The following is a 144,179-nucleotide window of genomic DNA, read 5'->3' as shown; positions in this document are numbered from 1 at the left end:
TTTGAGCAGGGAATGATCTGCTTGGAAAGGCCTTGGCTGGGCTCCCTGGTGGAGTATGGTCGTTTGTATGGTTGGGGGAAGTGATGTTGTCCAACCCCACGTGGAGCACATCCCCTCAAAGAGCATGACAAGTGTTCCTTACAGTCAGGACATTGTGGCCTGGGTCTAATGAATGAAGGGAAACTTACAGGGGAACATAAAGGGACTGTCTTCCACACTGATGACAAGGGCTTCCAATGGGTCAACTGTGCTGCAGAGGCCATAGAAGAAGTCATCAGTGACAGTCAACATAGAACTTCTTCCCCCAAAGCACCTACAGGAAGACCTAGAGATGGGAGTGCAGACAGCCCCAGGGCACTAGCCAGCTGACCACGAAGACCCTGTTCCCACTCACTTTCTCCCTCCAGCTACTTCACCCTCTCTAGCAAGGGAGGGGAAAGAAGCAGCCCACTGCCACAGTTCCACCCTAAGCAGCCCAGCCAGCTGGGAGTAGAGGGGATGATACCTCAAGTTCACAATTGTGTTATCAGTGGAAGTGGGGTTCTTGCAGTTTCTAACGAAGAATTTCCTGAGATCTCTGCAGGAGAATGTGGCTCTGTGGTATGGTTTATTGATAATGTACAATTACAAGGGTTCCCCTCCTGACTTCCCACTGTCCCATCTCTGTCTATCTCATCATGGAAAACGTCCAATCTTGTCTTTAGTAGGTTCAGGTGAAGGCAACCATCCTGAGTTTATGTTCCATATTAAGGTATAGCCCAGTCCAGCATACAGGTAGGTTAGCTTGTGTTTCCAGTTGCAGTCCATTTCAGTTCCCCTCCTGAAGCCTGTATGTGGAGCTGCACGGCCATGGGCCACATGGCTGCTAGAGTCACATGGAGAAAACAGGCAAGTGTACTGTGTGAGGGCAGATCACAAGCAAGAGAGCAAGGGAGCTTCTTTGTTCCCCTGAATTTATAACCAGGAATTTGGATTTAGGACAGACCAAGTGCTTTCTCAAAATGACGAATCAACTTCCCAAGTTTCCATAGATTTTGATAAGCCCACTCCCTAGTTAGACTGACAGACCTCTATAATCCAGCACCTCCCAACAATCTGGTACCAAAGCAGGGAGAAGGAAGGAGTGTTAATCTCCTTGACAGGGAAATGCAGTAATCCACCTGAGTGTGAGGCTCTAGCTTCCTGACTGGCGAGCACACTTATGTTCCCCATTTTACTAAACTCGATGTCTGAGTTCCCTTTCACTGCCCTCTCAATATGTAGCTAAGCACTAATGGTAACAGTTGGATGATCATGGACTGGACATGCTAGGTTTTTAAAATCCAAATCGATTGTTCTTCAGGCCTAAAGTGACTAAGGGCCGTTTCTAATCTAAGAGGCGATAGGCAGATCAAGGGCAGCCATGTCTTCTCCTGTAGGAGACTGCGCTTCATGAAGAAGCTATAAGTGAGCAGCACAGAAAAAGTAGAGCACAGAAAAAGTAGACAGCATCTTCATACAGTTGCTTTGGAAAAGAAGTTACATTCATTTCAGGTGCAGCAACCAAGGCACAATTTATGCATAACTGAAGCTCACTGTTGAAAAAACAAGTATTTTCATGTAAAAACATGGCATCGAGGTGAGATCATGCACAAAGCTACCCCAGGAGGCATGGTGCTCAGGTGTCAGAGCCCCCTGGCTTCCTTTGGACCCTTCACCTGGATACAACCTCATTATCTTCTATTGCAGTTAGACACAATTCCCCTTACAATGCAGCTGGGGCTTCATCTTCCCCCTTGGGAATAATAATAACAATGATAATAATAATAGCCATAATTGATGGGGCTTCCTCTTCTGGGCTCCAGGGGCAGTGTGGTCTGGGCTCAGTGTTTGCATGGACCTTCAGATGCTACTCACTCTAGCTCAAAGGGGAGACCTGGCAGGAACCCCTTTCACACTGAAGACATGGGTCAGGGATTTAAGAGGAACATGCTTACAGCTCTGTCCTGTATGACAAAAATATTGCAAATAATCATGAAATGTGATGAATCCACTGACATTTGCACTTAAACCTGAGATTTTGCTGGTACTCCACGTGTCTGTAGAAGGAAAGAGCTGTGATAATTTCAGTTATGCTTTTTCATCTTTATCACCACTGATTTGTCACGGTTTGCTTCAAAATGAGTGTTTAAACACAGGGACACATATGACCATGGGGGTCATGGCCACATGAGAATGGACCAGAAATGATTTTGACCAATATGAGTGTCCTCTTAGGACAAGTGTGTGTTGCTACAGCTATGTGACTGGGAGTTCTCCAAATTGACTTCCATGTAAAAAATAATACTTATTAAAACATAAGTACTATAACATGTCAATTTGAAGCTTACATAGATATTAAAATTCAACAATGGAGCCATTGTTTGGAACATTTTTTCCAAGAGCAGTATTTTATTTTCACATTGTGCATGGAGACAATACACAGCACACAGACTGGTTGGCCTTGTATGAGATTCTCTGAAGACAAGGAGCATCCCCATTGCCTGGAGGCAGTAGGAGGCCACCACTCCAGGTCACTGGAGGCATGGAGCAGAGCCAGGACTGAACCCAGCAGTGTGGCCAGGCCATAAGCACTCCACTCTGTCCCCCTGGCCTTCCCTGGGGAGTTCACTTTTCCACATCTCAAAGTCCTTTCCAGGGTCACATCCCAAATAAACTTCTGTAATCAAGCCACCATGGTGATATGTTTCTGTAGGAAACTCAAATCGGTACACTGGCCTTCTCGAAAGATATATGATGAAGACCAGCAGGAACTGTTCACATTGATACTTGTTTCTCTCTATGATCATCTTTAAAAATAATCAAAATCACATTCTGCTTCATGACCCAGTAATTTTATTTCTGGATGTTTAGCCAAAAAAAATTGAAGGCAAAAGCTCAAAGAAATATTCGTGTGCCCAAGTTCATGGCAGCTTTATTCCCAATAGCCAAAAGGTAGAACAACAGAAATGTTTATCAATGGACAAATGGCTAAAAAAAGTGTGGTAAATACACAGGATGAAATATCACTCATTCTTAAAAAAGAAGGAGATCCTGACACATGCTACAGTATGAATGAACCTTGAGGACATCATGCCAAGTGAAATGAGTCAGTCACAAAAAGACAAATACTGTATGATGCCACTTACATGAGGTCCCTAGAGAGTCAAACTCACAGATACAGAAAGTAGAATGGTGGATGCCAAGGTCTGAGGGAGGGAGAATGGGACCTTAGTGTTTAATGGGGACAAAGTTTCAGATTTGCAGGATGACATGAGTTCTGGAGCTGGATGGTGGTGATGGTTGTACAACAGTGTGAATGTACTTAATACCATCTTAAAAGTGGTTAAGATGGTAAATTTTATGTGATGTGCATTTACCACAGTTAAAAAAACACAACTTTAGAAAAAAAATGAAACCATACATTCTGGATCATCTGATGTAAAGGAGCCCCTTTGTGCCATTGCCCTGAGAATTATGTTTGGATCAACACTCAGGAGAATGAAGCCCCACTCTCACCACTCATTTTTAAAAAATTATTTTGTTGTTGTTCAATTATAATTGTCTGCATTTACACTCCACCACAACCCCCACCCTAGGCATCCCCATCTATCACCCTTGCTTCCACCCCCTCCCTTGGTTTTGGCCATGTGTCCTTTATAGTTGTTCCTGAAAACCCTTCCCCCCGCCCATATACCCTTCCACCCCCTTCTAGTTACTGTCAAATTGTTCTAAATTTCAACATCTCTGGTTATATTTTGCTTGCTTGTTTGTTTTGTTGTTTAGGTTCCTGTTAAAGGTGAGATCATATGGTATTTGTCCCTCACCATCTGGCTTATTTCATTTAGCATAATGCTCTCCAGTTCCCTCTATGCTGTTGCAAAAGGTAGGAGCTCCTTCTTTCTTTCTGCTGTATAGAATTCCATTGTGTAAATGTACCATAGTTTTTTGATCCATTCATTTACTGATGGGCACCTAGGCTGCTTCCAGCACTTGGCTACTCTAAATTGTGCTGCTATGAACATTGGGGTGCATAGGTCCTTTTGGATTGGTGTTGCAGGGTTCTTAGGATAGAATCCTAGTAGTGGAAATGCTGGGTCAAAAGGCAGTTCCAGTTTTAGTTTTCTGAGGAAATTCCATACTGTTTTCCATAGTGGTTGTACCAGTCTGCAATCCCATCAACAGTGCACCAGGGTTCCTTTTTCTCCACAACCTCTCCAACACTTGTTGTTTGTTACTTTGTTTATGATGGCCATTCTGACTGGTGTGAAGAGGTATATCATTGTGGTTTTCATTTGCATCTCTCTGGTGATTAGTCATGCTGAACATCTTTTCATATGTCTCTGGACCCTCTGTATGTCCTTTTTGGAGAATTGCCTGTTCAAGTTCTTTGTCCATTTTTGCAATTGGGTTTTGTGTCTCCCTTGAATGAAAGCGTGAGTTTTTTATATTTTTTGGAGATCAAGCCCTTGTCTGAGGTATCATTGGCAAATATGCTTTTCCTATACGGTTGGTTCTTTTTATATTTTAATGCCGTTTTCTTTAGCTGTACAAAAGCTTTTTATTTTGATGAGATTCCATTTGTTTATTCTTTCCTTTATGTCCCTTGCTCTAGGGGACATATCAGTAAAACTATTGCTGTGTGGAATATCTGAGATTTTCCTGCCTATGTTCTCCTGGAGGACTTTAATGGTGTCACGGTTTATATTTAAGTCTTTTATTCATCTTCAACTTATTTTTGTGTATGGTGAAAGTTGGTGATCAAGTTTCATTTTTTGCATGTAGCTCTCTAGCTCTCCCAACACCATCTGTTGAAATTGTCTGGTCCAGGGCTTTTGTGTGTCATGTGTTTTTTGATAACAGGTTCAGTTTTTGTCAGCTGTTATTGGTCTGTTCAGGCTTTCTGCTTCTTCACTGAGTTTTTGGAAGATTACATTTTTCCAGAAATTTGTCCATTTCACCTAGATTTTCAAATTTCTTGGCATATAGTTTGTAGTAATTTCTTACAACCCTTTGTATTTCTGTGATATCAGCTGTAATCTCTCCTCTTTCATTTCTGATTGTGTTTATTTCGGTCCTCTCTATTTTTTTCTTGATGATTCTCCTCAAAGGCTGGTCAATTTTGTTTATCTTTTCAAAGAAACAGCTCCTGGATTCCTTGATCCATAGAATTGTACTTTTCGTTTATGTCATTTAATTCTTCTCTGACCTTGGTTATTTTCTTCCTTCTACTTGCTCTAGGCTATCTTTGTTGTTGTTCCTCGAGTTCTTGTAGGTTTAGGGTTAGGTTGTTTATTTGAAATGATTCTATCTTTTATAGATAGGCCTGTATCACTAATAACTTCCATCTCAGCATTGCCTTTGCTGTGTCCCGTAAGTTGTGGTTTGTTGTGAGTTCATTTTCATTTATTTCCAGAAACTTTTTTATTTCTTTCTTGATCTCATTATTAACCCATTCATTGTTTAATAGCATGCTATTCAATCTCCCGGAGTTTGAGTGTTTTTGAGTTTTTTCCTTGAGGTTTGTTTCTACTTTCAGTCCCTTGTGGTCAGAGAAGATGCTTGGTATGATTTCAATTTTTTTGAATTTGTTGAGGTTTATTTTGTGTCCTATCATGTGGTCTATCTTTGAAAATGTTCCATGTGCATTTGAAAAGAGTGTTTTTTCCTTCTTTGGGATGAATGGCTCTCTCTCTCTATATATATATATATCTGTTAAGTCCTTTTGATTTAAGGTTTTGTTCAATGCTACAATATCTTTGTTGATATTTTGTTTGGAAGATCTGTCCATTTTGACAGTGGGGTGTTAAAATCCCCCACTATAATTATGTTGCTGTCAATATCTTTCTTGAAGTCCTCTAAGATTTTCTTTATGTATTTGGGCATTCCTATGTTGGGCGCATATATATTTACAGTGTTTAGTGTTCTTGGTGGATTCTTCCCTTGAGTATTATGAAGTGACCTTCTGGGTCTATCTTTATGGACCTTTTCTGGAAGTCTATTTTGTCTGATATGAATATTGTTACCCTGGCTTTTTTTCCCCTGTCCATTTGCTTGGAAAATTTGTTTCCGGCCCTTCACTTTAAGCCTATGTAGGTCTTTAATCCTGAGGTGGGTCTCTTGTAGGCAGCATATGTGTGGGTCATGCTTTCTTATCCATTCAGCTATTCTATGTCTTTTGATTGGAGCATTTAATCCATTTACATTTAAGGTTATTATTGATAGGTAAGTATTCATTGCCATTTTTTGTGCCTGTGTTCCTCTCTCTCTCACTCTTTTCTTTCCTTTTCTTAAAGCAGACTAACATCTCTTGCAGGGCTGGCTTGGAGGAGGTGTATTCTTTGAGGCTTCTTTTGCCTGAGAAGCTCCTTATTTGTCCTCCTATTTTAATTGAGAGTCTTGCTGTATAAAGTAGTTATAGCTGCAGGCCTTTGGTTTTTGTTTTTTTGGAGTATTCCCTGCCAATCTCTTCTGGCTTGGAGCATTTCCATTGAGATGTCAGCTGCTAGACTTATCAGGGCTCCCTTCTATGTTACTTCCTACTTCTCTCTTGCTGCCTTTAAAGTTCTCTCTTTGTCTTGGAATCTTGCCATTTTAATTATGATGTGTCTTGAAGTGGGCCTCTTTGTGGTGCACTTAATTGACCCTCTCTGTGTTTCTTGGATTTGTGTGACTCTTTATCTCATCAAATTAGGGAAGTTTTCCATCATTACTTTTTCAAACAGGTTTTTTTGTCCCTTGTTCCTCTTCTTCTCCTTCTGGTATCCCTATTACATGCATATTATTACTTTTCACATTGTCCTGCATTTCTCTTAACCTCTGTTCATTCTTTTTGAGTCTTTTTTTCTTTTCTTGTTCTGTCTGGATGTTTTTTTCTACCTTGTCCTCCAGCTTGTTGATTCAGTCCTCTGCTTCATCTAGCCTGCTTTTGATTCCTTCTTCTGTGTTCTTCAGTTAAGAAATTGTATTCTTCATTTCTTCTTGGCTCTTCTTGATAGTTTCTATTTCCTTTTTCATGTTGCTATAGTTTGCAGTAAGTTCATTATAGTTTCCTTGTGGTTTTTGGTAATTTTCTGTGAGCTCCTTGAGCTTCATTATAACCATTGCTTTGAATTCAATATCTGATAGTTGAGTTGCCTCTATTTCATTTATCATTCTTTCTAAGGTTTCCTCCTTTCCCTTCATTTGGGGATTTTTTTTGTCTTCCCATTGTTTGTGAGACTCTTTTTGTTATTCTCACCTTCTTAAATTGATCTGTTCTGACTCCCTGGGTTTATGGTGTGAACTTCTATGGTAGGAGGCCTATGAGATTCATTGGTGCAGTCTCCTTGATCTCCTGAGCTTGCAGGTCTTGGGCTGTTGTTTATGTTGGCTTTCTGGGTGTCTATGGTTTTTGATTGTTGTTGGGTCTTTCTTTTGTGGGTCCTTCCCTCCAGCTGGTTAACTGGGGTTCTCTTCACCCACCACATCTTGCATTCTGTTGTTCAGGTGTGGACAGTTGTCTTGAAATTTTTTCTTCTGTCTGTTCAAGGATTTGTGGCTTCTCTCTCTCTCGTTCAGTTGTTTGTTCTGGGTAATTTCTCAACCATTTACTTGTATTTCCAGATTGGTTCTGGTTGGAGGTTAATGTGACTTCCACTCACTCCTTCAACTTTTTCTGTTATTATTTGTTGGTGGTTTCTTTGTTGGTGGGCTTTCTCTTCCAGTAGGAATACTGGTGTTCACAGCTCCCACCTACTCTTTTATTTGATAAGTTGGGAGGAGAAATTAAAATGAATTAAGACACCTAGATGTATTCTATTGGACTTAAAGTACCAACCTGTAGAGAAGAGTTAGGAGATCCTTTGGATAACTATAATGTTAACCATGATATTTTACCCAACTACCCACTTTTTAGAAAGGGCGGGAAAAAGATAAGACTCTTGTTGTGGGGTTGGGGGAGGATTGTGAGTTGGATCCAGAAAACAGTGAGTTTGTGGGAGGTCAGATTATGAGATACAGTGAGAGTAGATGATAGAAAATAGGTGTAGTGTGTGAGAGAATAGAGTTAACTACAACATTAATAAAGTTCCAGAAACAGTGAAATGAGTTAAGATTCAGGAGGGGTGTCATGTAATATTTACAATTACGTGGAACAATTATTTACCATAGTAGTGGAGCAACAATCATATGATAGAATCTATGTGATCTGAATAACAAGAATGATCTGAATGACACAACCTAGAGTAGTGTGCTATTGGAACACAGGTGAAGTGAAAGAAGGAAAATTAAAAATACACTATGAAAGAGAGAACAAGAAAAATCAGTCAAAAATGCAATTAAATAAACAAAATGAAGAAAAGTGAACAGAAAGAAGAGAATAAAAATAGTAATAAAATAAAAAGTAAAAATAATGAAAAAATAATAATAATAAAAATAAACAATAACTTGCAAGTTCTCTGGAGTAGCAAAGTGAAATTTGCCTCAGTTTTTCAATTGTTGGGATGACCCCTCTTTGGGTCTTACTCTGGTCCTTTCACAGCTCCAAGTTTTATTGTCTCACTTGTGGGGGGGGTGAGGGAAAGAGAGAGAAAAAGAAAGAAGGAAGGAAGGAAAAAAAAGCCTCCTTCTGACTTTAAACTTGCCAAGTGAGTTCTGCTGATCTTCCTGGCTGCAGCAGGCTGAAGAGGATTGGTTTCACTTTTCTCCCTTCCTGTAGTTGTGCAGGGATGGGGATCAGGTCTGAGCCACAATCTCCATAGTTGCTCAGCCTCCTGCCTAGTTCCTCAGTCCACTGCTGGGCCCCCAGTGCCCTTCTTCACCAGGCCTACACATTCAGTCCACCAGCTGGGCTGTCCCTGAGGTGCACCAATTAGGGGAAACTCACACATCACATTCTTGCTCTTTTCAGCCCTAGGTGCTAATCACTCTCAAAGTCTTTTCAGGGTAGTTCAGCTCCCCACACTGAGTTAAGTCTTTCTGGGAACTGCTGACTCTCTGAGCCCTGCTGCTTTCCTCTGCAGGGCACGGGGCATCTCCACTTTCCTCTTAGCATGCCAGACTGGTAGCACCACTGTGGCTGCAGCAGGAGACTTGGGCAGACTTGTGCCCATGGCCTCCTCTGCTATGGCAGCTGGGGCAGTAGGGGGTGAGGAGGCGCATCCATTGGGGCAGCTGGGTTGGGCACACACTGCTGGGGCCACAAGTGCAGGTGGGCGCGCTCCACTGTTTTGGCTGGGGGTAGAGTAGGGGTACAGTCACAGTACTGGTGGCAGGGGCGGGCCTGTGGCCAAGACTGCAGAGGCTGCAAGGGCACAGCCAGGAGAGGCAGGAATTGCCATGCTGGAAGAATCCTCTAAACAGCCACCAAGTGCCTAATTGCCCCGGTTCAAGTCTGCTGCTCCAAACAAGTGCCTGGCTTCTCACACAGCCCAACTTTCCAACCAGACCAGAGACTATCCTGGTCAGAGTCCATCACAGCCTAACTCTGCTGCCTTCTCCAGGTGTCACCTGGCTCCCCAATTTCTCTGGTAATGACCCAACCGGTGTCCACAGTCTCAGCAGGTGCCCATCACCCCCATGTGTTTGCCACTTCATCTTTATTCCCCACAGTGACTTCAAGCATACAGGTCCATCCTGGTGCTGCTAAAACCTCCCTGTTTGGCAGGGGAGGGAGCCATTGACCTGGCTGTCTTCTAAGAACCCTGTGGGAAACTTAGTGGGTGCCAGGCCTAGGGCTGCATCTGCCCTAGTCCCTGTGCTGGTCCCAGGGAACTTATTGTCCCAAAGCACCCTCCTTACCATCTGATTTTTCAATGTCCTCTACAGTTTGAGCCTCCAACCTTCATATATGCTGCGACACCATTGGCTGTTCACTCTGTTCCTCAGAAGATCGACTAGGTGTTCCACCTGTGCACAAGGGGAAGTAGATTCTGTTCCCACCTATCTCGATGCCATCTTCCCTGCTCTGTCACCACTCTTAATGGAAAAGTGAGGTTAGTATGGAGAAACACGGGCAAGCAAAGGCCAAAGGATGGTATCAGTGAAAGACATGCACAAGTGTTTCCCCTGGTTGAAAGTTGAGGAGGAGGGGGACAGATGTGATCCGCACCAGTCCAGCTTCATCAGCTCGTGACAGCACAGCAATGGGCACCATACCTCCCTGCTGCCCTCTGCCAAGTGGCAACTAATGACTCATTTGTCACAACTACTAATGATGTCAACTTGAGTTTCACTGGTTTTACACTTTTTCTGCTATTAATTTGTTGAATTGTTTTCAGCTTGTAATTGTATAAATGCTACAAGCACATTAAGAAATTAGTGTCTGGATTATATCTAGACTATGTTTGGGTTCCCCAAACCCTTTGAGACATGAGTCTGGATGGGGTGAATTCTCTGGGAGAGAAAGTGGGGAGAATAGGAAAGTGAGAGAAGATTAAAATCTGTGAAATGAGCTGAAGGAGCAACTTAGAGCCATGGCAATGACAAAGGGATCCTCAGAGCCTATCAGAGTGGTAAGAACCTCTACTACAGCCAGGTGACTTAGGGTGGGCATGCATGGCACCAGCTGCAAGACATCCAAGATTAATAATAGTAAATAGACTCTTTGTTGGCTCCAGAGGTCAAGGACCATTTGTGTCCTTTGAACAGCCTCCCTGATTGAGCATATGGCAGTAGAAACTGGGGACCTCTCTGTGCCTCTCTCTTCATCTCTCTCTCTGTCTCTGTGTCTCTGTGGAGATGTATATCAGGCTGCTTCTGAGAGTAGGAGGAGGGGACATGAGGCCTCTTAGATAGCTCCACCCATTGTTTAGGGGCTGAATAGTGCCCCCTAATTTATATGTTATAGTACTAATCTCCAATACCCCAGAATGTGACTGTATTTGGAGATGAAGCCTTTAAAGAGGAAATGAATATAAAATTAGGTCCTTAAGGTGGGTCTTAATCCACTCTGACTGATATCTTTGTAAGAAAGAGAGGTTAAGGTGCAAACTCACACAGAGAGATGGCCATGGGAGGACGTGGGGAGAAGATGACCATTGACAAGCCACAGAGAGAGGCCTCAGGAGAAACAAGCTCTGCGGACACCTGAATGTTGGGTTTCAAGCCTCTAGGACTGTGAAGAAATATATTCTGTTGTTTAAATCTATGGGTTTTTTGTTGTAATAGTCCCAGCGTGGGCCAGGAAGAACTCTGGGGTGACAGCATGGACCTGGTAGAAAGAGAAATTCCTGCTCCCAAAGAGAGGGTAGAACAAGTTTCTCAGTCCTCATATCCAGCCTGGGACACTCCTTCAGGGTCTCCATTGGACTTCTGGGCACACCTCCCCCTCCCACTCTTCCCCAATGCCCCAAAACTGATGCCCACTCTCTGCCCCACCTTTCACTGAGACTCTTGGAGTCCAGTAGGCCCACTCCTCAGCATGGGTTTATGAACACTAAATTCTGCCCTCAACTTTGAAGTAGCCTTCAGGGAATCAATTGTGCAGCCCCAGGCCAGGCCTACTGCCCCACGTGACCTCTGCTCCTATGAAGGTCCTGCCCTGTACACCTGAGGTCCTTCCTTCCCCACAGAAAGACATCCACTTAGACAGGTCCCATCTTGAAGAATGACCGTCCCCCACTTTGCCATCAGCCTGCCACTTCCTCCTGTCATCCATCATGTGGAGCCCAGAGGACTCCAGCTGAAGAAGTTGGGATTCATACCATGCACTGTCATGGTATGACACTGTCCCAATAGCAAAGTAAGGCATGAGCCATCACCTCAAGTAGGTGAAAAAATCAAGATGCAAGGTGCTTCAGGCTCTCCAGGGTCATCATTCTTATTCTTGACTCATCACATAGTCATCTAAAAAGTTTTAGAATAAGATCAAATAAGATCCAATCTCCTCCCAGACTGACCAGGGCCTGTTGTCATGAGGTCCAGCACTGAGAAGTCCATAAGAGCAGCCTGGGGTTCAGACAGCACTGAGGCCTCTAGGCCACAGGGAGCACCGGTATTTATAGGAGTGCTGGTGAGTGGGAGAATAAAGATACTGGAAGCTGTCCAAGAGAGGGAACAGCCTAGCCACAGCTATGCTCAGATCCCAGGTTTCTGAGAACTAAGATCTCCTTATTTGAACAACTTTACTATTCTGTCTTCTTCTCTGGCTTAGAGATGCAAGTATTTTATTGTCCATGTATGTAACTTCTTCCAAGCCTGCACTTCATTACAAGCAAACCCCCTTGGTCTCAAAATCTTAACCTTGCTGTGTACACCAACACTCAGCCATCTCATCTGGGTCTTCACCAATCCTAACCCACCCAGCCTCAAGATCTCACCTGCCCAGCCCCTGAAAGATGCTCCCCTCAAAGGTCTGGGGAGCAAAATCCTCAGAAATGAAGGCATGTCCCTACATACAGGTTCTACCTCAGAGCACTGTAATAGTCACTTGTTGTCAACAACCATACCCCACAGAAACATTTATAGGATTGTAAGTTTCACCAATTAATCTTAAATCCATTTGTTTTAACAACTCCAGCCATGTGATTCTTTTCCCACTGATGATCCATTTGGAGATCAAGAGTTTCTAGGGTGAGATTTCTCACCCCCTAAGGAAAGATTCAATTGCTGCAACCCACCATGTCCTAGTAGCAGCTGACCGCTGTCCCTGTACCTGTTCAGAGAGTGGCTGTGAGCTCATAGAAGACACTGGACAGAATAACCCCTTCTGATTTCCCCTTATAAATCCCAAATTCAGATTTCCCTTGTGTGGTGGTAGAACTTGGGCAGAGGCTAAAGGGTGAGAGAAACAGAACACTCATCTTGATAAAAGGCAACTCAGCTGAGTCAGAAAGGTGGCCCAAAGCCACTGTTTGCCCACTTGTGCAGTGTGTGTTTCTGTGTATTTGTTCATGTATGTATCTGTGTGTCAGCATGCCTACATGTGTGTATGCCTGATCGTGTGTGTCTGTTTCTTTGCATGTATGTGTGTGTTTATCTTTATGTCTGTCTGTGTGTCTCTGTGTGTATGTCTATGTTGTTAATGTGTGCCTGTGTGTGTACCTGTGAATGCATGTCTGTGTGTCCATGTGTAAATACACAGAATGCCAGTCTGTGTGTTTATGTGTGTATCTGTGGGCATGTCTGTGTGTGCCTGTGTATCTGTGCATATCTGTGTGTGCGTGTGTCTGTATGTGCCTGTCCATGGTGTTTGTCTACCTGTGGTTCTTATGTGTGTGTCATGTGCTTGATCTGCCACTAGGTTGGTGTCAGTTCTGGGAACACTGACAGATGTGTTGGAATCCATGTTGGAGGACAACCTCAGCTGAAGTTTCAATGTTCTACCTATTCTCAGATACTATGCTACTCAAAACCATTCATCCAGATATGTATTTTCGATACTGTGACTGGAAAACTTTCCTAGGGTGGTTTTCCTGGTTCTACTGCTCCAGAATTGTGTTTTCTTCATCTCCATCTCTTACACTTATCTCTATGTTGCATTTCTTTTCTAGATTCTCAGAAAAGCAACCCCAATCAAAAGCCCCCAGATGGGAAGCTGCCTGGCTATTTAAGAGGCTGTTTCTGAATGTAATTAGGAGGCCCTTGCAGGGTTGTTCCCAGGAGAGAGGGGAAGGACCATATGTCTATGCTGTTGACATCAGGTGAAAGCAAACACGGAATTCCTCAACCTTAACCATGCAAGGGAAGCTCCTAATGTCCTGACCCATTATGGGAGGGAACCAAGGATGAGAATGTCTGACACATTCTCCAGGACCCTGTGCTCTTCCCAGCACCCTGAGACCCACAAGTCAAGGGCTGCCATGTTGGGGACCACTCTGCCTGGTCTCAGGAAGCTGTAACCACACGTGACTTAGGCTGAGTGAAAGACCTCCGGACCAGGAGCCACTAAGGAGACAAAACTTATTCCCTTGGCATGAACGCTGCCTGTTCTGTGCCTAGCCTCCTAGGCTTGATCAGTTAGCCAATGACGGGTAAGATTTCCCATGGAGAGAATTGCCTAAGACAGGCATGATCATGAGGAGGCCTCAGGGAAGAGATTCGGGGCTGTGGAAATGAAGGGGTAATTGACATCAACCCCTGCCCCCTCGGCTTTGTCAAAGGCTGAGTCCTTGTTCTTAGATGTGAGACATCTTAGTCTCCTGGCTGCATTTGTCTCCTCTGTCCGACTCAGGCCTGCAGAAATAGCAGGGGCAGTGCAGCCCAGACCAGAGACAGCAGACCCCTGGGGTAATCAGGCCTGGGACATAGAATATGCAAGATCCTGTGAGATATGTTTGCTGGAGGATGATTAGATTAGAATTTGAAGGCACAGACAGCAAACCAAAACTAGCCCTTTGAGCCCTATAGTCCTTTCAAATGATAAAACTCCAAACTTTGCCCAGAATCACAGCAGGGGTTCTGTCAGCATCTTTGAAAGTCACCTATTTCTTTTGATCTTTTCTGCCAGACTGTGAATCCACAAATTAAGTCTGTATTCTTAATAAAAACCTGCTTGGGAATGGAAACAGGGCACTCCGCACTAGAGAGAGTGGCCGTTCCATCCCTACTTCCCCACAGGACCTGGTTGTCTCTGTGCATGTTTTCCTCATGTTTCAACCAGCCATCTACAGCATTCCGCGATCACTGCAGGCCGGTGAGCATGTGTCACTGCCGGAGGACCCTCAGCATGGATATTGTCACATTGGATTTCAGTCCCCCTGACAAGTACAAATTCTTTGCTGGGATCTTGGACAGGGGTTTACCTTCACTCTACATCATTTCAGCTTATAAACTGGAAAAGCCATTTGGGGTTGTTTTAGGAACTGAGTTAAATAAGAGTCTTCAGAAAGAATTTACTTCTCACAGGTGCTCAGTCCACAGCTGGTTACCAACACCCCCAAAGCAAAAGAAGAATCTCTGTGGAGCTGAAAGAAATGCCATCTTGGTCCCAGGGGCTACCCTCCCAAGGTTACCTTACATACCAGGGGAGAAGCACACCAGCCACTGCCATCCCAAGACCACAAATCAAGGTAAGAGTTAATTCTACACAGAAACACACAGGTCCCTATTAGTGACTACAGTGTTAGATTTGTGCCCACATTTGAAGATGAACAAAACTTAAAAATGAAAAAGTTTTCTGCTGTGGCTGGCCTCTTGGGAGTTTTCAACAAACCCCAGAGGCAATCTATGTTTCCTTTGGTGGACAGCCTGAGAAGACCGGGTGGGAAGTCAAAAGAGGAGAAATGCACTCCTGCAGTTGGTGTATCTGGCAGAGTGACTCAGGCTGCTCAAGGCCATGCCAGCAAGCACTGGTGGGGAGCAGAGGCAGATGGGCTAGGAATCTCCAGGGGAACTGGAGTCTTCTCTACCTCCCAGCTTGTCGGTCAGTGGAGGGGTCCAGGCCAAATCATCCCCCTAAAGTCAAACCAAACAATGCTCAAACCACAGCAGCACCAGAGCCCATCCAGAGAGCTTACTAATATTCACTGGGGTACTGCACTTCTAACCAGTTCACAGTGTTGGGGAGTGGGATGAGATGCAGCTGGTCCCAGGCCCACACTTAGGGAAAGACTGGCCTGACCACCTGGCATCATCAGCTACTTTCCAGCCGCCCTGAGAAGGGCTTAAAGTTGCTCAGGCCACTGTTCAGGGTGGCACAGAATAGCAGCATTCCTAGGGTTTCCCATAGGCCTAGACCTGTTCTCAGCTTGTGTGGAGCACGTAAGAAGCCAGCAGGGGCTGTCTTGAGCCTTGGGCAGGAGGAACCCCACAGCAACTCCCAGGCCCAGGTGCCAGCTCCCCAACTTCTCAGAATCCCTTCTCCTCTGACCTCAGAGACACATCACATGGGCATGCTGTTCACATTTGACCCCTCGCTAACTGAACCCACAGTGTCCCCCCTTGGGCCAAATGACTTTTCTCTCTTAAAAATTACATGGCACATTTGGGGAGAGGGAGGAAAGTATGTTTAGGGGTTGACCACAGACTTGAGTCCAGCCTTTTGGGCAGTCCCCCATGTCCCTAGAATGAAATAAGCCTCCATATGATCCTAGGGACTATAAGTATTCCCAGAGGGGAAAGTCAGACTGGCTCCCTGCTCAGAGTCATGTGCTCCCAAAACACCAGGAGGGGTAAACCCACATCTTCCCAGGACACCTGCCCAGCAAATGCCAGCTTGGGTAAAGCATTCCCAGGAGGCCCGTGACACTGAGTTCAGACTAACCAGACACTGAGCCTCAGTGGTCCCACCTTCCCAGGGTTTTCCTCTCCTCCACATCATGAAAATCTGGAACCTGTGATCTTTACATGTGAAAGCAAATCTGCCCTTACCCAAGTAGCTCTGGCCAATGTGGGCAAGTATGTGACCTGACACTAGAACCAAAGCTTCTGCAGAATCTATGGGCTCGTCTGCCCATTGCTCACCCAGAAGATCAGCTGGAGCCCAGCACAGTGGCCTCCAAGCCCACCTCCCTAACCAGGTGAACACAGGGAAGCAGGGTATCAGTTGTCTTGTTCTACCATATACTTGCTGCAAGAGTGTCTGTCTATGGGAGGATAGAGAGAAAACTGTAACAGAGTTTTCACCCAACACTTCAGACATGCTCCTCAGTAAGACAGAAAGGCTTCCTCCCTCAGCTTTAGAAGCCTGCCCAGTTCCCACCCTACCAGTGTCACAGAGCTGTAGCTATGGGAATGGAAGCTGCAGGAGAACAAGGGACTTCTCCCAGTCTCTCTGTGCCTACCCAGCACTTAGACCAGAATGACAGCCTTCTCCGGAGCTCTCCATCCAGTCCATCATTCCAGGACCCTTTTTGCCTGGAGGACCAAGTTGATAGATTCAGGAGAAAAAAAAGGAAACTCACTGCCAGATCACTGACACTTAGAACCACCTGGTTCCCAGCCCCAGTATGCCAGCCACTGTGGATTTTCAGGATCTTCAGGGAGCTGCCCTATCCCTGTGCCTGGCATTGAATTTCACCCAGTAGGAGAGAAAGAGTGGAAAATGTTTCCTCCATCTCAGCCAGAATCAGAACTGTCCTATAGCTAACTTTTCACTAAAAGTTATTGAAGTACGACTTTGAGCAAAGACTTGACAGAAAATATGGGACACTCTTCATGCATATGATTAAGAGGGACAAAACAGCACAGAATGGCATTTAAAATGTTAGAGCTGATTAAAATAAAATTTAAAAAAATAAAATAAAATAAAATGTTAGAGCTGAAAAGGAGTTGGAGCCCCCCAATTTGTCCTTCCTCTTCTTTACCTCCTTGCCTCCTCAGCTAGGTGTGTGAGTGTGTGTGCAATCTGTATCTTACTGGAAAAACAAGATTAGCAGATGTGCAAAACCATATTCAGTGACTTTATCCCACATGTGCCTTTATCCCACATTTTCAATTCTCAATGCTGATAAACTGTATTATTGAGAGAACACTGGAGCATAAAATCTCCACCATCCTGACACTTCGACTTCAGCATCACCCATATGCCCACCCATATGTCACAAATGTGTTCTATCTACTGCAGAAGCAACTGTGAACGGCAGGTTCTTCCCCACCCCACCACTATCATGGCCTCTTAGCTGGTCCCCCACACAACTTCCTGCCCTGTGTGCACCCACACTGTCATCAACTTTCCATTTCTAACTGAAATATGTTTATGCAGTAAAACTCCTCTGCTCATAAGTTTCTGTTGTTCCCTTTACTTGCTTCCAAACCTTAGAAACATTTATATCCCTTTTAAGAAAAAGTAATGTTCTTGCATCTTTAGTGTTGTCTCAAATCATACTGTATATCATCTTTGTTTTTTGTGTTTATTTTGTTTTTTGTGTTTATTATTTTGTGTTTATTATTTTTTGTTTTTCTTATTTTATGTGTTTAAGTAAGTTATGAAGGGGACCAAATTTTTACCATCCTAAGGCTGCCTTTTAGGATGTTGATTTTAAGCTGGGTGTTAAGAAACAGGACTCAGAGGGAGCCTTCAGTCCTCCCCTCCTCTCTAGCTGAGAGACTCAGATGATGGGCAGGCTTCAGAAAGGGAATCCTGGGGTGTTCGATTTGGTCTAATGTGAAATGAGTATGGTGGATGGAATGGCATCTGGCAGGGACAAGTTTACTAACCCCCTCCTGTGTCGCAGTGTTTCTGAGCTACCTTGCACAAATTTGTCTGCCATGTGTCTTCTGCTCCTCCTCAACTACCTGTAAATCACTCATTCTCACTTTTAAAATCTAAGTCTCTATTTCCTCTTTTCTTCTTTGTCCAGAATGACATATATGCCTAATGTTGTCTCACTGCCCTTGGAATTTTCATGCTTACATGAATTCCCCATGTACATCTATTAAAATTTTATTTTCTCCTGGTAATCTGCCTCTGTTAATTTGATTATTAGTCCATCTGGAAGAACTTAGAAGGTGGAAGGAAAAGTATTTCTTAGCCTCAGCATTCAAACATAAAATTATTTGTAAGCACACTATTCTTAGACTCTTATTTAACTATAAAACAAAACCAATGTATAATCAATTCAAACAGAACTGTAAAAATAACATCATATTAAAGTCATGTATATAAGTGTGCATGGTAGTACTTTTTCATTCTAACTGAATGACTAATGATGGGCAAGAACACGTGGCCTCAGGTTCAATTTTATATTTAATTGTTAGTTCTATTTTTAATAATACCACCCAGAATCATTGCTTTATATGAATAATATATTAAATAGGCACAGCACCTTCAGGATTTGTTCATTAGTACAGAATAATCATATCTCATAGTTAACCAAAAATGCTAGCAAACAATCCTCAAAAGTCACTTTTAATGAAATGTCTTTTGACATATTAAATTGTTTTAGTCACTTGAAAATACAGTATCCATTGTTTGATTACTTAAATACACATCACATTTCTAATACAACTATTTCTACTAGAAAGGAAGTAAAACTCTTCAGTAGTTACTTCAACACTTACTACAAATAACAAGTATGCTATAAGAGACAAGACAGGTGGTACAAAGAACATCCACTCACTCATGATGGCAGCATTGACAAATAGAGTCCCAGTTCTTTCCATGTCAGCATGTTGATACTTCTATTCACTGTGATAACTTGGTTTTCACACACTTGTTCCACATTCAAACTACTGTGAAACCCTCTCACAACCTCAGTCTTCTTTATGTGGCATGAGAGTTCTCAGCTCCTACAGGAGATGGCACAAATTCAAGGGAGTGTGATGTAAGTCAAGTTCATTCAAGTCAGCCAGCCAGATGATCCAGAATGTGCTTGTGGTGTCTTATTTTTAAATATCATCAATATTAAAAACCATAAAGAGCTCACAGATTTCCAAGAATAAGTCCACAGGTCTTCAGTATTCTGCAAAGCTCAGTTTGAGAAACAGATTTACAGTATGAACTATAAACACCTAAGTGTGGAGCATAAGGCCCATCTCAGATCAGGTTTAATTATCCATTCTTGTTCTCATCTCCTACATCATCCTGAGTGCCCCACAGCTTTTAGCACACTGGCCTTCTCTCCAGCCGCCAAGTGCCAGTTCCTTTGCAGACACTGTTTGTTTAAATGTCTTTTACCTCCTTGGCCAAAACACATCCGCTAGACCTCTGAAATGCTACAAGTTCAGTGATGCTTTTCTGTCCCCTCAGCAGAACCAGTCATTACACCCCCATGTCCACCTCACCATCCTGGTCCCCAGCATGCAGGATTATGCCAATCTCTACGCCTGTCTTCCTTCTTTCCAAATGCCAGCCATTTCAAAGATAAGGCTGTTACTTACTGAGTGTTGTTTTAACTAGTGTCTGGTACAGTCCCTAGAAGTGGTAGGAAATATAAACATATAATAAATGAAGAAAAAGAACAAAACTTGTAGAGTTGGAGTACACAAATGGAGGATTGAGATCTAGATTGCATTCTTAGTTGTGAGGACATTAAGCAGGTTTCTGATGTGCATGAGTGTCAGCTGCAGAAATGGGACTGCTGTGGGTTGTTACGAGGTACAAAATCAACTTGAAATCATGCATATGAAAGCATTGCTAAAACTAACTTTAAAGCACTGAAAAATGAGAGGAAAAAAAGTGATTATCATGATCATAGCACTGTTGGGTCTCCCAGACACAACTGCTTCTGGGATGAGATGAACAGTGAAATTCAAAAGCAATCTCCAATTTTTCCTGATTAAGTCAGCTTATTTTCCAGCTCAAAGTCCTAATCCATCTGTAACACTATATAGGTATACATCTACATTAAGTAATATTTTATGCATTGCACAAATAATTTTTACTTTTAGTTGGTGTCATTTTGGATTGGACCCAAAAAACACCCAGAGCCTGATAACACTAGATACAAAGTATATTCTGCACACAAATTACAGAGTGAAGCCCACAGCGTCCTTGAGAGATAAAACTGTGAAAGAGGTGGTTGAATCCAGATATGTCCTCCAAGTCTGGCTCTGCCATGTTTAACCATGTGACTTTAGATACTAATTAATTTCTCTGTACCTCACTTTTCTTATCTGTGTCAACCTCCCTGAGCAATTGGGACAATTACATGAGACAATCAATATTGCTCATTCCAATAAGATGGTGTATAAGATACAGGGAGACAACCCCATTTTATCAGCAGTGACCTGTGTTCTTGAACAAGAGTTTTGAAAAACCAGTGTGGTGAGAGAGACCCTTCTGGACAAAGATACTGGAGTTGTGTCCAAGTGTATTGGGTTAACCAAGAGCCTTCTGTATTGTCAGTGGAGTACAAAACTAAAAGGAAGAGTGGATATCTCTGAAAAATAGGGTAAATATTGACAACTTGTTTCTGTGAAGATGGACAGAAAAGTTTGCTAACATGTGATAGGAATTCTGAACTGAGTAACAGCCATATTTAACAATGTCCCTCCTCCCTCCAACCTCCTCTCTCCTTTACTTCCAAAATATCTTCTCACTCTTGTGCTTACTACCCTGAACAGCAAGCACCACTGAGCTCCGACTCCCCAAGTCAACTTTAGTTGGTGCTTTGGGCTCTGGGCTATCTGCAAAGCAAACAGTTCTCACTGGGAAAGCAGCTTCACTTTGGTATGTTAATATGTTACTCTCCCAAGGAAAGGAGGGGGGGACCCTTTCCTACCAGAAATGCATCTCTGTCAGTGCTTTGAGGGTTCCTGTTCATTTAGAGGACTGCTAGTTAGATCTGGAACAATGGTTGCAGTACAGAACCTGTTGCATGCTTGTGGCTAGTGTGATTATTTCAATCCATTTATCAAGCATTATAGCCTTACTGACATTGTAACCATAATCTACAGCTTGGAACTCTCTCTCCTCCCTTAGCGGCCCAGCTGTCCCAGAAGGTATCAGAGCCCCTAGCATCTGCCCTCCTGTACCCCATCCCCAGCCAGTGGGTCTGAAAGCAGCTTTGAGGATCAAAGAAGTTCTGGAATAACACAAGACTTAAAGATCAAGGAGACTCACCTGTTCTTTCAAAGGATCTGAAAGAATGCCTTGTTCAGGGAGACTCAGAGTGTATGAATGTAACCAAGGGGAGTTTCAATTACAAGATGAATGATATAAACTGATGCATTATGCACACAGCCAAGGAGCTGGAAGGAAGAGACCAGGGCCACATGATGACCACAGCCATTCACTGTATGTTTGGGAGGGAGCCAAGAAGAGACTGAGGCAGGAACATGGGGCCAAGGTCATTGTGAGGCGGGATTATTACCAATCCAAAGCCTGTGTGCCCAATGCTTGAAAAAGCCAAAACTCAAAATATCAAGGTGCCAGCTGAGAATATGGGGGTCCTAATGGTACTTCAAATCAAGAGAAGGGGAAACAAGAGAGGCAAGAGGTGATTGATAACCACAAACATCTGGGCACCAGCAGGGGTTCAAGGAAGACCTTGAAGTCTCTTCATTCCCCATCCATTGATCCCAGTTGATCTGAGTCCAGTCCTGAAGCTTCCACAAATCTTTGATAAACAATTATTATTTTTGTACATATTTCCCCATCTCCTCAGGAGAGGCATCTTCTGGTAAGGGTCTGTTTTTATAAACCTCAGGCTGGAAGCAGAACTCTGCTAATGATTGACATGTCTGTATGCAAAACTAAGCAGGAGCTAGTGGCCTAAAGGCCATGAGAATAGCGCAGGCTTGAACAAGATGGAGTCAGAGAGGCCAAGCACACCACTCTGTTACATGATCACATCCTTGATATGTGAGATTGTGGAAAGATGTGAGGAAGGTTACAGAGTAAAGCAGTAAGGGTAGGGAGGAGGGGAGAGGGTATAAACCAAAGAGACAACAACTTCTTTTAGGGATAAATCATTATAAATTGCAGTCTGAATGGGATCCATTCTGTCTTCTCTCAGAAAGACAAGCCTAGCTCAGGGAAACTGCAGACAAGACAAGCAGAAATAAGCTCCTGGCTTTGCACTGTACTTAGACAATCTTTAAAGTGGGGGGAAAGGAGCCAATGTCCACTTAGTTCCAAGGAGCCCAGGTTCATGAGGACCAACAGCTCTTCCAAGCCTAAATACAGGGTGGGGCAAAAATAGGTTTACAGTTTTTCATATGGAAAATAATATCATAATCAATCAATAACAACACAAAAAATAAACTCTGTTTCATGTACTCACAACTGTAAACCTACTTTCACCCCACCCTGTATTGTAGGAGACCGTCTGTGTGGCGTGGGCCCAGTTTCCACTCAGAGATGCACAGGGCCCATGCCCACAGATAGGTTCTCCCATAAGGAATCAAGCCTGCAATGTGCCTAGGCTGCTTTGAGTCTTGCTCTTGCTAAAAATCTCCCTCACCCTGAATTGAGGACATTTACTGCAAAGTAACTTCCTAAAATCCATGCTAAACCTTCCAAGAATGAGTGTAAATGGTTCAACCACTTTTGCCTTTTCATTTGCAAATAGCCCTCTTCTGTGATGTGATTAGTGGCATTGGCTCCTTTGTGTTCTGTAAAAGGTAACCATCTAAAGCCAACCTGTGCATAGTAAATAAGGACCACCATGTAATATGCTGAGAAACCCAATAAAGGCTGGTCATGGCAAGGGCCAAGGCTTTTGCACCCCTTAAGAGAAAAGCCATGCTGTCCCTTTTCCTCCACCAGACCCGGTAGTTCATGTGAATGTCTCATTTCATCCATAATGACACGGACACTGTGGGCCAGTGTCTGCATCACTGTATGTCTGTTATTGTCCCACAGGCTGAGTCCTCTTCTCAGGGAGCACTGCTCAGTGGAGGGGTGAGCAGTGAATTAATACAATAAAGTGACTCTCTGTGAGCCAGGTAAGGGAATATTTATTTCGTTTTGACCCAGATATATTTGTAGTCACATGGTACTGGTTACAATCTGGCTCTGTTATCCCTACAGTCATTCCAGCATCAGCCAAGCTGGTTTTCAGGCCGTCCCAGGCAGAGGTGGGCTCCCCTCTCACGGGCCTTTGGTGAGGTGACACCACCACCACCACCAAGGGTCCAGACTGCTGCCCTCGGCTCCACTGCCCTGAAAGTGGAGGTCGCTCTCCTCACCTCATGTTCCACAGGTGCTGCTGTAGTGTCAGCTACAGAACTATTCTTCCATCAGGAAGATGGAAAGAAGAGATAAGAAAAGGAGTGTACCTTTCCATAGAGTCTCCATGGGTTCACAGATGGCAAGGCCAGCTCAGAAACATGCCTTACCGAGCCATAGCCACATGGAATAACCCCAGGCCTGCCCCTGGGAGAGAAGAAAAGCTTAAATGCAACAGAGTGAACTCCCTCCCTCTCCTGCCCTTCGTCTGCAGAATTAAGGTAATTTCCAGTTAGCGATAAGATGCATTTTAATGTATTCACTAGATGAAACCTCAAATAAGGTACTGAACCTATTCACATGAAAGAAATACTTTGTCTTTTCTAAAGTGAATCAAATCTAGCTTCAAGCCCACACTTATCTAGCAGGAAGACCAGCATGAATCCAATCTCCACGGACCCATTCCTATCCCTCCTGTTGTTCAGTGCAACACTGTTTAGGAAAATGGAGAGAGAAGCCATACCCCATTTACCCTAAAGCAGCAGCACCATCCAGTCCCAGGGCAAACCAGTCTGCTGATCTGAGCTGGCTTGCCTCTCATTGCTCCTTTAAACAAACCCTGCTTAGGGTCCTTTCCCTGGTTCCTGGCAACTTCCCTTTCTCTTCAGCTCTAGAGCACAAGAAGCTCTTAGTTGCTCCTTGAGCAAGGGAGATCCAACTGCAGGGCACAGTAACCCACTTCTAGCCCTCTGGTGGGGGAAGACAGATCACCTGTTCATTCTCTTAACAGGGGGACTCAAGCAGCAGAAATACAAACATTAACTAAATTTCAAAAAAGTAATCCTATCATAGACTCATCTGCTTGATTTCATGGGGCTTTGAAAAATTTATAGACAATTCCTTTTAGGGTAAATTATTCTTAAATTTTCCAAAAGCAGTGACTCTTAAGTAATCCACTCTGACAAAATGAGAAAATGATCAATTTCTCATTTCCCCATCTTGATTCAGTAACTGTATATGTGAAACCTCTCAGGGTCACATTACCCACTCATCAATCCAAGATGTGGACCAGAAAAATCCCAAGGGAATATCCAGCCCTGGCTGCTCAGGTTCCCTCACAGCTGGGAAAAGTGACTGTAGCTGTTTGAAGGTCAAGTGTTTGGAAATAAAAAGCACATGTGCTCCTGTGCCAGCCTTGCACTCAGCTTCTCTGACTCCTGATGGCCACATAGAAGAAGGGAGGCCCAGAATGTCTGGGAAAAGCTGTGCACTGAAGGCATAAGAAAAGGATGATCATTGCTGTTCTCAGTGTGAGACTGAGAAATCAGCCGCATCTCCCTGCACATCTTCATCCCCACTACAATGAATTTAAAGAAGATGCAAATAATCTAACTCCTGTGCCCAGAGAATCAATCATTCCTGTGTTTTTTAAATAATATGCCAGTCTTTCTGGAGGGTATTTTTCACAAAAACCTAGATGAACTATGACTAATCTCTAAGCATTTGATTAGTAAGTAAGACTCCCAGTTACCTTTTCTTTCAAATATCTGGGGCAAAGTGAACCCACCTGGCCAAACCATTCTCTGTACCTCCAACCCAAGAGAAGATGTGCATAAGTGGGACCCTCATGCAGAGGTCATAATATATGTTGATATCCTTTGGATATACCTCTACATTAGCTATTTAGACATTTAGTCAATCACACATAGCAGTGTTTGAATTATCACCATCTGAGTAGAGTCCTTCAGATATAGGGTACATTACTTGGCAACTTGATCTTACCCACATGTTTGTAATGAATAACATGTATCTTTCCCAAGAAAAATAGTGGATATCAGGTGGTTCTGGTATGTTTGTGTTAAGGTCCACATTGCAGAAATTAGCCCATCTACAACAGGAAGTCTATCCAACTAATGAAGGCAGGAGATCTTTATGAGGAAAACACCTCATGTAGGTTTTAAGAACAATGATGTTACTGAGTTTTCAGTGCAAAAGCAAACGAATTTGTGAAGCAATTATATACTTTTAAAAAATAATTAAATTGAAGTTTAATTAATTATTTTAATTTAGTGGTTTTCCCATTAAACACAATTTAAAGTATGTCAAATACACTTTTTCTCAAGAGAAAAGAAAATCAAACACTCCCTTTCAGGTCCTGTATCCAGAGGAAGTATGCTTTCTTTCATGTGGGCCCTGACATTCACCCCTGTCCCCATTAAGAAGCACCTCGGTATCCTCACCATTTAGGTTCCAAGGGATCTCTCCTCCCTGGAATTACCTGTTAGTGATTCAGGGGCTCTCAGGTTTACAGCAGCACTGAGAGAGAGAACCACAGAAGCTAGAGCAACCCTTTCTTGCATCACTTTGGGTGCATTGTTCTGCTCTACCCAGAAGGAAGGAAAATAGGACCGGCTAGCACTTTTAGGACAAGGAGGGATGGTCTGCTCAGAACTCTGATGCTGCTGGTCCCAAACAGACTGTTTCCCTGTTTGCATGGCTGCCACTCATTCAGTAAATGTCCTGAAAGGCAGAAGTATATTCCCCAAAATGTGGAAGGTTCAAAAAGATTTGTAACTCATTCATGAGCAAAGTTTTGTGCAGGGGTGTCAAGCTCATTTTCACCAAGGTCCACGCCAGCCTCACAGTTGCCTTCAAAGGGCCAAATATAATTTTAGGACAGTATAAATGTAACTACTCCTTAACATTTAAACAAGGACTCAGCTCTGCTACTGGGTAGAAACAAGGTGCCAGGCTGAATAAAACAAGGTAGAAGGCCATATTTGGCCTGCAGGCCTAGTGTTTGCCACCTGTGTTTTATTGCATTACATAGGCCAATGCTTTAAATTATCTTTATGCCTTTTCACACTAGGTTTTGAGTGAGTCACCCTCTGCAAATGCTTTCACTTTGAATTCCAATGCAAGTGTTTTCCCCTCATCTGTGATATGACCAATCCTATGTTGAATCACACACACACACACACACACACACACACACACGTGTGTGTGTGAATTAAGGAATGGACGGAAAATGATTCTGTACTCTGATAGTACTGAGGAGTTTTATCAACTTGAAGATTTTTTCTCTGGGCTCTTAGGGAGGTTTTCAGACCACCAGGATATTCCTTTACAGGCTCAAACACTCCACACATGTAAACAGTAGGAACCTGTTAAGTAAGGTGGACAAGTGGCTCCTTTCCCTGTAATTTCAGAGGACATATCACTCATTCTTGGTCTCATTCAAAGACATCAAAGTACCTGAAGCCTGGCTACTGCTACAGACATAACAGTCAATAAGGAAGTGTTCCCAGCCTTAAAAATTTCTCAGACTAGTTGGAGAGATAAATAAATGCCCCATTTTCATGCAGTATGATGATTCTGAAAGAATGGTAACATCAAATAGGTTGCCTAAGAATTGTACCAGGAACCCTCTCTGAGTGGCCTGGAGGTAAGACCTCTGGCTTCTCCTCTTCTGGGCACCCTCAACATCCCCCAGGAAAACAGACAACTATGCTTGGTCCATTGGGTGTAAAAACTCAGGTTCTCTTTGCTTTCCCAGGAAAGCTGCTCTCACACTCATCCTATGAGTAAGGAAAGCAACAGGGGATGGCTGGCTGTCCTGGAGAGTAGACCCAGGGCATCTAGCAACACCTGGCCCAGGCACAGCTTGTCTTGGGAGCCAGGAGGAAGGAATCCGTGCACCTACACTGATGTCCCCCAGAACTGTGTGTGAAATTCCAGGATGTGCCCAATCCTGCCTGGATCAGAAGTGTTGCTCTCTGTGCTAAAATCGTTGGGCTGAGAAGGAGCTAATTAAGTAAGACAGGGAAGCAGCCAGGTTAGACCATGCCAGGCTGGTAGGTTTGGAGAGAAATCAAGATTGGAGTTTTAGGGACAATGAACTAGTTCAGCACAGTGAACATGCCAGAGAGGAGAAGAATGGAGGAAGATGAGGCCTCTCACAGACACAGAAGAAGGACATGAATGGAGTTGTGGGAAAGATTTTGGGTTATACTGAGTAGGTGTCAGGCTCTGGAGATTCAGCAGGTAGATTCTACATTCACAAAGCAGCCAGCATTCCAGGGGAAGTGACAATGAGCAGCAGAATGACTGGCAAGAAACTTCTCCAGTTTTCAATAGGTGTTGAGCAAAAATTTAGAACAGAGTGTGGCTGACAAAATAAAAAAAACAAAAAACAAAAAACAAAAAAAACCAGCAGAAGGGAGTCAGCCACACCACAATAAGAAGAGAAAGGTTCCAGGTGGAGCAGGTACCTGGAGCCAACGGCACATCCCAGAAGACTAGGAGGGAGTGATGAATGCAAAATCACTTAACTCCTGCCCATTCAAAGTAGCACACATTTTCTCTGTGTTTTTGTTATTATTACCATTTTATTATGTATGTATCTATTGAGCATATTTATTTACTATTTATTGAGGTAACATACATGCAAAAACTGATATAAATCATCAGTTGTGATATTATGACAGTATGAGTGATGATGGTTTCACTCACAACCTTCGTTTTTCAGAATTAATGGACTTTCTTATTAAGCAGCCCAAGCTGGCACTAGCAACTGGTAGCTTCAGTTCAAAACTTATCTTCTTCCAAGCCCAGAACAAGGGGCAATCATCTGCTGTTCACTTTGTAGCTTATACCAGCTAAACTTGGGCAGAGTACAGGCAGTGGTTGACCTTGGCCTGAACCTCTCAAGAAGCCCAGACCCAACATAGCCAGTGGCCAGCTTCAGACCATACTAGAGCATTACCCAACCATCTCCACAAAAGACATACTCAAAGCACAGACTTGGCAGGAACCAGAGCTCCACTAAGGGAAATCCTGTTGCATAGTGTCAGTCCTTGCACAACAGCCCCTCCATTGTAGTCACAGTCAATCCTCACAACCAATCAACTTGAGGGTCAATATCTCCCATTGACATGCCAACAGTAATTACAGCTCAACTACAACAAGAGACACACACTACCCACACAAGAAACATACCTGGAACACTTGGCTCAGATGGCCAGGGAGACTGTGCCACTGGGCCCCACAGAACACCTACTACATAAGGTCACTCTGCCAAGACTGGGAGACAGAGCAGAACAAAACTGTAGAAAGATCAATCTACAAGATGCAGAATTCAAAACACTGGTTATAAGGATGTTCAATGATCTCAGTGATAATTTCAACAAAGAGATAAGAAACATAAAAATAGAGATATGAAACATAAAAAAGAACCAGTCAGAAATGAAGAATATAATAACTGAAAAGAACACTAGAAGAAATCAACAATAGATTAGATCAGTAATTTGTAAGATAAAGTAGCAGAAAACACCCAATCAGAACAGCAAAATAAATAAATAAGTAAAAATTTTAAAAAAAGATTTTAAAAATGAGGATAGTTTAAGGGGCCTCTGAGATAACTTTAAGCATACCAACATTTTCATCAGAGGGGTACCAGAAGGAGAAGAGAGTGAATAAGACATTGAAAACCTACTTGAAGACAGAATGATATGAAACTTCCCTAACCTGAAGGAAGTAGGCATACAAACCCAGGAAGATCAGAGAGTACCAAAACAAGGTGATCAAATAGGCCCACACCAAGGCACATCATATTTAAAATATCAAAGGTTAAAAACAAAGAGGGAATCTTAAAAGCAGCAAGAGAAAAGCAGTTACCTAAAAGGGAGCTCCCATAAGACTTCCAGTTGATTTCTCAACAGAAACTTTGCAGGCTGGAAGGAATTGGCATGAAATATTCAAAGTGATGAAAATCAAGGACCTACCAACCAAGTCTACCTTACCCAGCAAAACTATCATTTAGAATTTATGGACGGATAACAAGCTTCCCAGACAAGAAAAAGCTAAAGGATTTCATCACCACCAAACCAGTATTACAAGAAATGTAAAAGGGACTTCTTTAAAAAGCAGGGGGGAAAATTGAAAATGTGAATAATAAAACAATAATTACGTATCTGTCAACAATTACATAAAATGTAAATGGATTAAACACTCCAATCAAGACATTGGATGGATAACACAACAAGACCCTTACATATGCTGCCTGAAAGAAACTCACTTTAGATGGAAAGACACACACAGACTGAAATTAAAGGAATGAACAAAAATAATTTTAAAAATAGGAAAGGTAAAAACAAAAAATTGGTAGCCAGACCAAATAGACTTTATTTATTTACTTTTATTTTTTTAATTGTTGTTCAAGTACAGTTTTCTGCCCTTTATCCCCAACCCAGACCAACCCCCAGCCCTTCCCTCCTCCCTGCTGTCTCCACTTCCACCTTGTTATTGCCCATGTGTCTTTTATACTAGTTCCTGCAAATCCTTCCCCCTTCCCCTGAAATTCCCTCCACTCTCCCCTCCAGTCACTGCCACCCTGTTCTCAATTTCAGTGTCTTTGATTATATTTTGCTTGTTTGTTCATTTTGTTGATTAGATTCTTCTTAAAGGTGAGAACATAAGGTATTTCTCTTTCGCCACCAGGCTTATTTCGTTCATCATAATGCTCTCCAGTTCCATCTACACTGTTGCAAAGGGTAGGAGCTCCTTCTTTCTTTCTGCTGCATAGAATCCATTGTGTACATGTACCATAGTTTTTTAATCCATTCATTCACTGACAGGCACCTAGGTTGCTTCAAACACTTGACTATTGTAAATTGTGCTGCTATGAACATTGGGGTGTACAGCTTCTTTTGGATTGGTTTTCAAGTTCTTAGGATATAGTCCCAGCAGTGGAATTGCTGGATCAAAAGGTAGGTCCATTTTCAGTTTTCTGAGAAAATTCCATACTGTTTTCCATAGTGGTTGTACCAGTCTGCAGTCCCACCAACAGTGTACTAGGGTTCCCTTTTCTCCACAACCTCTCCAACACTTCTTGTTTGTTGCTTTGTTTATGATGGCCATTCTGACTGGTGTGAAGTGGCATCTCATTGTGGTTTTCATTCGCATCTCTCTGATAGCTAGCGATACTGAGCATCATTTCATATGTCTCTGGATGCTCTGTATGTCCTCCTTGGAGGAGTGTTTGTTGAACTCCCTTGCCCATTTTTTAATTGGGTTGCTTATCTTCTTAGAGTGGAGTTGTGTGAGTTCTTCATATGTTTTGGGTATTAAACCCTTGTCTGAGGTATCACTGACAAATATGTTTTCCCATACAGTTGGTTCTCTTTTTATTTTAATACTGTTTTCTTTAGCCATGAAGAAGCTTTTTATTTTGATGAGATCCCATTTGTTTATGCTTTCCTTTATGTCCCTTGTTCTAGGGGACATATCAGTGAAAATGTACCTACATGAAATATCTGAGATTTTCCTGCCCATGTTCTTCTCTAGGGCTTTTATGGTGGCATGGCTTATATTTAAATATATTATGCACCTTGAATTTGTTTTTGTGTCTGGTGTAAGTTGGTGCTTGAGTTTCATTTTTTTGCATGTAGCTGTCAAGTTCTCCCAACACCATTTCTTGAAGAGGCTATTGTTACTCCATTTTATGTTGCTGCGCACCTTGTCAAATATTAATTGACCATAGAGACTTGGGCTTATTTCTGAGCTCTCTATTCTGTTCCATTGGTCTATGTGCCTGTTTTTATGCCAATACCAGGCTGTTCTGATTACAGAGGCCTTGTAATACAGTTTGGTATCAGATATTGTGACCCCTCCTACTTTGCTTTTCTTTCTCAGAATTGCTGCAGATATTCAGAGTCATTTATGGTTCCATACACATTTTTGAAGTGTTTGTTCTATGTCTGTGAAAAATATCATTGGTACTTTAATAGGTATGGCATTCGATCTATAAATTGCTTTGGGTAGTATGGACATTTTGATGATGTTAATTCTTCCAATCCATGAACACGGTATATGTTTCCATTTGTTTCTGTCTTCCTTGATTTGTTTCTTCAGTGTTATGTAGTTTTCTGAGTACAGGTCTTTTACTTCCTTGGTTAGGTTTATTCCTAGGTATTTTATTTTTCTTTTTGCTATTTCAAATGGGATTTTTTTCTTGATTTCTGCTTCTGATGTTTCAATGTTGGTGTACAGAAATGCCTTTGATTTCTGGATATTGACTTTGCATCCTTCTATTTTGCCAAATTCATTTATTAGGTTGAGCAGTTTTTTGGCCAAGTCTATAGGATTTTCCATGTATATTATCATGTCATCTGCAAACACTGACAGTTTTGTTTCCTCCTTTGCGATTTGGATGCCTTTTATTTCCTTTTCTTGTCTGATCACTGTTGGTAAAACTTCCAATACTATGTTGATTAGAAGTGGTGAAAGTGGACAACCTTGTCTTGTTCCTGATCTTAGAGGAAAAGAATTTATTTTTTGTCCATTGAATATGATGGTGGCTATCGGTCTCTCATATACGGTCTTTATTATGTTGATGAATGCTCCCTCTATTCCCACTTTGCTGAGTATGTTTATCAAAAATGGGTGCTGTACCTTATCAAATGCTTTTTCTGCATCTATTGATATGATCATGTGGTTTTTGTCTTTGCTTTTGTTTATGTGATGTAGTACATTTACTGATTTGCGAATATTGTACCATCCTTGCATCCCTGAGATGAATCCCACTTGGTCATGGTGTATGATCTTTTTAATGCATTGTTGGGTGCAGTTTGCCAATATTTTGTTGAGGATTTTTGTGTCTATGTTCATCAGCGATATTGGCCTGAAGTTTCCTTTCTTTGTTGTGTGTTTATCTGGTTTTGGGATTAGGATGATGCTGGCTTCATAAAAAGAGTTTGGGAGTCCTCCAACTTTTTGGATTTTTTTGGAATAGTCTGTGAAGGATGGGGCTTAGCTCTTCCTTAAATGCTTTGTAGAATTCTCCTGTGAAACCATCTGGTCCAGGGCTTTTGTGTGTGGGGAGTTTTTTGATTACTGCTTCAGTTTCATCTGCTGTTCTTGGTCTGTTCAGGCTTTCTGCTGCTTCTTCATTGAGTTTTGGAAGATTATGTTTTTCTAGAAATTTATCCATTTCACCTAGGGTTTCAAATTTCTTGGCATACAGTTCTCTGTAGTAATTTCTTACAATCCATTGTAATTCTGCGGTATCAGTTGTAATCTCTCCTCTTTCATTTCTGATTGTGTTTATTTGGGCCTTCTCTCTTTTTTTCGTGATTAGTCTGCTTAAAGGCTTGTCGATTTTGTTTATCTTTTCAAAGAACCAGCTACTGGATTCCTTGATCCTTAGAATTGTGTTTTTAGTCTCTATGTCATTTAATTCTGCTCTGATCTTGGTTATTTCCTTCCTTCTGCTTGCTCTGGGCTGTCTTTGTTGTTGTTTCTCTAGTTGTTACAGGCATAGGGTTAGGTTGTTTGTTTGAAATGTTTATGTCTTTTATAGGTAGGCCTGTATCGCTATGAAATTCCCTCTCAGAACTGCCTTTGCTGTGTCCCATAAGTTTTGGATTGTTGTGAGTTCATTTTCATTTGTTCCTGGAAACTTTTTGATTTCTTCCCTAATTTCAGTCTTGACCCATTCATTGTTTAATAGCATGCTATTCAATCTCCATGATTTTGAGTGTTTTGGGGTTTTTTTTTCCCCTGAGGTTGGTTTCTAATTTCAGTCCCTTGTGGTCAGAGAAGATGCTTGATATGATTTCAATTTTTTTGAATTTGTTGAGGCTTGTTTTGTGTCCTATCATGTGGTCTATCTTTGAAAATGTTCTGTGTGCATTTGAAAAGAAAGCTAAATAGCTTTTTTGGGATAAAGGGCTCTCTCTATATTTATCAGTTAAGTCCATTTCATCTTGGGCATTGTTCAACACCACAATATCTTTATTGATATTTTGTTTGGAAGATCTGTTCATTTTTTACTGTGGGTTGTTAAAATTCCCCACTATAATTGTGCTGCTCTCAATATCTTTCTTGAAGTCCTCTAAGATTTTCTTTATGTATTTGGGTTTTCCTGTGTTGGGTGCATATATGTTTACAATGTTTATGTCTTCTTGGTGCATTATGAGTATTATGAAATGGCCTTCTGTGTCTGTCTTTATGGCCCTTTTTTTTAAGTCTATTTTGTCTGATATGAGTATTGCTACCCCGGCTTTTCTTTTTCCTGTCCATTTGCTTGGAAAATTTGTTTCCAGCCCTTCACTTTCAGCCTTTGTAGGTCTTTTATCCTGAGGTGGGTCTCTTGCAGGCAGCATATGTGTGGGTCATGCTTTCTTATCCATTCAGCTATTCTATGTCTTTTGATTGGAGCATTTAATCCATTTATGTTTAAGATTAATATTGATATGTACTTATTCATTGCCAATTATGTACCTGTGTTCCTCTCTCTCTCTCTTTTCCTTCCTTTCCTGAAAGCAGTCCTTTTAGTATCTCTTGTAGAGTTGGTTTGGTGGAGGTGTATTATTTTAGACTTCTTTTGTCTGGGAAGCTTCTTATTTGGCCTTCTATCTTGATTGAAAGCCTTGCTGGGTAAAGTAGCCTTGGTTGCAGACCTCTGGTTCCCATTACTTGGAATATATCTTGCCATTCTCTTCTGGCTTGGAGTGTTTCCACTGAGAAGTCAGCTGCTAGCTTTATTAGGGTTCCCTTGTATGTAATTTCATGTTTCTCCCTTGCTGCCTTTAAGATTCTCTCTTTGTCTTGAAATTTTGTCATTTTAATTATGATGTGTCTTGAGGTGGGCCTCTTTGGGTTCCTCTTGATTGGACGTTTCTGTGTTTCCTGGATTTGTGTGACTTTTTCTCTCATCAAATTAGGGAAGTTTTCCATCATTACTTTTTCATATAGATTTTCTATCTCTTGCTCTTCTTCTCCTTCTGGTATCGCTATTATACAGATATTACATTTCATATTGTCTTGCATTTCTCTTAATCCCTCTTCATTCTTTCTGAGCCTCTTTCCTTTTTCTTCCTCTTTCTAGTTGTTTTTTTTTCTACTTTTTCCTCCAATTCACTGATTCGATCTTTTGCCTCATCCATCCTGCTTTGATTCCTCCCACTGTGTTCTTCAGTTCAGAAATTGTATTCTTCATTTCCTCTTGGCCCTTGTAGATAGTTTCTATTTCCTTGTTGATATAGTTTGCAGTGAGTTTCATGTTGATATAGTTTGCACTGAGTTTGTTGTAGTTTCCCTGTAATTTCTTGTAGCTCATTGTGAGCTTGTTGAGCTTCCTGATAATCATTTCCTTAAACTTAATATCTGATAGTTGAGTTGCCTCTATATAATTTAACTTCTTTCTCTTTATTTGGGGATTGTTTTTTTGTCTTCTCATTGTTCATTTGATTCTTCTTGTTAGCCTCTGTTTCTTAAATTAATCTGTTCTAGTTCCCTGGGCTTATGGTGTGAACTTCTGTGTAGAATACTTGTGAGATTCAGTGGTGCAGACTCTTTCAGGTATCCTGGTGTTCACAGCTTCCCCCTACTCTTTTTTTGTGATCAGTTGGAGGGTAAGGCAAAATGGTTTAGGACAGCAAGAGAGTATTCTATGATATTTACAGTAGCAGCCAACAGAGAAGAGATAGGAGATCCTTTGGATATGTGTTGTGTTAACCATGATCTTCCACCTCACTAGCCACTTTTTAGAAAGGATGGAAAGAAGATAAGACTCTTATTGGGGAGGAAAGGATTGTGAGTTGGATCTAGAAAGTAGTGAGGCTGTGAGAGGTCAGATTCTGAGGTAGGGTGTGAGAGTAAAGAATAGTAGATAGGTGTAGTGTGTAAGAGAATAGAGTTAACCACTACAGTGATAGAGTTTGGGAAACTGTGAAGTGGGCTAAGATCTTGGAGGGGTGTTGTGTAATATTTACAATATATGGAATAGGTCTTATTTACAGTAATATTAGAGCAACAATCATATGACAGAAACTATGAGATCTAGATAACAAGAATAGGGAGTATAGAACCTTGGATAGTGTACTAATGGAACAAAATGAAGGACAGTAAATTAACAATACACTATGAATGAGATAACAGGGGAAACCTATCAAATGATACAGTATAAGCAGCCAAGCAAAGACTATACAGAAAGAAAAGTAATACCAAAATACTATTAAAATAAAAAAATGTAAGAATAATGAAAAAAAGGTAATACAAATATGCAATAACTTTCAGATTAAAAAAAAAACAGGAAAAAAGCAGAAGATGGAATGAAGAAGAAATAAATTTGGAAAGGAAGGAATAACTCTAGAGTGAAAGAAAGGTAAGCATAAGGAATTGAGAGATATAAAAATAATAAAAATTATCTTTTTTACCTAAAAAATATAAAATCTAATAGTCTGACAACAATAACAAAAACAGCAACAACAAAAAACAAAACAAAGACAAAACAAAACAAAACAAAACAAAAAAACTCTTGTTCGTTTCTAACTGGCCAAACCAGTTTTTCTGGTCTTGCTTGCTTCAGCAGACTGAGGGGTGATTGGAGTGGCTTTTCTGGCTTCCCAGTCTGAACTTAGTCACTCTCTCACATCACTCTCTCACGTACTATCCCCAGGACTAGCCATACAGTCTCCCCAGAGCTGTTCTGGTGCCTCTCTGCAGGGCCCTGTGTGTGGGTCTGGGCACTTAGGCACACTTTCTGGAGCCCACCACCATGGGCTCCAGTATCCCGTGGAGTGCCTGCACCTTTTCTGGATTCACGGTGTGAGCTCTGGGGATCCCGAGGGGAGTTCACTTCTCCTGAGTTCACAGCCTGAGCACCGGGGATCCCGTGGAGCGCCTGTGCCTTTTCCATGTTCAGGGCTGTGGGGTCTGAGTCTTCCACAAAACCACACTATCTCCAGGCTGGGGGCATGGGTGCACAACCAGGCAGCCCTTGGTAACACAGGCTGGGGCACACACTCTTTCCAGGGCTATAAGTGGGTGCTTGCAGCCCCTGTGTGATTGTCTCTGGGTCCTCACTCCCCTCTCTGTGCCTTCAAGCAACAAGGCCTCCCCTGGTTCTGCTCAATCCTTGTTTGGCTGGGGAGGGAGTGGTTGACCCAGCTCTCCCAAGTGCCCTGAGGCAGACCCAGGAGCACTGGGCCTGGGGGCTACAACCTCCCTGGTCCCCAATCTCTGGGCCCTTTTTATCCTGAAGCAGTCTCCTTCTCATCTGGTTTTTCAATGTCCACTATAATTTTTGATCTCCAATTTTCATAAATGTTGTGATATTGTTGGCCTTCTGCTCTGTTTCTCCATAGATCAGTCAGTTTTTCTCCCATGTGTAGGGGGAAGAGGAACGTGCTGCCTCCTACCACACCACCATCTTCCAAGTCCTCTATTTCCTTTTTCATGTTGATATAGTTTGCAGTGAGTTCATTGTAGTTTTCCTGTGGTTTTGGTAATTTTCTGTGAGCTCATTGAGCTTCGCTTTGAACTCAATATCTGATAGTTGATAGTTGATATCTGATAGTTGATTTGCCTCTATTTCATTTATCATTCTTCCTGAGGCTTCCTCCTTTCCTTTCATTTAGAGATTGTTTTTTTATCTTCCCATTGTTTGTGAGACTCTTCTTGTTAGCCTCAGCTTCTTAAATTGATCTGTTCTGACTCCCTAGGTTTATCATGTGAACTTCAGTGGTAGATTACCTGTGAGATTCAGTGGTGCAGTCTCCTTGATCTCCTGAGCTCACTAGTCTTGGGCTGTCATTTATGTTGGCTCTGTGTTTGTCTTTGGGTTTTGATTGCTGTTGGGTCTTTCTTTGGTGGGTCCTTCCCACCAGCTTGTTAACTGAGGGTCACTGTGCCCACCATCTCTTATATTGTGTTGTGTTGGTAAGGGCAGGTTTTGTTAAAGCTGATTCTTCCATGTGTACAAGATTTTGAGGATTCTCTCTTGCTCTTGTTCAGTTGTTTGTTCTGGGTCATTTCTCCACTATTTAGTTGTGTTTCCAGATAGGTTATGGGTTGAGGTTAGTGTGGCCTCTATTCTCTCCTTCCGCTTCTGCTGTTATCAGTTGGTGGTTCCTTTGTTGTTGGGTTTCCTCTTCCAGCAGGTATCCTCTTGTTCATAGCTTCCCCCATGTCTGGTTTTTCAATGTCCTCTGCAATTTTTGGTCTTCTGTCTTCATATATGTTGGGGTACTGTTGGCTGTTTGCTCTGTTTCGCCAAAGATTGGCTAGGTTTTTTTTCCAGTGTAGGGGGAAGTGGAATCTGCTCCCTCCTACCTTGCCGTCATCTTCTCCTCTCCCCAAGTAGACTTTAAAACAAATGCTTCAACAAGAGTAAAAGAAAAACCCAAAAATTCTACTTCTGGGTATTTATCTGAAGAAACCAAAAAAATTAATCAGAAAAGACATATGCATCCATCTGTTCATTGCAGCATTATTTATAATAGCCAAGATACAGAAGCAACATAAGTGTTTGTCGATAGACATGGATAAAGAATAAGTGTGTCATATATACAGTGGAATATCTCTCAGATGCCGCATGATTTCACTTATATGTGGAAACCAAAGGATAAAATAAACAAGCAAACAAGACAGAAACAAACTCATAGATACAAAAAAAAACATTTTAATGGCAGCTGGATGCAACAGGTGTTGGGGTTATAGCTGAAGGAGAGAAAGAAATTGAGAAGTACAAATTGGTAGTTACAGAATAGTCATGAGGATGTGGAGTACGGCACAAGGAATGCAGTCATTAACATTGTAAGATCTATGTATGATATCAGAAGGTACTAGAAGATATTAGAAGGTACTAGACTGATATGTCTAGTACCCTTCATATGTTCATATGTGATCACTTCATATGTTACATAAATGTCTAATCACCATGTTGCACACCTGAAAATATAATATATGTCAAGTATAATTTTAAAATGAAATATATTAAAAATAAAAAGTATTAATGGGCTTTGTTATTTTTAAAAAATAAATGTTATGCTTAAATTTCCCTTTCTCAATTTTTGTTCCCACATCCCTTGAGCCTGATTCTGTGCAAGAAGGAGTTGCCCAGGGGTGCATCACTGTCCCTCTGCCCTGTCCCCTCCCACATCTCCTGTTGTCATGACTGATGACATCATGTTCTGTTGGGAACCAGGGTGAGTCTTCCATAATTTGTGCCTGGGTAGGTTCTGACCTTGAAAAGAGAAAGGGACCCTGACACTATGACTGCCTGCATATTGAGCATGGCCTGGGCCAGAGCACTCACAGCACTCATTTCTGTATCTGTAAGTCCAGAATGTCAAACCCACATCCACGCCAGCTGTTGCCTCAAATCTCATGGTACACCTGGGCTGCTTTCTTTTCCTAACATTTACAGGTGTCTTATTCACATTCATAGAGACTGAGGAGAATGAGCAGAGCATGGGGTCTCACATTTGGCTCAACACCTCCCATAAAACTCACCTCTGCACATGGATGCTGATGGCAAGTCAGCCCCAGGGACTGTCTTTGTGAGAGTAGGAGCCAGATGTCAGTCCTTTGTATCATGGAGTAGCTACTGGGCTTGGTCATATGTCTTGTTGACAGAGGAGTTAACTTTTAGAATCAGCAGCTTCCTAAGAGACTCAGAATCAGCCAGGGCATGTGTTTTAGAGAAGCTTTTGTCCCATACTCCTATCCAGAGCTTAGTGTTGGGATCCCAGCTAGGCTTTGTGCAGGTTGAGAGAAGACTGCTGTCTGTGGGTGTGTGCCAGCTGAATTTCTAACTACCTTCCCACTGTGTTCCTGGGGGCAGAGGGAGCACCTGGTGTGGGGTGAAATCATCCCAATGTGTCCTTTCAGAGATTTCAGAGACCTGCAGCTCCCTCTGCACCTTCTGCAGCACTATGCCTAGATCAGCTTCAGAAACCCTGTAAAAGCTGTGGTTGTCTGGGACATCATCTGAGGCAGACCAAGACATTGTTAGGAGGACTGGAAAGGCCACCACACCACTTAGCATGGGTGTGGGTCCCACATGGGCCACAGTCAGTCCTGGGCTATTGTTGCCAGCTCAGTTTCAGATCTTGGAGCTATGAGACTTTGAGCACACCGCCTTCTGAGGGGTTGAGAGGCACTGGCTTGCTTTGCTGAGGAGCAGCTAAATCCCATGAAACCACAAGACTCAGACAATAATGATAATAGGAATGAATTATCATTAGATAAGTATAAGGAACTACATTCTAAGTGGGTGCCCATGCCAGGGAAAGGTGGTTTAAGGGACTCTGACAGTCTTGACTTGACAGGGGCCCTACACTGTGGGCAGCAACTTGAGCATTGTGATGCCCCCAATTTCAGGAAGTATACTGTACCTTTTAAGAACCCATGAGACTATTATTGTTGTTGTGCCTGTGATCAGACTGAATATTAAAGAGTCTAAAAAGAGCCAGGATTTAAACCCAGCACCCAGGATACCAGCCTCTTCCTCAGAACTCCTCAGGCTTCCTTTCTGCTGAGGGCTCCATCATGCCCTGCCAGCAACTCAACCTGGATGGCTGTTGCTGATGGGAATTTAGACTCGGAAGGACCCCTGGAACCTGGATGCTTTCTCCTGTGGGTGTTATGCAGCTGCAAGGGCCACTGGAGCTAAGGTGAGTGTCATGTCAAGGTGGGCTGGAGCACCAGAACTCAGCCTTGGTTTCTCGATTCCTTGGAGTGATCTCACAGTCACCAAGATCTGCACTGTATAGAATCTTCTAGCTGTTTACCTGGGGATCCATCTACCTCTTGCAATAACAAGCCAGCAAGCAGGATTTAAATCTCCTCCAACCTGAAACACTAGTTTCAAAAATGTCATCTGGAAACCTTATTTGTCATAGAGGCACAGCCTGGGCAGCATCAGAGCTCACTCTCCTCCTTGGCCTCCAGGAAGACTTGCTCCCACAGTGGTCACTCCTAAGTCTCCTGTGACTCCGTGTCCCATGGAACAGAGTCTTGCATGACTATGTTTTTTCACCCAATGCAGGTTTGAGCACAGATTTCAATTATGTCACACCTACAGCTCTTCAACCCAATTGCTCTGGCACCCATTGACATCCAAAAAAGGAGCAGAGCAGAGATGACTGAAACTTCTGGTCTACCCATGCCTCTCTATTTAAAATGAAAAGTTAAAGGTGAAATGAGACTGAATGTTCCCCAGATAACCAGAGCCACCCATGTGACATTAGAGACATCTGACATGATGACTGAGTCATGCCTATTGGGAATGAGGCTTTGAGGTAATTTGGTGAGGACCTGTGTCTTTAGACTGAGCAACAAGTCGGGGTCTGCTACAAAGATGGCCAGGCATAAGGCCTCACCTCTGTCAGCTCTGCATGTGCCCCCATATTCAGTTGAAAGGATGCCTTCTTCCCTGGGAAATCCCATGTGGAAACCCAGAACTGAGACTCAAATGTTTGCTATAACACTGTCCACATTAGTGACACTCCCTTAATGCACAATAATGACTCCATGGGACAAACCTCTGCTCCACAAAGCTGAGAATATTCTCATCAGCATGGAAACTCTTCAGCAAACCAAGAAAAAAAAACCTATTTGTAATAAAATAGAATTCCTTACGACCACAAATTTCAACCAAGGAGAAATCTACCCACTGACACTTGGGTAATTTTAAAGAATAATTTAAGGCACTAGAATGAAAATTCTTCTGAATAAGACCATTTGCAAGTTAACTAGAAGGCCCAGGGTATATGAGAGTGATATGCCTGCTGGATATCTAAAGTTAGAAACCTGAGTACAATTCCCTTCACTTCTGCCCAGCTATATACACTTGAGCAAAACCTCCCTGAACTAAGTCTCAGTTTTCTCATCTGTAAAATGGGAAGAACAGTAATTACTTACAGTGGGTTCTTATGTAACGTAATATGATTTTCCCAGCACAGTTCCTGGCTGTTTTTATTTCCAACTTGAACTAAACAGAATACACTAAACAGTGAATGCATAACGATGTATTTTTGAGATATTTTACTTGTAAGAACTTGTATTTGATTACTTCAAAGAGCAGAGACAGACAAACACTAATTCTGTTAGCTGATGTCAACCCTGGTAGAACTAATAATGCCTCCTTTCTCCAGAGCCCATCTGGCTGTCACTTACCTGTTATACCAAGAGAAGTTTACACATAGGGCCCCAGGTTTAGAATCAGACTACTGATGGTTTACTATGGATTCTCTGCTCTGTTGTTTCAGTTGTCTGTTGCTTCATAACATGCCACCCTAAAATGTAGCTTCTTGGCTCACAGTGCTGTGGTGCAGCAGCCTGCACAGGGTTTGGTGAGACAGCTGTGCCTGCTTCACAAGGGGTCAGCACAGCTATTCAGCTCCATTTGGAGGATCCAACTGGCCTGGCTTTGCTTTTGGTTCTTGGGCAGCACATCTCAGTTCCCCCTCAGTCACCTTCCCCACCAGCAGGACAGCACCCCAGGGGCAAAGACATAGACTTCTGAGACCCCCTGACCTAGCCCAGGAGACACATGATGTCACTGTGGCTACACTGGCCAGTCTTGCCCGGCAGAGCAACTCAGGCACATGGCCAAGGGTCTGGGAAGGATTGCAGGTTTATTGGAAAGTATGACACCCAAGCTGCATCTTCAGCCTCTGCTTCCAGCATCCACTGGCTCTCTTTAGGGCCAGGCATGACTAGGCCTTTCTTGCATGAACAGAGAGCAAACAGACATGTCCACATGAGCTTGGGGACATAGATGTGTGGGACGAAAGGAGGAAGCCAAGCAAAGGCAACTAAGAAGAGAGCTCCAGGGAACAAAGGAAGAAAACCAGGAGAGTAGAGGCTGGAGAGGGAACAGTTTGAGGAGGAGGAGTGATCTGTGGAGAATGGAGTACACAGAAGGCAGCTGTGTTTGGGAAGAGGATCTGGTACAGGGCAGAGTGCTCTTATCATATCTGCCTTTGTCAGAGTTTTCTAACCTTGCTCATGGATTACAGTTTGTTCCAACAAGAATTATTGAAGAGGTGAGATTATGAGCATTCACTTAAGCCAATTTTTTTCTAAGGGCTCCTTAACACCAACAAGCTTTCTCATTTCCCAACTAAAATGTTAGACACTCTGAGATGACTCAAATCACTAATGATGCCACTTGTGTTGTTGAAGGCTGGGTACCACAAAATGAGGTGGGCATGGGCCTCTAGCTTCAAAGTTCAATAAGTATTTTAGCTTTTAAATGAGATTTTGGGGTCTCTGAAATAAAGTGTGTGAAGTGAAGTGGACTATGGCAAGGCCTGATCTTGTACACCTTCCCTCTCTGGTCTTCATTTCTCCATCTTCCACCCACAGTCCACTCACCACATGCCCTGCTCCCATCCTCCATTTGACCTCAACCCAGGGACCTGGGGAGCCTGTGGCCTGTGCTTACCCCTGCACCCCACCAGCCCTGATGAAGACACACCATACACACTAACACACCGGTAAACTGCAGGCAAACACATGTATAACATGTAACAATACACAAACCTGAACTGAGCCACCCTCTTTGTAGCAGCCAGCCACAGAGCCATGTGCCTGCTTGAAAGAGCCCTGGCCCCTGAGCTTTGTCTGTGATTCTGGCCCTCTTTGGACCTACTGAAGGTTTCCAAATTGCCCACCACTGGATAAAAGAAGTCAAGCAGTCACTCAAAAGGACATCCAGCCCCTCCTGTCAGCTGCCACCCACCCCACCACCATCAGCTGCCTGACAGCATTCACATACACAGAATGGTCGTGCCTCCTGCCATTTCTGGAAAAAACACCATGTCCCAGGTACCTTGTCAACTATTTTACACATTTCACTTCACTTTCCTCTCACAGTAACCCAGGAGGGGGCTGTCAAAATCATGGGACCCTGGCCTGCTCCTTATAATAGCACATGTGGCCTTTGACCCTCAGAACCCTGGACCCAAGCAGCTCCAGATGGACACCACATACACAGCCATGCTCTGGCCATGCTGAGAATGTTCGATTCTGCATGTGAAGCCCAGGGTGATATGCAGCTGGCCTCTGCAAACCTGTACATGGGTCACCTTATCTTTCCCCAGAGTCGTCTTCTTGGGCTTCTTCCCACCATCAAAGCAGAAAAGGTGTAACCAACTATTATTGCTTAACTGCCTGAGAACAGTTCAAGAAATCATTCCTGTTAGCTTACAATGGCTGCCTGAGATATAGTAGCATCTGGTCTGCAGCTTCCCCATTCCTGTCCTAGATTCAGAGGACCTGTGCCTAAGTATGCCACTAAATTTCTGACTCCAAGAAGTGTTTCTAACAATAAACCCAAGTCCTATCATTGCAATCTCCATAATCAAATATTAAGGTGTTCCCCCTGTGTACTGGGCCTGAGGACCCAAAAGATTTCCAGAGCCACTGAGGCCAAGGCCAAGTGTGACCTCCCTCATGGGCTCCACAAGACAGACATCATGAGCATTCGATAAGAATCTCATGTTTTCTTAGCCCCAAAAGAAGGAGATTTTTTTTAATGCATCCCTTTTGTAAAATAGACAGTCAGGCACCCAGAGCTATCACAGCACTCATCATTACCAAAACTTTTTTTCAGTACAAAGAACAATAGTCAAAATATTCCTTACCCCTCAAAATATTGAATTTGAATATTCATACTAATGAACACACTATAAGAATAAAACACACAGTAAGAAATATATATAATCAGAAATGAAAATTCATTTTAAATCCGTCTAACCTGGTTCCTCAAAAAATTAAAAATGAGGTAGGTTGTCATGTGACCCAATAATTCCACTTCTGGGTACTTACCCAAAAGAATTGAAAGCAGGGTTTCAAAAAAGTATTTGAATACCCATGTTCACAACAGCATTATTCCAAGAGCACAAAAGCCAAGAGCACAAACAACCCGGGTGCCCATTGATCAAATGAATGGATAAACAAAATGTGGCCTATACATATTTTGGAATATTATTCAGCCTTTAAAAGGAAGACAATTCTGACACATATTACAACATGGATGAACCTTGAGGACATCATGCTAAGTGAAATAAACCAGACAGAAAAAGACAAATGCCTGTGGTTCCACTTATATGAGGAACCTAGAGTCACCAGATTCCTATAAACAGAAAGTGGAGGGTGGATGCCAGAGGCTGGGAGAGGAGGAATAGGGAGTTTATGTTTAATCTCAGTTTTGTAAGATGAAAAAGGTCTAGAGGTGGATATGGTAATGGCTGCACATCAATGTGAATATACTTAATGCTGCTAAATGTGCACTTAAAAGTGATTAAGATAGTAAATTTTATGTTGTGTGTATTTTACCACAGCTAAAAAATACATATATTTCTCCACTTAAGGCAAAAAACCCCAACCTGACCAACACATCAGCTATAATTTACTGGTTTATTCACCAAATATTGCTGTTTTTTTTGCCAGTTGTCCTCACAAATGAAAGGCAATAACTAGCCCCAGGATCAAAAGAGTAAATACAAGACTGAGTTCTGGTATTTCCAGTTTCGCCATCAGTGCTGGGATATTTCTAGGAGCAATGAGTAGTGCAGCACAGATAAGTAAATGAACCATGAAGTGCCCATCAAAGAGTGACTGAGTAAACAAAATGCTATCCCTACATGCAATGGAGTAGTATTCAGCAATAAAGAGCAATAAAACACCCACATATGTGAAACCCAGATAAACCTTGAAAACATGCTGGGTGAGAAAAGCCAGACACAAAAAAACACACATTGTATGGTTTCAGTTACGTGAAATGTCCAAAACAGGCAAATCCATAGAGACGCAAAACAGATTGGTGGTTGTCTTTGGCAGGGAAAGGAGGAAGCAAACTGCCTGAGAAAGGTCATGAGAGATCTTTCTGGAGAGACAGAAAGCTTCCAAAACAGAGTTGTTGTCATGCTCACCCAACTCTGTAAACTTACTAAAAATTGTTGAATCAAACACTTAATATGGGGAACCTTTATGGTATGTAAATTATACCTCAATAAATCTGTTTTTTAATATCTTAAATTAAAAAATATATACATATCAATAGAGACACAGTCAGTGAATATATGGTCTCTTTTGGTGAGAACACAAGCCAGACTCTTAAACTCATCCCAAGAATGTGCATCTGCTGCCTGATTGCTTGCTCTCTAATGCTGTGGGTCCCTCCCTGTCATTTGCCCCCAATACCAGCACTTCTGGCCCTCCAAGGAGAGGTCACCAGGAGGACTGTGGCCTCAGGATGCTGAAAGATGTCTCAAAACATAGAATATCTGAGAGAGTAGTCCAAAGGACAAGTATACTGTCCCTATATTGGATTACATTTTCAGACAGCTACATATTTGGGCCATATTTCCATATTATCTTGGCACCCCAAGAAATGAATTTACTTAATATATTCTCTTGGCTTTTATGGGGTGACTGTATGAGGATCATTCATTTTTAAGATTCATTTTTTGAAGACTAAGTATTTCTACATCTTTTGCAAAATGATAGAGGAAGACATTATATTATCCAGGTACTTTAAGTGAATTCCACCTAGAATTAACATTTCCTTTTGTACATTTAGTTCTATTCTTTATTCATTAGATAGGAGGACTGATATATTCATCCATGAGATAAAATGAAGTACTTTCCAAGGCATTCAGAGCTGATTCTAATGGGGCCACTGAAGGAAATAAAAAGGAATAAAAAACTAATCCCTCTCTGCTCCTTTTAATGAGACTTGTTCTGTTTTATTATTTAAGTTTATATAAACTTTTTAGTTTTGAAAAATTCCCAATTCTGCCCTAGCCAGGTAGCTTAGTTGATTAGAGTGTTGTCCAGATATGCCAAGGTTGTAGGCTCGATCCCTTGTCAGAAAACATACAAGAAGCAACCAATGAATGCATAAATAAGTGGAACAGCAGATCAATGTTTCTCTCTCTCTCTTTGTCTTCCTCTCTGTCTCTAAAATCAACAAATAAAAATTTTAAATGTTTTTAAAATGGTCAATTCTTTTGGGATATTTGAAACATAATCTTTGCTGCAATCATTGATGCACATTCACTATCGTCAGGCATTTATGATATACACATGATTACAAGAGGCCATGACAGTGGTTAGCTCTGGAGATTTGAAATGAAGCAGTTGCATTCTAGGAAGTATCCATCTCTACACCCAGACTGAGAGGAGACACCTTCCTGATTATGAAAGTTCTTAATTCGTAAAAGAAATAAAAGCTACTTTTCTTTAGAAAGCATGAAGAATGGGATTTCTGTGCATATATTCCAGAGTTCCAAAGAGCCTGGGGAGTGAGGTGACAGAGGGCTGGGGGCTGCTGAGCAGTTTAGAATCCCAAAGAGCCTTCCAGTGGCCCTCCCAGGTCTGGCTCCACTCACCAGGACAATTCAGCAGAGCAGCCAGCTTGCACCTGCTGTGTTCTTGGTCTTTGCCGTGGAATTTGGTTTAAAAAGGAGGGGGAGGGGTTCTGTTAATCAAAAGAGAAAATGGCCATTATAAAACAGTTACAATTCAACTGGAAAAGTACAATATATGGAATACTGGTCTCTTGGGACCCAGCCACCTCCCACCTCTATAATCCCTACAAGGTCATTGTGCCCTTCCCTCCCTTCCCTTCATCCACCATGGCCAGGCAGTCAACATTTCTGACCAGGTTGAACTCAAACCATCTTCTGACCTCCTCCATGAGGAAGCTGCTAGCCCAGGTACATGTGGTCAGCTAGTGACTAAGGCAGTGCTGAGAACTCAGGCCAGTCTCTGGCAAGAGAAATAACAGCAAAAGGTTTCCTTTGTCAAGTCTCAAGTACATGTAAATAACAAGTGAGAAGAGAGATATGAGAAAGGAAGGAGCAGTAGGAGCCACTGAGAGAAGCTTAATGGCTCCTGTATTCATGAAGGGCATCCTGGGCAATGCCATTTCTGGGCTTTCCCACAACCAAACTTCTGGAAAGAACTATCTCATAGGCTGTCTTCTCTTGTCCAGCACTCCTGTCAGTCACCTCACCTGGGGAGTGAGGGATACATGTCCACCCTCCTTCCAAGGACGCTCTTCCCCAGGACTTCATTGGCACACCCAATCTCATCCGTCTCATCTCATTTGACTCTTTGACCCTTGCCTGCATTAGATAGGGTCAGCCACACTCTCCTTCTAGAAGACTTTCCTCCTTTGGATTTTAACTATATTCTCTTGAGTTTTCCTCTACCCAGTGGTCCTTCCTCCTCAGCATCCACTACAGGATGTCCAACTCTCTTTTGACAGCCCCTAAATGATGGTGTTTCCTGGAGACTCTTTCCATTTATACTCGCTCTCTGCAAGGCCACATTCATTCTTATTCCTATAATTTGAAATACCATCTACATACTGACAACCTCAAATTTATAGCTTCTGTCCAGACTTTGCCCCAAATTCCAGACTCATACACTCAAATGTCATCTGGATATCTACACCCAGGTTGCCAGCCTCCAAAAGTGGCCCTGTGCCATCTCCTTTCTCATTGAATCTGAGCTGGCCCAGGGAGTGGCTTTGACCAATACAACATGTAAGAGTGAAACTGGTGCTCTTGCCTTGGCAATTAGTGTTGGGGAGCCCTGAATTACCACATCAGAAATCTAACTACCTGGAGAGATCACAGGGAGTAGTCCTGAGAATTCATGGAGAAAGGAGGCCCAGTTAACCCATGTCCCAGCTGAGCTCAGCTTCCAGCTGACCCCACAAGTGCACCAGACATGTGAATAAAGTCATTTAGATATTGCAGCCCCAGCTACCAGCAAACTGTAGCCAAGTGAAAGACCCTAATAATAACAATCAAGGAACTATCCAGCTCTGCCAAGTCAACCCACAAAATTGTTGCTATTGTAACCCAATAAGTTTTGGGTGTGCTCTTTTATGCAGCAATAAATAACTAAAAGTATATCTATACCAGATCTCTTGGTTTTTCTCTCTAAACCTATTCCAATCCCATCATCCCCATCTCAGTAAATTAGACCACTATTCTCCCAGATGATCATGCCTCAAACCCAAGTTCCTCCTCCTCATTAATCGTCTATCTCTACCCCTGCACAGACATACATTCTTAATATATGTCTGCACTGTTGCTGCCTGCACCAAGCGACCATCACCTCCCTCAAAACAGTACAAAGCTTCTTAATTGGTATACCACCCCTTCCACTCTTCTCTTTCCCCAACCAATGCTCCACCACTAGCTAGTGATGTTCTTAAAATTTAAGTCAGATCTGGTTATCCCTCCTTGCCATCCTTCATTGTCTTTTTCTTGACCTTAAGTGAAAACCAAGATCCTTGTCATGGCCTCTAAGTTCCACATGATGGAGCCACTCCTGGTCCCTCCAGCCTCACCTTGTTCCCACTGACTCCTTCCTTCATTTCTCTTCCCCCACCCAGCTTATTCCTTCTGCTTAGCATGTCCTTCCCACTTCCCCTTACATGACTGCCATCTCAATTTCAATGCCCCTCCTCAGACAGGCCTCCCCTGATCCCTTGCAGAAATAACAAGATCCCTACCTTCACCCTTCATTATGACCCTTTTGGCCCTTGGATCTGTTCCTTCTTAATACAGTTGATCCTTGAACAATGCTGGGGTTAGTGGGACCAACCCCCATGCAGTCAAAAATCCATGTATAACTTTTGACTCCCTAAACATTTAACTACACAGTTGTTCCTCAGTATCCAGGATTAGCTCCTGCCCCCACATCCACCCCATTAATACCAAAATTTGCAGATGTTTAAGTCCCCTGTATAAAATGGCATTGATCAACACATGTGATCAGCCATCAGCATCTATAGACTCCCAACTGCAGATAGAAAATAGTACAGGTATTTATTGAAAAAATCTGTATATAAGTGGATCAGTGCTGTTTAAACCCATGTTGTTCAAAAGTCCACTGTACTTGTTAAACTATAACATTTGTTGTTGATGATATTGTTTCTTCTAACATATCCTCTTCACAAAATCTATGGTCCACTGGGTAGGGCACCAATGTGGCTGTGTAAGTGACAACTATAGCCCCAGCGTTTACTTGGTTCCCAGCATTCAGTAGGTACTTAATGTGTGTTGGATGAAATGCATAGATCTGACCTTATTGGTACATGTTGATATGGACAAAAACTAAGAAACACTGGGCTCCCTGCTTAGTCATCACATAAGGCCTTTGGCATTGATGCTTGTCATACTGGTAAGGCATCATAAGCCTCTGAGAAATAGAGGGTTTCTATGTAAATTTCCAGGAGCAGCAGTGAAAAGAGATACCATCTGATATCCAAATCTTCTAACAGCTTCAGTCTCACATCTAGAATTCAATGTCAGACACAATGAGAACATTGGTAAACAAGTCAACTGTTTTCTACTATTTTCAAAAATTACAAATTTAATACCACCAAAAGGCTCGGGAGACTCTTCCCAAATCAAAATGTACTTTGGTCAAAGTAGTTGACAGCATGTTCAAACCCTGAAGGCTCACTGCCTGTTTCTACATAACAATGATGAATGTAAGAGACTGGGACAAAATACTTCCAGGAAGTAGGTATACTCATTGCAAAAGACTTTCTCTTCCATGAAATAGATATTTTCCTTATATAAGACTTCTGTTTAAAGAGTATTTTTGTTGGCATGGATAGTTATCTAATTATGAATAAAGGAAAGAAGCAAGGGGAATCAGACATTACTAAGCATAATAAACTAGAGAGCAGAAACCTGATTGCTTCACCAGGAAGTTACAGCTTCACACACTCCCCAGGGAACCACTGGTCCATTCCCAACCACTGAGGGAAGGGATGGAACAATAAAGGGGGGGCTAAGCACATGTGCAATATGAGCCAAGATGGAGACCATTAGAGGCACATCTAGCCTGGGGAAAGGATCGAATTGAGTAAGAGAGCACAACCCTGGAAGATCTGGGAAATGGGTTTGTTAGGATCTCTGCAGAGACCAAGGACCAGTACTGGTCTGTGGCCTGTTAGGAACTGGGCTATACAGCAGGAGGTGAGCAGCAGGCTAGGGAAGATTTGTTCAAATTACTGCCTGAGCTCCATCTCTCCCCCAACTCCAGTCCATGGAAAAATTGTCTTTCACAAAATTGGTCCCTGGCGCCAAAAAGTTAGGGACTGCTTGGTTAAGGGGTGAACCCATTAGAAGCCAGCAAAATGTTGGGAAGTTGATTGGTTATTTTGAAAAATCACCTAGTCCTTTCCAAGCCCAAGATAAAATAATCTCAGTTAACAAAGAGCTAGCTCGCTCGCTCGCTCTCTCTCTCTCTCTCTCTCCCTCCCTCTCTCTCTAACATGTGCTCTGCTCAAACCCTGTTCATTTGCATAGTTCTCTTTCCTTAACAACCATGTTGTCTTAGCAGCCATGGGGACTCCAAGCTCAGGCTCTAAGTGGAAACCTGGATACAGCAGCACAGGAACAGATCACAGACAGGAACAGCACTAAACTACCTGGATGAGGAATGAGACTGCTGATGCTGGCACAGAATCTTTGGACACTGGCCATTGTTTTGGCCTTGATGAAGATGACACTAGACTTTTTCTATGGAAGGACAGTTGGAAATGAGCCATTGGGTACCCAGGGACAGCCCTCTAATCTTACCATGCCACAAGCCCCCAAGCATGTGTCTCTTGGAATACTTTCCTTGGTAGTCTGTGAAAGAACACTATTTCTACCAGCAACATTTGTGGTTACTTATTAAAAACTAAAGAGAAAAAGAAGGTGCATGAATGTGTGAAAAGCAGCTCTTCCTTTTAAATCCATACTGTGTGATCTTGGGCACAGAACTGCTCAAGTCTCCATAGTCTCAGCACTGGGGCAAAACAAAACCATTCTCATAGCAGCTATTGTGATGATAAGATCAGATAACTATGTGAAAACTCCTCATTAGAAAGAGTTGTGCATGTCTGAAATAAGTTCTCAGCAGGAGACCAGACTGGGATTTGCCCTCTGGCTCAGAGGTGATAAGGGACAGGTCCCATGCTCAGAATCTTATTTATTACCTGAAGGAGGAGAAGGGGTTTCATGACAAATACCTGAGGGACTTTGCATTGTTGTCATTTCAGTCCCTTGAAATACTGAGCATGACTTTTAAACCTCTTACTGGTTTATGGATGAAACATTAATAGTTTATTTCTAAATACAGGTTGCCAAACAGCTACAGTACTCAGTGCATTTGGGTAGGTTACTGCATGTGTGCTTCTTAAGGTTTTAATCTGTATAACATCTGTTTCCCTCTGTTGAAGAATCAAAAAACCTGCTATGTGTATATATGTAACAAGAGGACAAGTGGGCTAAACACACACACACACACACACACACACACACACACCCTACTCTGATGTACAGGGCACCCTGGATCTGGCAGTTTCAGTTCACAGCTTAGGGACACTAGGAGGCAGCAGCTGGGGCCGCAACCCTGAGGACAAGGAATGAGAAACACTATGAGGGGACAAACACTTTATAGCAGCTCAGAGGTCCTGATTTGACCAAGCATGCTGTAGAGCAGGGCAAGGGAAGGGGCCCTGTGAGGCCCATAGAACTCCGGAGTTAATGTCACAGTGATCTCTTGCACCCAGCATCTGCCAGGGCCTGCAGATACAAGAGTTGCATGTTATTTTTATTTTGTAAGCATAAAGACAACTGCTTTGGGAAAGAAAACACTCATTAACCTGGATCTGGGCTGATTCCAAATCAATGTATGCTGCAATGTTACCTAACTCTAGATGACCTGTCAGCCCAGCAGGCTTATTGTCATTGCCTCAGAGATAATAGTGAACAATAAAGAGGTTGCCATTACCCAATCAATAACACTTCTGCTCATTTCACAGCCTTTAAGAGTCACCCAGCACCCAAACACACTTTTTCTGCTGCTGACCCTAAGAAAGGCCTGGTAGGCAGCTCACTACACCTCAGATACTGCTTCCTGTTTTCATCCTTGAACCCATGTCTCCAGAAATATTTTGGCTCTTTAGATACTCAGTGCTTGTTGATAACATAAAACTTGTATGTCTATAAAACCAAGTGTATTTCAATATAAACAAGATCTTGTTCCCTGAAGGACTCCATGGCAATAAAGATATTTACGGTTCTATGTCTATGATGGTCCACTGTTGCTTTGCTTCAATTTCATTTCTCTCTTAGTCCAGTGATTAGCTCACGCAGAAACAGCAATAGGAGGCACAGCTTTCAGTCTCTTCTCAAATGTCATCATGGCATTTAAATGCAGAAAGGATAAATAATAGTTATAGCACCACTGTGAAAACATGGCTATATTTCATCTGTTTGGCCTGGAGCTTTGCTCTTTCAGTATTAATCCATTTTTGGTTACTTGAGCCACAGAGATGGAGAGAGTGATTAACAGAAAAACAATAGTAATCATCACCCAAACAAAGCCCCCATCCTGACTGCTCTAAAACCTAGAAACCCAAGGACTAGTGAGTCAAGAATTAGATTTTTGTTTTTGTTTTAGGTGTGGTTGTTAATAATTGTGAGTTTGCTGTCATTTTACTGTACATGTTTTTTATCTTCTTTTTCTCAGATAAGTTCCTTTAACATTTCATATAATAAGGGCTTGGTGATGATGAACTCCTTTAACTTGACCTTACTGAGACAAACTAAGCAAACAACTAGAACAGGAACAGAACCACAGAAATGGAGGACACATGGAGGGTTAGCAGCAGGGGAGAGGGAGCAGGAGAGAGGGGGAAAAGGTACAGAGAATAAGTAGCATAGATGGTAGGTAGAAAATAGACAGAGGGAGGGTAAGAATAGTGCGGGAAATGTAGAAGCTAAATAATTTATAAATATGACACATGGACATGAACTAAAGGGGGGAATATGGGTGGGAGAGGGTACGCAGGGTGGAGGGAATTGAAGTGGGAAAACTGGGACAACTGTAATTGCATAATCAATAAAATATATTTTTAAAAATTAGATTTTTGACTAAGCACAGGCATCAGCCTCAAATGGAAACTAACTGGGTTTTTCAAAAATTGTGTTATGATCCTAGGCCAGATTTCTAGTGAGTTCCAGAAGGATCCTAAGGCCAGGAAGCATGCCAAGGGGACTTCTGCACTTCCCAGTAAAAGCTAAATATATCTTTCAAGTGAAATGAATTCTTCAAGAGACTAGTCTAGAACCAGAGCAGGTAGTAAATAAGTATTTATAATATCACCCTGTTAGTCCTTTCATTATTAAGCAAGGTAGTTCTACCTAAAACTGTTGACATTTTATTCATTTCAAAATGCTTCTGTGTATACTAATGCCCTTTATTCTACTCACTTGTTAATTATTTGTGCTGTTGGAAAAATTCACAATGTCATTTAATAAAACCTCCCCCTAGAACTTCTATAAGTTGACTGGGAATCTTAGGGTTGTAAATGCTGCAGGTATAAATGAGGCCAAACTCTTTTTCCTTAGAAAGAGAGATGTGGTGAAGACAGAAGGACATATTAGTCTCTGCTCCTGACCCCCAGGATTTAATCAGAACTTTGTCTTATCCTCAGCAACCCTGCAACATGCTGCCTCTGCTTGCCAAGCTCTTCCTTATCTGAATCTTGTCACTCCCTCCCCAGACCAATGCCCCTCTTCCATAAAGTAGCCCCACTTCTCCACTCCCAGGTCCCTCTTCTGTTCACCTATTATAGGGACAAAAACCTCAGGTCTCAAGTTTCCAATGACAAACCTAACTTAGTACAATCTCATTTTTAAATTTGTTTCATTAAAGTTAAATTTTTTGCCATTTTTAAAATTTTATTTAAATTGTTGTTGCAGTACAATTTTCTATCTTTTACTCCCATCCCAACCCACCCACCCAACCCTCCCCTCCTCCCTCCCATTTCCACCCGCCCCTAGTTTTTATCCATGTGTCCTTACACTCATTCCTGTAAACCCTTCCCCTTTTCCCCTGAAATTCCCCTGAAATTCCCTCTCCTCTCCCCTCTGTCAGCCTGTTCTTTATTTCAGTGTCTTTGGTTATATTTTGCTTGTTTCTTTGTTTTGTTGTTTAGGTTCCTGTTAAAGGTGAGATCATATGGTATTTGCCTTCCACTTCCTGGCTTATTTCACTTAGCATAAGGCTTTCCAGTTGCATCTATGCTGTTGCAAAGGGTAGGAGCTCCTTTCTTTCTGCTGCATTAAAGTTAAATTTTAACTACATTTTTTGCAAGCTGCATTAGGGAACATTGAATGTAAACACTTCATTTATTAAATGTCCCATTGTCCTGTAAACACAGAACCGTGGCTTCCTACAGTCCTTCCTACAGAATTACACAGGACACAGTACAAAGCCCTGGCTAGCTGGTCAACTCTGAGTGTCCCAGACTGATTTGGTCAATCAATAGATCTGTCATGAATTCCCCAGAAAGCTGTCCAACTGCAACCATGGCTGTGGGATATCACTCAGGGGGAAATATTTCACATATAAAATCAAGCATGGTTTAATTTCAAATTTTATGAGAATTTCTATATTGAAAAAATATTGGCCCAATTGTATCCTGACTTAGGAAGCAGAACTGAGTCCATTATATCGCAGGCACTTCGAGGTGCTGCTATCATTATGGGTAGATCTTCCTTGCTACATCACAAGCCACCCAACATGCCTCTCTAACCACCTCTCTCTTCCCATGGGGCCAAGATACCACCACTTGTCCATCAATTCCCCTTTCCTTGGCACACTGCTAGACTCTAACTCTCAGCTTCTTTAGTAGTTAGATAGGGCCATGTGATCATTCTGGAAAACAGAATATGGGCAGAAGCAACATCTATATCATTCAAGCCTGACACCTCCATAGGGTCCTCTAACCCTCCTTCACACTCCTCCTCTGACTGTTGGATTTGGAGACTCTGGCTGAGAACTCCAAGGCCCTCAAATGTGGCAGAGCCATATGATGGAAGGAGCATGGGTCTCTGGGTGACTGTGAGGTCAGAACACCCTTGCCCAGCCCTCAGCCCACCCTCAGTGGATGGGATATGGCCAAGAAATACTTTTGTTGTGGTACACCACTGAGCCTCCTGTGTGTTGGTGAAAGCCACCCATGATGACTGAAAGGGCCTGTGTTGAGAGAATGAAATCACCAAGAGAGTTAAGAACTAAATGGTTCTGTGCCACATTTATTGGTCTACATGGGAAAATGATAACAATTAAGAGTTTCAAATATCAGCTCTACTTCCTATAGCTGATTGATCACCAAAGGACCTGGTAGAAGTACCAGTAGGACCTAGTTGCATTGATCCCTGTGAAGAAATCTGGAGGAGGTTCTCACCCTTAATAAGCAAACAAGATAAGGGGTCTGGAAGGATGTGCCCAGTTCTGCACTGATTCCCCAGAGACAGTTCAGGGCAGTACAGGGCAAGATGCACCTGTTGCATAGCGAGGACCAGCCTCCAAGGCCCTCCCAGGCAGCTCCAAGTTTAGAGGTCCTCTTCACAGACCCTTACTCAGCCAAGGTGTTCACCTAACTAAACCTGGCCTAGTTGGCAAAACTCCACCTGCCATCAACAAACACTGTGCTCACCTCACTTCCAGCCCAGTCAGCCTAACGTTTAGGCAGCAAACTTAGGGAGAATTTATACAATAGCACACAGGGCTGACTGAGCAGGGAAGAGAGGCAGAAAGCCAGTGTGTTTGCATCCCCAGCCAATCCTTTGTGACCCAGCATTATGGAAACAATACCTAGGATAGAATGGGTAGTGTCTAAGGGTCAGACTGGTTGGAATCATTGCAGGGGGGTTGTAGAGCATCCATGCATGCAAGCCATTTGGAGCTGTGGGGTCCTCTCTTGCCACTGACAGGGGAACTTCATAAACAGGCCATTGTGGTGAGATGTAATCTAGCACTATTAGGCATGTGTCCTTATGTAATCAGAGCAGAGAGAAAAGGAGAACACCTATGGTTGCCTGCAGGTGGTCAAGGCAGGCTTCTCAAGAGGCGGGCACATGCCCTTGGTGTCCTGGGAAATCCAAGTCCTGAAACAAGCTGCAGGCTCTTGCATAGTGCCTATGCCCTTACCCTGAGGCCATCCCAGATTCATTCAGCCTATTCTTGGGCAGGCCTGAGCTTGGAGTTGACTGTCTGGCTGCTCGGGAACCAGAGTGAAGACAATCAAGTGGGCAACAGGGAGGTGAAAGGGTAAGCACTCCACTCCCCAGATCCCTCACCTCCCAAAGGGGACACTTGCCCCTGAGGTCCCTGGTGGCTGAGTCCCAGGTGTCTAGACTGAGGACGACTCTGTCCCCTCCCTGCCAGTGCTTTCAGGACCAACCTCCAAAAAGAAACTCTACCCAGGAAGTAATGCCCAAAAGAAAAGCAAGTGTCAGATGTGTCATGCGCCCACTGCAGGCAGTCCCCAAGTGTGGCACAGAAGCCCAAATTTAAGAACTGTCCCTGCCCTTCTCCTCAGTTGGCTATGAGTAGAGGAGTACACAAATGTTTTTTCATAAAAATACTGGTGTGCATATTGCAGGCCCATCTGAGCATCATGAAAGCCTGCATCTGTCCCAGGACATGCACAGGAAGGCACATAACAGCTCTGTGTTTGTTGGTCACTATTGCATAGACTGGCAGAGTCCAGGTGTCCACCAGCAGGAGCACTGTGGCACATCTGTACAACGGAATACAATTCAGCAATAAAAAGGAACCAACTACTGACACATGCAACAACCACATAAAGAAATCTCAGAAAAGTGTATGCTCCACAATTCCATTTTATAAAGTTCTAAAAGAGGCAAAAACTGGACAGTGGTTGCCTTTGTGGAGGCGGGGGCCAGGATTGACTAGGAAGAGGCCTGAGGGAATTCCTAAAATGATGTAAACATTCTGTATCTTGATAAGGTTTACATTACACAATGGGATCATCAATTGTGCTGTTAAGTCCTGCACATTTTACTGACTGTAAACTTTACCCCAAAAAGGAACTGTAAATCAATACTGAACTCTTGTTAATGATGTCATGCTGAAGTCTCCATTCATAATAGAAACTTCCTGTGCAATGCATGGAAGTATGAGATGGATGGAGGTGCAATAGAGGGAATCATGAATTCTAGGGGTGGAAGATGGGTATTCACTGTACAACTGTATCAACTTTCCTATACATTTGAAAGTTATCACAATAAAATATTGGGGAGAAGAAGGACCATGGTACTATACCAGGATCAGGACTGGCATGTAGCAATAGTAGCACTGAAAGCTCTGAAGATGGAGGGACTCAATCAAACTGATGTTGAGAAAACTTAAAAAAGAGCCAGACTGGCACCATGCAAAGTGGTGCAAACACAACAGTAAACAAACTGTTGCCATACTCCATACCCTGGATGGAGGAGAAGGGCCACTGAGGTGCATGTGGCTTCAAGACATACAGAAGGCCTGGGGTCAGTGGCCTGGGAGGCAGGGAGTAAGGGTGACCCCTGGTTCCTGGTTACTGGTGGGTACGGACCAAACTTCTGAGCTGTAGATGGATTGCTCTGGATGTCACAGGATGACTGGCCTGTCCTTGGGCCCTCTCCCATTTGTTAGTGGCCGTCCAATGGGAGACAAGAGGGAAGTATGCTCAAGAATGTAATACCCAATACTCAGAGTTTAGCAGATGTCTTTTTCCTGTAAGACCCAGGAGCCACCCAGGGAGACAGAGCTGGGAAGAGAAGAGCTGTCTCAGCTACCTGCTGCCCTGAGCCCTCCAGCTAGAGGCCCTGCAATGTTCCTGCCTCCATAAGCAGCACCCACTTCAACTGACACCAGTCTCATCTAAGGATCTCTTGTAGGACTCTTTTGCCTTCTCTGTGCTCCCCTGTCTTCTTGATGGGGATCTCATGTGAATGGAAAGGGGTCTGTCCTCAGATGAACCAAATTATTTCCGGGGCTTCAGGACACCTCACCAGGTACTATTCACTCCAGTGGGAGACCCTAACTACCTGCCCCAGGATGCATGCAACTGGTAAGTGGACAGACTGGTATTCAAGTACAACTCAGTGGTAGGAAAAGAATGAAAAATCAACCTGTTGTTAGCAGATAAGGTGTCTCCAGTATCCTGAGTGTGTTTTCAGATACTCTGGGCTCCCAGTAAAATTTCTCTTCTTCACTGGCAAAGGTGAGTATGTATGACTCAATTTTAAAATGTAAAAATATACCCCCCCTCAAAAGTACCCATGGGCAACACAAAACCCACTTAGAAGACTACTGGTATTTAAAAGCTTGCATGCTACTATGATTATCCAAGGTGGTATTTTCTCTTCTCTAAAGAGAGGTGCCTTTCTGGATCTCTGTGTGGAATGCACCTGCTCCTACAACTACAGAGATTTCCCAAGTGTATTCTGGCAAAGTGACTGCTGGATGTGCATGGTTCCAATGGACCCACCCCACAGCCCCAGTCCTGGATAACAAAAGAGAATGCATTGGAAGGAGGGAGATGTCAGGCCAGCCCACAGAACAACTTGAACCTGAAGACTGAGTATAGAACATGTTTAGGAAATTCTCACCTTCAAAAGGAGAAACCAAACATAAGAACCCCATCCAAAGGCTCTGTTAGAAGATGGTCATGGCTTAAATAGACCCATGGACATTCCCATTCTCCTCCAGGGACACAAAACAGCCTGGAGCTTGGACACCTGACTTCTGACATCAGACACTCAAGTCCAGATTCCATCAGCTCCCACATACTAACTCTGAGTACCTGCCTCAGGTACCTCATGTACAATGACAATGATATTGCCTCCCAGGAGGTGTGAAGGCTCAATAGCTACTACACACATGGTGTATTGTACAGCTCTGCTCTCAGGAGTCCTCAAAAAATGCTGGTTACTACTTCTGATATCATCACTAGGTACAGAAAAGCCATGGAATCAAAAAGCCCCACGTCATTGTGAATATCCAAGCCAATGATATTTCTGGCTTCATAATTGCTCGTGCTATTTCCATCTACTCCCTGCTCTGCTGTCCTTTGAAGGAAATTAAATTAAATTTATTGAATTAGTTATTATTTTTTAATTTCAATTTTTAGTTGTTTATTTTAACCCTTACCAGAAGATGTGTTCATTTATTTTAGAAAGAGAGGAAGGGAGAGAGAGAGGGAAACATCGATCAGTTGCCTCCCATACCTACCCCAACAAGGGACTGAACTCACAACCTTTTAGTATAAAGGATCATGCACCAACCAACTAAGTCACCAGGCTAGGGCTTAAATTTTAATTTTTAAAAAATAAAAGGAAAAATGATATCATATTTTACTTTTTTGGTCTAGTTTTGTTTTCTTTTGCAAATTAAAGAAATAAACAATTACTTTAAATTCTACATACACCATATAGATATTTTTTTAACTCAATAGTAATAAATCAATCCAAGTGACTCCTGAGAAATAGCCAGAATCGTCGTCACCACCACCCTCCCCCACCACCACCACCATTTTTTCAGACAACTAGCTAAAAGCTTCTCTCTTGGATCTAGAAGAGGCCACTCAGGGAGAAGTTAGGCCCCACACATTTTCATAATTTGCATCTCTTATTAACATGGTCCCTTCACTGTCTTAACATGCTATGTGTGTGTTTCATCATGTTGGCTTACACTTATGTGGTCTTCCCCTGACTTGTTTGTAAGATCCTGAGGCTGGATTGAAGGAGACTCTGGCTTCATGATCCTGCTCTCCTACACTCTCACACCAATGAAACTGGTTCAGAGGACCTTTAGCACAAGAGCTACAGGAGTGAGTCTGGATGAAATCCAAGTTTCTTTATGAAAACCCTCACAGGAAGATTGCACAGATGGGTACTTCCTGTGTGTTGTGTGAAGGGACAAGATTTGTGCACACCCCATCCTACAGGTGCTTCTCCCCCTGAGGGTTGTCTTGGTCTCTTACACTTGAACCTATGTACTATATACATCGAAAACATGGCAGAAGCAATGCCGTGTGATAGCCAAAGTGAGGTCATTAACAATAGCACATGGCTCTCTGCAGACTCATTCAGCCACCATGCTGTGTGGAAGCCCAACTAGCTCATGTGGCAAGAACTGAGGTCCCCAGCCACCAGCCCACATTGGTTGTCAGACTTATGAGTGAATAACCACTTAGAAGGTCTAGCCTCCCTGCCTTCAAGTCTTCAAAATGTGGCCCAGACACCATGAGTAGAAATGAGCTGGTCTTTGCCATCTCCAAGTTCCTGATCCACATAAACTATGGGCATAACAACTGAGTTTCCAGGTAGTTCACCACTACCCGAGTTACCATAATCTCTTGCACACACAGGGGAGGTGGCAGAGAGGTGCCATCCAAAAGTTCAGAAAGACCCCTTTTGGCACCAACTAACCTAGCTTCATCCTTACCCCATCCCCCAACAAACCCCCTTGGACAGCAGCACTGAACACCGCATTAAATTTAGGCAAATTTTGGTCAGGAACTCTGAAGCTTGCCAGTGTCCCTGGGTAGCTCCTCAGTGCTGTGCTAACACATGTGTTCTCACAACCACCTTGAAAGCTACATGCAGCTCTCTTCACACAAAGGGAAGTGACCAAGAGAAACCAGGTAGCCACCCACAGTCACTATCCTCCAGGTGTAGGCTGGCCTTTGGGTCTCCAGCCTCACTATGACTCTCATTGCTGGGCTACTTCCTTTAAAGAGCCCCTGCTTTCAGGCCCTTCCTATGTGGCCCATGGACCCCCTTCCAGGAGCAGCTATTTCTGAGCCATGAGCAGTAATGGACAGCCCCATAAAGCTCACCCAAGGCCCTCCCTTGACATGGCACAGCTGCCTGCACTGGGGCCTGACCACCTTTATTAAGTAGGCAACTGTAGGACATATGTCTTTTCCAAAGCCAGTCTAGGGAGGCCTCAGCCCTGCAGCATAGCCTCCTATGGGCTCTGGGTCCCACAGCAAAGCCCATGAAAACTTAGATGCCCTGAGCACCCCACTGCTTTTTCCAGCCCACTGAGCATCAGCACTTAGGGGCTAGGTGATCATGAGACAGTGGCAGGGAGAGATGGGCAGGGCCATGGGAAGATGCCTGACTATCTGTTCTGGAATCTGGATATCCCCAAGCTGCTATAAGATTCAAAGAACAGTTTATGCAAAATGCCTGGCCTTGCCTGACAAGGAACTGGCCTCCTCCCCAGGCCCCGGGGATGCAGCATGGACCTTGAGTGCTGACCTCTCCAAGATAGGTATTACCCAGGCTGATGACAGGTCCTGGCTCACTCCACACAGTCATGTCCATGCCCTGTGCCCAGGAGGATCATTGGCCACCTTGTGAGAGAGAGGCTTTTGATGACCCCCAACATGAAGGTACTTTTCAGAGGCCTTTCTGACCTCTTCACGCAGATGGCAGGGCTTTGTAGTAGCAGCAGGGGCCTGGGGGCCCAGAGACCTGGTTCTGGTCCCAGAACTTTCCAGAGGCTTTGTGTCCCAACTCAGACACTCTGTGACTATAGTAAGAAGCTTCCAGCAAAGAGCAGGTTCCTTGACATATTGCACAGCACCCTCCAACTCTTGGGGTTCTTGTCCCTGAAGGGTGTGATGGAAGATAAAGTTGGACCTCTCTCCCTATAGGCAAAATCAGCCCCAGCTGGCAAAAAGCCTGACTCTCTGGGGACCAGAGTCTCTCCAAGCCAGGATGGGGTGGGTGTGCAGGTTTTCTTGAGGGCCTGCTTCATGGGGAGAAGGGTGAAGCCTGTCATCCTGAAGTTTGAGGTATGCTCTCTAAATCTGGGTTTCTTGCAGTCCAAATTCCCAGCTGCTCACTGCTCAAGCCAAAGAGAGGGTGTGGGTGGAGAGTTCCTTCCAGCCATTCTCTGAGGGGTGTGCCACTCAAGTTCGCAAATTAATTGTGTGTAACAGATTTCTGTTACTTGAATTTGACAGCATCTGTGCAAGTTTATTTCCTTCCTGCAGTCTCTTTTTTCTCTGCACAGCTTTTCCTTATCCCGTACCCTTTTCCTTTTCAAACAGAACCTCTTGAGTCCAGAGACCACCAAAACGCTTCTAGATGTTGACACCCTTTGGGAATTGCACACATAGGATGCACTGTGTGTGTGTATCTCCCTTCAAAGGAGTAGTCAGCTATTGTCTGGCTCTCAAAGGGAATTTGACCGCCCATGGCCCCATCTTTGTTTTGGGCAGGGCTCCTTTGAGAGAATTCCCCTCCTCATTCGCAGGTGAAGATGCTGAGAGCCATTGCCAGATAGCCTGCAGGTACTGTTGGGGTCGTAGCTAATGCCCTGCCCTCTTCCTGTGCTTCCCCTCCCAGCACCCTGGGTCCCCACAGACCATCCCAAACAAAATGGTGGCAAAAACCATAAAATTCTGTGGGGGTTGGGAGAGGAGCCAGACACCTAACTGCACATTTAAAGTCCTCATCTGCTGTTTACAATGCTATGTGGTCAGACTGGACCTGCAAGCACCTGGCTGGGCTCCTGATGGTGGTGGGTGAGGTAAACAGGGTAGGGGACCCTCTCACATAGCATAGAGACTCTGCCTCATGCCCTGCAGACCTCAGACTCTCTGAACAGGCCCTGGGAGTTAGTTACTGAAGGCAACCAACAGGGCTGCAGAATGAGCACACGTCCTCTACCATGCCTAAGGGTACCAAAGAGGCTGGGCCTTGAGCATTCTCCACTCAGGAATGTGCAGAGCCTAAGCAACCCCTCACCTGCCTCTCCATGAAGCCTTAGCTGACTGGGCAAATTCCAGAGCCACCCAGCCTGTGGGTTTGGCAGAGGCCAGGCTGGGACCACATGGCTGCTAAAAATGGCTGTTTCACCCCTTGAAGCCAAGAGAGGTACAAGCTGACATTCTTTTATAGTTGAGAAAGGTCTGGGGCTGGCTTTCTCTGCAGCTGCTTTCCATGGAAGCTTTTCATTCCACCCAGGCCTTGGTGCATTCCTCACACCCAAATCACAAGTGGCCGTTTCACAGAGGAGTTGGGGGGGGGGGGGCTTGAGGTGTGCACAGGGACAGGAACCAGAGGGAGGGAGTGGCTTGGTGTGGGTATGCATTCACCCTGGCTACAGGGCAGGGAGACTGAGCCTGGAGTGTCTATGACCTGCCACACCCCCTTATTCATGTCCCAAGTCTGACCCCATGATGCAAGTCTTTCCACATAGGAACATTTTTATTGTGGAAGAAGCACCTGAGTCAACTCACCGTTTTCTACATTCCACTGAAGTTCCCCTACCTTCCCTGGGGCCTGGGTTGAATGCCACAGAACACACAGCTTCTGCCTGTACATGGACAGCTTCTGGTTTGTCAAGCCACCCCAGGAGGAGGGTCATGCCCCACAGCCACCAAGCTAGGAAGAAGCCCACCCCACCTGACCCTGTCAGTCAGTGCTCCTGCCTCAGCCCAGTCCCTAAATCTGAGAGCCTCATCTGAATTTCTGACCCTGGGACCCAGAAGCACAGTGACATAGGGCTTGTTTTGTGCCACTAAGTGTCAAGTGGGTGATTTGGCATCAGGTCCCTGGAAGCATGAGTGTCTCATCTCCAGTGGGTATTGCACACCCTCCCACACACATCACAGCTAATCTTGGTGTGTAAAGAGCAGCCAGCCAGTGACTGAGGAGGAAGGTGTGAATCCACACCCCTCCTTTCACAGAGGCTGGAGTCAAGAAGAGGGAAACAAACCTACAAATAACAAACTTGTCACCTCAGAACCCAGCCCTGAGCTCAACAAGAAACACACACTCATTCCTACAGCGCACAGCTGGGCAGGGACCCAGTCACTTTGAGCCAGTTAGGGAATCTTAACAGTCCCAGCTCCATGGCCAAGGTCCTGATCCTGCAGGAGGTGGGGCTACAGATGGTTAAGCGTGAGCTGGTGCAGACCTGGGGTAGAAGGGGGTTGTCTGCTAAGGGGGTGCCCTGGGCTCCAAGACCAGAGTGCAGGCAGAACGCCTGCCTAAGGCCTGTTCTCCAAGGACCCCCAAATTATTTCAAAGCTGCTATAAACATGAAGCAATGGGATTCTCTCTAGAGTTCAAACCAACAGAAAAGGACTCTAGCCAAGCTGCTTTCCCCAGGGCAATTACAGTGTGTCTTCAGGCATCTGAGCTATTTGCAGGGTTTTCCCAGAGTCGGATTTGCCTATAGCCCCATTTCAGAGGCTTGTCAGGTGTTCCAGCACAGCCACTTCGGCCATGCAGCTGGGGCAAAGGGCTGAGGCAGAGGGGTAAGTGGAGCTCAGGCTACAAACATTCCCTCCTCCCACTGTCTCAGGCCAGGGGCACAAGGAACTCTGTGCTTTGATGTCCTGTCTTTGCAGACAAGCCTTCTTAGTTCTCAGTCAGACTGTTAAAAGTGAGTCTTAATTTGCCTTTTATCAAAGACCAGAGGAAAGAGTTGAAAGCAGGAGTCTGGGATTTTCAAAAGAACTTGCAAGACTAGGGAGGGGAGGCAAAGCAGCCTTGAAAAGGAGCAAACACAGGGCTACAGTCTCCCCAGGCCTAGAGGCCATGCATTCCCAGCTTGGAATGTGTGTGTGTGGTGGTCAGACTGGGGGTGGGGGGGGCGGGGAGGGGCGTGGCGGGGGGCAGGGAGTAGTCCTCCAAAAAGCCCTGGTTTCTGTGCATCAGCCTAGGGTTGACACAGCACTGGGGCATTTCTGTGTGGGTTAAGTTGTGGTTTAAGTTGTGGTTAAGTTTTATTTGAATCATATTAAAAATAAAATCAGCAAAACCAAAGGGGCAGGTGCTCTAGCATTACATCAAATCACAGGTGGCAGCCACCTGCCACCCTGAGGATTCCCCTTCTACCCTGGGAGCTCCTGGGCAAAGCAGGGACCCTCCCAGAAAAACGAAGATACAAAAGGGGTAGAAAGATGGGTGTAGGCAACCCCAGCTGTGCCTGGTCTCACCAGACAAGCAGAACCTGATCTCTCATTTCAATCCATTTCTTAAATGTGATTCTTCTTTCTGGGCCAGGAAGCACTGTGCTCATAGAACCTGCTGCTTCTCCCAGGTGATTTGCTAAGAAGCTGCCTTTTTGCCCTGGTTTGTTAAAAGGGAGACCCTCTCCACAGCCCATGAGGTTTGGCAAAGCCCCTGGGCCAGTGGGCAACCCAGCCTCCTGAGGCTAAGATAGGAGGACTGAAGGGAGCTAGGGAGGATAAGCTCTGCTTTGATACCCACACCTTGTCCCTCTGAGGTCAGGCACCTGACAGGTGCCAGGGAGATGTCACATAATCGTGTCCTGCCCTCAGTGAGCCAAGAGCCATGGGCACTAAAGGACTCCTTTGCCAGTGACCTAAATATTTTTTAATTTGTGGTAAATTTCACATAAAATAAATTTGCCATTTGAACCATTTCAAGTGTACAACTAAGTGGCTTAAATTAAGTCCATTCTCATTGTTGTGGAACCATCGCTATCATCATCTCCAGAACTTTTTCATCTTTCCAAATTGTAACTCTAACTGCCCGTTAACCCTACCACAGCCTGTGGTACCCATCATCCTATTGTCTGTTTTTCTATGAATTTGTCTACTCTAGGGACCTCATGTAAGTGAATTCATACAGTATTTATCCTTGTGTGACCGGCTTATTTAACTCAGCATGATGTCCTCAAAGTTCATCCATGTTGTAGCATGTGTCAGGATTTCCTCCCTTTCAAAGCCAAATAATATTCCATTGTACATTGTTTTAAAACATATCTGGTTTTTGTTCTATTCAGACATAGTAACCACATGGAGATGGAGATGACTGTTCTTATCCTCACAGATGCCTTAGAAACAGGAGGCAGTGCACACCACACAGGGCCACACAGAGGATGAGTGGGGACAGGCAAAAGGCAAAGGGGGAGGAGGCAATGTGGGCAAGAATCTGTTGGTGGTTTCCCTGAGAAGCACCAAGTGAAGCAGTATGAGCAGGTTCAGGATTGGCCAGCTGGAATAATTTCAGTGTGCTCAGGGGTGAAGGGGGCTGTCCATAACTGTCTGGTACCTGACCATGGGGTGACTATGGCAGGGACACCATAACCCAAGTGTGAGAGCTTATAGAGGGGGTGGGTAGAGTAGGGGCTCTGGATTGGTTGGTCTGCATTGGAAAGGTAGGCTCACAAGCAAGTCATTTTCTATCTCTATAAATTGGCTATCCTGAAAGAGCCAGTCCCTCCAGGGTCAGCAAGGACCCAGATATCAAGGCATCAGGACCTTGAAAATAAAAAACATGGTCGCACATATGTATAGACCACTTTTGTTTGTCCATTCATTTGTCCGTGGACAAGTGGGTTGTCTTCATTTTTGGGCTCTTTCAAATATTGCTACTGTGAACTCTAGCACACAAATATCTGAGTCCCAAGCAGCCTAAATATTTTTTAAGTTAGAACCACAAATTTGTTTTTCTTCAGAAATGAGGACAGACATGGCACCAAAATCAGGAGTTGGAACACAAAAGTCCCAGCTAGATGAGTATGGTTAAGCCAACATCACACAGGCTTATTTCTTCAGTGCCCCTGGCCAAAAGGAGTGTGAAGCTGTTTTTACCCCAGTAGCCACCACCGAACCACCTTTTCTTTTCTACTTCAGAAAATGACCCAGGTTCAGTGGCACAGCTCTAGTTAGGGACAGTGGTGACCCATGGGCAACTGGGTGCCCTAGAGCCCTTTGCCAACACAAAAGAATTTTCAAAAGTATAAAACATGAGACTCAGGGACCTCAGAGTCCTGGTTAGGTGCCTGGGTCACACTTGTGACTGCACACCAGACTGAACTGCACCTTCCCCATCTGTGCCATGGATTAAAACACCATCAGAGAGCCCTTGCTCTGCCCACTTCAAGCCTCCTTGACTGCAGTCCTTGGTGGCAAGAAGAACAAGTAACTGACCTTAGACCATGAAGTCTGGTGACCACCTTCACAGTGATGTGGGAACGATTCTAGACACCAGTGTTCCTTTGAAGGCCAACTTTATGAGTTTCTTTCTCTACAACAGCCACTAACAATTTACTTACCCCAGGAAGACAGTGTCAGATGCTGAGGGGTGAGAGGGAGGCAAGGAGACTCTGCCCTGGGTCTCAGACTACCCTCAGGCCTTCCCCAGTGCTGTGACTCTCTGATATTTGGGAAGCTAAGATAGGTTTTCCCTGCATGAAAAAAGTTTATTGCTGCCCTTGCCTGAATTGCCTGTCACTTTTTTCTGAGGGCAGATGGCAGCCTAGGAAGATCACACAGCTTTGCTCATTTGGCAAATTGGTCAGTTTGGCCACTCTTAAAAACCACCCTTTTCAGATCAAGTCCACAACACACTACTTAACTTGTAACGAGTACATTGGGGCTAAGTCCACCATGGGTCCCGCTAAAGGAGCCACAAGTTGTCTTGTTAGGATACAGATTCCTGGGCATTGTGGTGGAACCTGGGAGATTGAGCTGGGAAAAGGGCCCAACTGGATTGAGGGAAGCTCTCCAAGTTGGTCATGAAGTTCATCCTTATATTTGAGGGCATATTAAGATCATTAAAATAAGTACCCACTAATAATTATGTAAAACACTGTGAATTTGTTATATGCCAGGCCTGGAGCTGGGCACATGGCCTGCTGTGTATTTTAAACCCAGGAACAACCCGTAAGGATGAGCCAGCCCTGGCTCCCTGGCTGCTGACCTATTGTGAAAACAGGTGCTGCTTTCCCAGAGACTTTCCTTTAAGATGAAGCAGGAGAGACAAGCTTCAATGACACATGTCACTGATTCTGTAAATATTGTCAGATATAAAATTTTAAGTTACAAAAGATTTAGCCAACAAGTGACAACAAAAATTCAGTACACTAGTGACCATGTTGCCATGGACCATGCCTCCAGGGTTTCTGAGAGGGTAACTTCAGCACAGATTACTTTAGGAGTGGTGAGATAACAGAACCTTTAAGCCAGTCTACCACCCAAATGAGGGAGAAAGTATGAAGCTTGCTAGTACTTGTGTTTGTCAAAGGGCAAACAGCATACTCACAGCAGAATGAGTGCAGTGATGAAGAGCAAGGCAGGAGACTCTGTGATGTGGCTGTGATCCCTGCTCATTTCTCCACCTCAGCCTCCCTCAGGGCAGTGAGGAGCAACTGGAGGGAGGACTGTGGAAATCCTACTGCTCTTGAGATAAGATTGGAGATGACACCAGGGCTGGGGCCGAAGACTCTTCATTTATGACAGGCATGACAATGCTGCGGTTTGGGGACCGCACCATGGTAGTAAGACCCTAGATGGCACAAAAGGTCTGTGGGCTAGTAGCACATCTAAAATGCCAGGTCTATTTAGTACCCTGTGGAAGACTCCCTCTCACTACCCTTACATCACTGCCCCAGAAACCCATCACAAAAGCTTCCTTCCTTCAATGTGAGTGCCAGCACTCCAATTACCTTTCCTGGGCCCATGGAGCCTTTCATGATGCTGCATTGTCAGAAGCTAGAGTTACAGGACTTAACCACCAGCTCTTTCAACTAAGAAAACTTGATCCAAATAATTTTTATGGCCAGATTCTGCATTGCACTCTTTCAGATTATTTGAGAAACACTTACAACGCACATAACTGTCTGCAAAATTGAAGAGGAAAGCCACATCTGACTCAAAATCTTCACGCCAACCTACTGCCACACGCAAGTCACTGAACAGTGCATAGCACAGGTCAGCAGGAAGCTCTTCCTCTCGGCTCTGACTTCCCACTCAGACTGCTTACCATGAACTTCTCACATGGCACAGATAAAGAATGAATGTGGTCTCTGCCTTAGAGATTATTAAGAAAAACAAAGTGAATGAAATGCAAGCATTCGGCTATTTCCTCGAGCCCACAGAAGGATGTCGTGTGAGTGGTAAGGTCACGGGAGCCTGCAGCCCGCCCTCGGTAGCCCAGGCAAGAGGCCTTGGAGCCATGTGACTTTCCCTTTCTCTCTTACCCTTCTACATACCTTCAGTAGTTCATTGAAATGGACTTTCCCCCCTTTCTCAGAGCTTGCCACCAAGACTAGGAAACAGAGAAAGGGGGAAACTCATATTCAGAGAAACTGAACTTATGCACACTCACATATACTTCTATATGCTTGGTGTCAGCCACCTAATATCTGACTGTGGAGCAAAACAGAACGTCAGCCAACCACTCAGCAAGTATTTGCTGAGCACCCACCATAGACTAAACACTGCCTCTGAACAGGATCATCTGCCTCTGTTGATGAGGACTTTTCTGTCACAGTTAGCCACTCAGGAACAGGATCTTGAGTACATGACAGACTTCAGGGAGAGATACAACTTGTGTTTCAGAAAATAATGAAGTAAGGGAACATGCACAAGTGGGAGGCAGGACCCCAACATGACCATGCAGCCCATGCCAAAGTGGACCATCCACATGTGTATTTGGTGTCCTCACTGAGGAGTTCCAGGTAAAGAGAGGCTGAGAGGTGGTCACAGTGGTCTGGAGAAGCATCCTGAACAAAGGAGGAACAAGGCTTAGTGAGGACTTGTGGGGCAGAGGGAACAGCAAGTGAGAGCCCAGAAATGAGAAGGGACAGTGTCTCAGTCAGCTCAGGTGCTGTAACAAATACCACAGACTGGAGGCTTAGACAGCAGACTGATTTTTCATAGCTCTGGAGGCCAGAAATTCAAGCTCAAGGTGCTAGCATGGATGGGTTCTGGTAAAAACACTTCCAGTCTTGCAGATAGTACTGTGTGCTCACAGCAAGCTCTGGCCTCTTCTCATAAGGTCACTAGTGTCATCACAAGAGCCCCACACCCATAACCTCATTCAACCTCAGTGACCTCTCAGAGTCCTCACCTCCAAATGCCATCACACTGACAGTTAGTGCCTCACCATGTAAACTGGGGAGAGGAGGCACACATTCCCTAACAGGGAGAAATGTGGCATTTGAGAGGGCAAGAGGTGAGCACAGCCAATGGGTACTGTGAGCATAGCAGTACCAGATCTGAAGAGCAGTGGACCTACCCATGGGCCTAGGGCTCACCCAGTGAGTGCTATAACTGTCCTACACAATGAGAATGATGCACAGATTCTTCCTCACAGCACATGCTGGGATCTAGCAAATGAATGAAGGAGTGGGGACCATTGCCTCCCCTTGGCCTTGAGGGCTACAGCCAGAACAAGCTGAAGAGGGGGAACCATAGGTCCAGGATTTCAGACACCCAGAGGGACCTTACCTCCCTCTCCTGCCAACCCAAAGGAAGGCAATAGTAGGGGACCAGTCTGAAAGGTCCATAACCATTGTGCTCTGGGGCATGGGGGACCTGCAGGGACCAAGGCACAGTCCCAGGCAGCACAGTACAGTCTCAGGGATGAGCCACCCATAGGCCAGTGAGCAAGGCTACTGGCCTTGGGCTGCTCTCCAGGGAGTTGGCCTAACCCTCTCAGGGTCTTTTTCTGTCCCCGGCTCTGACCTCCACAAACACTGTGCTCATGCCAGTGAAGCACTGATCTGGGAAAGACACGATCTGCTCACAGATAAGAAGACAAAATGAGTGGACTGAAGTGTGAATGTGGCCAAATCTCCCTCCCTCTTCACACAAACTCACATTGCTTCTACATCAAGAAGTATTTTGGAATTAACCAGATATAAATGATTATGCATGTACAAAGGATTCTGTATATTTAAATCCAAAGCAATCTTCTCATGCCAAGTTCAAGTTGAAAAAGACCCTTTGGAATGGAACAGTTGCATAAGTGTAGGATTAGCTGTACTTGATTATCAATAAATGGAGGATAATGAGTGAACCTCCTTTAAATTGTGTACCCCCTTGGCCCCATCTTCAACACTGAGCTTACAGCCCAGGTTTTTGTCACTTTTTATTTAAGCCTTCCTTGATTCTCCATCATTTCCATCCTAACATGGGTGCTTGGCCCATGCCACTTGGGCATGACAGTACTGTTATCAAGGTCCCAATCTTCTATTCAGTGCCTGGCCTCCCCACACAAGAGTGCTTACAGGCCTTCCTCCTTGGAGTGAAGGGCCTGTCTTGGAGCAGGGTGCACATTAGGATGCAGTGAGTGTTTGCTGAGTGAGTGAAAGAATGCCAGCCTTTGTCAGTCCTCTGGGAGCTGAAGCTCACAACCACCTTGAACTCTGGGATTATCACCATCTCCAGGTTTACAGATGAGGAAACTGGGGCCCACACATCTGATTAACTGGTGACGAAAACAGAATTTAGACTCACCTCTGCTAAACCCACAGCCTATCCTTTGGCTCAAACAATCTCTTATATCTTTATCAAAAACCTAGACTGAATCTTGAGAGGAACCATAGGTATAGGAAGAGAGTCAGGGAGGTGGACACTGTCATCACTTGGTGTTACAAAACCTCCCTCTTCTTTTAGAGGTGACCAAGTATAACAAGTGGCAAAGTTTCTATTCTCCAGGTCAACAGTGAGACCCAAGCGTCGTTCCATCTCTGTCACTCACACCTCATACCTCCATCTTCTCTATTTAGTCACTCAACAAGCATTCCCCAGGTGCCTGGAACTCTCAGGTGCTGGGGGTCACACAAGAAAAGATGTGGCTGCCTGTCTTCAAAAAGCTCACTGATTGGTTAGCCAGGAGATAAGCATTCAAACCTGTAATCATAATAAAGTGTTGGAGGGATACAAAAGACATTAGGGAAAGGGGACAAAAGTCTGCGGGGACTATGAGCCTTTGCAGAGGAGCCCTCAGGATACTTAGCAAAGCATCAAGATGGGGCCTGAATGACCTCTTCCAGCAGCAATGGGAGGGGATCTAGACTGCCACAGTCATGAAGGCAGAGGCCTAGAGGGCACTGCCTAGGCCTTTATGCTTCAGGATGCTGTGTACCCACATACTGAGGTCACCAGCGGACTCTGACACCAACTCACAAGTTTAAATCTCAGTCATCCTGCTTGACCCTAGCAAAGCAGCCTCACCTCTATGCTCAAGCTTCTCCATATGAGAAATGTAGTCTTGTGGGTGGCCTCTTGCTGCAAACAGTGAAACCAAGAACCAGCTCCTGTGATAATCAAGGATCTCCACAGCACAGTGGCCTGATGAGGACACAGCACTTGACCTGGTCACCCAGGACCCTGGTTATGCTCAGTGACCCTGGGCACAGTTGTGATTTCATCAGATGCAAACCCACCAAGAGTGTAGGAAATGAGAAAATAAGACACAGAGGGATCAGCTTGCACAAGGGCAGGCTGATGGAAGGACAAGCACTGCCTCTGGTGCAGGCCAACTGGCTGACATGAGCAGGAACCTGTGTCCATCAATAAAATGTATTTTCAAAAATTTTTTTTTAATTTTTAAAAAAAGGAACCCACATTCACCTCACCTCCTCCAACCTCAACACAGGAGACCTAGAGCCTGCCCAAGCAGCACATGGCATGCAGCCCCTGGCATCCCACACTGACCAGAGGGGCTAAGTGGCCCCAACTTCACTGCTGCCTCCCAAATCCTGCACAAATTTCTCTTGAGCAAAACTCTAACCTGGCACCTCCCAGGGAGGGTGTGCAGACAGATCATAAAACCCTCCATAACCTCCTGCCTCTGGGATCCACACCCATGGACCCCTTCCCTTGAGGGCAGCAGGGCTTCAAACCTGCTTTTAACCAGTAAGAGAAGGCAAAGGTGAAAGAAGTATTCAGATGTTATTAAGATCCCAAGTCAAAAGTTAGAGTAATCAAAAAGAGATGGTTCTGGGAGGGCCTGACTTTACCCAATGAAAACCCTTAAAAGCACGAGGACCTCTCTGAAGTCAGAGGCCCTCTCTGCATTGCCAGCTTTGAAACAGGGAGCTGCTGCAGGGCTGGGGAGGGAACTGGGGCAAGGGTCTGGCAGTTCTCAAGAACATAGGAACTTCAGTCCTAAGGCCACCTAAGGAGATAAACTCTGCCACCAACATGAATGGCCTCAAAAGTGAGCCTTCTCTAACCCAGATTTGAGATGTTAATGCAGCCCAGCTGACACCTTGGGACCCAGAGCACAAGACCTAAATGAGCCTTTCCTGGACTCCTGGCCCTCAGAAGCTGTGAGCTAGTAAATGGGTACTGGTGTATAAGACTCATTTTTTTATGTGGGAACAGAAAACTAATTTATGGGGGCACTCTGGGAGGTGCAGTGCCCGGCTGGTGAGGTTGACATAGTGCAGGCACCAAACCTGGGCCCTTCTGTCCATACAACATGCCAAGACTGTAGTCCCAGCAGAGACTGATGTTCTCTCATGAATGTGCAGGGCCTCTGGAGATGCCCTGAGACCAACCTGCCCACCCCACCCTTGGCCAGACTCCCCCATTTCACTGCCCCACAGTCACATTTGAGGTGTTTTGTGTTGTATCTGGCTCCTCTGAGTGATCCCCAGAGTTTCAGACCTGTGTACTAGGAAGTGGAGAACCAGCATGGATGTTCCTGCAACCCCAAGCCTGTCTGGGTGTTACTACTGTATCCTTTCTCCTCCTCTAGCTGGGATGGTGGCCAGGGCCCTACGGGCAGACCTCAAGCCCTCTCCAGCCCTCATTGCATTGGGTGTATAAGGAACTGACTGATCCATGGGGTCTTTCTGTCCCTTCATCAAAGTCATCAAGCAGCAAAGCCATAAGATGCACAAAATGAGGCAGAATACCCACAAAACCAAATAAGAGTTGGTATTTTGTTGTTTTCTTACTGAGTACAGGTACTATAAGATCTTGTACTTTCAATTTCCCACCTCACCGAGACTCAACAACCCATGAATCTGGCAGTGTGGGCTCCAATACTGGCGAGAGGTGTCTGAGCCAGTTGTAACCACAGCACCATCTCTGAAAGTAAAGGTAAGAAAAACAGGACATTGAGCACATGCTCTCTCCCAGCCTAGGTGGAGAGGATAAAGTGTGCAGGTCCACTGCTTGCTTGTGGTTTGTCAGGCAGATGCAGGCCACAGGGTCCTTACCCATTTGACACAAGCCTCCTCCAAAGCTGTCTGGTTCAGAAAATTGCAAAAAGGAACTAAAGAGAGGATAGGAAACTAACAAAGAAAAAGTGAAAATGTCCATGTCTTTCCAAAACAGCTCTGCCTCCACAGATGGAATTAACTGACAGGTGGAACTGTTTTCACTCTTGCTATTTATGTGAAAGCTTAGGGAATTTCTGGGATTTTGTATTCTAATTATAAAATGTTTAAAGTACAATGTAATCATCCATGCCTAAGAGTAACACTAAAAATAGTACTAAGAAATGTTACTTTTATGTTACTTTTCATGAAAACTGAAGTTGCAGCTGCTGAGAAAACAGAGCCCGCTGGAAAGCAAACTCCCCGGCCCTGGCTGGCAGCCAGGCTACACTTGTCAGCTGGTCAGAAGTAACCACGAAGGTAAGTACCCTCGGGCCCCACTAGGGAGCTATCCTTGGGGAACTAACTCTACTCTGAACTGTGACACTGCCTGCAGGTGCACTCATGCATGTGAAATGAACGTTGGAATTCTCTACTAATGTTATCAATTGAGCAATAGTGACTCTTCCAAAAGTGGCCATCTAAACAATTACCACATGTTTTACTGACCCCAAGAACCAGGCCAAAAAAGAACTTTTGAAGCACGTTTTGTACTAGAGTTTGTCTTTTTATCCATCTACATTATTTCTATCTTCCCTGAGTATAAGAAACACACTTTTTCAGTGTTAAATGATAAGAAAACCACTCTAAAAGGTGATTTCACTGAAGTTGAAATTCTGTGTACATTCCTACATGTAATCATGTTCTTACTCTGTACCAGAAAAATACAGTTTTTACTACTAACTGACCAGGTGCCCTTCCCACCCCCACACACTGGTTTGAAAGCACCAGAAGGTTCACCTTCTCCCCCTGTCCATGGGCACATATCTGCCACGGGGGCTGGAACAACTTGCATGTGTGGATTCTTGGGGAAGCCTGGCAAGGCCTGTTGACACTTTCATGGAACAATGTTTTCAAATCAATAAAATGCATAAGATTCACAAAGGACACCAGAGTGAACTAGAGCTACAAAAATTATGGTTTTTGTTAAATGACAAGTTAGTGGTTGTCCAGTAAATACCACACTGAGGTCATGGTAAGTGTCAGTGAATGTTAACAGTGGACATTAACCATGACCCTGCTCACAAGCACCAGAAGTACTATGAACATAACTGCCTAAAATGCTGAAGGGCAGATAGTGTTTCCTCACCATACACACACACCCGAATGTTAACATGGGTTCCCTAACCATCTGAGGACCCAGGATTAGGAAATCTCAATGTGACCTTTCACTGACAGGCTATGTGACAAGTCTTCTTGACAGACCCAACCATCAATCACAGTACCATCAGAGGAAAAATTCACAAAGCTCCCACAGCTACTGAAACCACAAAACAAGGATCCATGTCCCTTCCCAAGTCCATCTGATAGTCATGACAATTAAGGTCCTGGGTTTCTCTGTGGATCCTCTCCCAGCACTTGGTTCCTTTCTGTGTGGAACCAGGAAAGAAAAGGTGGACACAACGTGGCTGAGTGCCAAGGAAGGAGAGAAGTCTCTGGAAAGCACTAAATCACTCTCCTTGTTCCAAAACCTCTGAGGAAGGCAGATTTATCTGGAAAGCAAATTTCAATGATTGGATTGTGGGGGGTAGAAGGATTTTCTTCTCTCTCTTTTTTTAAAATTTTATGTATTTATTTTTAGAGAGAGGAGAAGGGAGGGAGAAAAAGAGGGAGAGAAACATCAGTTTGTGGTTGTCTCTCACATGGCCCCCACTGATGACCTGGCCTGCAACTCAGGCATGTGCCCTGACTGGGAACTGAACTGGTGACCCTTTGGTTCGCAGCCTGAGCTCAATCCACTGAGCTATACCAGCCAGGGCTGGAAGGATTTTCAATGATTCTGCCTTCAACCTGAACTTTCTAGAGAGATACACATAGTGGCCACATAACATACCTTCTGCCCCACTAATTGCCATTTATAAAAAGGGGGGATCGTTTATGCATCATTGTGAGCACATCAGACCACAAACACACCCAACTGTGCAGCCTCTAGAGCAGAGCACCTGTGCATTATTTTTTAGATTTTGGAGCCTGAAAGTCACTGCTCATATGTGATTTCGGAGCTGCCCAGGCTTGTTGACAGGAGACAAAGCTCCATTCCCTCTACGTGGTTTTCGAAGAACAGCCAGACACAGTGGCATTCCTTTCAGCAGTGATGTGGGTTGGGATCCATCGTCCAAGAAAGCACTACCTCCTCCCTCTCTAAAGGCCAACTAGGAATGAAGAAGAAAGAATTGTGAGCTGCTGTGCAATGTTTCCGTGACTAAAATGGGATTTGTAAGTCTGTGAAATGTTGGAGGGTCCTTCCTGGACAGGGGCATGTATAGACCAGAAGTTTTGTTTACACACTTCCCTACCTCCTGGGCCACGTCCTTCCTCCACCTGCACAGCAAAAATTGCTCATCAAAACAGCAGACTCATTTCTTCCTTTTCAAATTTCCCTGAAAATTCAAAGAAAGAAAGGCAAATACAAAAGACATTTTAACTAAAAGATCCTTTCCTTTCCAACTAAAAACATATCCAAATGTTGCTTCCTTAAGCCCTAGAAGGAAACAATTTTGGAACCCTTTGTATAAATATTAGTGACAAAGTCCCCAACTTCAAGCTCTGTTGTCCCCAAGATCTCAGGTTTCTCAAGCCTGCCTGGGGTGTTCGTATGATGAGGATTTACAGAGCCCACTCCCCAGCTGTGCAGGCTCTGTCTTCCTCTGTTGTGTACATTGGTAGGTTAAAAACTGCTTCTTCTGAGACATAGAAGTCCATTCGAAAGCCACAGGACTGAAAGGTCAAGGGAGCCGGCCCTTCAGGCTCTCAGAGGAGTGCTCAGTTCTCTCCCTATCTGCAGGGTGGTTGCAGCAACAGTAAAGCCTACAACAGTGAACAGTCTTCAGCCCCAGCCCACCGCAAGGAACAGCCCGCCAATCAGCCTCTGGGGAGACCTAAGGGCTGAAGGAGACAAGGGAGGACCTACAGTTCCTTCATTAAAGATTTATGATCTCCTCTGGAGAAAGAGATCCTTGGACAGCCCAGAAAGCCAGCATGAGAAGGGAAACACGGCCATAGGGGTGCTGGGTGCCAGAAATCCACCCATGGTAAGTGAGCACAGAGTAAGAGAAGCAAACCTGCAGAAGGCAGGTCCAGGCAGCTGCTGGAGGGGACATCTGTCTCAGGACCCACAGTGGACTGAGCGTGTGTGGAGAACAAGGCTAAGTGAGAACCAAAGGGCAAGAAGGATGCCAGCCAACAATCACAGACTGAGGGAATAGGAGCTGAGGACTGTGAACCCTAATCACATGGCTGGAATACAACTGAGAACCATTTCACATGTGATGCGAAGACAATATCATCATGGGAAAAGGAACTAACAGAGCAGGTGGAGGGAGAATAGCTTATTCCACTGATATTCCACAGGGTAACACAGTGTATATGATACAGAGATAGAGAAATGGAGAGAGAGAGAAAGAGAGGGAAGTAGAGACAGGGATATCTGTATGTATCATACAGTATCATATTAGAAGACTGTATCTGATATGAATGTCTTGACCTAGGACCCATATGCAACAAACTCATATATTGCACAATAAAGATTAAATAAATTTTCAAAGACCAAAGTACTTAATACACTACTATTGGGATTTTCTTAGGTAAACTAATTCAGCTACTAATCTGTTGTTTTATAAATTAACTAGAATATTAACTAGAACCAACCTAGACTATAAGTTATTGGCAAAGCCAGGGAGCAGAACCATGTGGAGGAGAGGGGCCTTGAAGCGACCCCAGGCACCACCATGAGAAGAGTCACTCTGGGAGGAACAGGGAAGGCCGCACATAAACAACCCCCATGGTGCTGAAGGAGAAAAATGTCCCAGTTTTGACAGAAAGGCAGGTTCAGGTAAACAGTGTTCTGCCTGCTGACGCACACTAGTGCCCTGACCAAGAGGGCGGGTGTGAACACAGACTTCTGCTGCTTGACCAAACTGTGCAAACCCTGAATGCTGGATAAACAGACTGGAGTTGAGACTGAGCCACCTCAGCCTTCTCACAAGACTGCAGGAAGTAAGACAGGCTCAAGTTTACCAAACCCCACATCCCACCCAGTGTGGCATTTATTTCTTTTTAAAGACTACCCAGACTGTTTTGTGTCCCTCCATATTTAGTATATAATCTGTGAATGAAAATTCCTATTAGGTAAGCCCTGATCCAGGGTTTGGGGGCAGAATGATTTCCAGAACCTCTGCAACAAGATCACTGGTTATCAGTGAAGATTCCCACCTTCTCCATGCCTTTGTACATACCTCACACATCACATAACATGCATGCACATGTACATACCACAGACACTGCACATATACATAAATACACTGCCCACATACCACACACAGATACCACATATGCATAACACACACATAACATGCACAAACAGACACACATGCATGCATGCACCATGTATGCACACAACACAGACATCACACATATACACACCACACATAGAACATGAGCACACCACATATGCTCATACATAAATGAACCACACCACACACACTATACATGTACCACACACCATACGCATTACACATAGATTTACCACACACATCACACACACACATCACAAACACACCACACACATACACCAGATATATACACCACATGCCACACATCACACATAAAAACACATCACATGCATACCACACACATATACTAGATATACGCCGCATACACATCACTTACAAATGCCACACACAAATCATGCACCACACATACACAGGCATATACCACACCTATGCATGTCACACCACATATATTATATATGAATATACCACACACATCACATATAAACACATATCACACACCACACATATGATGCCAAGCCACACATATACACACAAATATATCCATATACATGCATCAGACATACTGTGCATTAGAATTGTGAGGAGGCTGGGCCTGGAAATGTGCATTTTAACAACCATCCCTGAAGTGTGAGACTTGCTGCTTCCAGATGTGCCAGGATTAAAACCTTTAAAATCTTTTGATTGGGGTGAAATACTTCAGACATTTACAACAAGGAGCATATCACACAGTTCTCCATATGGGCCTATTGCACACTGAATTTTTCAATGGCCTGTGAGGTTGCTGATCTGAGAATTTTCACTGTGAGCCTCAGATAGTGCAGGTCCTCCTGTGTATCAGGCAATGCTCATGGTTGCTAACGAGAAGGAAAAAAATGTAGCTAATCTTGGAAATTCTGGAAGCCAGGAAAATGCTGGGCAGTAATGAGGTCAGGAACCTTCTGTGGTGAGCTCACCAGTGTTGAGCACAAGCCAAGGCTCCTCAGGTATTATGGGGCCTCGGGACAGCCCTCAGACACCCTCACCAGCCCTGCATAACCCCTTCCGACCAGACAAGTACCCCATAGCAAGCAAGAGACTGATAATGCTGGTGATTTAGTGAAACTCCCCAAGATAATAATCTTCCTCCACCCGATGCCTCAAAAGGTCTGGTCATCATACCGATGTCCTAGAAGGATGGACCCAGTTCTTCCTTCCTGGGAATTGGCTCATAGTTCCCTGCCCAGTGGAAGGGGCTGTCCCCCCTCACAGGGAGAAGGCTTGGTGACAGTGAATGGGGGCCCAGGGATGTGAGGAACATCCAACTTTGCCCTAGTCCAGGAATTGGGGGGGCCAACATGTCCTGTTCCCTCAAACACTATATGGTTGCTAGGGAGATTCGGCACCCTGCTGCCATCTTCCTAATAACCACGGCCTTCCTCTGAGAGGAATTCCCGCACTACATGGTACCTTCTTGTAGGCAATTTCTTCCACCCAAAAATATAATGTATTTCTCTCTTTGCCAAAGACTTCTTTTAGATCTTTCAGTCAAAGCTTTTAGTACTCTGCATATAAGTATATTCATTAGCTAGGGCCACCATAACAAAGGCCCACAGGCAAGGTGGCTGAAACAACAGTAGCTATTGTCTCACAGTTCTGGAAACCGGAAGTCCAAAATCATGTTGTCAGCAGTGTTGGTTCCTTTGGAGGCTGAGACTGTCCCCTAGCTTCCAGTGGTTTGCTGGCAATGTTTGGAGTTCCTTGGTCTGAAGAAGCATCACCCTGATCTCTGACTTCATGTTCACAAGGTATCTCCCTGTATGTGGATTTGTCTCCAAATTTCCTCTTTTAATAAGGCTACTAGTCGTGTTGGGTTAGGGCACACCCTTCTCCAATATGAACTCATCTTAACTAATTACATCTGCAATAACTACACTCCCAAATGCAGTCCCACTCTGAAGCACCAGGGTCAGGACTTCAGTATCTGTACTGCGGGGATGGGGAAGAGTGCACAGTTCAGTTTATAATGACAGGTACAGCAATGCCTATCACAGATCTTTCTGTGTTTACTACATGATATTGTGAACATATGAATAGGACCTTTTCTAAAAAAATTGTGTTATCCTATGGCTGGCATTTGTAAAAAAAATATAGTTTGTATATTTATCTTGGATCTGGCTATATAATTAAACTGAGTTCAAAGTAGTGCAATTTAAATCTTGAATTTTTATATACAAATAATTAAAATTCTTAATTATTCTACAAATAATTCATTAAGATCCCATTTTGCTGGGATCTCATAAACAATGTTCAATCTCTGTAGCTGTTGTAGGCATTCAAGTATTGCTTTCTGACAATAATGGAAATGCTTCCAAAACATTATCACTAAATACAATATTGTATGTATTTTACATACTTTTTACACACTTTTTGTTCAATTATACTATCAAGTATGCTTCTACTTTTTTTAGAATTACATGCAAAGCTTTCTCTTTTTTTTTAACTCCTGAAAAACATCTTAAATAGTGTGGGAATGGACCTTCCCTCTGAAGTTACATGAGTCTCTCAAACCATGTCATTACAATGCTAACTTTCATTGAGGCAGAATGTTATAACATCTTTCATTTGTTCTGTAACTTTTTAGTACTTTCAGAATTGTTCTGATTCTTGAAGCAGTTTGGCTTTATTTTCTGAGAAAATTATAAATTCTATCTAGATATCCACATTTATTCAAGTGAAATTTACATATTAGTCTCTTATAATTGAATTCCTCCTACCCCTTCTGCTGCATCTACTCTCTTTCTGCCTTGATCAGATCTACACATTTGTGAGTGCCTTTGTAGTCTGAGGGGAGGGAAGGGTTATTTTCCAAGATCTAAACTTTGATTTATCAGTCCTATCTACTGGATTTGTCTCTCTCTTATTTAATGTTTCCAAAACCACTGCCTTCATTTTTCATCCTTTCTTCATTTTCTTTAGGTTTACTTTGCTGGCCTTTTTCTGGCTTCGTGGGTTAGTTAATACCTGGTTCAAATTTTCTCATTTGTATGTGTTTCTTATTCATGAAGTATGGGATCTCAGTTTCCCTCCCATTGTCATTCTGGCTCCAGGCAGTTGCAATGCTATATGGTTCTTCCCTTCTGTTCACTTCCAAATACCCTGAATTTAGCTTTGAGGTTTCTTCCCTGTACAAAACCAATCCTTTGGGAAAAAAAGCTAAGCCATGACTGCAGCAACTCTGCAGCTTCTTCTCTTGTTGAAATACATTTCAATCCAAACCCATACTCACAAAAGAGGAAATAATGATCACAGAGCCATCAACATGGTACCAGGGCTTGGCCATCATCCAGTGGACCCAGCTCAGAGCCACACGGGGCCGAGCCTGGCAGTCCTACAGTAGCTCCTAGCCTTCAGTCTACACTGTTCTGTGTCTGTGGGGCCATCACAGACAAACAGGCTGGAAGCCCTGAATAAGAAACAGGCAGGAAGAGAGGGAGGTGGGGAGAGCTGGGCATGAGGCCACAGCCTCTGCTGGCACAGGCTCATATTTTTGGAGGCTGGATAGAACCACGGCTGGTCTCCTGGCCTCATGCCATGCCCTCTGGTCCTAGTAGCATTGCCATTGTCTCTGAACTATTCACTGTTATTTGGGGTTGCTGAGCCTTCTCAGAACACTGCCCAAAATCTGGTATTCAAGAGTTGCTGCACTTACATACAACATGATATGGATATGGGAGCTAACCAATATTTCATGAGAAACGCAATCAGACTTTTCTCCCTTCCCCACTGGTCTTTGCATCCTGACACCTCCTAAACTCCCCAGTTTATGACCCTCTCTCCTTCACCTCTATCATTTATCACAGAGTTCAGCCTGCTATCAGTCCTTATTTTTGCTCTTGAAAGGAGCTCCTGGGTGGCTATCATATGTCTTAATGCCCAGACTGCCCTGTAGGTCTGAAAGCCACCCAGAGCATAACCTTTGGTCCCAGTTCCCACCCGCTTCCCCCATCTCACTTCATCTGTCTTGCAAGCCCCAGCAGCCTATCAAATTTTACAGCCAATTTTTCACTCTGCTTAGTATCTGTTGGCCTAGTTTGCTGAACAATTTTACACAGCTGTGCATCCAGACTCAAAGTCAGCAACTTCATATCTGTCTGCAATAAACTTGGCTTCATTAAGTGTTCTCTTGGAGTACTCCATTAGGATTTCCCAAACTTCCTGGGTCTGCCAGGTAGATTCAGCAGACAATCCAGTAAGAGGTCCAGAGACACAAGCCTGCAACTGCATTTGTATAACTGGCCCTGGAAACCCTTAGACCCAACCTAGCCAAAGAAACCTGAGACTTTTTATTTTTTTGCAACAGGTGGAACGACAACTATGGCTGTCAGGAAACTAGTTACAAGTAATTCATGGGCTACATCTGGTGGCACCTGGACCACTTAAACGTGAGGACATCTGACAGCTGCTGCAGTCAGTTTCTGCCCAAGTTGCTGCAGCACACCCTTCCAGGGAGGCCGGGCCACATATGTGTCTGTCCTACAGGGAGCTCACAGGGAAAGCTGCAACCTGGGCCCCATGAATTTCTGGGAGCCCACAGTGCTCAGAAGGAAAGGAGCTATCACCACAGACCCAAGGCACACAAAAAATACATTGCATTTGCACACCCATATTCATAGCAGCACTATTCACAATAGCCAAGAGGTGGGAGCAACCCAGTATGCACCTATAGGTGAATGGAAAAACTTTTGGTCTATACATACAATGGAATATTGTTCAGCTTTTAAAATAGAAAGTAATTTTGATACATACTACAACATGGGTGAACCTTGAGGGCATCATGCTGTGTGAAATAAGCCAATTACAAAAAAGACAAACACTGTATGATTCCACTTATGAGAGGTACCAGAGTATTCAAATTTATAGAGACAGAAAATGAAATGATGGGTGCCAGTTCTGGAGGACTCAGAGAATGGGGGGTTGTTGTTTAGTGGGTATACTTTCAGTTTTACAAGATGAAAAGTTTCTAGAGATCTGTTTTACAACAATGTGAGTGTGCTTAACACTACTAAACTGTACACTTAAAAATGGTTAAGATGGTAAATTTGTATTTTCAAAATGTATTGCTAACTTATTGCATATACATTTGCCTTCAATAGTGCCCAGAGTCCACCAGGTCTCAGAATTAAAAATGTTTGCTCCAGCCCTGGCTGGGTAGCTCAATTGGTTGGAGTGTTGTCCCCAATACATCAAAGTTTCTGGTTTGATCCTTGATCAGGACACACACAAAATCAACCATAACTAAATGGAACAACAAATCAATGCTTCTCTCTCCCTCTTTCTCTTTCTCCCTTTCCTCTCTCTCTAAAATCAATAAATAAAATATATACATATGTACATACATACATACATACATACACACATACACACATACATACATACACTGCTTGCTCCAAGAATCCTTGGTAAATCCTTGGTAAAAGGTTCGGTGTGGAATGAAACACACCCAAAATGCCCCTCAGCTGCTGCTGGTTTAAGTGTCTGTCCCTGAACCTCCAGGTGGCAGTGGTGGTCCCACCACACTGGTGAGGGGTCAGGGAACTGGTTCTGCCCTGATAGGCTATGGGGCTTCAGCACACAGCCCAGGTCTCCGCAGATGCACTCCCAAAGGGTGGAGATGGAACAGCACATCACCAATGTCCATCTGTGCCCTTTCATGGGAACATGAAAATGAAATACTTGTAAGAAGGTCAAGGTTTCTGATGGGGGCCACCACACCAAAGGCAGGGGAGACAACACTATCTTCCAAATCCAGGCACCCACTCTAGTGGCCCCAAGATGTAGCAAGAGGGCCTTAGTCACCTCCTTCCTCTAAAGAGGTGAGTCAAGCCCACTGAACCAAACATGTCCAGTGGCTGACCTGGGCTGCCAGGGACCAGAGTCACATGGGCTGCATAACAAACAGGAAATGAGAGCATCAGCACCAGGGTGGTCTTCGTCACTGATGGCTGTTTGGGCTCTGGTTTCACAATGGTGGGCAAGATAAAAATGATGCAGCAGACCTAGAAGAAGAGGGACATATCAGCCTCCTTTTTATTTTATTCTTCTTCTTGGCAGGGACCCTGGAGATACACAGACCTGGTGCTCTGGTCATCCACTTGGGTAACAAACCCCCTCAAAATGTCATGTCTGCAAACACCACCACATTAATTTTGCTTGCAAATCTGCAAATTGGGGAGGGCTCAGTGGGGACAGCTTAGGTAGCATGGGCAGTGATACAGCCTGTCCGCTAGGACCTCTGCCACTGTGGCTTCTCCTGAGGCAGGGGGGTTTCTCCCAGGATGGCAGCTGGGATCCAAGAATAAAAGCCCTCAGAGAATCAAGAAGTATCGCCTTTTCTAACCCAGACTCAAAGCCACACACTGTCCTTTCCATCACTAAAGCCAGCCCTTATGTATGAGGAGAAACATTACACTCCTCCTCTGGAAGTCAAGAGTGTCCCAGGATTTACCGACAGATTTTTAAACTCGCACAATTGTGCAATTCCTCAGTGCCCACTGTGGGCAAGTCCCTCTGTACCTTAGTTTCCCTGTTTTGAGGATTGTGCAGCTCATATAGGTGAATCTAACACAAAGCATAGACATCAGTTGATATTGATTATTGATCATGCAACTCTGGAGCTAGAGAGGGTGGTTAATAATACTACTATTTCACAAAATAGAGCACAGGGAGATTCTGAGAGTTCTTGTATCCACTAAGCTAATTAGGGAAAAGGACACAACCAGAAAATAGTCTCTTAACCCAGTTGAAGGCTTGGCTGTTTTTGTCAAGAGAATTACTGCCAAGAGGAACACCAGGGGCTAATGGCAGTGGAGCTGGAGGAGGCCAGGCCTTAAAGCCAGAGGGGAGGGGAGGAGGCAGGAAGTCAGCTGGAAGACATTGGAAAACACAGACAGAGCCAATGAATTGGCCCCAATGCCCATGAGAATTTGGGGAGAGCCAGAGAGTGAGAGCCAGCCTCTAATTTGCAGACCAGGAATGAAGGATAGAAGCAGCCTCTGCTCTGGCACTCCAACTCAGGCCCTATCTCTCCCTGCCAGCCCTGGGGTCACAATGTCATCATGGCTTCTTATAGACCAGTGAGGGGCTTTTCTGGGGATCCTGTGGCACAGCTTTCTTGCCTGCTAGAATCTGCAGGCTTGTAGCATGGCCACCATCCTATACTCAGGAAAACATGGAAAGACTATACAGAACCATGTTCCAGACATACCTAAGAGGACATTCTGCCTAGTGCTCGAGTAGTATGACCTCAGAGGAATGTTTAGGGGCCTGCCTTCAGCAAAGACACAGCCTTGCTACCTCTAGGTTTGGGAGAGGACGCAAGAGGTCAGGATTGCCCAGTGGCGGCACCATCTGGTTACTTATCCCTGAGGTCCCAGTATCCCCTGATGCACTTCTCCTCTCATCAGTCACTGCCTCATCATTTTGGCTGAGGGTAGGTCTTGGCAGGGAGCCAGTCATCTGCAGCAAAGTGGGGCAAGTCTTGCCAGGTAGTGAACAAGTCCTTCCAACTTTTCAGTGTGAAAAGACTCACGTCTCCCATAAAGCATGCCCATGACACTTCCCTGGGGAGACGTCCTGCCCTTGGAGGCCACCATGAGTCCAGGTCTGCAGCCCACCTCTCAGGTTGTGTGTGTGCTCTGGGGGATTTAAAAGAATGAATTAATGGCTCCCTCTCTGGGCGGGACTGAACTATCTGAATGGCCAGTGGGGAAGAGTCATTTTCACCGAGGCCTTCTCTAGTGTCCCCTCCCAGAAGTTCTTCTTGCTGTGATCTCACCACCCACCCATCCAGGGGGAGTGCCTGTCCATCCCCACCAACCTAGGCACACCTCCAGGCTGACCTCAACAAGAGTTCAACAGACATGGGCTTACAGAACTTGGAAGGCTTCTCATGGATCACTGTCACGTGATTGCTCTGAGAACCCAGTCACCCTGTTGTGAGGAAGCCCAGGACACAGGTAGGGAGGAGCAGAGGATTCCTAGCCCATGACCATAGCTGAGTGCCCACTCGGCTAGCACCAACTTGTTGGCCATGTGGTGCATCATCCTGGAGGTAAAGTCCCCAGCTACTGTTATAGGCCCAAGGAAAGGGACCAAAGGAATAGAGGCTTCCTGCCTCACAAACTCCTAAGAGGAGTCCAGATGGGCCTCCTCATGGCTTTGCTCCTGACCTAGGCAGTTATTGAGATGGCTGGCTTCCAGTGATTTCCACCTCCTGGTATTCATACTTTTCCCTGCGTGTGCATGTGTGTGTGCATGTCTGTATATATGTGTATATGTGTATCAGTATGTATGTATAGGTTTTGAGTGTATATATACATGTGTATACATGTATCATGTATATGTATGTGTTTGCGTGCATACCTGTGAATATCATGAGTTTTTGTGTATGTGGGTATGTCTATGTGTATATCAATATGTATGTGAGTTTGCATGTGTGTATGTGTTTTTGAGTAGCATGTGTGTATATGCATGGGCGTGTATGGGCAAGCTGGACCTAGTGATCTATTTCTAAAGAGTCAAATGTGACAAAGATGACAGAATGCCATTTCCAATTCTGAGGTATAAAAGTCTGGTACTTTGGTCCTGCTCTCACTCTCTCTTACCTTCCCAGCCTCCTCCTTTGGTGAACAAGGTGTCACAGCAAGGAACTAAAGCCTCAGCTTAACAGCCTGTGAGGAACCAGATCCTGTCCACAGCTGTGTGAGGCAGCTAGAGGCAGGTCCTTCCCCAGGCAAGCTTGAGGTGACCAGAGCCCAGCCAACATTGGCATTGCAGACTGTGAGAAACCCTGAAGAGGGGACCCTGCTAAGTTTTGTCCAGATTCCTGACCCACAAAAACTAAGATAATAATTGTTATTGTTTTAAGGCATAAAGTTTTGGATTAATGTGGTACATAACAATAGATAATTAAGAATAATTTTAGTACCTGTGTAGTTCTGCTACAATGAACACCCAAGACTGTGGAAGTAGGTGTGAAACTGGGCAGTGGATGAATGCCAAACAGGTGTGCAGGATCTTGATGGAGAAAACATAAATTTCCTTGAACCAGACTGTTAGCAGAAATCTGGGTTTTAAGAACACTGCCAGTGAGAGCTCAAAGAGAACTGAGGGACACACCATAGGGAATTGGAGAAAGGGGGATCCTTGTTACATAGCATCAGAAAGCTTAGCAACAATGTCATCTGTAGCTATGTAGAATGCAGAACTTGTACCTAATGACCTGTGAGGTCTAGCTAAGAGATTTTTTTAAGTATGAGATTCTTTCTAGTTTCTTCTTGTTGCTTATAGTAAAATATGAGAGGAGAAAGATAGAAATAAAGCCAATAGCATGACTGAACTATCTTTTGTTGAGACCTCAGAATGACCAAAGCATCAGAAGACTATTTACACACACAAAGAACCCTTTCAAGAGGTTAAATATGTATCTCACAGTTCCTGTCAACTGAACAACAGGATCTCTAGAAAGCTGAAGGGGTTTTTCCTTTACCTGTTTGAGAGAACCCCAAGTTAGAGAAGGGACTATCAAAAAAGATTTGTGATTGTGTCTTTTGCCTAATGAAAATTGTCCCATTAAGATTCACAGAAGACCCAGGAAGTGTTTGAGAAAACTGTATCCATTAAAACACTGCCAGCTTGAGCTAAAAGGGACACTAACACGACAAAATGAAAAGAGGGCTCCAGACCAAAATTCTACTGGCAGGACACAGGCTGAGGGATGCTCAAAGATCTTCTATCTTTGATAAAAAAGTAAAGATGACTAAGAGGACAAAATCAAGAGACAGTAAGATAAAGCCAAGAGCCAGAGAAGTATTCCTATCTTTGAGAGCTAATCAAAGAACTTCTAACATTTGCCCAAATGGATTCCAGAATTGCTATAGACCAATACCTCCTATTTTTCCTCCTTTTTAAACAGGAATTTCTATTTCTGTACCCCATGTCTGTACCTCCAATGTGTGCAAGGTATGTAGGGATGGATAACTTGTATCTTTAGCAGCTTGTAAAGATAACTTGTATTTTCATGGATCTTCATGTCTAGGGAAGTTGGATTTAAATGACTGCATCTGAGGACATCACCCACCTCGGACATCACTTAGATGACCAGATTCTCAACTTTGTGCTGGTGTAGTAATGGGATGAGACTTTTGAAGACCTTGTAAGAGGAACAGAGGGAAGACTGTGGCAGGCAGCTTCTGAAATGGCTCCCTGTGGTCTCCATCTCCTGGTTGTGCAACCATATGCATGTGGTGAAGTTTTGACCAGCATGTTTCCCACTTTTTGTTTGTTCTCTGTCCTACCTGCATCCTCCTTCCATCATCCCACTTCCCAGGTTTGTACTCTGCAAGTTTTGACCTCAGGCTGTGTTTCTGAGATTAAGACATCACCTTAAAAAATCCAGTTGGGATTCCATACCACACCTTTATCAGGTGAGTGAAGAGGCTTACCAAGGGGTCTCTGCCTCTCCAGGGTTCCTAAAATGTCCTCATCAGGACCCGAGGCCCTTCATTCCCATAGTTGAAGCAATTTCCCTTTTAAAATTTTTTAATCCTCACCCAAAGATATGTATATTGATTTTAGAGAAAGAGGAAGGGGAGAGAGAGAGAGAAAGAGAGAAACATCAATGTGAGACAACAACATTAATCAGTTGCCTCTCATAAACTCCACATCCAGGGATCGAAGTAGCAACCTAGCTGTGTGCCCTGATGGTGGTCAAACCTGTAACCCTCTGGTATACTGGATGATGCCCCAATCAACTAAGTCAACCAGCCATGGCTGGTTGAAGCCACTTTCTCATGTATGGTTAGTCCCCAAGCAACAAGTAAACACTCAGGATCTGAAGACCATGGTAGCTCTGTCACACGTGATCTTGTGCAGGGATTCAGGGCCAAGCACCTGTCACATTGTGTTTCTTTCAGGACAATAAGGGCAAAAGAGTAGCCAAGAAGGCCAGGAGAAAAAGCCCAAGGCCAGCTCACACCATGACCTTTGACCTGAGGATCCCAGGCAGTACTAGGACCATGACTGGCTTCTGAAAGGAAACATGGGTATGATGCATGTTGTCAGTCTCAAGGGGGGCCCAACTGTCTGTTTTGGGAATCCTCCATGGGACACTGATGCAGGCTGCAGGTTGAGACAGGGGTCTTTAGAGTGTGACAAATAAAGAAAGACCAGCGAACATCCCTGCTGCTTCTGCACTGCTCCATGTGAGGGAAAGAAAGCTGTACTCATCAGAGGCACTGGAGCCAGGTGGGGGATGAGGGGGTGATCCTTTTGTTATGACAGTTTGGCCTGTATCCTGACTTATACATGTGGTTAGGATTTGTCAGTGGGGTAGCGGGGACAAGGGAGGGATTGAGTAGAGAAAAAAACCTTCAAAACAACTACTTTTATGGGTTGAATTATGCACCCTCAAAAACATGTGACAGTCTTAACCCATATTACCTACAAGGGGGACCCTCAAAATGGAATTTATTTATAAAAAACTGTGTATTTATTCTTACATATTTAAACTTCAGTCACCTTCAAAGTATTGGTACTCTCCATTTGATGCAATACACCCATGGAGACTTTTTTCCACTGCTCAAAATAGTTGTTGAACTTGTCTATTTTGATGCCTCTTAGTGTTTCTGCTGTTTTTTGTTTCACTTCTCCCACATTGACAAAATGTTTCCCTTTGAGGACTTCTTTCATCTAAAGGAAAAACTCACTTGGGACACAGGGTGAATGGAGAGGGTAAGGCATGAGGGTCATGCCACTTTTGGTCAAAAACAGCTGAACACTCAGCACAGTGTGGGCAGGTGTGCCTGTAAATCACCCATCATGAAATGGGCATATGCGTTGAAGAGTCTTCAAAAAAAATTCACTGAAGAAGAGCACAGCCTCTCACAACAACACCAGCTGGTACACTGATACAGGTGAGTTCCTAGAACACTCACCTAATAGGGAAGCCTGTACTACAAGGGGCCCATTATCCAGAAGATAATTTCCAATTTTGGGGCTCTCCCTCTTATATATTGACCTTATTTGGAAATAGGGTCTTTGAACATGATCAAGCTAAGATGAAGGTACTACAGTGGGCTCTAATCTGGTATGACTGTCCTTATAAAAGCAGAAATTTGGAAACAGAGACAAACACCACACAGAGAGATATGATGTGAACATGAAAGCAGAGATCATAGTGGTATATGTACAAGCCAAGGAACACCACAGGTCACCAACAAGCCGCAAGATCTAGAAAATAGCCTTGAAACAAACTCTCCATCACAACCTGGAAGGAACTGGCACTGCTGACACCTTGACCTGGACTTCTAGTCTCCAGAACTATGAGATGATTATTACTGCTGTTTAAGCACCCAAGGTATGGCACTCTGTTACAGCAGTTCTGGGACACTTACAAGACTACCAAGTCAAGAATGTGCTTTAAGAAGCAACAACTAAGCCCTCAAACTGTGCCAGTGATGGGCCACAGAGCAGAGGGAGGCCTTGCTTCACATCCCTCCCACCAGACTACCTCTAGCCTGCATCCCATCTCCACAGGATGGAATATAGGAAAATAGTCCATCTACACTGAGGACAACCCACTTTCAAAGGCTTTCTGTCCCATACTTTCCCCTTTATTTCTCACCCCTAAAGCATTTTGTAAGAAACATACTCCAAATGACCTTGAATCACTGGGCCTTGGCTCAGCACAGAGTTGTTTCTAAGTGTTTTATGTCCACTATAGGCTCCCTTTCCCAGAAAAAGGAAGTCATATTTAGCCAAGAATATACAAACTTGGCACCAGACAGGTTAGTACTACACAAATCCCTTGAAAGCATGCTGACTTCATAGTCCTGGGCTCAGCTTTATTTTCAGACTCTCCTGCTGAGACGAGATGAGCCTGCCTTGGGCCACCTAACCTAAGAATTCCTACCAGCCAGCCTCTGGACCTGCCCACTTCCTTCTTCCCAGCCCCAATGATATGGCCTGCATGGCCCAGAACAGAAGTATAGGACATGAGACCTAGGCATGGCCTGATCAGAGGTTGATACAGGATGATCACAGTCCAGTCATATAATCATGCAGGGTGATCAAGGCCCAATCATACAATCATACAGGTAATCAGGACCCAATCACACAATTGCACAGGGTAATCAGGGACCAATCATACAATTATAAAGGGCGTTTGGGCCAGACCATACAAAAGAATGAAGAGCAGGAGCTATAGAGCCATGGGCATGCCACTCAACCTCTGTAAATCTGAGTACACATTTACAAAGCAGGACCACTGATGACCCCTTGCAATGGCTGTTGTAAGAATTCAGTAATTCAGCACATGCAAATAGCTTGCCACCATGCCTGGCATGGAGCACATGTTCAGTAAAAGGGTACTAACATTACTACTGGGAGGTCACATGAAAATTTATTAATAAGAGCACAGGGAGTGTTTTCAATCTCTACAGGCTAGTGCTGTTTCTGGCATGTGACAAAAATGCCTTTTCTATCTATTGAATTTTTAAAAATGAATGATTGAGGAACTTCCAGCCAAGATGAAGGCATAGGTAGATACACTTTGCCTCCTTGTACAACTAAAAGAAGGACAGCAACAAATTTAAAAACAAAAAATAACCACAACTGCCAGAAAATTGAACTGTATGGAAGTCCGACAACTAAGGAGTTAAAGAAGAAACATTCATTCAGACTGGTAGGAGGGGCACAGACAGGCAGGCAGCCAGGGTGGAGAGGACACTTGTCAAGGTAGCAGCTGATGGACCAGAGCAGGCAAGGCTGTGGCTGGCGGACCAGTGGTCCCACATTTTGATATAGATAAACCAGGTGGAACAACTGAAGAGTGAGACAGTCTGTGCAACCCAGGGTTCCAGTGTGGGGAAATAAAGCCTCCAAATATCTGGCTGTAAAAATATGTAGGGGTTGTGGAAGCTGGAGAAGCTCCCAGCCTCACAGGAGAGTTTGTTGGAGAAATCTACAGGGTCCTAGAACATACACAAACTCACCCACCCAGGAATCAACACCAGAAGGGCACAATTTGCTTGTGGAGAAGTGACTAAATGTCAGCCAAAAGCCAAGCAAGCTGTATTGTTCCACCTTGGATCCCTCCCTCACACACAGTACCACAGTGCAGAGACTTGGGTTGCACCTCTCAGCAAATACCTAAGGCTCTGCCCTTGACAATGTATCAGGCACTCAGAAACCAAAAAAAAATGTGGCTTGAATGAAAGAACAGATAAAAGCTCCAAAAAAATACAAGTAATCAATGAAAAGATAGCCAACCTATCAGATGCACAGTTCAAAACACTGGTAATCAGGATGCTTACAAAAATTGTTGAGTATGGTCACAAAATAGAGGAAAAAGTGAAGTCTATGCCAAGTGAAATAAAAAAAATATACAGGGAACCAAGAGTGAAAGGAAAGAAACCAGGAATCAAATCAATGATTTGGATCAGAAGGAAGAAATAAACATTCAGTGAAAACAAAATGAAGAAACAAGAATTCAAAAAAATGAGGAAATATTTAGTAATCTCCAGGACAACTTTAAACGTTCCAACATCAGAATCATAGGGGTGCCAGAAGAAGAGGAAGAGTAAGAAATGGAAAACTTATTTGAAAAAATAATGAAGAACTTCCCCAGTCTGGCAAAGGAAATACACTATCATGAAGTCCAGGAAGCTCAGAGAGTCCCAAAGAAATTGGACCCAAGGAAGCACACACGAAGGCACATCAGAATTATATTACTCATGATTTAAGAGAAGAAGAGAATCTTAAAAGCAGCAAAAGAAAAGGAGTCAGTTACCTACAAAGGAGTTCCCATTAGGCTATCAGCTGATTTCCCAAAAGAAACCTTGCAAGCAAGAAGGGGCTGGAAAAAAGTATTCAAAGTCATGAAAGGCAAGGATGTACATCCAAAATTACTCTATCCAGCAAAGCTATCATTTAGAATGGAAGGGCAGATAAAGTACTTCCCAGGTAAGGTCAAGTTAAAGGAGTTCATCATCATCAAGCCCTTATTATATGAAATGTTAAAGGGACTTATCTAAGAAAAAGAAGGTGATCAAAAATATGAACAATAAAATGACAACAAACTCACAACTATTAACAACTGAACCTAAAAAATACAAAAACTAAGCAAACTACTAGAATATGAACAGAATCACAGAAATGGAGATCACATGGAGTGTTATCAGTGGGGAGGGGGAGGAAGGAGAAAGGGAAAAAAGGTACAGGGAATAAGAAGCATAAATGGTAGGTACAAAATAGACAGGGGGAGGTAAAGAATGGTACAAGAAATGGAGAGGCCAAAGAACTTATATGTATGACCCATGGACATAAACTAAGGGAGGGAATGCTGGTGGGAGGGGTGCAGGGCAGAGGGGAGTAAAGGGGAGAACAAAGTGGGACAACTGTAATAGCATAATCAATAAAATATATTTAAATAAATAAATAATGAATAAATGAATGATTGAGTGAATAAGGGTAAAAAAGCTTCTGTCTCTAAATATTTAACAGCAATCCAAGTTACTTATGCTTTTTCTTCCTTTGTGAAATGTTATTTCTTTGATCTTCATCAGACAGATTTTTATCTTCTATCAACAGGCATCATCAAATGTTTCCTTTTTTTTTCCATTTATTGTGGATGTCTTGTGGAGGGAGTCGTCTCTGAGCTATCAGAAAAGACCCTGCTGTCCCAGAGCTTCCAACCCACTGGGATGGACAATAAAATAAATAAATAAAAACAGTGATTTCAGGTGAGTCTGCTGTGACAGGTTATACAGTATTTTCCAAAGATGGCTGAATGATATCTACATTCCACTGGGTCTTCTGCAGTGAGACCTTGCCAGTCACCATCCAGTGGTCTAATACCTTTCAGTGGAATCTGGGCTGGCGTCAGTGACTTGCTTATCCAATTCCTTCCAAGGCAAGTTATAAGTAGGCTTACCGCTATCTATTTTGGAATACTGGTCCTTGGGACCCAACTTCCATGCTATGAGAAGCCCACATGGAGCGGTCATGTGTGGATGCTCCAGCAAAACCCCCAATATGCTGACAGCTAACCAACATCTTTGCCAGACATATGAACGAAAGTCAGCCACTCCACGCAGCCCTCACATGTTTTCAGGCCTAGACACCATCTAATTGCAACTGCATCAGAGACCCCAAGTGAGGACAGCTGGACCTAGTCCTGTCAGTTCAACACCAAGGAAGAGAATAAAGGTGTGCTGTTCTATGCCATGAAGCTTTACTTCAGATGCTTTTTAAGGCAGCAATAGAGCAGCAGAACAGTGGAGAAGGCAACCAACAGGATGAAAAGACAATGAGAACAGAGTTTGGCCATGTGGGAGAAGGGAATGAGTACCTGAAAAAGCAACATAAGAACTGAGATGTGGGTGATGGAAAGCTAGACATGCACAGGTCAGGGGTAGAGAGTGGGAGCAGGTGGCAGAAGCTGGGCACAAGGTAACTGGCATGGAAAGTGGACAGTACAGAAGGGACAGGAGGAGTTTTCTAGGAAGGCATTCTAAATGCAATGTTTGAAGCAGGTACTGACATGGCCTGACTCTGTCCAGAGTGTCCTCTACTCTGGCTGGTCTGTCCCTTGAAGAAGGGATTTGCATGGGAATGGGGAAGGAAAATGATGCAAGGGGGCAGATCAGGTGATTGGCTGGTGGCTCCTCTTCCCCTCAGGGACAAATATCTCTGCCATTGGCTGCTCCCCACCCCACCTCTCTCATGGCATAGAACAGCCCCTGTGTGGGGCCCCTGCAGGTGGAGGCCTGACATGTTGGATGACCTCACCAGACCTTCATCAAGTCCTGTGACCATAGCTTCCTGGGAGGAAGGACCACATGGAATGTAGTCCTGACTTATTTTAAGAGAAATAAACTTTCTTGCTGGTGAAGTTCTTCCATGGAGAATGGCAAGCACAGAATATTCAGCCTGAGCTCTCCACAAGCCTGACCATGTCCCGTACTGCAACAGCTGATGTCAGGGTTTCGGCAACAAAGGAGATTGCACAAATGTTTACTCAAGAAGAGCTTATCTCCTTAACAAAATGTTTGGGAGTCTCCTTTCTAGAATAGTGACTTCCAAACTTTTCTGTGACCCCAGAGAAATGCATGTCACATGATAGCCCACATACAGGACATGTGGGCCCTACCAAGGAGCAGAAGTCTCCCTCAGTGTGCTTCCCCACTGTGCTCTTCCACACACTGAAATGAAACACAAATGCTCGTCACATCCCAGTCAGGTCTCTCAACCAAGTTTAAAAGCCTGTTCCAGAAGCTCCTGTGATAGAGATAAAAGCTGAGAAGGGAGTCCTCCGGCCTCAGAGTGGCAGGCCTGCTGTTTACCGTGTCATGGGACAAGGGTCCTCTCTTTTTTGGCCCCAGGCAGAGTAAAGAGATAGCAATGTCCTTGCTCCAGGAACCAAGCTAGTGTGATCCAACTGAACAGGAGGAATGTGAAGTTTTCTGAGACCAGTACCATCCCACATGCTTGACCCCACTTGGAGCTTGAGCCACCTTCATCCTTGAATATTGGGAGCCATGTGTCTCCCAGTTCTGCCTTTATGATTCAGCCTTTCTTGGGGAACTTTCATATGAGAAATGAGCATTTCACCTAACAACATCCACTTACAAATTTCCGATGTGGCAACTGGGGCTAAATTTTTTAATAAGAACTAACTGCCTTCTAGATTTCTAGGCAGTGCTTTCTCACAAAATTTTCCCTGGAGACAATTCAGCAAATGCATGTCAACTAAATGTTTTCCAGATCTTTTTCTGCAATATTTAATGTTCTCTTGCTCCCCAGATTGCTTTTTAAAAAAAACATCGAAAAGCAAAGGACATCACCCTAGCTGGTGTGACTCAGTGGATTGAGCACTGGCCTGTGAACCGAAAGGTCTCCAGTTCAATTCCCAGTCAGGGCATGTGCCTGGATTGTGGCCAGTTCCCGGCTGGGGGTGTTTATGAGGGGCAAGTGATTGGTTATTTCTCTCACACATCAATGTTTCTCTCCCTCTCTTTCTCCCTCCCTTCCCCTCTCTCTAAAAATAAATACAATATTTTAAAAAACAAAAAACAATGGACATCTTGCAACCAAAATATATGGAAGAATGATTTTTTAATTTCAAAAATATATTTTATATATCTGAAAACTTTATTTCATTTTTCAAAAAAGGAAAACAAATTTTAGCCACATAATACACACATATGCATTAAATTCCACAAATACTTCTTTCCCAATTGTTTGGTTTACATTTTTTGCCTTTATAAAACTGACCTATTTATTTTTATTTTTATTTATTGATTTTAGAAAGAGAGAGGAAGGGACAGAGAGAGAAAGAAACATTGATTTGTTCTTCCACTTATTCATGCATTTATTTGTTAATTCCTATATGTGCCCTGACTGGAGATCAAACACACAATCTTGGTATATTGAGACAGTGCTCAAATCAACTAAGCTGTGTGGCCAGAGCTAAACTGAGTTGTTTTCACAATCCTTAGCACTAACAACTATAGAATTTCAATTCATTAAATATACTGTGCACTTGAAGGAAAGATGTACTTATAAAATCAAGACAGTTGAGATTACAAGATATCTATCAAAAAACATATAAACATATAATACATGAGCCCAGGTTCTCCTCCTAAATAGGAACAAAATGAAGAGTAGCCGAATAAATCTGCTGTTTTCCTACAGCAGATCCTTGTAAGAGCTGACCCCTGGGTAGTGGAGATGCAGACAATGCAGGTGTTGAGCTCAAGAAGTTAGAAGATGGAGAGGTGCAGCGGGTAGGGTGATGGAGATGCCACACCTGAGATGCTCACCTGGACCACAGTGGGACTATCCCCTTTTTCAACACAGCAATTCCCTCTCAGAGAGGAGCTAACATTTATGTAAACAGTAAAGTCCAATGTCCTAAATGACACTTGTGAAACAAGGAGGACCAGGCCTGCTCCTATCAAGTACAGAGTTACCACATTCAACTGCCATTCATGGTATGAATTAGGAAACTGTTATAAGCAGTATTCCAATCAAGTTCTTACCAATGAGTTTGGTCCAGAAAGACCAGCCAAAAAACAAAAAACAAAACTGGCATGATACCCACTATGATAGACATTCATGGCAGGGTTCTTGGAAGCAGCTCTGTCCCAGTCACCTATAAGCGTGACAAAATCCACAGCCTCTCATCTGTCCTTCCCAAGAAGTTTTTATGAGCAATGGCTACTCAGCAAGCTTTCTAGTCCTGTCCTCCACCCCAAAAGGCAGAGTTATGCAAGGCTGCCAGCCTGTGTTTGCTAAACCCATGAGTGCTTATCCTGTCCAAGGCATCAGCAACAGAAAGACACTGGTGGAAGCCAAGGGACAATTTGTCTTGCCCAGAAACAGAGCTTAATATGTGGCTCTGGCTCTACTAAAAAGAAGACAGTCTCCAGAAAATAAAATAACCGGTGAAATAAATAGCAAAGGTAAAAAATAATGTGTATGGACAGTACAACAGTTGGATTAATAACAGTGCATTAACTTAATGCCATGATAACAATTATAAGAAGCCATAATTCAAAATAAGCAGAAAGACTCTGCACTTAGAAAAGCACATAGAATAATTCAAGTAAGAAATTATACCAAATATGCAAATTAAAACCACAATTAAAACCAATTCACACTAATCAAAATGGCCACCATAAACAAATCAACAAGCAACAGTACTGGCCAGGCTGTGGAGAAAAGGGAACCCTAGTGCACTTGTTGGTGGAATTGCAGACTGGTGCAGTCACTGTGGAAAACGGTATGGAATTTCCTCAGAAAACTAAAAATGGAACTGCCTTTTGACCTGGCAATTCCACTGCTGTGACTATACCCTAAGAATCCTGAAATACCTATTCAAAAGAACCTATGCACTCCAATGTTCATAGCAGCACAATTTATAATAGCCAAGTGCTAGAAGCAATCTAAGTTCCAATCAGCAAACGAATGGATTAAAAAAAAACTGTAGTGCATTTACACAATGGACCACTATGCAGCAGAAAGAAAGAAGGAGCTCCTACCCTTTGTGATAGCATGGATGGAACTGGAGAGCATTATGCTGAGTGAAATAAGCCAGGCCATGAAACACAAATACCATATGATCTCAATTGTAAGTGGGACCTAATCAACAAAACAAACAAGCAAGCAAAATATAACTAGACATTGAAATAAAGAACAAGCTGACTGTTACCAGAGGGGAGAAGGAAGAGGGATAATGTAGGAAGGTTGTCAAGGAAAATGTATGAAGGACACATGGACCAAAACAAAGGAGAATAGGACTGATGGTGGAAAGTTGGGGAGAGTGGGGTGGGGCAGAGTTGTGAGGGGAAAATGGAGACAACTGTACTCGAACCAGAGACCCTTTGGTTTATAGTCTAGCACTCAGTCCACTGAGCCACACCAGCCAGGGCCTAATTTTTAATGTTATTCTCTCTTTTAACATTTTTTAGAAGCACAACAGACATGCTGAATTGCACAAAGTGAATTAAGAGTACAACACTACTGCTCTCTCCCAGGTGCTGTTCCCACCCCAGCCCTCCAGGCCAAGTCGACCCTGTCCCGATCACAGTGTGGGCATCTCCTAGGCATCAGTAGATGCTCCCCGACAGTTCTCCACCTGCTTGTTTCAGCACATACCCAACTAGCAGGGTAGGGGCATTCAGCTGCTCCACACTCTCACCAATACTTGGTCTTGTCAGTGGTTTTTCACTTTGCTAATTTGGTGGCTGTGACTAATGCAGTTAAACACTTTGTTATGTGCTTATGGACATCTGGGTTTCCTATTTGAGAAAGTGTCCGTTTTTCTTTTGAGTTTTTGTGTCATTGAATTGTAGGAGTTCTTTATACATTTGGGATACAAGCCCTTTGCCAGGTCTACCTACTGCAAATATCTTCTCCCATAGAGTGAGTAGTTTTTTTGTCCTTGTAATGTTAACCTTTTGCAGAACAGAAATGTTTAATCCTGAGTCTTATTTATTAACTTTTCCCTTTTATGCAAATTTTGTGTCCTGTTTAAGAAATATTTGCCTCTAAAAGTCATGAAGATGTTCTCCTATTTTTGTTTAAAGTCTTACTGTTTTTGTCTTTCACATTGATGACTACAATTCATTGTGAGTATTGCGAAGTGAAGCAAGAGCTGAGATCAATTCTGTTCTGTGTGTGTATAATTGAATAAGTACTACTTGGTCGGGAAACAAGTTTTCCCTTTGTACCATGGTGTCTATTTGTGCATAAATCTGCTCCAAGACTCTTTATTGTATTGTACTGGTCAGCTGTCTCTTTGCAGATGCCACACAGTCTGCACCCTCCAGCTTCCTCACAGGTCTGTCTCTGGCGGCATGATTGTTCCTTTTCTTCTTCTTAATAATCATGTTGGCCTTTTCTTTGAGCTTTTGAATGTCCTACATTTTAGAATTAGTTCATCAACTTCCAAAAAAAAACAACCCTGCTTTTTTAGTGAGGGGGGGTCCGACTTCATGTGCTTAAAAACTATTTGTATTCCTTGTCTGAACTGTTTATTACTGTTTTATTCCTTTTCCTTTTGGGGTAGTAGTTCTTTATAAATTAAGAAAATTAGTCCTTTGTCTACAATTTGAGTTGCAAAGATTTTCCCAGATTTGTTTTTTTGATTTGGCTTATTCTGTGTAGTGCACTCAATTTTTATTTTTATGTGTGTCAGTCTTTTTTTATGGTTTTTAGATTTTGTATCTTTCTTAGAAAGGCCTTCCTCCCTCCAAGATTATTGTCACAACTATTTAAAAGCCTCAGTGAGAATTCACAACATGCATGCTGAGAAGAGAGTGATCTTATGCTAGAAAGATGGAATTATGAATATTTTTCTATCATAAGTTTCCTTTAGCATTGTTATGTGCTATCACATATGGTGATATCAGATGAGCTCAGGTGTGTTCAGGGTGATATGGCAGTAGACCACATTTGGTGATATCATTTTAAAATCAATGTCATGGTCAGAGCACATTATCAGTGCTTCTGAAATGATCTAAAACTGCATCACTGCTTCTGGTATGGACTTTGTGTGACTTAAACTAAGATAAGCCTGAGACCTTTCACCTGAATGGGCCACCACATATTAGAGGAACCTCAGCCAGGGACAGTTGCCATGATGCTTTTTCTTAAATTGATGAAATAAGAGGACTGAGCTGCAGCAAGCAATGCCTACTGACTCTCCACATCCTCCTTCCTTCCTAGCAGGTGCCATAGGCAGTTTATGTTGTAAGTTTTTTGCACTAGGCCCCACAAATTTTATATGCATCAGGTGTGCAATACCTAGACTCACTCACTTTGTCCAAGAAGAACCAAATAGCATCTAGTACTGATACCAAACTCTCACAATAATTTACATATATGTTACCATTTGTAGATGGCCATTAGGTCAACTCAGAACCAAAATCATTCCTGCAACATGTTACAAAACTAGGTAGTGGAAGTTTGCAGGAAATTGGGCTCAATTCTAGCTCATATTTAGTCATACAAGACCTAAGCAATGAGCTGAGTGGCCACCCTGGGGGTAAGCCCATGCAGCCTCACCGAAGGCCTAACTAGCCTCCGCTGCTCACCAGCTACAGGGATATGAGCTGGGCCTCCAAGTGGTTAATCCAGAGGGGTGGCCTCACCTGCAGTTCCTGGGCAATCAGGCCTGACTGCCTACATATGAGAGGACCCCATGCTGGCCTATGCCCGCTACCTAGGCAGTTGCCACCTCCATGGGAACCTCAGGGCTGAGCTGCCCTCCCATCCAGCCAGCCCCACATAGCCTTGTGGGGACTGTCCCAATATCAGAGTAAGGCCTGAGTGCAGTGACATTCTCAGGGCTTTTCCAAGAAAAGCTGCTGGGCCTTGCCTGGGGAAATTACAGAGCAGGCTCTGGGTGGCCCTGACTTCTGACAGCTTTGCATTTTCTGCCCCTGACTGTTCACCACACACTTCTCACCACTTCCTGCTCTCTCCAGCAGCACAGAAAATGTTTCTTTCATTTCAGCTCTGGCTCCAGTAATGAAGAAAGAAAGCAAGACCCCAGGCAGTGGTCACCCAGCACTCTCAGAGGGTGCCCTCTGTTTCCCACCTTCGTATGTAAATTGAGTTAGAGAATTGTTCAGGTGCAATTCAGGGCATGTAATAGTAAACTATCAGAATATCCCAAGGCTCCAAGCTGTAAGAGAGAGAGAAATATACTCAGTGTCTCCTTAGGGGTTTACTAAGGAAACTCAGAATTCTAAGCCTTCTGTATTCCTTTTCAAATGACATGAAACCCTCACACCATTGCAGAGACCCTAAAGTTTACAGTCAAGTAAAATGTAAATGTTAAATATCAGTGTTCAGTTTGTCCCAAATCATTTGCACAAGTCACTTTTCTGACAAAGGAGTAGTTCCCTGTTTTCAAACCAGAGACATATTTGATGAATTTAAATTTTTAAAATGTTTCCTTGTTCATTTAATGCGTAAATTCTAGAGTAATTGTGCCCTTTTGTAAATTTCAGCATAACAGGGGCTAAAACAGGGATCATTTCTGGCACTGAGGATGGGAAAGAGCGGCTAGATGGCCACATGTGGAGAAACAGCCAGAAACAGACACGATGAAGCTCTGTGTCATTTCTCTTGGTCCATGAGTGCCCGTCGGGAGCAGCATGGACATTCGAGGGGCCTTTCAGCTAAAAATGAAAGCAATGAAAGGAAGTATGTAGAAACAACTGTAAGAGCAATGTGGAAAGTGGACTCGTCCAGTTCTTACTGAAAAAGGAAGACAGGCATCTGTAAGGAAGAGAGAGAAGGTCCCCACCTGGAAAGGCCACATGGAGCTGGTGCTCCCTGAATGGAATTGGAGGAGCCTGGAACCAACATTGCAAGAGGCAGTTGTGAGAGAGGATGTTGCAAGAAGACAACTGAAATGGCAAAGCACTACATGTGAAGACAGGTGAATTCTGTAAGTAGAAAAAAGACTATGTTTCAGGTCTTTCAAAGTGGGTAGAGTGGAGCCAATTACTCTTAAAGCACAGAAAGCGCAAGTGGTATCAAAAGCAGGAAAAAGCTACTCTTAACATTCCTTGGGCCACAAGTGGCTGAATGGCCACCATTCTACAGGGATGGGATTATTCCTGGAGAGGGAGACTGTGGATATGGGAAGAGTGTGGATTTGAGAACATGGCCATTGGCTTCCATGAGATATGAGTGGCTGGAGCAAGTGATACCTTTGAAGAAGATGCTATGGATCATGTCTGTGACATATTCAGCACAGGCATTGGGAGAACCTGAGAGGCAAGTCTGAGGAACACAAGCTCATGAGACCCTTGGCTACAGATGTTCTAAGCACCCAGAGCCCATTCCTGGGAGAAAACTGGAAGTTTGTGGACTCCCAGGGAAACACTGACCTCCCAGTTTACCAAATGGTAAAGCCTGCCTTTGAGGGACAAATGTTCCCATGAGGACATGTCTGATCTCATCCATTCAATTGGTCATTAATTAATTAATAACTCTCTGACACTTTTGCATGTACAGCACTGCCAGTGATATTAAAGAATCTGCCAGCAAGGGATAAAAGTCATGCAAATGGACATTAGAGAACAAGGAGGGAGTTTTCTTATTCCAATTTGCAACCAGAATTCAAAAGTTGGTTTTTGTATATGTCAAGAGTGTCAAGACTAGAACCCTGCTGCTCAGGAATGTGGTGCGTAGATGCAGCATCACCTGGCACGGCACAGCAGGGACCTGAACCAAAGCGTGATCCAGCATCACCTGTCCCAAGGCCCTCCTGAGCTCCCAAACTGGTCTGCCATCATCTGATTAGGCTGTTCACTATTATTCAGACACTTTGTGGGAGAGCATGGATAGCACTTTCTGCAGAATCTGCTCTGGAGTATCCCCACAGTGGATTCAGTGAGGACATCCTGGAGTCAAAGCCATTGTCCTAAGCAGTGGTACTGGTGCCATGAGCTCCCAGTCCAGGCTCTGCTCCCATCAGCCCTGGCCCCAGCGCAGAGCCCCATGCCCACACAGGCTCTTCTGTGGCAGCTGTGGAAAATGATCAAGCTAAGGACAGCAGTGCTGTGCCTCAGCATTCCACTCCTAGTCCCACTTCTGTATTTGCAGTATGGAGGTAGATGAGACTAATAATGCAAACTGATGATACATCTCTGGGCAATGGGTTCAGCAATCACAGGCAGCTGGGTATGTTACTCTTGGGCAAATAGGAGAAAGACAGAGGGGCCAGCCCCCAACGGCCCAATGGGAGGACGTAGTCCTTAGCTCCTAGGCTCTGTTGAATTTGACAAATGCAACTTACTGATAATATAACACATGCCATCTCAAAATACCTTTCTCCATATTTGGGACCTGTGGCCATGGCTTCCAGTCCCCAGAGAGCCTAAGGATTCAGCTTAACCTGTCTGATTTCCTGCCCTTTCCTCAATTGTACAAGCCAGTATCATTTCAACCAGTAACAGCTTTTGGCACTCAATTATCCTAAAGTGCCAAATGTAAAAATCCTAAATCTCTGAAGTTACTTTAACTTTCTCCACCTTAATTTTAGACTATGAGTGACCAGTGCACATTTTGAGGGGGAAGTGAGAGCATATGACTACTGTTCGTGTGCTGTGTTTGGGAAACTAAGGAACTGCAGCTGCCTCCATATCCTTATGGATCCCATTCCTCAGTGACTTGATCCATAATGATCTGGGCTGTGGTGGGGGGTGGGGGCAGGGGAAGGGTGGGTGGGCTTGTGGGCACCAGGCTCTTCTCTTAACATCCCACTGCAGTCACCAATCCAGGTACATGTGAATTTCAGGACACTTGTGAGCTGCATTCCATCCACACTCTATTCCATGGTTATATGGTTAGATTGTTAGAGCCCAGTCAAACCATCTCCTGTGGACAGATATATATGCTACCTCCTAGACTTGCTCAGTCAGAACCTCCCAGGCTGAGGCCCAGCATCTGAGTTTTCACAAACCTCCAAATGGTGTAACTCTCGCTAAACTGAAAAGACCACCGGCCTCCATCGCCCCTCTTTCATCCTCCATATGATTCTGTAACTCAGGTTTCTTATACCCCAGAGGGCAGACAATTAGCTGAGGCTCAGAGTCAGTTTTCTCCAGGGAAGCAGAGCTAATAGAACATGTATATGGAGAGAAAGAGATGTATCATAAGGTATAGGCTTACATGGTTATGGAGGCTGGCAAGTCTAGAATCTGCAGTGAGGACCGGCAGGCTGGAGCCCCAGGAGAGACATTGGTTCAGGAAGAGACTGGAGGCCATCTGCTGGAGAATGCCCCTTAACTTAGGGGAGGTCAGTCGTTTTGTTCTCTTCAGGCCCTCAACTGATTTGATGGGGCCCACTCACACTGGGAGGACTATCTACTTTATACTGTCTATTAATTTAAATATTAATCTCATCCAAAAACACCCTCACAGAAACAGCCAGAATAATTTTGGGGCAAATATGCAGGCACCTATGGCCCAGGGAGGTTGACACTCAAAATTAAACATCACAGCCGTCCACACATCTGGGCAGCAGGGTAGCTGGGACTGGAAGGTGAGCAAGTTGGCCTAGCAGCTGCTCCCCACAACACCACCAGGAGCTATGCATAAAAGTTGGCCCCTTTCTTCAAGGTCTCATGGTGGCAAGGAAGCACATCTTTGTTGTCCCCCAGGCCTCTCTGCCTTGTTCCAGCAGTACAGTCATGCCCTGGCTCTCTGTCTCTCTCTCTCCCTCTCTGAGCATCTGCTCCCCTGCAACATTGGTCTGCCCCCAAATGGGGAGCTTCGGGCATCTTGGAACCCCCAGGGAATGGTGAGCTCTTTCTGCTCCCAGCTTCCCACACTGCACATTCCACTCCATTACAGGTCACTGGGAAGGCTGGGAGACTAGAGAGATAACCAAGACTGAGAAGTATGAGTTGAAGGAAAAAGCCAACTCCTAAGAGCTGGGCATCACCAGAGAGTGACTCAGGTGCTAAGTCATCTAAGTGATAGGCAAATTTCTCTTCAAGCCTGCAAGGTAGACTTTAAGACTCCAAGAATTTAAAATGTAGCCAGTGGTTGATGGTTTTCTTCATAGCTGAGAGAACACCATGACATGTCACAAAGGACACTAATAGAAACCGGGCCGAATGGAACTAAAATCTGGTGACTTTTTTGTTTTTTAAATCCTCACCCAAGGACATGTTTATTGATTTTAGAGAGAAAGAAACATCGATTGATTGCCTTTCATTCGCACTCCAACTGGGACCAAACATGCAACCTAAGTATATGCCCTGACTGGGAATGAAACCCACAGCCTTTCAGGACAACACTTCAGCCAACTGAGCCACACTGGCCAGGGCGTGAATTCCTTTTTTTATAAGTACACAGTTATGGTTGGTTATGAGTTCAAATTAGTCTCAGGGGGATCTGAGGACCTGCTCACAATTTAACAAATAGGAAATATTTGAGAAACTGAGATTGTCCAAGGATAGGCCTGCTCTCTCTCCAGCTGAGGAATTCAATCCTGTAGAAGGGAGTCTGGAACAAAGGGTCCAAACTGGAGCTAGGAGCTGATTTGCCTCTTGTTTGCGTAAAATTGCACAAAGCCATCCAGCAGCTTCTGCCCTCACTGAAGTGAAGAACCCTGGACTTCAGAGTGCTATGCCTGGAGCAAGGTTGACTATAAAATCTTAGGAGATTAGGTTGTTCAGGTCCCAACTTGGAAAAGACAACACACTGAAGAAACTGTAAGCCCTCAGAGGCTGTCCTATAGAGGGAGCAGGGCAGAGCAGGCTCCACAGCTATTCCCTCATTCTATCCCACCATTTGGGGCATACAGCCCCCTTCCTTTAGTTGGTACAGAGTGGGCTATACATGAAAACACCCTATTTCAAAGTCACCATTCTCCACACCCACCTAAGTCTTAACTTCCCCAAAACATTTACCCACAGTGAGCTTTACTACAAGTACACGCTCATGTCCAGTGCTGCCTGTCAGCCCTCATTCAGCCTCTCTCCCAGCAAGCTCTGAAATCTTTCATACAAATTCCACCCACCTGACTTCCTTTCATATGTCAAGCCTGAGCACCCTCCCCTTCTCTGTCATTCCCAGAGGCCCTGGTAGGCAAGTGTGGCTCCTGAGGCAGATGCAGACAGAGCCATGAGGTCAGGAGAAACATACAAGAACTTCTCTCTCATTTTTATGCCTTCTCATATGAATGAGAAATGTACTCAAAAAGGGGTTTACAGATGGGTATGCAACCCAACCAGAACCATTTTGGGGTTGTGTAATGTCCCTCCACCACACTGTCACCTTCCCACAGCTCCTGTGACCAGGACAAGCCACCCCATGTTTTGTCAAGGTTTAGTGGCACTGTATGTCCATTCCAACCCATTCCCATGTTTGCCTTAAACCTGCATGTGAGGGGAAATTTGTCCTCAAAACTTGGAGCCCTGACCTAGGCTACAGGCTGGAGTCTAGTCTTGCTGCTACCCTGGACCAGGCTCAGACTCTCCACACATCAGCCTTGTACCAAGGAGATCAAAAGAATGCCAGATGGAGCATCCTGTGACCACTGCTTGTTATCAAAGTTATTTTACACAGAAAATGGATTTTCAAAATACATGCCATGCTAGATTCTAGGTATGTGTGTGCCTATCCTTCAGTGGATCAATCATCAACCTAAGCATCTATCTAGATGTATCAGCTATGTGAGAGGCCCTTCCTTGTTTGTTCCCAGGGCACTTCTAGATGCTCCTTGGAAGGAAGGGTAGGGGGCAAGGGGGTGACCTTTCCATATTCCATTGGAGAATATCTGTGAGGAGATCAAGCCTCACTCTCCATAACCAAAATAAAGGTATTCTGGGCTTTCTCTTTTTCAGTGTCCTCTGATATGAGCTTACACATTATACACCAAAAAAGGTTAAAACAATTCATTCAAGGTGATAACCCCTTGGTAACCCCAAGGTGATGCCACTTAATAACCACCCAGCACATAATAGTGCATCCAGATAGTAGCCCTGCCCTCCTGAGGGTGGGCAGTTGACTGACCATGTCCCATTAGTGAGCCCTGAGTACCTCCAGGCCTACAGACAGTCCAGAAAGGCTTTTACTCCTGCCCCACACAGAATCCTGTCCTTAAATCCCTTCCCATCCTGCTCTCTGCCCATAGCCTTTCTTACCTGGAAAACAGCACCCCAGCCCTGTCATAGGAGATGGAAAAGGGTGGAAGGAAAATCCACTCCTAGTGACAATTCACCCTCTCCACCTCCCAGAACCTTATGAAAAGGGAAATTGATGCATCTATGGCTATTTCCAATGGTTTGGTTTCTACCCAAAACTCACATCAGATCTGCACCCAGATGTTCCTCACCTCCTGCTGGCACAGCTTTAATCTCCCATCATGGGTACTCCCAAGGGCACTCTGCCTACTTGCACATGCCTGTCCTGTGTGTTTTTCACACTGAGTTCCTGGAAGCTGGGCTGGGTTTTGGGGGTCAGCTGAGAGAGGGAGCCAGTTTCTCACAAGCTGTGTGCCCACTCCTGGCTCTGTATCTTTCCTTTTCTGTTTCCCTCTCCACAGCTTTCCCTCTGCACACCACCCTCCGTCTGTCCAAGTTCTCTATTTGTTTCCAAATTTCAGTTCTTGGCCTTTCACTCCATTAATTCTCTGAATCATGAGGAAGTGGGCCCAGTTTCATCTCTCCAACTCCGATTCATCCCATTTCTTTTCAACTTTCTACTTTTCCATCCATGTTTTAAAAATTCAACCACGCTTCTCATTACTCAATGCCACAGCTTTTCACTGGAGCCCCTCTCTGCATTTGTATCAGGCCACACCGTGTCACCACTCATTTGATGTCACTATTTTTTCATCCATTTTGACTATAAATTTCCACACAAGGAACTGACCAAAGAACACCTGCAACTCCACCCAATGACCTGTAAAATCCTTGAGCATTTTTCTGGTGGTTTTAAATGTGCAGAACTGACCAGTTAGGTCTGCCAGTGGCATGTCTATCTTCCCTGTTTTAGTGACCAGCATGGCCACAGGCACAAACAGGCCTGCTGAGATGAAAACCTGTTGTTCTCCAGGAAGTATGACATGTATTACATCTCTGTTTTTCCTCTCTGCAATCTAGACACAAGTTTCTAGCTTTAGACACAAGTTTTATTTTATTTTTCAACTCAGAAGCCCCAGTGATGTCCATTTGACCCCAGGGTGAAGTTTCAGACTCCCTGGCCTGAAGTGGTCAGTGGACTCCCTGGTCCACTGGCTACTTCATGCGAAGTGTGGCCCACTATCTCCAAAGAAGAGGTTGAATAAGTAATAACCTACTGTTATTATGATTAATTTGTATTCTTACTTCATTCTTTTATAAGTACATCTTGTTGCCTCAGTGAGCTTGAAGTTCCTAGTATCCAGACCCACATCTTCATTTATAGCGTGTACCAAACAGCATGGAGTACACAGTGAAATTTCCAGGTGCCTGTTGAACTGGATACTGGGTTTATAAATATTTGACAATCCATGGCCAACTTCAGAGGATGACCCAAGAGGATTCATAAAATGACTGTAAAGTCAGCTTTTGGCAGCATCTTCCCACAATATTCCATTTGGTTGATAGAACCATGAAACCAAAGAGAAATTAATGATCCAAGAGAACCATCCAGGTGCAGACATTCCCTTCTCTGGGCAGGAAGGAAGTTCTCACCAAGACAAGAAAAAGGTCAAAACTAGAAAAGTATTTAAAGCAATGGCAATTTAAAATCAATCCCTTTCCATTATTTTCACTTTGTGTTTTCTGACCTGCACAGTGACGGGAAGATCTGGAGGTCTTTGAGTGCTCTACAAAAGACCAAAACATAGATTTGGTCTATATGAACCTCTTAAACTTTCAGGATCTGAATTTTATCCCTTGTCATTTTCTGCTTTCTTCACTGTAGATAAAAACAACTAGTTATCTCAGAAGTAGAGGAGTGTTTCTTAGCCTCTTCACAAATAGTAACTATGTCCTGGGTTACCTGAGACATGTTTTCTACAACTGCTTTTGATGGCTAGTTGTAGAGGTCTTCAGTTTCACAGGGCTAGGTGGTGAAATTTTTCTGATCTTTTGAAGGACTGAAAGAGATTTGCTGCTACAGTAATTTGAGGAAGATTTTTAAAAATCTTGGTGGAATGTATGGATGAATGGAAGAATGGCTAGATGGATGGGTGAGTAGATGGATGGGTAGATAAATATGTGGGTGGATGGGTGCATGAGGAAGGCAGATAAAAGGCAAAGAAGAATAAGGAAAGAAACAGGGAGAGAAGAGAGGGAAGGAGAAGAAAGGAATGAAGATCAGATAGTTTGGTTACATTCATGGTTAACCTTACTTGATCTTGGCTCACTGGCCCATCCCAGCCAATACAGTATCCATACAGTTAGCAATATTTCCCTCCCTCTATCAGCACAATAAAGTCAGCCCTGGAAGGGCTGTTCCCAGAAGGGAAGTTCCGGCCAAGATGGAGGCATAGGTAGATACACTGTGCCTCCTCGCACAACCAAAATAAGTACAACAATTTAGAAACAACAACAAAAAAAAGCCAACCAGTATTGACATAAAATTGAACTGTGTGGAAGTCCAACAACCAAGGAGTTAAAATAGACACATTCATCCAGACCAGTAAGAGGGGCGGAGTTGGGCAGCCATGCAGAGAGGGGTCGCGGCAAAAAAAGTGGAGACCCCAGGAGCTCAAGGCAGTGGTGGGCAGGCCCAACCAGACAGTGGATTGTGGAGTAGCGCAGCACACAAGGTGGCTGGCGGTTCAGGTGGCCCCACATTTGTGCGCAGATAAACTGGGCGAAACTGGAGACTGAGACAGACTGCACAACATGGGGTCCCAGCACGGGAAAATAAAGCCTCAAAACACTGATTCAAAACACCTGTGGGGGTTGATGTGCTGGGAGAGACCCACAGGGGCCTAGAACATACACAAGCCCACCCACCCAGGAATCAGCACCAGAAGAGCCCAGTTTGCTTGGGAGAAGTGGTGGAAGGGACTGAAATCCAGCAGAGAGCAGAGCAAGCAGCATTGTTCCCTCTCTGACCCCTACCCCACCTACAACGTCACAACCCAGCAACTGCTTTGACCTGCCCTGGTGAACACCTAAGCCTCTGCCCCTCACTACATAACAGGTGTGTCAAGACCAAAAAAGAAATGGCCCAAATGAAAAAACAGATCAAAGCCCCAGGACAAATGCAACTAAGCAACAAGATAGCCAACCTATCAGATGCACAATTCAAAGCACTGGTGATCAGGATGCTCACAGAATTGGTTGAATTTGGTTGCAAATTAGATGAAAAAATGAAGGTCACATAAGTGAAATAAAGGAAAATGTGCAGGGAACCAATAGTGATGGGAAAGAAACTGGGACTCAAATCAATGGAGTGGACCAGAAGGAAGAAAGAAACAACCAAACAGAAAAGAATGAAGAAACAAGAATTCAGAAAAATGAGTAGGGGCTTAGGAACCTCCAGGACATCTTTAAATGTTCCAACATCCGAGTTATAGGGGTACCAGAAAGGGAAGAGCAACAAGTGAAAAAGTTATTTGAAAAAATAATAAAGGAAAACTTCCCCAATGTGGCAAAGGAAATAGACTTCCAGGAAGTCCAGGAAGCTCAGAGAGTCCTAAAGAAATTGGACCCAAGGAGGAACACACCAAAGCACATCATAATCACATTAGCCAAGATTAAAATGAAGGAGAGAATCCTAGAAGCAGCAAGAGATAAAGAGACAGTTACCTATAAAGGAGTTCCCATCAGACTGTCAGCTGATTTTTCCAAAGAGACCTTGCAGGCAAGAAAGGGCTGGAAAAAAGTATTCCAAGTCATGAAAGACAAGGACCTACATCCAAGATTACTCTATCCAGCAAAGCTATCATTTAGAATAGAAGGGCAGATAAAGTGCTTCTCAGATAAGGTCAAGTTAAAGGAGTTCATCATCACCAAGCCCTTATGATATGAAATGTTAAAAGGACTTATCTAAGAAAAAGAAGATAAAAAACATATACAGTAAAATGATAGCAAACTCACAATTATTAACAACCACACCTAAAACAAAAACAAAAACAAACTAAGCAAACAACTAGAACAGGAACAAAAACACAGAAATAGAGATCACATGGAGGGTTAGCAACAGGGGAGTGGGAGGAGGAGAGACGTGGGAAAAGTAGAGAGAATAAGTAGCATAGATGGTAGGTAGAAAATAGACAGGCGGAGGGCAAGAATTTGTGTGGGAAATGTAGAAGCTAAAGAAGTTCTAAGTATGACACATGGACATAAATTAAAGGGGGGAATGTGGGTGGGAGAGGGTGTGCAGCGTGGAGGGGAGTAAAGGGGGGAAAATGGGACAACTGTAATAATATAATCAATAAAATATATTTTTTAAAAAGTCAACCCTGAACTCAGTTCTTAGAGTTGCTTTTTTCATAACTCATTAGTAGTTTGAATTCACAAGTCCCGTGGTTTTACACCTAGCTACAGAGGTCAATATTTACAGCATGCTAACAAAGCCATACACTCATGGAATATCTCCCAGCCAAATCTCAAATCCCAGATACATATAGGACTAACTTTGAGCATAGCCTGCAGGTCCAAACAATATCAATGATGACAAAGCGTAGACCAATTGGTCTTCAAAGGAAAAAAATTAAGTAGACTCCTACTTGAAAGCAATTTTACAACATAGAGCTTTTAAAATGCTTAAATATGTTGACTGAATAATCCCCTCTCTAGGAATATATCCTAAGAAAATCATCTGGAATACTAAGATTTATATTTTTAAAAGTTTACCTTAGAATTTGTCATAGTAACTTATATTAAAGATAATCTCAGCCCTGGCTGGCATAGCTCAGTGGATTGAGCACGGGCTGCGAACCAAAGTGTCACAGGTTCGATTCCCAGTCAGGGTACATGCCTGAGTTGCAAGCCATGACCCCCAGCAACCGCACATTGATGTTTCTCTCTCTCTCTATCTCCCTCCTTTCCCTCTCTAAAAATAAATAAATAAAACCTTTAAAAAACAGATAATCTAAATATTCAATAATAGGGGATTATTGTATAAATTATAGTACATAAAATGATGGTGTATAACACCATCGTTAAAAATACTGTTTACAAAGAAATCTGATGTCATCAGTAAATAATTATCATATAACTTATTGTTTAAAAGAGAAAACATCAAAAATAATTATCTACAATAATTATCTAAGTAAAATTACTATAATAAACTCTGAAGCACACCAACAATAAGAATAATAATGGGTTATCTCTTAGCAGAATTAGAATAATTTTTACTTTTCCCTGTATACTTTTCTATATTTTTAAATCTTTCACAGAGATAGATTTTTTTAATGAAGTAATGCATCACCTTATAATCAGAAAAATAGAAGAGTGAAAGATGAAAACGCAACAGTTTTGCATGCTCTTTACTTCCCAGAGGAAAATCTGGTAAGTGCCCTGGTTTTCAGTTGTCTGTGATCGCCTGTGACTGAACATTTATTCTCATACATCATAAGCTTTGGATAATGCCAGTGGATGTCCAGTTGAAAAGTCATGTTAGCCTCTTGTCTTAATGTCTGATATTTACATTTAGTATTTTACTTATTTTAGTGGTTACCTTTGGAAGCCTAAGAACATTTTTAAATGTTTATTGTTTTTCCATTAGCTTTCCAAAGTAACTCCTGATATTTTACTTTGTAAGATAAGAATAACATCTTTCTGACTTCCTCAGTTCTCCTTTTTTTTTTACTTAGACTTTGTTGAAGTTCTTAACATTTATCATTTTTACTTCAGTGACAAGTAACCACTTGCTTACTTATGATTTCTAACAATGGGAAACAAGCATTGCTTATATTATGATAACTATAGAACATGATTCATTCTGTGCTCAGTGGTAATATACTTGGGGGACATCTGTCTCTAAGAGCACATACTATGCGCTGCCAACCAGAAACAATATTCCTGGCACTGAGGCCAACTTCTCCTTTCTTCTAGTTCTTTATGGCTTAACTTCATGTTACTTTTAAATATGTTTCATGTTTTCACCATAATTTTGTCAGGGAGCTTGTTGTTTTACTGTTTTTAGTTACCTGATTTTCTTTTTCCTTGTGATGTTTGCTCTGATCATAGTCTCAGAATTGTTCCAGGCTCTGAATCACCGTATCTTCTATACTGGGCCCTTCTCAAGGTCCTGGTCATCTCTTTCCCAGACCTTTTCATTCAAGGATTCTTCAAAATAAAGTTCCACTGAGCTCAACCTGGGAGATGGGGCTGCTTGGGAGATGTCCTTCTTAAGATCCTGGGCAAGAATAGTGGCTCCTCTCCAGGAAGCTCTGCAGATGGAAAGGGGCCTGGGACCTGCACACAGGATTCTCATTCTATATACAAAGGGGGGACCTCCTTCCCAAGGAGGGAGGCTCCAGTGACACTTGTTTTGTCTCTGCACTCCCCTTCTCAGTGATACTAGGAGGTGTGGAGGGCTGGCACCAAGTTCTACCAGCACACTATCAACTCTCCCTCCACCCAGTACACACCACAGAGATAGCCCAAGGATGGGTTTGGGAGCATCATGTAGCCCTGCTCTGCTGGGCCTTGCATCTCTGTCTCTACCAGTCACCACATGTGACCACCCATAATAGGATGGCTTTGGGCATGTTAGTGGTAGCAGCTGAATCCTGTCTACTAGTCACCTTTTCTGCAGCTGTAGCAGCAAGTCCCTCCTTGAGGAGTACCTGGGGTACATCCCAGAGTCACAGTAGCTTTCAATACCAAACATGTCTTCATGGTAATAGTGATGGTTCCAGGTCATCTGCATCAGTGACTTCACTGACCAAGTAAGAATGGGACCCAAGAAAACATGACAATTTGCTCATAGCATCATCACCCAGACAGTGAAATTGTCATGGACCTGGAGGAGAGGTATTTGCTGTGGGGGAATCACTCTCGGGATGGGGCAGTGTTCTCAAACAGAAGAACCACAGTCCCAGCATCTCAGCTCCATGGCACTGGAGCTCACAGAAGTGGCAGGAGGGAAAGCCAACAGCTCCTCTCAGGAAACCCTGTGATCAGAAAACACACAACCCCCAGGGGTGGCATATTTCAGAATTCCAAATGTGAATCAGTCTCCAGAGCATGGGGACAGGACCACAGAACAACTCTAGTCTTCCCTACTTAGAATGAATTCCCAACATGACCTGGTCCTTCCTTGGAAAAGAGGATGAAAATGTCAGCTCCCCAAGGTGAGTTTCTCCAGGCAAAGGCACCTCCAGCCAGGTGGCAGGAGAGGGCAGCAAGTATCCAGCTGAATGTCCTATAAGCCTCTGCACAGAGTCAGCTTAGTGTGAATTAAAGGGATTGCATGGAGTTAGGAGCAGGAGCAAGCCACATTTTTACTATCCAGTCAGAAAGCAATGGCACTCTTGAGGCTGGTGTAGATCTCGGTGAACTAAACAGTGCCTTCTTTTCCCTACAGGTCAAGAACTGGAGCCAGCACACCAGGGACTACTCCCTCAGTGCTTCAGGGCCTGTCCCCACCCAACCCAAGTTGCTGAGGTCCTGTGTCTCATGCAAAGCCAAGCCATCAGAGAACACTCTCAGAACCCCAAAACAAGCCATGTCCCTGCACATACAGGCCCCAAGCCCCCTTAACAGATCCAGTGTTCTACCCAGCTAGGCACAACGCCTGGGGCACTGGAGCCCCAAGGTGTAGAGCCAAGACCCCATGGCCCACAGACCCCTGACTTCACAGAGAGACAGGGCACAACAGATCTGATTGAGGACACAAAAAGTCCTCACAGATACCCAATGTCCAGGAGAAACCTCATGTGCCCACTCACTTTCTCTCTGTGGGTGTAGGCAGGCATGGGGGAGAAAGCAAACCAAGAAGACAGATATATGTTTAATTCCATAATGAAATCTCCAGATCAGGTCAGATAAAAAAGGATTTATTTTTGGTGCAGGGAAATAATGCATAAAAGCATGTACACCATGCATGTCTGCCTTTACTTGGAGTAGATGCCTTATGGCTGTGGTGGACACCGAAAGCTATTCCTTGGTGTTTGGGAAGGGGAGGCCTGGCCCAGCTCCCATAGAAGGACAGGGATAGCTTGAGCTGTCTCCAGGGCCTAGAGATCACAAGACCCTGGAGGACCCCAGCCTAGGGCTTGGTTTCACCCAGAGTCTATTCAAGGTAGTCTCATGATCTAAAAAGGTAAGCCCAACCAGACGCTGACTGCTGCTCTCAGGCCCCTCTCTTTCCCCAGCTGTTGACCTGATCCAGAGCCCTGACAGGACTTTTAGAACAGAATGTCAGCATTTCACTGTGTCTGAAGTGCTGTAAAGCATGAGGATCTGGTCCTCAATCAATAACTTAGAGGATATGCTCTTGGCATTCTCTGGATACCACCTTGTCCCTGCCAAAGCACAGCAGAAGCTGCCAGGCCCGCAAGGTGGGCAGGTGGCTTCATCTCCCAAGCTTCCTGGGCCCTGTTCAATTGCCAACAGATATGCTGCCCAGCAGAGGACTAACCGTCTTGCCCAAGGCTTTATTATGCAAGAACACTAACAGTTTCCACATGAACAAGATTTTTCTTCTTTAAAACAAATGCTGTGGGGGAAACAATGAATACCATGTTATTTCCTAGGCCTTATTTTCAAATACTTCATTTTCCTCAACATAAGACCCAGAAAAGTAACTTGTCTCCCCTGAAGAACTGGTATGGATTTTTTTTTTTAATTAAGAACTGGCACTTTCAGAAAACCCTTAGCTGCTGAGAAATTAGAGTCAAATGTTAACTCAATTCCAGCATCCACTTTATCTCAGGTTCCATCACCCACTTTATTACTAAAGTTGCCCAATTTCTTTGATTTTATTTGAACTTCTTGTGTGATCTGCCAAGGCACCAGCAACCACTTTGAAAGCAGGGGAAAGATTAAAAGTAAATTAGCAAATAGGCCTGGCACCATACTCCATCATCACAAGCCTGCAGAGAGCTGACCAGAGAGTGGCAGGGGAGGAACTGCCGGCACCTAGGCAAAGTGTCCCCTGACCACCCAAGGAAGAGTTTGGTCTTTGGATCTGGAGAAAGGGTCTTAATAAGGAGTACCAGGGTTCTGCTCTCTATTGATGTGAGCACCCCAAACAAAGCACCCCAAAATTTAGTATCTGGAATCAAACCATTTTCTGATTTCTCATGGTTTAGAGAAGGGCTCAGCAGGCTGACTCGGGTATAGGGCCTTAAGTGTCTCCATGTAGTGGCTGAGCACAAAGGCCTGCTCAGGGTTCTGTCATGTTGTCTCAGGCCTCTCCCTGAGCTCATGCCAACGCTCCAGTTTGCACTTCCTCTCACCATGGCATCAAGAGGTGGAAGGACTTCTTGTGTGTTGGCTCAGGGCTCCAGCGAGTGCTGGTCCTTGGTGGGGTGAGAAGTGCAAGGAGCAGATTTGGGGCTAGGGGAGTAGGTGGACAGAGACCTCACCACTTGTTGGGAGGGCTGCTGCAGAACAGATGGGCATATCTTAAAGGTGCACAGACCCTCCATGGGCTGCACAGGTCTGCTGACTCCAACCAGAACTGGAAGGTAGACAGGCACACCATAGGTGGATTTTGTCTCCCTCTATCCAGGGTGCGCGTGCTATCCATCAGAGCATTACTCTACAGAGAGACAGTTCTGGAAGAAAAGAGTGCTACATGGACCTCTCTCCAGCCTCACCAGCCCTCACCCTCAGGCCAAGTACATGCCAGGCTACTGGCTGGAACCTCTGCACCTAAGAGAAAGGGACTGCCCACAGGCACTGTAGTCCCCTCCTGTGCCAGGAGCCTGTTTAGCTTTGGCTTTCCTGGGAACAATGGGAAACTAGAGTATAATTAACCTCTGGCTCTGATGCTGAAAGGACGGCACAGTGTGTGCTTTCTCATTTAAAAAAAAATTTCAAGTTACAACTCTCAAAGCCATGCCTTCTGCTGAATCAGCTGGAAATAATACCTGTAGAGGGCTATACCGGTTTGTGAGTTAACAATGTGTGGTGGGTGAGAGTGAGTGAATGGGTTTGCATGGGCCATGGCAAGGATGCCCTATAGAGAAGAGCCTGCACTTCCTCAAGAGCCTGGTCTGCCAGGGGTCTGTGCCCTTTTTGGGAGTTTTGAAGGCCTCTGATCCACTTCAGTCTGCCCTGGACATCCCTAGAGCCTCTCCCTCGACTTCTGAGACACATTACAGAGATAACCAAGGCCAGGCCACTCTGGCAGGCTGCCCCTTCCCAACCCAAACCAGAGCCAGCCTGCCTGCCCACACAGGCCACTCCCAGCATTTCCCAGAGCTTGAGACCCAGAGCAAAGACCAAATCTTTTCCAGCTCTGAATCCCACAGAGACAATGGTAAAATGCAGGAACCATGCTAAAATAAAGGTGACCTTTCTGTACCTCCTAGGCATTTCCATCTCCAAGTGCCACCTCTGAAAGATAACACTTGCTAATATGCCTGTTACATCAACTCTCTAGAACCTCCTTGGGAGGTTGGAGGTAGGAGAATACAGAAGACTTGGACGAGGAGCCAGGAGCCACACAAAGCTGGCTGCATTGGGGTCCAAGGCATGTGTTGTGGTGCGGAACACGACATACTACTTCCCTAACTTTGGCTACTTGGGGTTTCTCTGCCCAGGTCACTGAGCACAGGGCTTTACCACATGTAAAGCATATATATATATCACAATGTGCTGATGACAAATACTTCTGAGCAGTACTAATTTCTATTGGGTCTTTTCTTACACTGAGCAGGGATAGTCATCGTGTGGCCTCTGGGAGCCACTCAGGATTCCAGGCACCCAGCAGGCAGCTGGGATTCTAGTCCCAGCAGAGTAGTGGGCTGTTCCTGTCCCCAACTCTCAGACAAGGAAGCTGAGCTGAGCTAAGCAACTGCTGGACACTGAGTCAGTCCATCTCCTGCCTGGGCTGCCTGCCCTACTGACTCTGCAGGACAAGAACTACATGCTTAACCTGCCTTTTGTGACTCATATCTGCTGCTTTCACTTGGAGCATGTAGACTCATTCCACCCATGGTTATTAGCACACCAGAGCTGAGCTGCTATGAGACACATACATCAGGGGCCAAAAAAATCCAGATTCCAACAGACAATGATGTGCATGGGATCCACCTGAGGGACTTTACTGTGCAGAGGAGGTTAACAAAAGGGTGTATTTTTCTATGTGTCCTTTGGCCTACCTCTGGACTTGAGGCAGGGGCTCTCCCCTGGGTCCCCCCACTGAGCTGCCTCCACACCCTTTAGGCAGCCAGCACTGGGCCAGACTTCTTCACTTGCCTCCAGAGAGGCCAGAAACCAACACTCATAAACATAGCCTTTGTGCTGGAGGCCCCTGGTGTCCTGTGACCCACAAAAGTCCCTGATGCACTGCAGCCTTCCCCAAGACCCTGAGGAAGATGCCAGTGCTGAGCTACCAGGAAAGCCATCAACCAAAAGTGGTAAGGCTGCCCCACCAGCACCCCCACCAACCCTGCCTATCACTAAAGCCACCCAGTTCTGGAAGCAGAATGAAGGATGTGAAATGCTTTCTGCACTGGCTCTTCCTTCTTAAAGTTACCAGTGACACACAGCCCCTCCCAGTGGGCTGTGTCTCAGCAAGAAAGGGATTTCAGAGAGGCCAGGATGGTGAAGGGACACACAGAAATGCATACGTAACGTATCTTGTGAGCTTGAGAATGGAGCGATTGAACTCTCTCAGAAGAATTGAATATGGCCTTATCAAAAAATAGCAACATAACTCTCTTCCAGTTGATCACAATGTTTTTTTTTTCAGTCCGGTAACTAACAGTTCCTCTAAGTTGTCCCTGCCTCTCCTGGACTTGGTATTCAACTCTGTTCACCCCTCCAGAGACCCTTTGCAAATATATTTCTTATACACATGAGAGTAAGCTTTCATGAGATACAGTTGGGAATGCATCCACCAAATTCCTTTGATCATCTGGACTGAAAATGCATTAAACATGTCCTGTGTCCTCCACCATCCCCCCACAAATTCACAGGTTGACGCCCCAGACAGGGTGATATTTGGATGTGGGGCCTTTAGGAGGTTATTAGATTTAGATGAGGCTGTGCAAATGGGGCTCTCATCATGAGATTAGTGTCCTTACAGGAAGAGGAAGAGACCAGAACTCTCTCTGCCATGTGAGGACCTTGAGAAGGCAGTCAACTACAAGCCAGGAAGAGAGCCCTCTCTAGAACCTGAGTGAGTGTGCCAGCACTCTGATCTCAGACTTCCAGGCTCCAGAGAGATGAATGCTTGTTGTTTAAGCCTCTAGCCTATGGTGAGACTAAGACAGGACCAGAGGCCCAGCAGGGGACCTCATTCTACCTTCATGCCGCCATCTCACAGCAATGACTGCATTGTCTTCCTACAGACGAGCACATTTCTTGTCTTTTGGAGCCACACCACAGTTCCCAAAGCAGGGGAGAACCTGTGTGGATGCCTTCAGAGGCATTCATCTCTAAATAACTCACTTTGAGGCAGGGCCCTATGGCTCATCCAGACACCCCTGGATGTCCCCTTCATTCTCCAAGGAACCTGTTGTAGGCACCTCTCATGGCCATTACCATGGGCAGAGTTGTTGGCAAGCCAGCTAAATTCTCCCAAACTCCATTCTGTATTATGCAAACAATCCTACTGCTTCTGATATTGTGTAAAAACATCTAACAAATGGTACATTCTGAGCAGAAAGAAAAGATAGTAGAAATCTCAAAAAGAAGTGATTAAAATTTACCTGCTAAAATCAATTAGTAATTCCTTTAAATTGACAGGCAAAGGTCCCATGAAGCCTTCTTGCATGTTCCTGCTCTTCATCAATGCTAACCACAGCACCCTGCTGAATGGGGCTGCTGGGAAACCATGGGTTTTGTACCATTAGGACCCATGCACTACCCAGATGACCATGTGCTACTCAGACACCTCTGGTGTCTGAGAGCACGTGCTCTCTCACCTTGGCCCTCACAGGGAAAACTCCATTGGCCCCTTAGCAAGGGTTGGAATGGGGATTTAAAGGACACTAGGCTCTCAAATTGGTCTTTGTTTTACACAGCCTCTGCTGGCATGGCCTTACACCTGACCTGCCCTCAGGACCACCCCTGAGGTAGCCATGCCCCTCATCATTTTAAGAACATAACCAGATCACTGAGGCCAACTTTCCAAGCAGTGCTTTGCAATACTGAGTTCACATTCAACTCCCTCCCCCATCCCCAGGGATTCCGATAGGTTTCTGGGAGCAGACCTGGGCATTTCTTAAAAACCTCTCCAGGTGACACAAATATATAGGCAGAAGTGAGAACCAAAACAAAATAGTTAACTGAATTTAAACTTAAATTTAGTGGGAGGGCAGTTAATGAAATTTGGTGATGTAACAATGACTAAGTGGATGGAGAGAAAAATGCCTCATCAGTAAGAGCACCTCAAAGGTAATCACAAAGTGGGGTGTACAGGGACTTCTCTTAGATAGGCTTCCTCCCTCCACCTCCCTGCTGAGACTAAGCTGTGCCTTCTTGGCAGGAATATTCTAGAAATGAGGCAAGAGTGCAAATCTAAGAGCCTTGCTCTTAGACCCCTGGAGGCGTATGAGATGCCCAGAGGTTGTACCTGCTGCATAATTTGTTGGGTGGTGATGATGGCCAAGTCTTTCGCATGGCCCTGCCTTTGGAGCTAGCTGTGTATACTCTCACGGTTTAACACTTCTCATAATGCAGGATGGACCAGGGCACTCCTCTAACAGTTAACCTGGCCACCACCAGTCACCAAGATGAAACAACCAGCAGGAAGTTGGATGTCCCACCTGGGTGTGATGACCACCCTGTGCCCACCTCAGCAGCTCTGCCTCCCCAGCAGGCATCTGCAGCTTTTTGGCTATGAAGTATATTTAATTTAGCCCAGCGAATAAATTCACACCAGCACACCCTGCGCTAAAGGCCTCCTGTGGGACCCTGACTGGATCTGCCCTGGTGGAAGTCAGGCGGCCAGGCGTCCTCACTAGACATTTAGGGGCCAGGGCTTCTGCACCCTCCAGCAGGGCCCACAATTGTTATGTAAACACAGAGGCACAGTGCCAGGCGGCTCCCCATCTGCTCCACCGGCACACTTCTTGCCTGCCGCGTGCTCTTGGGGCACTAATCATTTTCCATCCTCTTAGGTGAAAACTTGGAAAACGTAAGGGCTCTCAATCTCCCTTTCATTTGCAAACGAGTCATTTCAGCTAAGCATGGCCCCTATTCTTCTCCCACATTTGTGTTTGTGAAAAGACCCGTCTCAAATTTCTGGAGCTGGAGCAGCTGCTGCTGAGGCTTCTTTTCACTTGGCCCAGGCCCCCCAGCCCTCTGCTCCTCCCCCTCCTGGGCCCTTTTGTCTCTGGCAAAGCAAGCCCCCCTTCTGACCCCTGGCCAACTCGGAGCCTCCTCTTTTGTCAGCGTCCCCAGACAAGTTTCACCCTAAATCAAGCATTGTTTGGGCTCCTGAGGCCAGCACGTGCCCATATCCCCTAATCTTTTAATTTCACCCCAGGAAAAAGCAGCTGTTAGTGATACCCAGCTGTCACAAGCCTGCTGCTGCTGGGAGAACAATGACAGAGAAGGAGGGAGGCTGCAGCCTACAGAAATACATACACATCCCCTCTCTTTCTTCTTCCTGAGGGTGGTGGCTTTCTTTTTGCAACAGTTGGCAGCACGTGCTGTGAAATGCTGCCCTGATAGAAGAGCACCCCCAACATACTCCACTTTTGTCCAAACCTGTTCACTGCCCCACACCCTTTGGTTTGCACTTGGGCTCATTTGAGAACCAAACCTTCCATTCCAGAGATCCCTGGTGTGTGTCATTATCCCTTTGCTGCAAAAATTATCATCTGGCAAATTACAGGGCGAGACCCAGATGACAGACAGAGGCTGCAGGCTCTGTGTGCGCCCCAGGCTGGTGTTCTCCTGAGACTGCACTGTGGCATTAATGCTTTTCGGGAGTGGCTGCAATAAGTCTGAAGCGGGGCCAGGATCCCTCACACATGTGACCAGAGGGCAAGAGGATCCCCACACACAGCGCCGAGCCCCATCAAAGCTAGCCCAGTGCTCTGAGGGGCCCCCACAAAGGCATCCTCCACTTGATCCTCTGGAGGACTTTCTCTGGACATGCCTGTGCCCCAGTGGCTTGAGGGTCTGAGGAATGAGGGTTCAAGAGATCTGCTGATGCCCAGAGCTACCAGGTCACCTACCTTGGCCTCAGTGCCCCACTGTGAAAGCAGGTGTTGGAGGGACTCTCCACAGCAGTGCTGTCCCATCAAACTTCCTGTGATAATGAAATGTTCTCTCTACACTGACACCAGAGCCACTGAGCACTGAGAAACTAGTTTTTTAATTTTATTTCAATTAACTTAAATGTAAGTGGACATGTGTGGCCAGTGGCTACTGTGTTGGGCAGCAGAGTTGTGGTTCTCAAACATGACATCACTTGAGAAACAGAGAAAACAAAAGCCTGAGTCCTGCTTCTTAAGGTCTGTTTCATTCTCTGTGCAGTCTAAGTAAGGTGATCTGTAAAACTCCCTAGAGGTTCTGAGAGGACTGGGTGCTCTGCTTGAGATGATCTTGCAGTGAGTCCAGGCTCTGCAGAGATGAATGATACATTTGAAGGGCACATGCCTAATTCAGCCACAAACAGAGCTCTCTAATACGCAGAGATATGACCCAGTTTTGAGGTTCTTGACAGCCCCTCCCTTTTGTCCCTTCTCTACTTCTTGTGGCCAAGGTTTCAGACCTATCTGAACTATAAAGTTACAAACAAAACAGTGTCAGTGCACAGCAAATGAACACCCAGAGGTGACCCGTGCAGCCACCGGCAGTGTGAGCTCCTCTTCACCCACTCTTTCACCTGGTGGGGAATTGAAAGCTACATGCAGAAACCTGAGCCTGGCCAGAGCATATGGTGTGCTGCACACCTGCTTGTGAGACACCTGCTGGGCCTCTCAGGGGTGTTTGACAGCTGGTTGAGGTGCCCCAGGCCACAGGCAAGCGTCTGATTCATTTGCATATTTGACTCAGCCACGTGCCTGGACTATGGGCAGCTCTGACAAGGCAAGTCATTGCTTTTAAGATCAGCAAATCTGAAGAAAGCTGTGCACTCAGACAACAAAGCTGGCAGCCGTCTAGGACACGTGCTCTGGCCTTCATGGGGCAGGCGCACACACGTGCTCACACATGCACCAAAGAGAACTGCTGCCCACAAACTGTATGTCATGGTTTAGGAACCTGTGGAGGTCAATGCTTAGCCATTGAGAGGACAGTGGCTAGTGTCTCAGCTCCTGTGACCTGTGTCCTACAGAATCTCCCCAGGAAAGCTGAGTATAGCAACATTTTAATAATTCAGGATGGGGTACTAGTACTTTCTGTGTTTCGACTTCTCCTTCTTAAGTAAAGAATCCCTCTATATTAGGTCCATCTCTGTAGCTGAACTATAAGGACAAAAGCCACAGATTAGTAACATTACCATATGCTGCTTTTTCCTGATGGTGCCGATTGTACACCATGGCTGAGCCTTTAAATGGCTGCAGAAGAAGCTGATTCTTTCTGTCCTGCAATAGCTGTGCTCCTTCTCTTGCCCATGTTTCCCTGGGCTTCACAAGCCAATGATAAGAAGGCTGGAAGGACTGGGACAAAGTAATGGCTCCTCTTCCTGCAGGACCTGGCCCTCAACCCAGAAAGAGCCAAAAGTGAGTCCAGTCAGTAGGCACTTTGGTCACCCACCACTGCTGTCATCTCCTCTCAGGGATGAACTAAGAGCTCAGCACAGCCTCCATCCCACCTCAGGTACTTGGGGCCATCTGTACAGGCACAGAACAGCCAGGCACTGGATTGAGGTGGGGCTTGAAAAGACACAGAAGATGGCCATGTGTAGACCTGACTAGAGGAGGGGGAAACCCCATAAAATATTGTGGCACTGGAGACCAGGCTGCTGTGAAGGCGGTAGAGCAACACACCAGAGCACCAGGCCTGCATTCCTGCCACCACAGGCCAAGCCCTTCAAGCTGGAGATATTGAGACTCTCCTCTCTGGCTGCCAGCAGAGGAGGAGAGGTAACAGGCAGGCACATTGTAAGGCCATTAGCAGAGAACAATGGGGAACTGAAAGGGTAATCCAGTGAATAGAAGAAAGAAAGTTGGCTTGTGCCAGCCACAGGCAGGGGAGGGGGACTCATTATTCCAGACAGCAGCAGATGGAGGTTGGCCTGGTTGCTGGGCAGAACTCAGGGCTGCCTGGTGGGGGGAAGGGCAAGAGCTGACAGTGGCACTGGAGACCCCTTCAATAATAGCAGCTGCTCTTCCTCCCAAAGCACTGGGAGTGAAGAAAAAAACAGTGTCTTCAGCAGGTTGGTTTCAGTTCAACCTATGTACCCCCATTGCCCACCTCCAGGAGCCTTCATGACCATGAGCATCTTCACTCAGCTAAGACCCTCGACACTGGGCCAGCTGGACCTCTGAGTACAGGGACAGTGTGCTTGAGAAGGGCATTCTTCTGCCCTAAGCTTTGCTTTCACCTCCACACAAGTCCTTTCAACTTACCAAGTCATGTTTATGATGACATAGAGGCAGGGCCAGCCACTGCACATCGTGCCACTGCTTGGGAAATGCTGGTGAAAAGCATGCAGAAGACATGCACACCAGGCAGTGAGCATACTGGGGACATGCACACTGGAGGCATGCTCACTGGCCCAGCCCCTCCAGCTCCTGTGACATCTGCAGGCCTGGGCATCAAGTGGCCCTCCATCACACTTCACACAGAAAGGCACGCCTGATGCCTGCATTAGGGGTTGGCTCGGGGCTGATGCAGAGGCTTGGATGCCCTCTCCCTGTCCTTGCTTGCCTGCCCTAAATCTTCATCCTTCTTTTAGTCCCTGCTGCCACATGGCCTTAGTGTAATCTTTTACTTCTTAAAATCATAGTAGTTTGGTTGCTCCCATGAGTTTCTGCTCTGCTGTAGTCTCTCTGCCCAAAATCCAGCACAGTCTGCTAGCAAGCTAGCAGGACCAAAATCCCTATTAGGAACACATTTTGCACTTTGGATCCCAGGTAAGCAAGTTTCCAGGCTGGCTACTTCATCAGCTTCCACAATCTCTGTTCTGGAAAATATTATTTCAAGAAAACATTTCTGGGAACTTTCCAGCTTTAATTCAACCTATTGCTTAATGAGCAGTCATAAAAAATAGACACATGTATTAAGCACACTCTGAGGTCTGCCATAAGGAGTGCAGGTAGAATTGACAGTTGTTCTAGATTATGGTTAAATAACTACAGTTTTTCAAAAGAGAACCTTACAATCATTCATCTAATAAAACTTGCCATCATGCACGCACAACAACACACCCACTAATGTGGGGACATCTTCATGATAAATACCATACTGGAAACAGCCTATGTCTGCTCCCAATGTCACAGTCCCTTCAGCAAAGCCACAGGGAGCGTTGTCTTTTGTGCAGCTTCCATCTGTATTATGGTGACTGCCAGTGCCGTGAATGCAGCAGACAGAACGCATGTAAATTCTCTCAAATTCTGCCTAAAATGGCTTGTCTAGTTTTCCACTTTTCAACACTAAGTATGAAAGTAGCAGGGATTCTCTAAAGAAAATTTTAATAGTCACAAAAGAATAATTTCCTTCAAAATCAATCTCTTGAAGAAGATCCAAATCTTTCTTATCTGTATTATTTTCCTAGTGCCGCTATAACAAGACATCACACACTGGGAGGTTTACACAAGTGAAATTTATTATCTTCAAGTTCTGAAGGCTAGAAGTCCAAAATCAAGGTGAGGGCAGGCTGACTCCTTCCAAGGGTGTGAGGGAGACTATTCCAGGCCTCTCTCCTTGCTTCTGGTGTTTGCTGGCAATGCTTGGTGTTCCTTGTCTTATAGATGCATAACCTCAATCTCTGCCTTCATCTTCACAGGACCTTCTTCCTGTGTATCTGCCTGTCTCCAAATTTCCAGCCATACTTGATTAGGGTCTACCTTGATAACCTTGTTTGAACTTGATTACATCTATAAAGACCCTATTTCCAAATAAGTTCACATTCTAAGTATTGGGAGTCAGGACTCCAACATATGAATGTGGGAGGGACACAATGTGGCCCATTTTCCCCTGTCAGTCTCCTCCTATAACTGTGTCTAAACATGAATGAGGCATGAATTTAAACAAGCATGTAAGTGGTCTCCCTGAAGCCAAGGAGTCTGGCCTCTGTATGATGTCCTGGGAGCTGCTTCCCTCCCCACAAGGGCAGAATATGTCACGTGCCAGTGTCATCACCCCCACCCACACTCCCTCATGGGGAACAGCATGGCTCACCCCTCCCAAGCCCAGGAGCTTCTGGGGACTCCAGTTCTTGCACACCACTGGCCCCTTCCCAGCTACCTCTCATGCAGCCACCTCTAGACATACTTGTTCTCCCTCCCACACATCTTGGGTTTCGTGAGCATCCTAATCTTTCTCTTACTGGAGGTCCACAGTTATTTCCCAGACCCTGCACATTCTAAAAAGGTACTTCCTCTGATTGTAGGGCCAGATTATATCAGTTCCTTAAACAGCCTTCTCTGGCCTCCATCTAACATAGCCATCAGCCATCACCCATCCCTCACCCTGCACTGCCTTTCTGGTGCATTTGTGGTCTGTGTGCCTAGTTCACTGGCTGCCTTCCTGAGGGCAGAGATGTGGGCACTTCACTGTGGTGTCCTTCTGGGATCTAAGGTGGTGCCTGGCAGGGACTAGCAAGGGAGACTATAAAGAAAGGGACACTTGGGGTTGCTGTCAGCCCCTTCTTCTACTCCCCTTTCACTACCTCACAAACTTGCAAAGGCCCTAAGCAGTCTTATCAGATTGGCATGCACCCCACTGTTCTGGCATGTGTCTCCCTAGGACCCCCTACTTTCAAAAGATTCTACTCCAGGCTCCAGCTCTGAGTGGCCTGAAGGATCTCTTCCTGTGGGCTTTCCTTGGCCAAGTTGCTAGCTTGAGGTTCTCATCCACATAGGTGATGCTGTTGGTGCCTCAAGCATAGCCCTCACTGCAAATACTCCACATCAGATTAACAGCACCTTACTGCCAGAACTTACCACTCAGGCCCTTCTAAGTCTCAGCTTAGCTCAGCCAAAGATGCCAGGAAGCATCTTTGGAGCAGCTCCTGGGGTAGAGCCATGTGTTGGGAAGAGGAAGGGGGTAGGAAGGAAGTCACAAGCTAATATTGTTCAGAGAAGGGAACCCCGAGAAACTTTCAATAGAAGATGAGACAAAGGGTATTGTATAAAGGAATTTTCTGCACATGTACCCAAGAAGTTGTCATTATCACCATCCCCTTCAGACGATCATCAGTACCAACTAACACCATCACCATCATCAAAAATCATCATCATCACCATCATCACCACCACCTTCTATCACCATCAGCATCAGTATCACCAACACAATCACCACCACCCACAACACCATCATGGTCACCACCACCATCATTATCAAAACTATCATCACTATGATCACCACCACCACACCACCTCTCACCATCACCACCATCATCATGACTATCATCATCATATCTATCCTTTAAACTGACCCCATGCCAGGTGCCATTTTATGTGTTCTATCTAAATTAGCTCACTTAACTCCCCATACAGTCTTCGATGCACATACTATTATTATCTACATTTTACAGGTGCAGAACCTGCAGCACAGAGGGTACATTAGCCTGCTCAAGGTCACACAAGCCAGAACTGGGTAGCCAGGATTTAAACAAAAGCTGAGATTGGTGCCCTTAAGGGGTATTCAGATGGGCATTGTTTGCAATAGCAAAATCTGGAAGAAACCTGAATATTTTCTACAGTGGTATACCATGCAGCAGTGAAAATAGTGTCTATGTTTCAACATACATAGATCTCATGAGCAAAGAAAAGCAAGTCAGAATTTATACAATATTACTTTGTTTGTGAAAGTTCAAAAACTAGCAAACTTTAGCAATCTATTGCTTAATAAATATTCATATACCATAGAACTTTAAACAGGAGGAGATAACCAGTACCACCAAATCAGGTAAGTGCTTTCTGAAGCTGAAGTGAGAAAAGGAATGAGAAAGTGCTCAGACCTTCTTTGTTAACCTGGGTGGAGCTTCATGGTGTCTTTATTTATTATTGCTCTCTCTCACATGCATATAAGTTACTTATACCCTGTTGTATGTGTAGCGTATTACAGAATTATCTTAAAAGTTTGTTTTTATCACCAACTAGAAAGAAAAGAATGATAAATCGTAGCCAGTGAGTCTTTACTGTAACAAACCCCTCTCCCCCGCCAAAAAAATGTCTTCCATTCTCCCAAGAGAGTCCTAAACCCAGAGCTCTTCCTGCATGTCCACTCCCAAGATGACTTTCCAAGCCCACAACCTCTATCTCCTCTGAGCAACTTAAATGGCTTACAAACTGTTATTCTGTGCAAAAATATCATATCTCATTGCTTTGGTTAAATTAACTTATGGCCCTGTCTCTCAGAAGGAATGAAATACCCAATCTCAGACTCATCGAGCCTTGTGCAGCCCCCAGACCTGGGCAGCCCCTCCCCCACCAGGGCCATAGGTGTTGCAGGAGATGTCTCAGATGCCTGCAGCACCGCCCCTCTGCCATGCTCAGGACACAGAGCCACAGGCTCCTGGGTAGGTCAGTGTCCTGGTGGCATCTTGTAGCACCCGCTGGGGTTTCCCTACCCCCGAGGCCCTGTGTGGAGGACAGCCCTCCATAAGGGTGCCCCCATTTATTGAATGAGGCTTTCATAAGTGCACAAAAGGGTCAGCCCAGCCGCAGAGAGGTAAGGCAGTTTGTGGACTGCAGAGGGACAAACCCAGTGGGACATTGTGACTAAACGAGCCACCCACTCTGACCCTCAGACACTCCTCACTGCTGTGCATACTCATTCTAAGAGCTTGATGTCTGCAGCAAACCCAGAGCACCTGGATGAGTGCACTTGATGAAGGACACCTCTGACCAAAGCCCTTTGCCATCTTCACAGGGGCATCCACCCTGCCCCCACACTTCACCTTCTCCTTACCCTGACTCCAGATTATCAAAGGGATGATCCATCTGCCCACTGGCCCCACAGGGCTCCTCAACTTGCTCTCCTCCCTTGAGAGCACTCCCCTGTCCCTACCTCACCTCCCACCTGATTTGCCTCCAACCCCTTGGGCCTCCTCTCAGTAGCTGCTGATCTTTGCAGGCTCTCTTGCTCAAGAGGGGTGGGCAGGGAGGAGAATAAGGGGCTGTAGCCTGAGAGCTGCAGACTCCATGCCTTGGCCTCCCTGCCCCCAACCCAGCCCCAACCAGGGCAAGAAGCCATCTGCTGCTTCAAGGGAGCCAGGATGACAGCTGGGCCACTTTAAGCAGGGACCCAAGTACAGGGTTAATCTAGGAGTGACTTTTGACCTCACTATCATCCTAAGGCCTACAGCAAACTCATGAACACACCAGACTGCGTGCCAGAAAAGCTCAGGGTCTGACTTTCAAGTCTGGTTGTGTCAACTGGATTTGTGTATTTTTTCAGGTGTGTAATTTCTTATGAGTCATTCCAAATCCAAAAAACACTGAGAACTGAAAGTTGTTTCATAATGCACTTGCAAGCACAGTTCTGCCTGATGGATGGACACAAGGCTTTATTTACACCACTTAGTATCACTACAAAATATCAATGTATTTGCTTATGAGGGGGCTGTCCTGCACTTCACTGGGTGGTATGCAGGTCATGGTATATGAAAAACTCCAGTTCTGAATCCCAGCCCATATACACAGAGCAGAGGGTTTCAGGGCAATCTCACTGCCCAGCCACTGTGGCTGGCATGCTTGTCACTGTTTAGTGTGGAGACTTGTGAAACCACCCAAGAATCAGGCCCCAGAAATGTGTCAACTTACATTTGCTCTGAGGAGATGTGTCCATAAGCTTGATGGAAGACTCTAGGAGACATGAATGGAGGCCGAAGCTAAGCCTGTGAATCTTGATGACTTGTCACATGCTGCCAAAAGCCATGGACAAACCCAACCCTCCTCATCCTCTGAGGATCTCTGGATATACACACACATACTTATATGACCACACACACATACATGCTACATGTGCATGCAAAAGGACACACACCCACACAAGCTATGCATGTGCATATCCATGCATAACATGCTGTGCACATGCACAAGCATGCACACATGCACACCCATACCCTCCATAATCAGATTTTTCCTGGGACAACTGTCTCATGGACTTCATGGTAACCAGAGATAACACACACTCACATTGTTCGGCTCAGAATCATCCATAAGGTGAATGTGGTGTGACTATAAGTGAAGGAGTCTTCTTGCTTCCCCACCATTCACCAAACCTACCAGAACTTGCACAACATAAGTGGGATGTCCAGGAAAAGGGTCTCCTACATTTACTTCCAGGATTTTACTCCAAACAGCACTGGAACCCTCTCCTAGAACTGTTCTCAAAGCTGATGCAGAGTCAACAAGGAAACCCATTCATTCCACACCTGCTGCCAGGAGGAAATAAGCACAAGTGCACCCAGCTACGTGGTGAGGATCAGCTGACTTCTTATTGTACATGAAAGCTCTCACCTCTAAAAGAAGGATCAGGACCAAACAGGAAGTGGCTCTGATGTCCTTGAAACACTGGAAAGAACCCAAGGATTCAGCAGGCCTTTCGTCTGCCCACTTGGTGGTACCAACCCACCTTTCCCACTTCCCACCTTCCCATCTTATCACCCTGTGTCAGCACACATTTTAAACATCACTGAAAAGTCCCAGAAAGAAATACTCTGCCACCTCTGGCAACTTGCTGGACCTGGGGCTGGAGACTTGCTGGACCTCTGAGGGAGAACATGCATCATCACCCTGAATAGGGCCTGTCCTCCCCCAGGGCCCATGGCCCATGAGCTCCCCTGAGGTTCAGCAATAAACATTCCATGTGGACCCCAAGGTAAGTTTAGGGGACACAGCCAGAGCTTGCCTGAGGGTAGCATGGAGGCCCCTGAAAGGTGGGCCTGCTATAGGTCACCATTCCAAGAAGGTTTGCAGGATGAGGCAATCTAGAAGGTCCATTCCCATCAGTAATTTGTGGGTGGATAATCAGATCAAATAACCCCTTTTATAAAAAATACTTTTAAAAATCCCTTTACTATTCTGAAGTGAAATTCTTGAATAAAATACGTATCTCTAACAACATGATAGGTACACAATCAATAAATAGATAGAAAGATAGGTAAATAGTTAGATCATAGATGAGAGAGAGAGAGAATATAAAAATCCTTAATGCCAATTTTAAAAAGTAAGCTAAAAGTAATTTATAATGACACCTATTTCAATAGTAAGTGTTTCGGCGAAACTGCCTGAGAAGACACAGTCAGATCCTCCAAGACTTGTATCTAACACAAAATTTCTGAGGATGCAGCAGGTGCAGTGTACCCTGGCAGTGAAAGTTGCACTGGTGAGTCCACTTCCATGTGCAGCATTTCTGTTAATGCCATAGTTTTCTGAAGGTATAAGCAAAGCACTGAGCAAAATGGAGTCTAGATCTTCCCTTAGTATATGTTGTAGCTGCATTTCTAGAAAGTTTCTGTATTCCAACCCAAGCAAGAAAGAAATGGTGTTTGGCAGAAGGCAGAGATGGGTACCACATCCAGAGCCTCATCACACTCAGTTTTTCTCCCAAAGCAGCCATTAAGGGGACAGTTTGAGCCATAGAGCTGTTCTCTCTGTATGGGACTTGCTCCACCATGGAGAAATTCAAGGGTCCCTGGCCCTGCCCACAAAATACCAGCAGTCCCAGTGAGCATTGTTTCAGCCTTAGCATGCCCTTCAGAAACCCAGCATGCTCATCAGAGACCCACTACAGATTCTTTCCCACTGCCAGCACCAAGGCCAGTGGAAGCAATCATCCCACTGAGATAAGTCCTTGCACTGGTATGCATCCATCATGATTTCTAAGCCTCTGTTCTCTGAGCATCAAAGCCTGAGTCATTGAGCTAAGGCCTTCTGTGGGCCCTTTGTCAACACTTGGACCAGTGAGATAAGAAGGCCTAAGGCCCAGACACAAAAGCCCTGTCCACACACCCTCTGGGTAGGTAGATGGGTGGGGTTGGCCCAATGGGCCTCCAACACAATGGACCTCCCACAGCCAGCTCTGTCGGCCCAGACCAGCTCAGATATACTAGGGACCCCTCACACATTAACAAAGAATCTGTAAGTTACACATTAGTCCCAGGTCCATGTACATTAGATTCTGAAGATTTATACACTTGATGACAGGTCTCTGAACCAGGAAGCTTCCTCCCTCCCCTGAAAGCCTAAGCCTGCCCATGGACTTCACATCAGTTTCCAGTCACCTCTGCTCCTAACATCAGAACCAAGTGTAGGTGAATCTTTTTAAGGCAGGAATGGGAGCTGGTCCAAGGATATAATGGACTACTTCTGCCATTGCCCAGTTGGGGGCCTGGACAGCTTTCCAACATACACATGGATGTGTGTGTGTGTGTGTGTGTGTGTGTGTGTGTGTGTGTGTGTGTAGTTTGTACAGAAAAAGTCGAACCATTATTAATATAACAAGAATGGTTTGCATGACATCGATGTAACCTGGCAGCCAAGGAGAATGCACTGGAATGTGCATGCACGAACTGTGACAACTTCACTGTACTAGTCAGTGGGGACAAGTAGACACCATTGAGTGAGCATGTGTACTGTGTGGCCATTGCATTCAAAATGACTGAACGAGTAGAGCAAAAAATCTGCATCAAATTTTGTGTTAAGCTTGAGCATTCCTCTGTGGAAACCATTCAGATGATTCAGAAGGCTGCAGCTATGTGCAACTGGAGATTGGCAGCTTCTTCACAACAACGTGCCTACTCATGCATCACATCTCATGCAGAGTTTTTAGTAAAACATCAAATTACCCAGGTGACTCAGCCCCTGTACAGCCAAGACTTGGTGTCCTGTGCCTTCTGGCTTTCCCCAAAACTAAAGCCACTTTTGAAAGGGAAGAGATTTCAGATTGTCAATGAGATTCAGGAAAATATGGTGGGGCAGGTTGGTGATTGGGAGAACTGTGTGAGGCTCCAAGGTGCCTACTTTGTAGGGGACTGAGATGACATTGTCCTGTGAAGAATGTTTCTTGTATCTTCTTTAATAAATGTCTCTATTTTTCATTGTGTGCAGCTGGATACTTTTTGGACAGACTTGTATATCGCCTGCATGAGAAATAGAGGAGAGATGATACCCAGCAAAAGAACTGCTGTGAAGACAGAGCACCATGAGGCCCAGGAGAAGGTATACCTTTCAACACAGATGATGGGGCAGACTGAATAGAGTCAGATGACTGTGCCAGGTCCAGCACTTGTGGCATTTGTGGCAGATGAGGTCTAGTCAAGATCACATGGAAATATATCACCTGCTCTTCATGCTCCCTTGGGCTGTGACTTCCAAAGTCCAAAATCTATTTGTGTCCCACAGGCTTCACTGAACCCAGGCATAGGGGAAGGCCTGCTGGAGTTGGGCCACCATTTTCCCAGGCCTTCTTCAGCACCTATCCATGTCTGGAGAGAAGTCTCCATGCAGCACAAGCCTCTGTTTGACCTTCCTGTAGCTGTGCTTTGGGACCTTCTTTATCAGTCCCATCCACAAGGGTAAGACCCCAAAGACACTAAGACTAATGACTAGATCCTGCTGATCTTTCTCAATTCCTTGTCCATGTGACTCAGCACTGAGCATCTTCCTCTTAGAAGTGCCCAAATTTTAAAACAGAGTCAGGATAAGGTCTCCTTGCCTATTAGGAATAAATTATTTCACATGTGGTGATGACCACTGCAGTTTGGCACCACCAGTCATGGAGAAACCAGAGGCTGCCTCACCCCCATGTCCAGCAGGTGAAGGTGGATTCTCACAAGGAGAGAGCCACAGCTTGAACCCATATCTGTGGCCATGAACAAATACAGTATTCTGCAAGCCAGAATTCAAACCTCAGTTTGCTGTCTTCTCTAACCTTATTCAAATCACTTATCTACTGATACCAGCATGTGCACGAAAACACCACATTCTGGCATAACAGGGTTTCTTACCAAACATAAGATACAAAAACGAACCAGAGAAACCACCCCTTGGACCAGCATGCTGGTAACATTAACACTTGCAGCAGGAATATCAGGCATTAGTGGAGACTCTAGATGCATGTTTATAGCAAACAAGCTCAGTCAGAATTGCTATGAAACCCTGCTGTCATGTTCTGTGGTCTAACAGCTGAAGTTCTTGGCCAGGCTTTTGGGTTCGTCACCTGTTCAAATCCCTACTGATGGAATCCTGAACATGAGCAAGTGAAGTTCTGTCTGCACCTCTTCTGGACCTAGTTCATTAAACTTTAAAGAAGACTAAGAATGGTGCCCACCCACTGAAAAGGAGGAGAGCCCGGGAAAGGGAGGAGCCAGGTGACCTGGCAAGTGACCTAGTTGGCAGGAAGCTCTGCAGCTCCTTGGCCCCTCGGACTGGAAGACTCCAGTGGATATACCTCACAGATGCTGCTTTGGGGCTCAGCTGAGCTCATTGGAGCTCATCTACGTGGGGTGGAGCCATTGTACATAGAGGGGGCCATCCTGAACCAGTTCCCTCTGACTCCTTCCCAGGCAATAGTGGCCAAACAGGTTTTTCAGGTGGCAACTGAGCACAGCTCTGCACAAGGAACTCTTCATCCCTCCAGTGTCCTGGCGGGCTGCCTGCACTGCCTAAGCTTGCTGTGCCATCACAAGTGAAAAGAGATATATGTGAGTGTCATATCCTTAGTGTATTCCCAAATGTGACTGGGAGTATCCAGAGGAGGAGGAAAGCAGCATCTGTGAAGGTTAAACCAAGATGAGTTCTGAGAGCAGAGGGGAAGAGAGGCTGGAGAGAAGAGCCAGAGGCTTTCTCTTTTGTGCTGATTCTTGGGAGGGCAGCCTCTGGGAGCCATGACTTTCTCCCTGAGGAGGGGATATGCAGACTGGACAGGGAATAGCAGGGCCCCCAATAGCTAGATTGTGGAAAGAAGACCTCCACCTGGCTTCATTCTTTTCCTTAGTTGTCCATACCAGGATTCTAAATCTGGAAAGGGGATTTTTATGCAGATGCCAAGGATCAGTTCGACAAGAACTTCTCCAGGGGGTTCCAGAAATCTGTGTTGATCAAAGTTCTGAGACTGTAGGCCTATGGAGCCCAGCATCCCAGCCCACCCACTCCATAATGTTGTATTACAAAGCCTGAGGACTCTTTTAAAATTCCCATCAGCCAGATGAACTTCACTCTTTGCCATTTACCATTAAAATTCAACCAAGCCCTGGAGCAAAATTCAATGATGCAGACTTGCCATTTCTTCCTGAGGCATTCGTCACCATTCCCCAGGCTGGCCCCACATGCTGCTGTCCCAGCCCCTGTTTATAGCACTGGCACCCACGAACTTGGGGCCTTCCTGAAGCCAGCTGTGTGTCACCCCCCAACTAGAGAGCAGGCTTCTGAGAAAGGGACTCTGATCTTTGTCTTTCAGCACAGCATGGTGTCTGAGGGTGCTGGGGTACCTTGTTCTTGCTCATTGCTCTCTCTCAAGACATAAGACACTGCAGTGGCCCACACCTTCTGATGGAACCCTGTGGAGAAGCCTGAGACTCTTCTCAAGGGACTGTTCCTAAAAGCCACTTTTACCAGTCTTCCTTCTTCAAGAAGGAGGAAAGAAACTAACAGTGGTTGAAATTCATTGTGTTCAGCATTTCATGTATGTCCTCCCACATGCAAATATCTCCAGATAGCCTCTGAGGGAGGTAATATTCTCATCCCAATGAAAAGCCAACTTGTCCAAGGTCATGCAGCCAGCAGCAGAGCAAGAATGTGGGCTCCAGCTGGCCTGATCAGAGGCTGATCCTTACTCAGAGGGTGGTGGAGGTCTTGTGTTGCAAATTGACATCTCTACAGGGCCATGAGCTGAGGGGCAAGAAAACAGAGTCAGGCCCACCCACCCCACTCAAGAAGCCCTGGGTGGGGAAAGGCCAGGTCTGCCACCCAAGAGGGGCATAGCACACATGGGGGCCACATCTCACCAGTCCTGAGGGCCCCAAAGAAAACTATTTACCCTACTTTTCGTCTAGCCTTGCCCTGGTAACCAGCAGCTCAGAACCTTCTAGGGTACAGTGATGGTTATCCAGAGGTGCTCAAATGGTCCATGGAAGCCGCAGGAGGGTGAGTGGTCATGACTGCTGGGTGGCCAGGCAATCAGAGAGTGTGACTTCAAAGCTCCATTGTTCTCTGAATTTTTGAACCTATTGCCTTAGTACACTTGGGGATGGTGGATGATGTCTGGGATCCTTGTCTTAGCCTCCCAGTCAGTCTCAAGCCCTCTCAAAAGTCTTCCTTTGCCTCAAGAATCCTGTATAAGTTCTGTTCTTCTTCCCAACCCCTGGTGCAGATCTGTGGCAGTTCTGTGGGTGACATCGGTACTTTAACAGATGTAGAAACCCCCACCATGACCTCCCACCAGGCACTGCCACCCACAGAGCTGATGATGTTCATTTGCTGTGGGGACAAGGGCTCCAATGTCACAACCGTGACTTAATGTCACAACTGTGAACATCTACAGGTGCCACTAGAGGCTGGAAGGAGCCAAATGGAGCAGGAGCAGTCCCCAGGTACCCTCCACATGGCTCAAGGGACACATTCCTCAACTTTCCACAGAGCAAAGACACTGTTCCACCTTCCAGGACTCCTGTTCCTCCCTCATCACAGCCAGGCCATTGGTAGGGCAGCCCTGAGAGAAGAGCTAGGCATAGCCAGCTGTTCTCCCACCTATGCAATGGGTTACTCCCCACATCTATGGCCTGCCTGACAGTGTTGTTGACTTCCCCCAAGCACCCCTTGCATATGGGGAAACTGAGGCTGAAAGCAATGAGTGATGTGCCCAGACAGTGTCTTCAAGGTTGTGTTACATGATGCAAGTGCTCGGCCGCTGGGGGGTGGCCTACAGGCAGGCCTGTAGCCCAAGGTCACCTGATTATCTCCAGGTGGCCCTCAGCAAAGGAGCAGATGACCATGCTTATGTATGGCTCAAGGAGCTGTGCAATGTGTTGTGCTCCTGGCCTCCCTCCCTCTCAAGATGGCTGTCTGCTGCTGGACCTCTTCCGAGGCCAAGTCAACAATAGCATGTGACCATTTGTCCATAAACACAGTGAGGAGCCCAGGGATGGCTCAGGAGCTGAATCTCCAGTTAACCAAAGAGGTAGCCGCCTGAGGGAGGGCAGGGGTGGAGGGGATGCTTTTTCTCCTCTGTTGTCAGTACAGTTTCTGATCTCTTATCCCAGGAAGACACCACTCCACAGGTAAGCACAATCCCTACTATGAGATCTTGGTCCTTCTTGGCTGTCCTTTAGACGCTGACCCAACCTTGCCCTGGGCAGGAGCCCACAGATACTCAAGGGTTGTCCCAAAGCCCAGCAGAGACAGCCCTCTGATGAGTGAAAAAGACAGGCCCTCAGGAGCAGGCTGCTGAGATGTGTGACAGGTTTTAAGAGCCTTTGCTGGATGGTCAACATCAGGCTTACTTAACACAGGAGCTGATAAATGGGAATCATGACAGCGAGAGGCCCATGGGGGTCTGTGGGTCCTTACATGGTGTTCTACTGGCTAACCCAGACAAGGCAGGGAGAAGCAGAGAGGCCAGGAGCAGTCACAACATCTCCCCACTTCCCGCAGAGGGCAGGAGAGTCACCAAAAAGGAGGACTGCCTGAGCTCCACATGCCTCCCAAAGCAATGGTTTGTGCTGTGTGCTGACCTAGCCTCCCAGTGCAGGTATTTTCCCCTCACACAGCCACCTAAGGGTCTTTTCAGTCTTGGTTTTAATTTCCTATCTGTGCAATGGGTGTGCAAAGCTCTCTGGGCACTGAGGTGAGAGCATTTGGTGACCTCAGCACAATGGCAGCTGCTTGCAGGTGACAAAATGCACAGGAGGTATTTCTCCTGAGCCCTGGAGAAAGCTTGTTGCCAAGAAAGCAACCTTTCTACTGCAGCGTCTGCCATGTACAGGCTGGGCATGCTGTTCTTGCCACGGGAGAAAAATATAACCTCTTAGAAGTTTCTCTTAGAGCACAATCAGATTAACTATGTGTTTTGAACCAAAATATTATCACTGAGCACTGCAGAGAGCTTTAAAAAATCAATACAGAGAAAATGCCTCCTGCTAGGCCACATTCCTCCTGGGCTGCAGTTCTAATTCTTAAGGGGTTCCTGTATTTGCTTTTCTGTGCAAGGTGAGAATGATTGCTGTCAAAAAAGAAACACAATGCAACTTAATTTATTAATTAGGATATTTCCCATGTAGAGGATAATTTCATAAAAGAATAACCAATGTGATTTACACAAATCTATGAAATACATGAAAGAGTTAATCGGCCTCACGCATGTCTTTTTAGAAGTGGAATGTAAATGCATTAAAATTCTGTCAATGACAACTTCAGGTCTTTGTCCTTGAGAAACCTCTCCTTGCCCTCCTAAAACAGCCATCACAGGCTCCACTTTCTCTGCTGGAGGTCACCAGGATGAGATGACACATAGTGACTTTCTTACGTCTCCCAACACCAGCTGTTGTAGAATAGAGAGTCAGGGAGGCTACATACCACCCAACCCTGCCCTCTGAGGAGCCCAAAAGATTTAAAAGAGGGACAGCTCTTGGGGGCAGAAGAGGAAGGAAATGGTGCCAACAGGACTCGGAACTCAGAAGGGGTCTGCTGGACACTCTTCACAAGAAAGAATGTGGTAGCCCCATAGAAGAGCTGTTTTTGTCAAGAGGTGGTTGCCCATGTGTCAGTGGCAGGCCTGAGCTGGGACAGCCCTGAATAGGCACACAGTTCCTGTGCCCAGCCTGTGGGAAGCCCTAACTCAGGCCCAGGTGGGTCAGCATCTAAGTCACCATGTTTTATAAGGGCAAACCTTCTCTTCCGAGATGTTAAGAAATAGGCTGAGTTCCAAACCAAGCTGCCTGGGGTATTGGTGAGGTACTGGCAGGAGGACCTCCAGGGTGAATGGCATGGAGCTTTGTTTGTCAGATATTGGGAGAAGTAGAAGAGCCAAAGTTGCTAAGACAGGAACAAAAGACTCAGACACCATAGTCTGAAGGCAGGAGACTCACGTGGATGCAGCAGGACCATCCAGTATCACCCTAGCTCATTGGTCAAGTGGCCTTGGCATAGAACTGGCACAGGAGAAGTGGCCTTCCAGGCGGACCAGAGCCTGGCCCACCACCGATGCACAGTGCCATTGTCTCCAATTCATTCCCTTCCACGAAGGGGGTTCCAATTGTACTGCAGAAAATGGCTGTGTGTCTGCTTCCGCCGCAGAGAGGCATTCCTGCTGACTTTAAGTCTTAACTAGACCCAATGGTCCTGATTCGGCTCCCTCTCTGCACCTCCAGACATCGCTGATTACCAGATATCAGCATTAACAGTTCTAGGAGAGCTTGGTGTCAGCACTGAAGAAGCCAAGTGGGATGCTTACCATGGCAGGGTGAAGCTGGCTCTGGGGGAGCACAGCTGGAGGGTGTCTGCAGATGTGCAATCCACCTGTGTTCCCTTGGCTCAAGGAGGAATGGTTGCCAGGGATTATACTCGTTTTTCTGGGGCTCTTGGGGAAGTTAGACCTTGACCCCAGGTGTCCTCACATTCCAAAACACTCCTCAGCCTGTGTCCCCCAACATCACAGTGTCACCAAGGGTGAGGGGAGTGGCAAGGAGGGTGGTGAGCTCAGCAGGTGAGCCTTCAGGATGTCAGGCAGACCTCAGGACCTTGAACAAGAAACCTCACACCCTCATCTCAGCAGCCACATCCAGAAACTAGAGGTGAAGATGGCCTCATCTTCTCCTAATGTAGGACTCAGCTCATTCCCTTGCCTTGAGGAGGGGGATGAGCTTCAGGACCCAGGACACCTGAAGAGAAGCCACTGTCCATTGGCCATGCCCAGGGCCACAGCTCCCAAGGCAGCTGGAAAGCACCTGGCTCAAAAGTGGCACATATTTGTCAGATTAGTAGTCAACCACCTGTACATAGTCCTCAATTTTTTTCAAAAGGTCCCTGAAACCTCTTAGAAACTCTTCCCCAAAAAGTAAATCTCACAAGTTATTTTTTAGCATTTGTTGTCTTATTACTAACAGATTATAAAATTGTGTTATACTCCTTTGTTGTGAAAATAAGATCAAGTTAACAATTTTTAAATGTGCCATATAGGTCAGGCAGGACTCACCCTTTTCCCAATGCCCACTCCGCCCATCTCACTGCGCAGCACTCCAAGTGGCTAAATACATGCTAGGGAGAATGAAAGATGGCCACAGAGTCTTTACTGCTCCTTCATTTCGGAGGGCAGCCGGCTTCCCCGTGCTGGTACCCAGACTGTCTCAAGTGACTTGCTCATGATGGGGTAGAGCAGCAAAGATGTACTGGTACATCTGGGACTAGAGATAGCAGCCTTGCAGCTTCCACCTCCTGCCTTGGAACCTTCTTGCTCTGGGCCAATAGCCATGAAGGAAATCCAAGGATCCTGCAACAGTCATGTGTGGGTGCATGTGCGGGTGCTTGCATGAGGCGATCCCCATCAAGGGCCTGGGCATGTGAGTGAAGTGGTCTTGGACCCTCAGTCCAGCCCACAGCCATATGGAGATCACCAAGTGACCTTCATCAGCTCCAGGAAGAACTGGGGACACATCAAGTTACACCCTGCCCAAATTCCTGACATGTGGGAAATTAGCACATATAATAAAATGATTGCAATTCTAATCCCTAAGTGCAGGATCATGGGTCTGCAGCAATGTTTCACCAGAACAGAAACCTTTGACTCACTTTTAATCTCCTCTGTGAGCTCATCCTCATCTACTAGTGACATCAAGCATAGTCAAGGAGATGACAGCAACACTGTACATATGCACAGGACCAGTGCTTACTGTGTACACCTTGGGGACATGAGGCCTTGTGAAAGGAAAGCTTCCTGCTACAGTGACAAATCTGGCATGCTTATGTACATCTCACACAGCCACATGTGTGTAAGACTCGAACTTGAGCAAAGAGGCATTATTAATAAACATTTGACTTTAACTGATTTCAGTTGAATTTCAGGGCACACCTATTGAGATTTTAACAGGTCTAGGTATTACTTCCTAGTTGCCTGTAGTAGAAAACAATTTTCCACACCAGTGAGATGCTCCGTCTTCATTGTTGTACCACATGGAAGTGACAGAAAGCCTCATCAGCTGCAGCCTTGGACCTGAGAGTGTGAGATTCTTTCTAACAAGTGGAAATGCCCCAAAGGTAATAAATTCTAAAGAACTGACTAACAGCACCCTTAGAGATGATGTTCCCATGGAAGGAACAGAAGATCTGACCCTAGCCCTGCTCCGTATTTACCAATCAGGGACCCTGGACAAACAAATGGCTTAACATCTCTGAGGCTCAGTGTCTTCACCTGGGGAGCAGGCTGGAGGACCAGCACAGACACGTGCACCAGCGCACAGCTGCACACCCAAAACACTCCCAAAGTTTCTCTGCCCTCAAAGAAACTCAGGGTTGTGCCTAGGCCAACAAGTTCTTTACAACCACACTCAACAGAACCTTTAGTGTCCATTATACACATAATTCCCTAGAGGGAACTCCAGAAATTGGTGTTCCAAAATGAGCATGTTCTCCCCACCTGTAGGGTGTGCTTAGACACACATCAGCTATCCTTCACTCACCTCTCTAGGCACCACCTCCTCAACTGTGAAACAAGGGAGGTGAACTAGGAGATCCTAGCATCCCCACCAGGTGATGTCTGTGACACTGGCCAGAGTTTGCACTCAAGCCACCAACAGTTGACTTACAAGACATCTCCTCACTGATCCAGCAGCACAAATAATCTAGAATGTCAGTGTGAAATGGGTTTATCTGGGCAACTGTTAAGAAAGATTCTGAAGCTGCATTCAGACATCACCCATGATTACCTAATGGCATAGCCAAGGAAGAGGGAGGAAGTGGTGACCACTTGGCACTGGATTTACAGAAAATCAGGGGCAGGTCAAGACTTCCACCCAGGCCAACAGAGGCACTCCAGAAAAAGTCCCAGGATGCCAGCACTGCCTCACATGACTCTGGTCAGCATCTGAGGCTAGAAAGACCTCAGTAACTCTGCTCTGAGAGAACAAAGGACCACAGTGACCCTGCCTGCACCAGACCTATGGCTTCCACCAGGCCAGGTAGTGTGCTCCAGCTGAGCACCCAGCCCTTCAGTCACCCCAGCCTCAGAGGATCAGGAAATCAAAACCTCATGCTGAGGGAGCCCAAGCTGCTGCATTGTTTTCATTTCCAGGGGACGAGGGAAACAGTGCAAGTGTGCTTGTGTCAAGGCAGCACCAGGTGCAGATCCATCCAGGAGACAGCAATGCTCAGACATCATCTAGCCCTGTCCCTCCTGGTGAGGGGTGCTGGGCAATCCACTTGTGGCCAGGCAGTTCTGGGAGCTAGGAGTTAGGATTTGTTCAGGGCTGCACAAGGCTTTGAGATTTGAAGAACAAAATGTTTACTTAAAAAGAAGTGCATGCAGGGCAAGCAGGGCATCCTGCCACAGTTTCCTTATTGAATCCCTTGAGCTGAACTGATAAGGGCTGTGCCAGATCAGCCTGACCTTCTCCCAGCCACAGTAGAACTCCCAGTGGACAGGCCAGCCAGACACTGGCTACAGTCCCTGGGCTGGTGGCACAGGCATTGAATCTCTCTTGGGGCCAAATTCTTACCTGTCCTATTACAGGCAAAGTGCCTGTACTCCATACTTTCCCCAGCTATGTTCTCATTGAGGCCCTGGCCATGCAAGATCCAGGCACTGGGGTCCAAGGACCAGAAGATTTGGTTTCTGGCCTGCAGGAGCTGAAGGCCTTATAACCGAAGATAGGGAATGGTATCTCACAGATAAGAAAACCAGGCTTGTTGTACAGGGACTTTGACTGGTTGTAACAGGGACAGAGAGGATGGTTTGGTGCTTCAGCAACCCAGGGAATACCTATAAGGGAGTGGAGGTGGACCTAGCTCTGAAGGAAATGTGCGTTTCAGTCAAGCAGGAGCATAGAAGAAGGGGTTCTGGGCAGAAGGAACATCTCTGCATGGGCACAGAGGTGGCGGTGGTTTCCTCTGTGTCTCTGGGGGGAGTGAGACAGAAGCTGGAAGATCGCACCCAGCAAGGTCAGGATCAAAGTCATTTGTCATGATAATGCATGTGAGGGAGACTCGGGGGACTCTCAAGTATACAGAAGAAGCAGATGTTTGGGAAGGAAGGTCTGTGGACATCTACGGGGGCAGTAGGCAGAAGGAGGAAGGATGGAGGGGACGCTGAAACTCCAAGGTTGAGGGTCCTAGAGTTCAGAAGAGAGATGGGAGAGTGGGCCAAGCAGACACCTACATGAACAAGGTAGCCAGGCAG

The sequence above is a fragment of the Phyllostomus hastatus genome, unplaced genomic scaffold, assembly GCF_019186645.2.
Source record: "Phyllostomus hastatus isolate PE091 unplaced genomic scaffold, TTU_PhHast_1.1 phas_contig_195, whole genome shotgun sequence".
Taxonomy (NCBI): domain Eukaryota; kingdom Metazoa; phylum Chordata; class Mammalia; order Chiroptera; family Phyllostomidae; genus Phyllostomus; species Phyllostomus hastatus.
Note: the sequence above shows the minus strand (reverse complement) of the source record.